At 39.3% G+C, this 144,179-nt stretch overlaps 1 protein-coding gene across 1 annotated transcript; it reads right to left on the reverse strand.

Annotated features, from left to right (window-relative positions):
* Positions 1–6,337: 6,337 nt before the first annotated feature.
* Positions 6,338–115,407, reverse strand: TPRG1 (tumor protein p63 regulated 1). Its single transcript, XM_041003003.1, has 5 exons — positions 115,183–115,407; positions 103,554–103,645; positions 83,359–83,535; positions 23,552–23,705; positions 6,338–6,532 (listed from the first exon to the last, which is right to left on the reverse strand). Exons 1-5 carry the CDS (start codon positions 115,402–115,404, stop codon positions 6,338–6,340), a joined length of 840 nt encoding a protein of 279 aa, XP_040858937.1. The 5' UTR covers positions 115,405–115,407.
* Between the last annotated feature and the right edge of the window lie 28,772 nt (positions 115,408–144,179).

The raw sequence follows: 144,179 nt of genomic DNA on the forward strand, positions 1-144,179 counted from the left end.
AATTTTGAATAAAAACATTTCTTTGCTTTCGTGGCCCTGGGGCTCTGTGAATTAACTTCTTTAGTCATGCTCTAGCAAAAGGACAGTGAAAGTGGATGCCAAAGCAAAAGCTGAAATTCACAAAGCACTAGCAAGCTTCCCCTGTGCCTTAGAGGATGGAAGAGGCCCAACTGACCACTGGCAGGTCAGGAGGAGAATTTTTGCCAACCCTGACTTGTAAACATTAAGGAATCCATTGGCCTTGCTCCTGTCCCTACATATCTCATGTTCTGGCAATATTAACCCAAGCTGAACTTAACTGCAGATTAAAACATATATTTTAATTGAGCTGGTAGGTAGTTGCCACTGATTTTAAATGGAATTAATTTTATGTACATATTTTTTTAAGGAAGAACTTTCTATCAAAGCTGCCCAAGATATATCAGACTATGAAGAGTGTGTCAGGGATGACGCTGAAATTTTCACAATGGAGCCTTATTGGAGAGGCTCTAGTGGAAATTCCTGAATAAGATAAAGAGCAAGTGTAGAAGATTACAATCATGACATTTTGTGATGATTTTCTTCCTATGTAATGCTTCCTATGTCTGATCCTATTCTTCATGAAATTTTTTATGCCTTGTTAGGAAATTCTAGTGGCACAGTTCAAATGACAGCCTGAAGGAAAAACTCATGGGCTTGTATAAGGTTCCTATCTGAGCTGAAAAACAAAGAGATCAAATAAGACCATCAAGTGCCAAGTAGAAAATCCACAGTCAGTTGGACCACAGTGATGAAATAACTCCTGGGGAGAACTAAATTTAGTTTCCTTGAATAATTCTTGCAAAATATGCATCAATCTACAAACATTTAACTTTGTATTTAACAAAATCATTTAACTTTGCTTCATTCCATCCTCAACAGGACCTTTATGAACTAGACAGAAGTGATAGCATTGCTGTTTTGAAGATTAACAAATTAAGATTTTCAGGGTGACATATAATTGATTCAGCTCTTTAAAAAAAATCAAATATCTAATCATTAGCTAAAGTCATTTGGAGAACTGGAATGCTCCTGGCCTTACAGGCATATGGTCATCATCTTTCTGAATATTGAAATGCAGCAACCTCTTGCTTGACATTTATTGTATCTGATTCCTTTTTTAAAAGTCAAGTGATGGTGGGCTCATTCCTTTAAGAGGTAACATATTCCATCACTGAATATGTATAACTAACTCTAAGAAGTTCTCAAATTCCCGAATTTGTTCACCCTGAGGTCATAATCTTTCTTGGTAGACCTCATCAAACAGTTCATGGAATACCCAATATGACAATCTTGGCAAAATGCAAAAACCATTCTCACACTATCTGCAAGCTCACTCTTCTCCATTTAAAGCAGACTGAATTCCACTAAACACCCTATTTTTATAGACTGGATCCCAGGACTAGGAAATCTCTACTCTTCCCATCCTTTCTAAGCTGTTCCTATTGAGAATGATCCACTGTGTCCTGCAGAAGATCATTTGGGAACAGTCTGGCTTGGGTTACAAGGAAGACAAAGTGCAGAGAGAAGTCAATTGTCATGCTGATGCAAAGAATGTGCCCGACATTTCAGAGATTTCTGCCAACAAATGCCCAATCTTAAGTCATACGGGGCTTTGAGGGCAGCAGTATTATAATATTTCACCAATAATGCCCTCTTCAGAACCAGTGCCAAAACAATCGAAGGCCTTTTTATTCCACTACTGTTGACAGGACAGTTAAGGATTTCAACATTTCCTTTTACAGTCTGAATTAAAGTTTCCTGCCTTGGGGACTATAACAATATTTGCTATCATGAGTGTGAAGAAGTGGAAGTTGTGAATGGGAGATTGAGGAGGAAAGTATTACTAAAAGTAAATAAACTCAAAAGGAGAGTTTTCAAGATTTGAGTTTTCAATGTCTGCATGAAATTCATGTTTCTGAATATTTCAGATAATAAATTCTGAAAATTAAGAAAAGCAATCTTCTTGAAGAAAATATTTTGAAAATAAACTTCACCTAAATCAAAAATTAACAGCACTTTTCAAACTATCAAGAAAAGTATCTCAATTTTAAGTCTCAAAAATTTGAAAAATATTGTAGTAATTTTTATTGTGCTCTTAAAGATTTATTTATTTATATTGGAAAGGCAGATATACAAAGTGGAGGAGAGACAGAGAAGAAGATCTTCTGTCTGATGATTCACTCCCAAAGTGACCACAACAGCTGGAGTTGATCCAATCTGAAGCCAGGAGCCAGGACCTCTTCCAGGTCTCCCACATGGGTGCAGGGTCCCAAGACTTTGTTTCCCAGGCCACAAGCAGGGAGCTGGATGGAAAGTGGGGCTGCCGGGATTAGAACCAGTGCCCATATGGGATCCCGGTGCATTCAAGGTTAGGATTTAACATCTAGGTTATCACAGTGCCCTAAAGCTTATTTTTTAATTTGTAAAACATTTATTGATTTTTAAATTTTTATTTGAAATGTAGAGTTACATAGAGAAGGAAAGACACAGAGAAAGAGAGAAAGAGAAAGAGAGAGAGCTATTTCACTCACTGGTTCACTCCCTAAATGCTTCAATGGTCAGACCTGACCCAATCTGAAGCCAGGAGCTGTAAGTTTCTTCTGAGTCTCTCATAATGTTACAGGGACCCAAGTATTTGGGCCATCTTCTGCTGTGTTTCCTGGTCATACACAGGGAGCTGGATCAAAAGTGGAGCAGCAGCCACTGGAAATGGGGGCTATATGGGATGTTGGTTCCACTTGAAGAGGATTAGCCTGAAACATCATGGTCTCAACCCTGTAATTAAATTTTAAATTTATTCTTTTTCACTTATTTGAAAAGTATAGAGAAAATGGGGCTTCTATGACCTGGTTCACTGCACAAATGTTTGCAATGGGCTGGGGTGAGTCAGGAGCCCAGGAATTACTGTAGGTCTCCCACAAAGGTAGCAGGAACCCAAGTACTTGAGTCATCACCTTCTGCCTCCCAGGGTGCATTTCAGCAGAATGCTGGATGGGGAGCAGAACCGGGTCTTAAAAATCAGGTACTCTAATAAATGATGCAGGTTTCTCAAGGGGTGTCTTAGCCACTGCACCAAAGAGCTGCCCCTGCCGCTTTACACTGTGGAGCACTTCCAGCTCAAGACCTGACAGTAGAGACCTGTCAGTGGCTATAGCAAAGGAAGCTTCAGCATTTTCAGGAGCAAGAGAAGGGGGAAGGCAATTCATGTTGCAAGTGCTGCTGGCAGCTTTTATTAACATCTGTGTTGCCAGCACACAAAATGAGGAAGGAATAATACTGTTTGGTATAGAGGTAATGCGAAAGAAAGCTTGGTAAGTTGCCGGGAAAGAGTTTGTGACTGGAGAAAGATGCTGCTGCTGATTTTCTTGTTTTTTTCTTTTATAATGCTACAGGTCCATAGGCTCAGGAATTTCTCTCCTACCCTCCCTAATCCTTCCCCCTCCCCCATAATGATTTTGCCTATATTATTCAAAACAGTAACCAATCCGTCATTCAGCTACTTAAATGTATTATGCCACTGTAAGTACAATCAATTGTAGAAGGCCCAGCATACTATTGTCAAGATCTATTTAACAATGTCATTGCGAGTACATCTTTTTTCAGGATCAGAGCTGAATACAGCAACATATCTTCACTGCTCAGTATGTTAGTCTTCATTATTCAGTTCCTAAGATCAATAAATATTAACATAAATATGCATTTATGTATATATGTCACACATAGATATATATAGAGAGAGATACGATATTTCTGTTCTTTTGAGATTGGCTTATTTCACTGAGCATAATGGTCTCTAGTTGGGACTATTTGGTTTCAAGTGGTAGAATTTCGTTCTTTTTAATGGCTGAGTAGTATTCCAAAGAATAGATATGCCACAATTTCTTTATCCGTTCTTCTTGCAAAGGACATTTAGGCTGTTTCAATGTCTTTGCTATAATAGATTGTGCTGTAGTAAATCCAGGATTACAGGTTACTTTTTCATATCCAGACTTCACTTCCTTTGGATATATTCCCACAAGGGGAACAGCTGAGCCATACAGATCAATTTTCAGTTATCTTAGTATTCTCTACACTTGCTTCCATAGTGGCTATGCTGGCCTACATTCCCACCAACAGTGAAGTAGGGTACCTTTCTCCCCACATCCATGTCAACAGGTGTCGTTAGTAGAGTTTCAAACATAGTCCACAGTAAATCAAATTTAAAAAGATGTTCAAACTCAAAAGAAAGAAACTCAAAGAGAAAAGAAAACATGAGATAATGTTTTGAGTTTCTGAAAATTTGGTATGTTAAGCAGAGAAAAAAATAAAAGAAAAAAGGGCAACAAGAATACAATGAGGTATGACAACATTTTTAAAACATGGTGCTACTTCTCTGTCTGTAACACTTTCAAATCAATAAAATAAATCTTTAACTAACTAAATGAGTAAAATATGGTCCAAAGAAGCCTCTGAAGTCCCTCAATATTCTTAACATTGCGTTTCTGAGATCCTTGGAACTTAGGAGGCTTTTATATGTTTTCCTGGTATAAATTGACTTCTTCAAAAGATTTAATTACAAGGAAGTGTTCTATTAAGAGATACATTTAAGAAAAAATACCCAAGGAAATGAAGCACTAAAAGATCCTGATCAGAGAGTGATAGAATCATATTTTGTTTCAGAAAAGGGCAGTTGGCCCGGTGTGGTCGCCTAATGGCTAACATCCTTGCCTTGCCCTCCCGGAATCCCTTCTGGGCACTGGTTTGTGTCCTGGTGGCCTCGTTCCCACCCAGCTCCTTGCTTGCAGTCTAGGAGCGCAATTAAGGATGGCCCATAGCCTCGGGACCCTGTATCCGTGTGGAAGATGTGGAGGAAGTTCCAGCCTCCTGGTTTCAGATCAGCTCAACTCTGATCATTGCAGCCACTTTGGGAATGAATCAATGGACAGCAGGTATTCCTGTCTGTCTCTCCTCCTCTTTGTATATCTGACTTTCAACTAAAAATACATAAATAAATCTTTGGACAAAAAAGAAAGAAAGACAATGGCAGTCAAATGCAGGATCAATTGAATGAGGGTCTGGCATGGATCAAGTATTCCAATTTAAAATCTGCAGCAATTGGGGCCAATGCTGTGGTACAACAGGCTACATCTTCCCCCTCTGTGACAGTATCCTATAAGGGTACTTGTTGGTGTCCTAACTGCTCCACTTCAAATTCATCACATTGCTTACAGCTGGGGAAAACTGCAGAGAATGGCGTAAGTCCTTGGGACTTTGCACCCATGTGGGAAGTGAACCAGCAGATGAAGGATCTCTCTCTGTTTCTCATTCTCTCTTTAAAATCTGCCTTTCAAATAAAAATAAATGAACCTTTGTAAAAAAAAAAAGGAAGCATAATCAAGTGAACAGAATTAAAAACTTAGTTAAATAACAGTTCTGACACTGGAAAGATATAATATATGAACAATTTTGAAAGAAGAATGAGCTCTGAGTATGATATGTGGTCTTTTAGATACTTAAATGTTAAGGCATGTGGAATATATTTGCTCTGGATGTATCCGAAAAAAAATTCAGAGAACTATGAACTAGTAGTTGTTAAGATGGATAACTGGTACCACAAAAACATTTCAGAGAAATCTGAAAGTCTGAAGATGTTGAGTATGAGGAGTATTCAGAACTGTAAAAGATGATTGGCCAATATGCCGGTGGGGCGTGTGCAATGGCAAGACATTCAGCCAGGTGAACATCAAGCCCAAGATGCTTAACCACTACCTGGGCAAGTTTTCTATCACGTACAAGTCCCTCAAGTACAGTCAGCCAGGCACTGGCATCTTCCACTCCTTGTGAATCACCTCAAGTAGCTTCTGGCAATAAAGGGATGTTGCTGTTTAAAGAAAACAAACAAAAGCAAAAGCAATCCACTAAGTTTTGCATAAATACTAGAGATGAACAGTTATATATGCAAGTCATTCCCATATAACATTGGTGTCTAAAATAATAAAAACAGTGAGATCTTAAATAAGAGGACAGAAGACCAAGGTCAGGAAAATGCCTACATGTAGGGACCAAACAATAACTCAGTTTACAGTCAGTTCCTCATGTGATACCATTTGAATGGGCTCAGAATCATTTACTTTTTGATTTTAAGAAAATTCCAATTTTTTAATTTGAGATCAGAAATGTGTGCCTGCCAATCCAATGTTTTAGATTCCTGAAACAAATATTCAAAATCATACAGCACTCTTTAAAAATAATCATTCAGTCCAAAAATTTGGTGGGTTGGAACAGAAAATTCGGTTATTATGCATTTATGAAAGAAGAACTCCTGTACCAGTAAGAATCAAAAACCAATACTTCCACGGGCAAGGGAATAACCCAGTAGGTTGCGGTTTCCAATGAATGACATTAGGCCTGCGTAGGTCTCAATCAAAATGGGTTCAGTTAACACCATCAGGCTCTTTCTTCGGCTGGATCCAGTGGAATTGTTGTGGGCATTCTGGACAGCTGGAACAAGCTTAGACACAAACCCGGACAACTGAGGAAAAAAGGAGAAGGCACTGAGTTAATAAAGGCAAAATAGATCCAAAGATTCCCATGCCTATGATTCAATTTTCTCCGGGGGCTGCAGTTCTTCTTGCCACCTTTCTGAAAAACCAGTTACTTATTTGTTTGTTTGTTTGAAAGTTAGAGATACACAGAGAGACAGTGAGAAAGACAGAGATCATGCATTGACTGGCTCACCCCACATGGTCACAGCAGTCAGTGACTGGCAAGGTTGAAAACAAGCGCCAAGAGCTACATGGATGGCGGGGCCCAAGCACTTGGGCCATCTTCTGCTGTATTTCCCAGGCCATTAGTAGGAAGCAGGATTAGCCAGGACTCAAACAGTTGCTCACATCAGATTTCACCATCGCAGGCAGTAGCTTAACCTGTTACACAATTCTTCTTACTTCTTTTATTTATTTTTAAGATGTACTTATTTTTATTGGAAAGTCAGACACACAGAGAGGAGAGACAGAGAGGAAGATCTGTCCACTGATTCACTTCCCAAGCGACTGTAACAGCCGGAGCTGAGCTGATCTGAGGCCAAGAGCCAGGAGCCTCTTTCAGGTCTCCCACGCAGGTGCAGGGTGCCAAGGTAATAGGTTGTTCTCAACTGCTTCCCCAGGCCACAAGCAGGGAGCTGGATGGGAAGCAGAACTGCCAGGATTAGAACCAAAGTCCATATGGGATCCTGGGCATGCAAGGCAGACTTTAGCCACTAGGCTCCCACACCAGCCCCAATTCTTGTTACTTCTTATTCCTAAATTGTTTTCCAGACTAGGTAACATAACTTCTGTTGGTATTTTAATAAATTAATCACTTAATAAGCCATGTACCTAATAAAAATTTTTCCACATCTTGTTTACTTTCTATTATTTATAAAATAATAAGAAGTCAATTTAATATATACTGATAGTCTATCATTAATCAGTTACTTGCTAGGTGCTGCTTTAAATGTCAAGTAAGGTATAGTTGGTCCTCAAAGAAGATTCACTATTTCAGGAAATCTAGAAAATAACTTACATCAATTGAGCAAAGATCACTAAAATAAGGAGTAAGAGAGTTATAAGACGCAAAAGGAACACAAAACAAGGAGATATCACAAATGATTAGAAGATGAGAACTGATTCTAAAGGAGACCTTTTGGGCCATTGCAGTTGTATAATAAGCTAAACCTTCACCTGTGGAACCAGCATCAAATATGAGTGCTGATTAAAGTCCTGACTTCTCCACTCCCAAACCAGCTTCCTGCTAATGACCTGGGAAAGTGATGGGGAAAGGTCCAAATACCTGGGTCCCTGAACCCACATGGGCAACCAGGAAGAAGCTGCTGGCTCTGGACTTCAGGTTGGATCAGCCCCATCTGATGTAGCTGGGAGAGTGAACCAGCAGATGAAAGACCTCTCTCTATGCATGTCTCTCCTTCTCTCTCTATAACTCTTCATAGGAGTCACTTGACAATTCTTACGAAAATAATAGGACTTCAACAAATAGAAATGAGATTCATAGGTTAGGAAGTAAATAACGAATAGCTGCTGCATTTTCCAGCTCAGCATCATTTTCACCAAAACTGCCTGTGTTTTCCTTTAGATATTCACTGTCTTCCATTTAGTTCATGAAGTCATTCATCAGTAATCTTCTCATATGAAAATTATGTCATGTGGGTGTTCTCACACCAACAAAGACAGCCCTAATATCGTTAAGATCACCTAATGCAGTGTCATTATGATAATAATGTAATGCTGTAATATTTTGAGTCCATCACTGCATATCTGGTACATTGTTGACTGAAATGTTGTTAGTAAGCGCATCAGCTGCTAAATGAAGCTGATATTAGCACAAGATGCAAACCTAACATCAGAGAAATCCAATCATCTCGTCATAGAACTTGACTCAGGTATGGGCGCATGGCAAATGTGGCTGTCAAATTGACAGTATCTAAGAGTGGAGGTATAGGTGGTTATTTTTGTCATATATAATAAACATGACTAAGGAGGAAGCCAACAAAGATAAAAGAATAAAGACATGCAGCAAGATTCATTCTTGACAAAATCATTTAAATTACTAGATCTGCTTACTCCTTTAACATTCAAGTTCAGTAAGCCCCCAAATCATTTTGGGATAGGCTATGTTGCATTGAATATCTTTTTTTTCACATTTTATTATTATTGCTATCATTTTATGATACAGTTCCATATTCCCTTATCCTCTCCCCAATTCCCTCCCCCCCCAGTTCCTTTATATCATTACTAACATATAATTCTTCATACTCAGTCATATGTTCATCATTGCAGGCATGGACAATGGCAGAGAGTCCAGAGTCCTATTGTCAAAATATAATATAAACAGTTTCACTGTAAGTCCATCTTTGTCTGGAAACAGAGATGCATACCACACTGCATCCTCACATCTGGTTGTTAGTCTCCATTACATAACTACTGTACATTCTTTTATATGAAAAGTCATGATACAAAATCAACAATAGAAAGAAAAATAGAAATTTACAATGCCATGAAGTTAAATGACATGTTACTATATATGACAGTCTCCATTACACAAATACTATACCTTCCCTTAAATGAAGAGCCACAAAACAAAATCAACTTCCGGGAGAAAAAAGAAATTAACAATGCCAAGAGGTTAAACAACATGCTATTAAATGTATAACGTGTAGCTGAAGAAGTGAAAATCAAGGACCTTCTTGAAGAAAATGATGCCACTGTATGATCTATGATTCATTGAATGATTTAATCAGAAGAAAGTATTTTGAAGAGATGAAACCAACAGAAAACAACAAAACCCATGTGATATAGTTTCTGCTGATCTTTGTTGGAGTGTGTCTCCTCCAGACAATTAACAGATGGGTTTCGTTCTTTAATCCAGTATACTAATGTATGATGTTTGATTGAGCTTAAGCAATTTACATTTAGAGTTAAATATACATAGGTGGTACTTTGGTCCTGTCATTTTAGGAATGGGTTGTTCATTGATTTAGTCTTCTGTTGTCATTTTACTGGGATGTTCTTCCCATTACCCTTTGGTTTTGGTAGGTGCTATTCCTCTTCTATGTCAAGAGAACATCGTAGAGCAGGTTTGGAAGAGGCAAATTCTTTTAGCTTTTCTTTACTCTGGAAGAATTTTATTTCATTTTCAAAGATGAAAGAAAGCTTTGCAGGGTATGTTATCCTAGGCCGACAATCTTTTTCTTTTAGAATCTGGAATATGTCAATCCATTCTCTTCTTGCCTGTAGAGTTTCCTGTGAGAGATCTCCTGTGAGCTTAATTGGCCTTCCTTTATATGTCAATTGATGTTTTTCACGTGCACATTTAAGGATCTTTTCCTTATGTTCAATTGAAGAGAGCTTGATAATCATATGTCTTGGCGAAGATCGCTTTTGATCAAGCCTGTTGGGAATTCTGTGTCCCTCCTGGATCTTGTTTCCCAATTCTTTCTCTAGATTAGGGAAATTTTCCTTTATTATCCCATTAAATACATTTGCGAACTCAGCTTCTCTTTCTGCACCTTCTGGGACTCCCATAACTGTTATATTTGGCCTCTTAATAGTGTCTTTCAATTCTTGAATGCTTTTTTTGGCCTGATCCAGCTCTGCTTCCAGCTTTTTGTTGGCTTCCCCCTGGTGACAGGAGATATCTGCCAATTCTGATATTTTTTCTTCTGCTTGCTTCATTCTATTTTGGAGACTCTCCACTGTACTTGTAATTTGCTCTACTGTGTTCTTAATTTCTGATATTCCAGTCTTGATTTGCTTTACTGCTTCCTTAAATTCTTTGAACTCTTGCATTAACTTCTCATTTTTGACCAGAATCTTTTTTTTTAAAGATTTATTTTTATTATTTTTTCATTGGAAAGGCAGATATACAGAGAGGAGAGACAGAGAGGAAGATCTTCCGTCCGATGATTCACTCCCCAAGTGAGCGCAACGGGCCGATACTATGCCGATCCGAAGCCAGGAGCCTCTTCTGGGTCTCCCACGCGGGTGCACGTTCCGTCCTCGACTGCTTTCCCGGGCCACAGGCAGGGAGCTGGAAGGGAAGCGGGGCTGCCGGGATTAGAACCGGCGCCCATATGGGATCCCGGGCGTGCAAGGCGAGGACCTTTAACCACTTGTGCCACCGTGCCGGGCCTGACCAGAATCTTTAAAATGAGTCTTATGGATTCTGTGTCCCCCATTTTCTCGATGTCTTCCTCAGTTAACTCTGAGGTTGGCATAGGGTTTTGCTCCTTTGCAGGGGAGTTTTCAGTAATATTAATTGTGCCTCAGTCTCTTCTTTTGCTCTTGATCATTGTACTTCTGGTTAGCAGAGTCTTCTTCTTGTGGCAGGTTTCTAAGCTGTGTCACCCACAGGTCTACAATGCGATTTTACTTATTGCAGTTGGTACACAACTTTTTGCTTGCAGCCACTTGTGCCACAACCTCCAGCGAGTTCCAGGTCTGGCTTCTTATGTCAGATATCCACTGTGGTCTCCACAGCCACAGCCACAGCCCTTGGCTCACCACTCTCCACCTCCTGTGATACTGTGCTGAGGCTGCACTGTTGTCTCTGCAACCTTTCTCCCTCTTCTGGTTGGAGTGGGTTCCAGGATTAAAGAGACACCAGGTGTACTATCTAGTTAGGTTGTTGGTGGCGCTGATCTTGTCGGAACTTGTTGGATGTTAGGTCTGGGCGCCACACGGACCTGTTTTGACTGGTATGATGCCACAGTCGGTATTATTTTCCTGCGGGACCTCAGCGAGTTCTTGCGAGCTCAGCACATGCTCAGTTCACTGTTGTCCCCTGCAGTCCCAAAGCTATGGCCACAGTGCGCAAAATGATGCCCCACATGCTACCACAACAATTCTTGATCTGCTGGCTGTCAGATCCGAGGGCTACCCAGACCTGCCCTGGATGGAACCCGTAGAATGCCTCGTCGTTGCAGTTTTCCGAGTCAGAAATGAGCTCACTCCCCACTCAGAGCATGCTCAGTCCTTTCCCTTGCCCTTTCCTCCTTAGGCAAAATGGCGCCCAGTTCAGCTCTAGGGGGCTGACTGGGCTATGAAATCCTCGCTGTTCTCGCACTGCCCGCGTGGGATCTGCTGCTCTGTCTCTGCTCCTGGTCAAATCAAATGGACCAGCAGGACAGACAGTTCCCCGTCTGGGTTCACCTCCCAAGCTCCCAGTGAAAGTCCCTTCCCACCTGGTTGCTGGTGGAGTTCCGGCTACTGGTGGAGTTTAGATCGCCGTGCTGGAGTATCAGTCACTGCAACACCACACTGCTGTACCTGCTGCTTTTCTGTGTCTGTCAGTCTCCAGGTACCCCTCTGCTGTTGTTCTGTCCTTTCTTATTTCCTGAAATATGTCCTCTCTGCTTCATTCTCATTAAATGCTTCTCCGTCCGTTTAAACGTGTCCTTACCCTATTCCGCCATCTTGATTGCCCGGTGCATTGAATATCTTTACTTGTCATAGAAAGAGGAATGTAATTTGGAGAGATTTCCAGAGATATAAACAAGAGTTTAAATGAGAAAAATCCATCTTTTTGGATTTCCAATGAGGCTTTTTACAATCATCATCTCATTCCAATAAAAAGTATTGAGCAAATTAAACAAGATATCATCAATCCTTTGGTAGAAATGCAGGTGGTAAGTGAGTTATACACACTCACTTTACTTTCCACATTATATTGAGTAAATTATTAAGAATAATGTCCCACAGTACTCACAATGAGATTCAACATATTTCTTAAGCAATGGCTCAGTAGTCTAAATTAAAACTCTAAGAGTTCACTTCAAGTTCATTCTAAATCACTAAGTATTCCCTGAAAAGAGATGATTGTTCTAATGTCTCCACAAAGAGGCTAATTTTTGCTTTAACTTATTAATATAAAAGTTCATACTTGTGATTCAGTGAACTCCTGTAAGAGAAGCATTGGCTTTATTCTGAATGCTTTGTTTTTTATTAAATCATTTTTGAGCAAACTACTTCTCCATTTTAAGATTCATAATCTTATTATTAAGGTAAAAAGGGGGAAAAAAAGCAAACTAGGGGCCAGCATTGTGGTGGAGTGTGTTAAGCCACCACTCAAAAAGTTGACATCCTATATGAGTGTAGCTATTCGACTTTCATGTTAACTCCTTAACAATATTCTTGGGAAATTGTTTGGCGTAGATCATCCCTGGGCATCGTGGCTATTTGGTGAGTGAGCCAGTACAAGGAACATACCTTTATCCTTGTAACTCCCATTCAAACACATAAATGAAATTTTAAGTGGAAGAAAGCCCCCAAATTTAGAATATAATCCTCATTACTAGCTGAACTAACCTATGAAAAAAGAAAATGACATTCAAGTAAAACTTCAGAAACATACTTGCTGTGTGACATTGTATATTCAATTCCTCGCTTTTCATTCTCAATTAGCTGTTTTGATAAGCATTGAAGCTCAAGGCTTTTAAAATAACATCAGAAGTAAAATAAATTGGTTCCCCTGATGATAAAACATGGTGGAATTCACTAGACTAGTCCTATTGCTGTGCATTCTCCAAGAGTAAAGCAATTATCCCCCTCTATTTTTACTTAAACTAACATTTATGTAATTGGATAGTATCAAGACATGGTTTGGAAAAGAGACCTTACTTCACTGAGCCTAACGTGTGTAACAGATTAGAAGCATTTTGCTTATTTTCTATGAGTTTTAGTCTACAATGGCTAAGACAGCATTGATAGCTCTTGTTGCTGGTTCCTAGAACAAGCATCCTCTGTTGGATAACTGTTATATAAATTGTTAACATTAGAAAACACCAGGTACATGGAAGCTATTATTTCTAAAATTTTATGTTTAAATTGCTTCAAAGTTGAAACTTAAGAAACCCTGAGTATTATCCTATCTTCCACGTACTAGCACCAGCAACACAAATGGGCCCTGGTTCATGTCCCAGAGGCTCTGTTTTTGATTCGGCTCTTCATTTAGGGCCTGGGAAAGCAGTGTAGCATGGCCCAAGCCCTTGGGCCTCTGCACTCAAGTGGGAGGCTGAACAGCAGCTCTTGGCTCCCAGCTTTGAATCAGCTCAGCTCTGGCCATTGTGGCCATTTGGGGAATGAACCAGAACATAGAAGATCTCTCTCTCTCTTTCTCTCTCTCTCTCTTTCTCTCTCTGTTAAATCTACTTTTCATATAAAATCAACCATTATAATTTTTTTTGAGACTATTAATTCTAATATTATTTTCTTGGGTGTGGCTTTACTTGTTAGTTTCTTTTTATTAAGCCAAAGTGTACGCTATTAATTTAATACAGTTAATAATAGTATTTAACTCAATACTAATTTTCCTCAGGCAATATTTCTTCTTAATGTCACAAATAATGAGTGTGCGTGTGTGTGCGCCTTTAGTTTCTATCTCGTTGATTAAACTTACCAAGTGCTATTTTAGTTTTAACTGCTTAACCTTTTGTGTCTATAAATTAAATTGTTTCCACCATATTTGCTAAAAACATGGCAGAGCAGCAAATGATTGGACAAATACTGACAGCGGCCCACACTACACCACTAGTGCATCCTAAATGTTCTTAATAGAATAGCGAGAATGATTTTATAGTGCCTATACTCCAGAGGTAGTGGGTGAAAAGTAAAAATAAACAGAAACATGTAATTCCAATAATGACAAATTCCAGGGGAAAAAAAGCAAATTTTAATAAAATGTCTGAAAGTAATAGGAGTGAGGAATGCTTCGCACATTTTATTCATGGTAAGTTTTTCTGCGGAGGTACAACTGAAGCTGATATCTAAGTGGTTGGAAGAGACAGCTATGGGGAGAACACCTTATAGACAAAATCAGCACTACAAAGGCGGCGAGAGGGGGATGAGAAAAGGACTCAAGGCTGCAGAATAGTGATCAAAACAAGAGGCTGCAGCAGGAGCCAAGCAGGATCCTGGCCATCACTCTAACTACTTTTGTTTGCATCACTTCAGCTCCAGCTATTGTGGCCATTTGGTAAGTGAACCAGTGCGAGGAAAATCTCTCCCCCTCTTTTTCCCTCTCTCTTCCTCTTTCCCTCTCACCTCTTTACCTCTCTTACTCTCTGTCTCTCTTCTTTCTGCAGAATCTGCTTTTCAAAATAAAAATAAATCCTTTTAAAAATTTTAAGGATGTAAGAAACTGAAGCAGAAAGACGAGCTGGGAGGCCACTTCCATTTCACAGAGAAGGGGCAATGTGGTTTTCGTTAAGAACAACAATGGGGAAACTGTGAGAACTGGTTGAATTATAGATGGATCCATATGATTTTCTGAAATATTGAATAGAGGAATGAAGAGAAAGAAGGAATGCACCTAAACACTCAGGCTTTTGACTTGAGCAAACTAGAAGGGTAGTGACATCATTACTGAGAGAATTAGAGAAGCAGAAATTGGAAATGGTGCAAAGGGGATCAAAAATTCTGTCTAGACATATCACTTTGTCTAACCAGTAACCCGCTAACAGGTTTTAATAGCCAGCTGAGTATAAGCCTGGAACTCAAAAATGATATGAAAATTAAAGTCCATGTCCACATTTAAAATTTCAAACGATATCTGCAGGTCCATAAACCAACAATTATATGCATAAACTAAAGTTATTAATCTTAGAAAGATAACATAACAGGGTAATTCATGTGCAATGCATATTATGAAAAACTATGCATGGACATAAAAATATTTTTGCTCTAGAATAAGCTTATTTTGAATTCCATTTTTCCACAATCTTTCTGAAGTACACTTGTACAGAACAAGGATAGAGGGCCTAGTGCAGTAGCCTAGTGCCTAAAGTTCCCACATTGCATGTGCCAGCATCCCATATGGGTGCCAGTTTTTATCCAGTTGCTCCCTTCCAGTTCCCTTCTTGTGGCTTGGGAAAGCAGTGGAGGATGGCCCAAGGACTTGGGACCCTGCACCTGTGTGGGAGACTTGGAAGAAGTTCCTGGCTCCTGGTTTAGGATTAGCTCAGCTCCAGCCTTGTAACCACTTGGGGAGTGAACCAGCAGATGGAAAATCTTTCTCTATGTAGCTCCTTCTCTCCATAAATCTGACTTTCCAATGAAAATAAATAAATCTTTCAAAAAAAAAAGATCAGGGATAGAATCAGCAAATTCATTTTTTTGTTGTTGAAAAAGACATTAATAATTCGGAGAAAAGCAGAGGGGATGTAACAGAATGATTGACCACAAGTAATTTGTCATCACAATCTGCTTTTCATTCCTGAAATGACCACAACACCCAGGGCTGACCCAGGCTGAAGCCAGGTTCCAAGACCTTCAAAATGTTTATAACACTAGGGCATGGGCCCGAGGAGTTAAGCCATTCTCTACTAGTTTCTCGGATACAGTAGCAGAGAGCTGGATTCGGAGGGGAACAACCAGGTGTTGAACCAGGGCTTCAACACAGGATACCCATGTGGCAAAATGAACAAAAAAATTATTAAAAGGATGATTGACCACAAGTAATTTTTCAAAACAATCTGTATTCTTTTGAAAACAGAGATAATATCTTTGGAACAATGGGTACCTATCCATTTTATTTGAATTTTGAGTAAGAATTTGTTTTAAAAAGGCTTTTCTATGTGAAAATTGTTGGTCTAAGATTCTCTAGAAACCTCCAGGTCTGACAGTCTATGACTCAATCTTCAAAGATCTATAATGACCACATTTCTCTTTTTTATAACCAAGTACATACTCTTTCTCTTCCACATGCCTTGTTACATATTGCAAGTTCATCTTTCCTTTTATTACATTTCACTTACACCTTCACTCAAATATGTATTCTAGTTTGCAAAGAGGTAGAGTCATAATTGTGGCTCTCTGCTTGTCTGTGTCTCCCCACCATGATACTGTTGCTATTTGGGGGCAAATAATTCTTCACCATAGAGAATGTCATCCGTAAGTAGAGTGTTGAGAGCAGTATCTAACCACTAGATATCCACAGCAAACCCACTGCAGGTGTGACAGTCAGATATCTCAGACATTGTCAAAATGCCCCTAGGGCAAATCACGCCCTCTTGAGCACATGGAACTTTAGGAATATATATATATATATATCATGCTATAACTTGACTGTTAGGATCATACAGATCTGGTTTGAGGTTGCAGCTGTGGCATTTATTAGCTGTGTAATTCTGCACAAGTTACTCAGTTTTTCTGAATTTTAGATTTCCTTTTCCATGAAATAATTAAACTGATCACATAAAACTCACAGGGTCATAGTAAAGAGTAAATGAATTTAGTATATGTTATACTCATGTGTGTGTACACCTATGTGCTCATGTAGTGCATGAAGGCAAGTGGAGTGAAGTGAGACTTGAATTTAGGATTACAGTGCAAAAGCCATAAAAGGAATCTTACTTTCAACAACAAAGAAATACTTTTTTCCCATAATTAACATCATTATTATTGAATCATGATCTTTTAAATTCAAACTGTAATTGATTTCAACATTTCCAGGATCATCATGATATAAATTATCAGGATATCTTTTCATATAGCTATGAATGTTTTTCACATTGGATTATTATATTTTTCAACATGGGCTCAGTTTCATGAAAATCCTCTGTGACCTTAAAAATCTAAGTGCTGAAAAGAAAAAGTTGACACCACTTCATACTCAATGAACTTGGCATTTCTTTAGCGTCAGATGCACTTCATTTCTAGTCATTTCTAGGGTGTGTGTGTGTGTGTGTGTGTGTGTGTGTCAGAGATCTTGGGAAAGGAGCGAGATGGGATTGCTTACAGAAATAAGTACTGCAATGAAGGAGAGGCGGACAAAAAGCCAAGTCCCTTAGCTGGTTCTTGGAACATTTCAAGCACCTGAACTCAATCTGTGTGACAGGAACGCTGTGTCATCTGATATGAATGCCACCAGCCACATACTTTCCTCTAAAAGCTTTTATACACCCACCTCTGACTCTGTCTTTTATTCCAGTTTCCAAAACGGGGAGGAGGGGGGTCAAGTTTTAACAACTGGTTAGCCTAAAGTACAGCAGTGGATGGGGTGGAGGGTGGAATATTCTTGACTTTAGTGCAATTGTTTACCAACTGAGTGCCTGGGTCCCTGGCTTCTTTAGGTGCTGCCTGCCAACAGTTCACTGCCGACAGTCTCAGTTTTCCTTATTATAACCATCACTCGCTTCCTGTTTACACTGGGCAAACGGACTAGGTTTCATGCCTGCCGGCTCACATTCCTCTGCTGAGCAGGTTTTCCAAACCTTCAGGCTACAAGTTCCAGCCACCTTGTGTAGGGAGAAAAGCATCCTGAAATGAAGAGCAAGCTCATTCAATATTCAATACTTGATTGTCCCTGGGAAGCTACACTGTGAGCCCAATGTATACACTATCCTTGAACATTCTCCTGGAATTATTTCTAAGATCCCAGGACTGTTTGGGAGTTGGAGTGCGGGAATGGATGGCAATAAAAGGATAAGAAGTTACATTCTTCCTACAAAGAAGAGGTTCCCACACATCATAATTTCCATTTTTATCCTGCCACACTTTGTAATCCTCAGTTCTGGGCTACCATAACAATCCATGAATCTCCTATTAACTACGTTAGTATTTTAAATTGTAATTTGTTAATCATTCTTCTGCCCTGCTCATCTTACACACTTCATTGTTAGGTAAGTACTCAGTGTATTCCTGCTGAATTGATGCAAAGAATACAATGAACTAAAGATAATTTCTTGGCTAACAGTTTGGCTCAATTTAATGATCTCCTTAAAGGAATAGGTAAAGATGCTGGAAAGAGAGATCATAATCTGGAGACCACTTTGACCTGACTGTAATACATTCACAATTATTAACCATCTGAGCTGGCTGGTTCTTCTTAGCAGTATTGTCCCAGTAATTCAGAAATCCAAAAAAAGCAATGATGCAAACATGGAAAGATAAGATTACAGGCTGCAAATATGAAGTGGATAAAATAACTGAAGAAAACTGAATACAGTTGTAGTGAATAAAATCACATCATTAAACACAAACCATCAGTTTTCTATTCTGTCTCACATTCAGAATCACATATGCACACTTACATAAAAAATGTATCAAGAATGATAACCATTTTCTTGCATATTAGCATACTGAGTGTACTTCTAGTGTTATCAATGTGTGAATTAACAAATGCACTTAATCCCAATGATGCATTATCTTCAATCTTAAAATGAAGATAGAAGGGATAGAGTGTTTGGTGCAGCATTTAAGTTGCACCCTGGAAGGCCTGCCTATTTTATTAGTGTTCCTGGTTCAAATCCAAGCTATTCCATTTCCAATCCATCCTCCTACTAATGGACATCTTATAGACAGCAAATGACAGTTTCCAAGTGGGAGATAGTTTGAGCTCTAGATTCCAGGGTTTCAGCCTGGCTCAGTCTTGGTTGATACACGCTTTGGGGAGATGAATCAATTAATAGAACCAGCAGAGTAAAGTTTGTCACTGTCAAACTCCCTACATAAAAAAGAGAAAGAAAGAAAGAAAGAAATCAATCAATCAATCAATCAAGGGCCTAGCATGATGCCTCAAATGGCTGTAGCAACTGCCAGGATCCCGTAAGAGCACTGGTTTGCTTCCCAGCTGTGTACTTCCCATCCACCTCCCTGTTTATGGCATGGGAAAACTAAGGAGAATGGCCCAAAGCTTGAACACTTTGCACACAACAGAGGCCTGGGGAAAGTTCCTAACTCCTGGTTTCAGATTGGTTCAGTTACAGCCATTGCTGCCATTTGGGGAGTGAACCAGAAGATGGAAAATCTGTCTCTCTCCTTCTCTCTCTGTCTCTCTTTCCCTCTATGTAAATTCTTTCTTAAAACATTTTGAAATTAAATTCAAGATGCAGGAAAAGGGTAATTATCTAGTGCTGTTGAACTGTATGAAGATATTATTCAATCTATAATCTATAAATAAAAACACAAAGGTTGCATTTATGCCAGTCTTCATTAAATCAGTGCCAGAAAAACTATTATTTTACAGTTTCATAACTGCTTTATGAAAATAACCCATAAAATGTATTTGGACAGCTTACAGACTGGTGAGGTGTGAAGATAAGTGAAACTGGGAACAGGCTGGCTAGCCACTCTAGTTGCCAGATGTGGGGAGAGTATAGAATTCATGAGATGGTTAAAAGCAGAAGTAACACATTTTAACACGGTTGGATGAATTTGAGATAAATTATGCACAGCAGTGTGGCGAGTTAGAAATATTACAAATAATTTGAATACAACTAATGTGTGTTAATGGTGTTTCTTTGGGTCCTCCCTAAGGAGGCATCCCTGTAATTCAGCTCTCACCCACTCTTACAGGATCTGAACCTCAAACCTGGTCCTCAGGTTTCTGTCTGAACTTCAGATTTTCTTGTCCAACTGCTTGACAACCAAGTCAATGTGGTATTCTCTGGCGGTTTCAAATTTCAAAACATCCTCAACTAAACTAATCCCTAACCCACTTTTCTTCTAGCTTTACTCATTTCAAATTAGCAGAATCACCTTCTAGCCAAGCTGAAGACTGTTTCCACTTTGACCTCTTCTCACCTACCTTCTATATCTTCTCAGTTACTTGCCTCAGTTAATTTTATATGCTGGAAGACTCAAAATTTATTCACCTGTGATTCTTTCTACTCTTCCTAATGTATATTGGTTTCCTATGTGATCCATTATTGTTGCATTGAGAAATGCTTAAGATAGAACTTTAGCGAAACTGAATTATGCATTATAAATACTCAACATATCTTGTTGTAGTTATACTTTCACTTGATCCAAGCCTCTGTTATAGACTATCAGCACACTTTTTTACAGTTTTTGCATTTATATGGGTCTGCTTTCTTAAATAATGCCATCCACAAGTACAAGATTCTTGTATTATTTGTTTGTAACCTCAACAATGATCTTAACAGCTATGCTTGGTGGTATCAGAAAATGTTGAATAAAAGGATTGCAGATGCTATAAGACAAAAACATTGAGTAAAAATAAGGTTGAATTATTTTATTAAAGTGTATTTATGTCTTCTTATTTATTTGAAAAGAAGAGTGACAGGAAGAGACAGATCTTCCATCTGCTGCTCTCTCACCAATAGCAACAGCAGTCAGAGCTGACCCAGCTTAAATTCTGGAGGCCATAGCTCCATCTAGGCCTCCCACATGAATGACAAGGGTACAAGAACTTCAGCCATCATGAGCTAGCTACCAAGGTGCCTATTACGTAGGTCTATCTGAGTGTCCCAGGCACTCTTCTATAAAATGTGGCATCCCCAGTGGCAGGCTAGCCTACACTGCAGTACCTTCACCAGAATTTTTAATTGTATTTTTAGTACCAACTTATTTCATTGCAGATACTTTGAAAATGTTGTCTGCGTGTAACTCAGTTTTACATTAATTCCTCATCTTTGCTGAAACAGGTTTGTTGAATTAGTCCAGGTGTTTCATTTAATTGCACATTTCTCCCATCTTCTCCCCATTTCACTTGCAAGACAGATGAAAAACCCAGCTTGTAACACCTCTTTAAAATCTTATGTTATTTCAAAATATTCACATAAAAGGGAGTCTAGATCCCCATATTATCTTTCTTCTTATTTAGTCTTTTACATTAATATAGTTGGGTCTTAATCAAAGCCAATCTTGGAAAACGTCCTAAACACAAATAATATTGTGACATAAAAATTAACAAGAGCAAAGAAACTAATACGCCAAGAATTGGATCAAAGTACTCATCATCTCCCAATCCAGATGGAGCTCATTTATGTTCCTAGAGAGCCGAGACTTGGGGTGGCCTTGGAATAATTAATGATTTGGGAAATGAAAGTGCCAGACTGTGGCAAGGAAGGAAAAAGAAACTGTGGAATAATAATTCAAAGGGAAAAACCTTAAAGAAAATATACTTAACAGATTCACAACATTCAACTGACTGCAAATTAATCAACCAACCACCCATCATCACTTGAGTTACACACTCCTGGTAGTCCTACTTTTATCTAATAACAGCTAATAATACTAGTTTCATTTTTACTGAGGTCAGGCCAAAATGTAATGCCCTGGCCTATTAACTTATATTTGGAGAATAATGATATCAAAATTCCTTTGAGATTTTGTTTTTCTTATTATTTAAATGATTTCATTGCATCTAAATGCTGCATTATAAAACAAAGCAACATCAGATGTTAGAAGGAGATTGTGGTATTTCTCTAAAGTTCATAAAGCTTGTTCTTAACTCTCTCACCCCAAACATCTTCCAGCAAAGGCTCACAGGAAGTAAGTACCTAATGCACCAGGTATGATGAGTAAGACAAAACTTGGCCTAGGAAGAAATGGATGTAATAACTAAGGCAGTTGGTATTTATTTTGACTTATAATAAAATACAATTAGCATTAATTCAAGTATATATATAAAATGGTTAGAACCAGATTTCCTTTCAAGAGTGGAAATGTCTTTGGGAAAAGATGTTATTAAGTTCTTTCATTTGGATTACCAGATGTCTGAAAGGAAAACAAACAGGTTAATATTGTTAATAATAATGACAAAAGAACAAGCTTTTGCAGGATGACAAGAGCAGGAGAGAAGATTGTAGAACAATGTGTCACAATACTATTGTTAATTAACAAATTTAAAAACACAGAGTTCTGAGTTTTGCATTGTGACTTAAGGGGGTTTGTAAGACACACATCTCTGATATTCTCAGAGGATGCATTCACACAGACATCTTTGCGTAAGCATTATGTTGTTTTTATTGGTTGTCATTTTATTTTGCTTTCTTGGCTTTCAATGGTGAATTAGGCAAGGCGCTGAAGTAGACATCTCCTCTGAGATCTTGTGCAATAGTATCACATGATGAGTAGCACCATGACCCACACACTGAACTAATTTAACGCCAACAATAACTTGGAGCCAAAAGTCAGCCATGAGCCCGTAAGCCTCTGAAAACATTTGTGTACATTTTGAGAGAACCCTTGATTTATTCTGGAAGGAGAATGGGATTTGAGGCATGCTTACCTACATACTAGGGGAGATAAAGATACTTTCCCATCCCCAGTCACATATAGGTTGCATTGAACTCTTCTCATAATAGGGGAATTTATCAATTTAAAATACCTGCTTTCATTAATCTATGTACACCCTTGTGAATAGGTGTCTCAAAATACTACATACCATCATATCATAGAAAGAATTTAGATGTAGATAACCAAATTTTGAATTTATAGTACTTAAGGAACTATAACATTGTGAAGCAAATGACAGAATATAAAGGCAGACATCAAAAGGATTGAGAGGGTAAGAGTATCTAGACCTGTGAATACAATAGTAGGTGTTTAGGTGCTTATTTGTATATTTTGTTTCATTGTAGATGTAAAGTTTGATCTTTCATGGACACTCACCTCCAGTTATTTTAGTTCCTAACTACTTAGAATATCCCGGCACAGCATAAGATTCCTGGGGCAGATGAAAGAATAAATGCTGGATGGTACTGCCCTGGACACTAAGGAGTTTAAAATCTGCTTGCATAGATGAGATTTCTAAGTTATAAGAACAACCTTAATTGCTTTGCCTTTTATGGAACACCGATATACACTGTATTCCATTTCACATTACTAGGTCCAACACAAGCGTGAGGAAGAGCAGTGTTTACCATCTTAATGTTCAAGCTGTGGATACCAAGAGCCAGGGGAGAGAAATGACTTCAACACGGCCACAGAACCACCTCTTACTAGACATACTTACGGTATTCCACACTACTGCAGGCGATAAGCACATTCAGACACATGTAATGTTTTAACTATTGCACTAAAAGAATTTTCAGGGGAGAAACATCATATTACAACGAATATGAAGATTATTTTTACTTTCATATGAGGAAAAAACTACTCCAATGTTTACGAAAAAGGTTCCCTACACTTCTTAACGATTTTATCACAGAAATCCCAAGTTGTAACTTGTGTTTTTGGTTTTATGCTAACTGCCCATGTTCAAAAACAATGAATAAAGCTGATTTACGTGTAGTTTCCCAGCTGCCTCCTACCTTGCAAATCCCGAGGAACTTGTCACTGGTGTATTTCACAGGGTGCTCAGTGAAGGTAGCGTAGGGAACCTGAGTGGACCATGGGTTCCAGCGGGACAGCAGTGACTGCTCCGCTGGACTTCCCCAATAGATCCTAAGGCCTTCTCCTTGTCTCCTACAAGAAAAGGGTCTTCCATTAGCTATTTTCATTAGCACCAAAGCAAAAAGAAAAGGACAGCTGGAAAGAAATGCAATATTTCAGTGAACCTAGTTAACCTTATATTGCCGCTGGAATAAGCAGTTTAACTCTCATCTGATTAAGTCATTGAAGAGACTTCAGGAGATGGAGAGAAAGGGATGAATCTGTTTAAAACAGGTGAGTTCAAGGCACGGCAAAGAAGTCTATGTGGAAATACTTGGTTAGGAATGTGAGTGCAATACAGTGGCCTGAGCTGAAAATACAAATTTCATGCTCACATCCTAATAGGAATAATTAAAAGAGAAAGAGGGAAGGATGTCAAGGTGGGAGAGTTTTAAGCAGAAATGAGATGACACAGCAGCAGTGCCAGCTTCCACAAAGCAGTAAACATAAGACCTGATGAGAAGATGGATGAGATGTTCCCAGCAGCAAGTCAAATATGATCTTTAAGAGGAATGATAGCCACTCCAAATGTCCTGTAACCACAGCTTCTATGCGCCTCATGCCCCTCTATTCTCTACACATAATCCATTCAGTGAAACTGTGGCAATGAACAGGTATATTTTGTAAAGGAGTATTTGTCTTCCCCTTGCCACTAAGTTCACAACCTTTATGAGTAATCAGAATACAGCCCCATTGAGTTTGACCCAGGCCCAGACACCTGGTAAACCCAAAAGCCTAGTAAAGTCAAGTCAGCTTAGAGGTGTTGAGGGAAAACTGTGGGAGAGGAGCATGGCTGAGTTGAAAAACAAAACTGTGTTTTGCATGTATTTTTACAGATGCGCTCATAAGAATTTATGGTTGGTGCTTTTAGACACCCCTGAATGCAAGAAACTCTTGGAGGTTAAACCAGGCTCAGGTGCCTTTCATTTAATCAGCTTTAAAACTAAGTTGCCTGTAATTCTACACAGTCCTATGGGACATCACAGGGGGCTGACTTTTTTTTTCTAGAAAATTAAATCCTGGATTTCTACAATAAAAAACTGGGGCTTAATTGTGGTGCCTCCACAAAGCTGTCACTTCCTGTATTAAGGAAGGATTCCTTTGGGAATGCTATTGTGGTTTCTGAATGTTTATCCAAGGAGAGATGTGTATAAACACAACCTCACACATGTGCATTTAATACCCACTCCCTAGTTGGCTGATCCCTGGGCTGCATCTATCAAAAGGAACTTAGGAAAAGAGCCTGGTGCACACTGCTGCCCAGGTCTCAGATTTTCAATGACTATATTTGAAAGCTGACACCCAACCATTTCGCACATAGTCATTCACCCAAGAATAAAAGAGAAAGAATATGAAAGAAAATAAGGGGAAAAAAAGAAGAGGAAATGAAAAATAGTGTGTATATCTCTGAAGTTCTTTTCTTGGTCTCTCACCTTCCCAACTGCCATTTTGAGATTTAACATCCTCTATCCTACAATCTTATTTTTGTCCTGATAATAAATCCTAAACTCAATGAATATTTAATGCATGATGGTTAATAGATCATTCTGGCTTGAGTCCATTGAAACAACTTGCACAATGAAATTATTTATTGCTTCATATGTCAATTTATGTGCTGGGTGTAATTTTTGCTTTTATCCAAAGGGGATGAAAATCTGCCAAGAAAGCTTCTCTATTAAGTATACTTTTCATTATTCTACCATGGGAAAGTCCCGAATGAAAGTTAAGTTTGAAATTTAAGTTTAAAATTTAAACAGAACCATGATTTCTAGAGAATCAATCAATTTGAGAATAGCAATGCCTTTTCTCAGAGGTATCACACACTTGTAAATACACAAAGTCAGTCAACCTTCTTTCCTGAGCTCTACAGGTAAAAAGTAGGAAGATAAACAAAAAAAAGGCAGAAAGAAAGACAGAAAGAAAGACAGAAAGAAGAAAGAAAGAAAGAAAGAAAGAAAGAAAGAAAGAAAGAAAGAAAGAAAGAAAGGAAGGAAGGAAGGAAGGAAGGAAGGAAGGAAGGAAGGAAGGAAGGAAGGAAGGAAGGAAGGAAGAAAGAAAGAAAGAAAGAAAGAAAGAAAGAAAGAAAGAAAGAAAGAAAGAAAGAAAGAAAGAAAGAAAGAAAGAAAGAAAGAAAGAAAAAGAGAAAACAACTAAGAGGGAAATGCAGAGAGAGTAAGAGTGAGACAGGCCTTTCATCCACTGATTCACTCCCCAAATGACCAGAGCTGGGCTCGACAGAAGCCAAGGGCCAGGAGCTTCGTCTAGGTCTCCCATTTGATGCAGGGCTCTGACTACTTGGGCATCTTCCACTGCTTCCCCAGGCACAGTAGCTGGGAGCTGGCGGCACCCAGGACTTCAACTGAAGCCTGTAAGGGATGTTGGTGCTGCAGGTAGAAGGTTTAGGTGAATGCACTAAGCCACAGGGCCAGCTGTGCCTTCCTTCCATTAATGAAAAATAGAAATGTGGAAGCTACCATGACTTTCTTAAAGCATCACTGCAGGATATAAACAAATTGACGAGAACACTGGGGCTCTTCAAACGTTACACAGGCATTTTTCCCAATTCTGGCTACTGCTAGTAAAATATTCAACACTCAAGTTGTTCTAGCGTACAGTGCAGGCTTATTTCCCATAGACACTGAGTTAAAATTGTTTTTTCTTAAGGAGCCTATCACTGACTGTGAGCAGAATATTTACCTAGGTACCCTAGGCACACCTAAAAACAAAATCTCACAAAATGAATAGATTTGCGTATAGATTCAATATTGGCATTTATATGACGGCAGAATAAGTAGAACTGATAGTGAAAGGGAAAATTATAGGCAAATTATGTGGCCATAGTAAAAAAAAATGGATAAACAAGTCATATGGGTTTTTCTCAAAGAGATATTGTGATAGGGTGAACCACATAGGGGTATAATCCTGTATCAGAAATGCTCACACCAAATTATTAATCAAAGAAAGAATTGGCACCTGTCATTCTGAAATGCTGTTCTGGGTGTCACTTGTGAGTGGTACTAGCTCGTGTCTTTGGGCATTTCACACCAATCTTCCTCATGTTTAGGCAACACTAATCCCATGAGGATCAAAAGAAGAATGGATGAAAAATGTATCGTGTATTTTAAAGCACTTCCTATCTAGAAAGACAGTAATGAATTTCTATTCTGTACTATAATCCCTACCATGTACTGTCAAAAGGTAATATTATAAATTTTATCTAAGCTACACATTTTTTATCTATGTCAGTAGACATAGACATAATTTTAGAGAAAATGAACAAATGTTACAAGATTACCAAGAATCACTAGTGAAACAGAATTAAAAGCCAAGCAGCACTAGAGAAATGAAGAAAACGGATAAGGGAAAACAACCTGAGCCTTGGGCAAGATCAAACCAGAAAAGCAAATTCCAAGCACAATAGCAAGTCTGGGAGTTCCCTTCCATCTTCAGCTGTTGCTCCCTCTTCCCACCTGATTCTGAGTTCCAGGATAAACCGGTGCCCAGGCTCTGCTGTCCATCAATAATTTCAGATACATAATTTCCTACTTTAAGTTCATCAAGATTTCTCCATTCAGAGAGTTCAAACCATTCCTTTACTTCTTTCTTCAGATTGAATAAGCTTTTGGAATAAATTAAAAATAATGTTTTGATTCACCACAGAGATGAGATCCTAAAACATCCCTAGATTCCCTTTCTTCGATTCCATTTTTACATCATATGTCCTCTGGGCACAGCATCCTGGGAAGTAGAGAGACAGAGGAATCAGTTCCTAAACTCCACACGTCCGTGGCCCTACAGTTTATGATCCAAGCAGACTTTCCTTAGCCATACCCCATACTGAAAACTACTGCTGAGAGAAACCTGTAAATCTCAACACACAAGCAGAGAAGGCCCTATTGCAGTGAGATTTTGTTCTACGTTCTGTCTTTAAAAAAAAATAACTGGCTGGATCTGGCTTCCATTTCCCCTAGTGGAAGCAAGAAGCCTACCATCTTTACTTCTGGTAAAGTTCAAGGCCTCTGGCAAACAGGCAGACACAGAGGAAAACTTTCATAGGGATTTGGCAGAAGTTTTACAATACAGGTGTTTAGCAATATAGACTATGTAAGTTTGGAAACCTCTTCAAGGCAAGGACCAATTCTTTTATTTGTAGCTTTGTAACCAGGGACCAACATTTTCAAAGATCCCAGTTGTTAGTTGAGTTTGTTAATTACATGTTGTAGTCAGGGTCTCAGATCTAGAATTCTTCTCAAACACAGCAGTTGGCACGGTGAAAGGCTTAAGTAATTACTACATTAAACCATAGACAGTCCATAGAAAAGTCTCCTTCCCCACCACAAAAGTAAAGACATGCTAAAGAAACGAGGTCTCCAGAGAAGAAGCTACAAAGGATTCGATTGTGGAAGATAAATATGTTTAAAGAAGGCATAGCTTTGCCCCAAGCTGAGTGGAGGAAAACCCTGTTGGATAATAAGCTTCGTAAGATAAGAAGTTATTTTTGGAAGGACTCCCTTTCTTCTTGAAATCAGTGTTAACTGAACCAGAAAACATGGCAACTGGTTGCTAGCCTGAATGAATTTGCTCATTCCACACATTCTTCTTTTTGCAGAAAGAAGCCAAGCAGCCTTTGGCCTAGGACAACACGGCCAGCTTCCTTCTGCTCATGCTACTTTCCTGCTAACCAGGCCTGGCCTGGGAGAGATCTCTGCAGGCACAGTCATGTCCCTGTTGCCGAAGCCAAAGCAGGACATGAGCTCCACAGAAGCAGAAAGGCAAGCCTCCATGATTAGCTCTCAGCTGCCCCACCTTTCTACTCTCACATCTCAAAGCTCCACCACGGAATTAAAAATATAGCTCCAGGCTCCAAACTGAGATTTATGAGAGAGCACAGACATTAACTCTTGCTCTAAACGCAGGGCGTGTGCTTGTAAGTATGGGTGAGCAAACAGAGGGAGGCCTCTCAGGGTAGGAAGGCAGCCAGAGGAGGAGAGAGCAGAGCAGAACAACACCGTGTATTTTCTTAATGTCTCCTCTCTCCCTTCCTTACAGCCTGTATTATTGAAAGGCTGGCCTTCTACCCCCCATGAAATGCTAGTCCCTTGCTTATTTATTCTGGACAAAAGCAGGGACAGAGTTGGCACTGCAGAGGGTATTCAATGCTCCTTTGCTCATTGAATGACCTCAGACGAAATATTTTCCATGACAGGAACCCAAAGGAGGCTGGCACAGAGTCAGACAATAAGATTTGCAGAATGTGTTTACATTCTCTCATGTCCCCAGGCTGTTCCAAACCCATGGCAGGTGCTGCCTTTATCTTCTCTCTTTGCTCACCTGGCTCCCTCCCAGAAGTTTCCAGGGCCTTGGGCTCAGTGAGATTAACTATTTCCTGGCATGGCTAATAAGAGACCCTGTGGATTATGACTTGAGGGCTCAGTTAGTGGTGATGATTGGAATTGAAGTATCCACAGGACAGAATCAGGGGTACTGTTTTCCAGGGTAGGAACCCTTGGTGGGAGCCAGGAGGCAAGGGCTCCAAAGCCACTTGCTTGCTGTTATCCAACAATACTTTGCATGTTCTTTGTGGGCTCCAAAGGTCAATGTGAAAAGCCAGGTGATTAAAACTAGATCATCTCTAAGGTACTTTTCTGTCCTCAACAATGCCCAAGTCATTTGCAAGAGTATACAACAAGCCAATGGATAACTTAACGATGTGAGAAATTCTCCAAAGAGAATTTCTTAAACTAGATAAGACTCAAGGTTAGATTAAAAAAAAAAAACACAGAAGTGAGTGTTAATAATTGGAAAAGGCTTCTCAGAAATGATTATGAACGCTCCTAGCCTAAGAGTGCAGAAAGGAGATGTTCACCTGCTTTGAAAGCTGTAGTTGTGCTTGTCCTGTCGGTGGTCACGTTTGTGCCTGAGGAGAGGGAGGCTGGAGTCCAGTCCAAAGGCACACCATAAGATTTCACGAATCACTGTATCAGATGTGCAGGTATGCACCCAGAAAATGCTTACAGTGACACGATCGCCAACGGTGGGAGAACCAGGCTCATTGTCACCACTGAACACATCCTTCTTTAGAAGGGATGGATGGAATAATGAATCCATAGACCAATTCGACCCCTGAGTTTAAATGCCATGTTATTCCATTTTCAGAAGGAGACATAGTTTGGTGAGAAAGCGCTGGCCTGGCAATCAGTAAAAGCAATATCTAATTAATCCTAGCCCTTGCGCTAACTTTTGTAACCTAGCTGTGAATATATTTTTTCCTTGGATTTAACTAAAAGCAATTTATTACTTAATATAGGCTATCACAAACCTCATATTTTAACAACTGGAAGAAATTACATATACATATATATGTATATATCTTATGTCATTAACCTGTTAATTTCATCAGAGATTAGAATTTAGAATATTACCCAGTTTAATATACAAGCACCTTATAGTACTTCCTATACTCAAAAACGTCCCTTTATGAAAGCTAACTGATGTGTATGAAGAGTAAGACTAGTACCTAAAAGCTCAAAAAGACACTTGGTTGCTAAGTTTATTAACTGTTATGTCTAGCCTTTTTATCACCATCAGGATGCTATCAACATTGCCAGCTCTAGCTGCTATTTTAATTTGCTTCTCCTAAACAGAGAAACTAGGCATGCATCACCATGAGGTTTGAAGACAAATAAACAAGAATGTTCTCTTTCTCAGGCTATTTTTTATGATGGAAACGTATTCCTTTTGTGGAAAAAGCTTTGGGTTTTCAGACATTGTTTAGATGAACAGTTAATCCAGTGAAGACAATGATAAATAACTTTTGGAGAAAGTTCATGCTCCTTTTCATTATGAGCATCTAAATGGCTCCTTGGATTCTGCCTGTCAGAATAAAATAAATGTGATCCCAGGATTAAATACTGATGGCCTCCTCTGCATTGATGCTCACAGCATGAAGTATGTCATTCCTACTCCCATACCTGGCAGACACGGGCTTTGTCACATTCTGGAAAGAGTCTCATGTTCTGCTCCCTCCACTAAATGTGTGAGGGTAAAACTCCCAAAGTGCTTTAGCAATTGCTCCAGTAATGACATTCTGTGTTAATCTTTGATAGCTTCCCCTGAGAAAACCCAGAGAAACTGAACTGCATGAAACTGAATTCACAGCAGTGATTTGGCCTAGAAGTTAAGTTGCCTGCATCCCATAGGGAAGTGCTTGAGTTTAAGTAGCAGCTGTAGCACCCAATTCTAGCTTCCTGGCAATGCAGACCCTGAAATGCAGCGTGGTTCAACTGCCACAGTCCCTGCAACCCATGTGAATGACCTGGCTTTGGCCTGACCCGGCCATGGTTGTGGCAGACATTGGTGAGTGAAGCAGCAGGTGGGAGCTTCTCTTTCTCTCTCCTCTCTCTCTCTCTTGATAAATTGCAAAATGAGAAAAGGATCATTGTGGGGAAAATTCAGAGGCAGGAACAACCTCCTGTATCTGAATGTATCAAGGAAAGTGTTATACATAGATTTCCAAATTTGTACAAGATACAATGGTAGGATCTAGATGGATATACTTCAAGCTTCAGTGGTACTCATTGGACTCTAATGGCTTTCTGAGGAGCAGGTAACCTGTTAGCTGGAATTTGAAGGATATTAAGACTGGCAAGCTGAGAAGGTGATTGGGAAAGAATTGCATTGACAGCACAGAAAACAGGAATCCATGCAACAAGGTCCCCATAAGGGAATTTTGATTTGTGACTTGCTTTATGAAATATATTTTCACAACTATTTCCCTCTGGGCTACTTTTGAAGAGACAGAATGGAGGTAGACAGCTCAGAAGATGTCTACAGAAACTGAGGGGCGTCTAGGGCTAGTGTTGAACAGGATGATGGATGATCTAAGGCAGCCTAATCCTAACACGGAAACTGGAGGGAAACTGGTGGGGAACTCCCTGAAGAAGCAGTAGGGAGTGGCTTTGAAGTGAGGGCCTTGTATCTCTGCTTGCTCTGACTGCCAGACTCAAAACTACAGAGTGAAGAGGCAGTGCGTGTGCATTGAGTGAGATGCCTGGCGAGCCCAGATGCCCTCCTTGGGCCTCAAGCCATGAGTAGGGCTGAACCTTGTGCTCTGTCAATGTCCTGCTTGGTGTCAAGAGGAAGGCCAAAGGCAAACAAGAAGGAAACAAAAACCAAAGGTTCGAGAGTAGTGATGGCGGCGATAATAAGAGCGGAAAAGAAAAGAGAGAAACTTGAAGTGAAATAAATCTTTAGCTTTAACATACTTTATACGATTTTCAATTCATTTTCACTTCCATTTTTTCTTGTTTAATAGGGATAGTGATCCTTTTCTAAAACTTGCTATGCACATTAATTACAATTAAAATGTAAAGGATCTAACTGTGGCTGGCACATAAATAGTAGGTCTTCAACATTTGCTGGATGAAAAGTGCCATACAGCACATAAAATGTTTTCCTATTCATTACATTGCTATTCTCATCCATTACATTTCTCCCCCATCACATTATTCCTCGGGAAACTGTTGTTACCTGAAAATTAGAAAAAGGAAGCATAAAATACTTGGCAACACAGAGCTATTGAGGGTTGGCATTCACAAAAGGATATTTGTGATCCAAAAGTAGGGCTCTGATCTAGCTTCCTGTTCAGAGCCTCGGCTATATTAGCAAGCTGTAAGTCAAGAAGACCCATGTGCTGGTTAACAAAGGGGATAATTATGGCACTGCTGGCACAGACGGCTCATTTCTTACAGTACTTCGAGTACAGGTGTGGAGCAGGGCTATCTTTGCAATGGAGAAAGAAAAAAAAAAATTCAGATGCTAGGATCCAGAGCATCGGTCTAGCTCCAGTTCTTCTCTTCAAACAGAAAAGCAATTTGGCAACATTAACCTTCCTTCCTTTCCAGCCCTTTACCTTGGCATTATACCTGAGTGGGAATCTCATAAAAGGATTGAAAAAAATTCTAGAATACTCACACTGGTGATTGTACTGTGGGATTATGTCTCTCTTCGGAAAATCCTTACTTTCTCCGAAGGGTATGTATGTTCTACATGAACAGCATATCTGTCCTGTTTAAGGAGAACAGCCCCTTCTCAGAGCCAGGACTAAGAAGCTTCCAGGAGTGTATTTGTTGCTCTGCACTCACTGTCTTGAATCCTACCACAAGCTCGCAAGGGAGGTTTGTAACATTTCTTTTCACAAATAAGAAAAATATGAGATCAAAAGCCATTAATAGTTAGGTGATAGAGCTGACTCCAGAATGTGGGTGTGTTTGATTTCATATCTCCCCATAATTCCATGATATCCTCCGGCTACAAGAGATCATGCAGTAAAGAAGTGTTTATAACTGCCATTCTTCTGCCATTCTACCCAGTTTTTTAAAAAGATGTATTTTTTTTGTTGTTGTTGTTGGAAAGACAACTTTACAGAGGGAAGCAGAGATAAATATATTCTGCCTGCTGGTTCACTCTCCAAGTGGCCACAACCATAGATCTGAGCTGATCTGAAGCCAGGAGCCAGGAGCCAGGATCTTCTTCTGGGTCTCCCATGTGGGTACAGGGTTCCAAGGCTTTGAGCCATCTTCTACTACTTTCCCAGGCCAAAGCAGGGAGGTGGATGAGAAGTGAGTCAGCCAAGACACAAACTGGTACCCATATGTGATCCTGGTGCTTGCAAGACAAGGATTTAACCACCAAGCAATTGCACTGGGTCCCAGATACCTATTTTATAGATGGTTTCTCCCCTTTTCAACCAATCTCTCTTCTGCTTCTCTCCATACAGCTTACCCAACCAGCTCAGAAACCTAGACATCTTCCACTTGCCAATCTAATTCAGAAGCATTTTCTCTGTCTTAGGTTCATCAAATGCAGATCTAATGTTCACTCCCAAGACTCAGTACCACAACTCTTAAGGCTCCCACCAGAGTGTTCCACACACTGAACCGGCCTCCCATTTGTGGTAATCTCAACAGTGTGGAATTATTCTAATACTTATTTTACATCACCAAATAAAGGGTAATTGGTCAACAGAAAGTCTGTCTACTGTCTTCATAATGCTATCTTGTAGACAATGTCAAAAGTTTTGAAATGTACAGACTGCAAAAACACACAATCCAAAACAAAACAGAAGCACTCATTCTTCAGACAGCAGTAGTCTGGCTGATCTTATTCTTTTATGAATCTATGTTCTGAATGCAAAATTTTAAAATGAGCTTTGGAAATGGATCCTGATGTTTAAAGGGGAATGGAAGAGATCCCTTATTACTACTGAAGTCTGCTTTGGAATCATTTTAAAGAAATATCCAGGGTGGAAGTGGCTGTATCTTTGCAGGTAGTTTGACTTTGTTGTAAAAGCATTTTGCTACAAATGCTGCCAGGCCCTGTCTACAGGGAGCTGTACTGTGCCAAGAGGTTGCCAGGTGGAGGAGAAGATAACTGTGACAAAACTACCAAAAATGCCATACAATGAAAGACACATTGGAAGGCAACTCCCTCTATTATGAATGGAAACATTTGGAAACTTACATGAGCCTCTGATGTGTGTGCTCTTGTGTGTCCCCTCCTAAAAGGAAGTTCCTATTGAGCTCCCCAACTAACCAAGTTTCAACATGTACAGAGTTCCTAGGTTGGAAAAAAAAAGCCTCTTCTGAGAAAAGCATTTTTCTTATGCTCATTTGTTTCCATTTCTTCTCAATAGAGAGAGAGAGAGTTGAGTCTGGAATACATACATACATGGGCAGTTAGAAAGAATGAGCTCTATAAACCCTGGCCCAACTGCCCATGGCACTGGACAAGACAGACAGGACTGTGGAGAATTGAATTAGGTACGCACAGTTCTTAAGGACAAATCAAGAGTCCAAGTTTTCTCTCCTGATACTTCACAATGGAGCATGTTTCTGAGACTCAAATCATTTGTTCTCCTTACATTGGAGGAGTTTGAAATAGAAATTTCAAGGGATGATATGTGATGCACTGTTTTATTTTTGCCTTTAAATTTATTGATGATATTTCATGCCACAGTTTTTATAAACAAAGCAAAAATGCATTCTCTAAGTTTGGCAAACAGACCATAAGGAACCTTTCCCCACCTGCTCATGGTCAATGTGAGCCCTTGAAACAAGCCTACCAGAATCAGAGTTCCCATGGATTATCTTCTAAATAGCAGAAGTATGATTCACCCAACACAAAAGCCATGCTTCATGTAGATATTTGACTGTAATAAAAGCGATTTTGGAGGTTGGAAGATGCAGATGCAGGCTCAGATCTCAGTGCTTACATTGCTCTGTGACCTCACAGAAATCCCTTTAACCCTGGTTTAGCAGAAAATTGTATGACAATGTGGAGTGCTTGGCACCACTCAGAATATATCGAAGACACTTCACTGAGCACAACTTGCAATAAAAAATAGCAGAAAAAAAATTAATGAATTCTTTTGGACTCTTGCTGACTTCTTTTGCTCCCACCAAAACATGCCAAACCAAAGGTTTTGTGGCTATAAGCAGAGGTTGAAAAGTAATATGATGTGAAACATTAGACTATGCACAAAGTTAAGAAATTTCAGACATTTCCTGAAATAGAACTGATTCACCTACATTCCACAGTGTATATTTGCTTTGGGGTAAGTAAGCCAAGATTTATTCAGGTTTTTTTTTTTCAATTTGTCATCAAGTTACAAAAGTATCGCTTTGCATACACATGCATTTGGAATTTATGATTCTGCTTTTACTGATGCGTTCTCCTTGCCACAGAGCATAGCATTTCTACTCAGGCCCAGAGCAATAGTGCCAATATGAGCCATGATCCTCCCTGCTTTTCCCAATCCTAGTAATATTTATCTCAGTGCAGCAGAGTTTGGATACATGAGTGAGGACAACCAGCCATATTCTCACATTCGATCCAAAGGCCCAAATCTCTAAGAGTGATCTCTTGGCCATCCTTTAGGCCAAACTAAATGTCCCCCTGGCAGCTCAGTTTACTCCTGGAATGACAGACCTATTGAAGATCTCATACACAATTGAAAAGAGAGGAAGGCCATTTGTCCAGGGAATTTTAGTATCTCGGGCAGTCAGCTTGCTTGATAAACTTCAAGGTGCATTTAAATCACTGGCACTTACATAGATTCTGATTCAGTGAGTCGAGAATAGGCCCACTGACTCTGGATGTCATACTTCTAACAAGTGACTTCTTCCACTGTATCTAAAAACAGTAGAATGGAGAGCAGTGTGGTTCCTGCGTGCACAAAATCATTGGGCCTCAAGAGCTAGCTCCTCATGCTATAGAGATGAACACAACTAGAAAAGTCTATCCGTAGTTAACAAGCAGAAGACACAATGGCTATGCCTTGAATGTAAGCAGAGATTTCTATTACTGAATAACAATTGTAGGGAGAATTCAAAGGTTGGCACTCTGGGCCCAGCCTAGTAGCTAAAGTCCTCATCTTGCAAGCACCAGGAGCGATATGAGTGCTGGTTTGTATCCTAACTGCCCTACTTCCAATCTGGGTCCCTGCCTTTGGCTTGGCAAGACAGTAGAGGATTACCCAAAGCATTGGGACCTTGCATCTGCATGGGATATCCCAGAGAAGGTTCTGGCTCCTGGCTTTAGATTGGCTCAGCTCTAGCCATTGCTGCTACTAGGGAGTGAACCAGTAGATGGAAGATCTTTCTCTCCTTCTCTCTACAAATCTGACATTCAAATAAAAATAAATAAATCTAAAAAAAGAAGCTGTCATTTATGTAATTTCCCTACCATAAAGCCAAACTACTAAGTAAAATTCCTCATAATGTTTATTTTTCATTAGCAAAGTACACCAAGATTTGCTTGAAGATTATTTAAAAGTGTAAAAAGATATAAATATTTGTCATTTAGTTAGCTCTCTAATTATGTGCATGGTATGGATTTGTATATCTGTGTTTTTGCCCTGCTTTATTTTTGAAAAGCAACGGCTACAACACACAACTACTTCCATCAACCACTCCTCAACTAATAAGATCAACATCTCTTCACTAGCTGAGTTCCCTTCCTCTGACATCTTCTGGTTTTCTGAAGTCCTTATTAAAGCATGTGGCCAGGAAAGGAAAACAATACTTTAACAGTGATCCAGTCATTGTGGAGTATGCCGTGACAAACACCTCCTTCCTTCTAGAGGCTGGCTATGTTCTAAGTCAGCCAACAACAACACTAGCTGTTTGTTGACTTAAGATACTACCAACTAACTTGGTGTTCACCATCAAACACATTTTCAAATGCTTTCTTAAGAAATGAAAATAAAATGTATGATAGCAAAGGATACCAAGTAGGAACTGCAGGAAAAAGTTTTAAGTCATTGTGACACCTGTTGCTGCTAAGCTACATCATAAAGAGCCGACTTTCAAATTGACATTTGAAGAAATTAGGTAACAAAAACATAGTTCATAGTTAAATTCTGCCTTTGGCATCTGATCTTTTCATGAACAAGCTTTAGATCAGAAACTAGAGGTAGAACAAACAATCTCATCCCATCTCATCACTTATTTGGGCTATATGCTCAAGGCAAAGGCAAGAGGAACTGAATATGTAAGGTCTTAGTAAGACAGGCATTGATTGAGTTGCCAGCTCATCAAAAAGTGTAGCTCTATTTACGTAACGAAAGTAAAACCCCAAACAGGTGTATTTTTGGTTTAAAAAAAACAAAACAAAACAAAACATGTTGTAGACAAAGTTGAAGAAATGGTTCATTCTTTAAAAGTACATCTTTTAAAAATGAGATAAAATAAATCTTTTCATAATATAACTAGGAGGTGGGAAAACATTTGGAAAATCGATTCTATTCACATTGTAAATATTATCCAGAAGACTGTGAGAGCCAAAGAGACAAAGTTTGAGTATAGCTTTCAGGTAATCCTGCATCCCAACCAGAAGTGCAGCATGCATACTTGGAACTTCTGAGCATCTAAATTAAAAATCTGAGTGCACTTACAATCCCCTGAAGATGCTTTATAGATAGAGACCATCCACATCGCCATAGAGACACCCCCCACAGACAATAAGGAAGAAATGAGACTCTCAGAATATCATGGTTTCTTAGCAAAGGTGTAAAAGTGAAATAAACCAAGTTACTTTTTGCAATCTGAGCGTTGGATCCCTAACAGGGATTATGTCAATTAAATAGTAAATACTAAGCAAAAATAAATTCTTATTTAAAAGCATACTACAAGTATTGCTTAGCAACATTATTATTAATTAAAACAAATGCATGCTGAGTACAATCTTACTTTTTGGAAAAAAAAAAAAACTGCCCTAAGCAATGTTCATTGGAGATGAGCAAGGTAATTCCCTTGCATTCAGGGTGCTCACTGTCTACTTTGGAAGACTGTGTTGTGAGATAAGAAGAGAAAAGCAAGACAAGAGAAGACTTATAGATGGGGAAACTCCTTGTCTGACTTGGGAATCAGTTAATCCTAAAGAAGTGGTAATTTAATCAGAACATTCAATTATAATGAAAAGTGGCCATTCAAATACTAGGTGAAGGTTATTGCAAAATAGAAAGACCTGGTATAAAAGCATACACAAAAGTGTTGGAGTTTTTTCTATTTCTCACCTAGGCAGGGTGAATAATGAGTATCCCTTTGTAACTGTTAAGTCTTTATTAACCGTTCCTCTGAGTTTGTGAGTGGTTCTAAGCGTTGGATAAATGAACGTGCCAGAGAAACAGAGTTTTCATGCTCTGCATGTAAGAAGTACATTGTTCACAAACAGCACACTCTCTGGTGTATGACAAAACACACAGATAGTGTTTCTTGATCAGCCACATTACAGTCATTGTCTTTGTAGCTTCCAGTGACTTAAAAAGCAGACAGCATTTTCTCTGTTTTGAGCAAACTGGAATTCAAGGTGCCTGTTCAAAATGATTCAAGTGTTATTTTTAGTTTATTTGAAGTAAATTTTATCCATTTTCTCCACATAAAACACACTTAACATCTCTCTAAAGGAGGCAGAGGAGGCTGATAATATAATGATATTTTTTAAAATTTATAGAAAATTTAAATAAAACTATATATAGATAATAATGCAAAATATGAAATTGATGTATAGCACTTTTAAAATACACATTATATATTTTTGAAGATTCTTTGTTTCTCTCCCCCAGAAAACCTGCACAAAAATCTTGTAGAATTCAGAGTATGCAGGTAATGCAATTTGGTCATTCTTCACCATATCCCATTCTCTTCTAACCAAGAAGCAAAGTGGAACCCAAGTACACATTTCAGATGCCTTTTATGTAATATTAAGTCAAACAAATTATTCCATAATTTAAAATAGGATCTAAGATAGAATTTGCTTTTTTCTCATACCCTTGAAAGGAGCTTATATCTCACTTACCGACACAATTATATTTTCTAAATACATAGCTCCAAATCTTCTCCACATTTAAATTTAAACTTCAGTCTTTAAAATCACCATTCCCACAAATATAATCATCTAATGGGGAATGGAAATTGGTTAGAAGACATTCCCAGGTTTCTGCCTTTTTTCAGCACACCATGTAATATACCAAGAGGAAGTTACAAAGCATACAAAAACTGTTAACTGTTCCAATTTAACTTAAACTAAATATTCACAAGGAAAGAATCAATTCAGAAGCTGAACAAAAAATTGCAGTCAAGTAATAGAAAATTCTGAAACCTGGTCTAAGTGGTTTAACCTTCTTCTATAAAGTATTATTCTAGAATAAACAATAGGGAACCAAGGATAGCTTTTAAGGAAGAAAGAGATGTGACTTGACCCTTGATTTCATGTATGTATGTATGGATGGATGAGACACAGAGAGAGAGAACTCCCATTTGGTTCACTCTTTCTGATTCTGAATGGCCACCATAGCTGGGTATGGACTGATTTAAAGCCAGATCTTGGAACTTGAATAAATCGAGTCTCTGATATGTGTGCCAAGGAGCCGGTCACCAGAGCCGTCACAGTGCCTCCTTATGTGCATTAGATTGAAGCTGGAGCCTTCAGAAACTGAATCTCAAACTCAACGACTGTGACATGAGACAGAAGTATCTTGAGCAGTAGTATCTCCGTGGCTTGATGAAGTGCACCCATCCCAAACATGGATTTGATGCATGAAAACTAAGTGATCTCAACTTGAGATGCAGGATAGATTTTGGAGAGCACAGGTTGTAAAGAACAGTTGGGAACAGAGAAACTGTGATGACCTACTTTAGAGGAACAACAATGAAAAGCAAAAAGAAAAAGAAAAAGAAAGAAATACAAAATTCAGAGTAGAAGATAATGGGTCTTATTCACTAATTGGATGTCTCCTGAGAAAATCACAATGTGTTCTGCCATCCTGTGATTCTGAGGTTTTCTCCATCAGTGAAGGGTAAGACAGTGATGCCCCCTACCAAAGCAGTCAGTATAGGTCTGCAAATGGAGAAGAGCTTTTAAATGAACCTGCTGAGCTTGAAGAATCAGACAAATCCATCTCTTATGCTTTCTGCTCTCTTTCCTAACACACCTTTCTCCACTTTCCCCCTGCCAAACCCTTTGCAACAATGAAAGAGCTATTCAGCTATTCAAGACCCAAATTAGGAAGGCCCCAAGTTAAACCCAAGAGAAAAGATAAAAGTGTTTAGCTATCCAGGTTACCAGTACTATCATTCCTGGTGTGCAAAGCTGGAGGTAGGTGGTGGGGGCCTCCATTCCAAACAGACCAGAACTTTAACTCTGTTAAAATTGAGAGCCAAACTATGGATGCAGCCAGAGTAGCCTCCTCAGAACCTTGTTTATTGCTGGAGGAACAACAAAACAGATATGGGAGGTATGGAATTGCTCCCCGCAATCTGGCATCCAGTCACCAACTTTAAAGAAAATAAATTCCTTATGAATGACATAAACCAATTAGAGAGTTGCCTAAATGGAGCCGATGCTCCAAAAGAGAGACAGCAGGATCCTATTAAGCAGAATGATCTGAGGAAGGGCCAAAACAAGCAGGACTATGAATGTCTGCATTCTCGCCTGTTTCAGAGACGGCTGAGCTCTCTTCTCTGAACCCTCACCTGGGCCTTGGCCATCTCTGTAAATAGTGTTTCCTGGCCTTCCTTCTGGGAGAATCTGAGCAAGCATTTCTGCTTCTTGTCATGTAGCATTTAATTATACAGTTGTTTTAGAGCCAGTCATCGTAGAGCATATAAGGAAGAACAGAGATTTGGAATAACTTCTCACTGTAAATCTTTTGCTTAGGGGATTTACAAATTTGCCTTATTTATTCCATTTAGAATTCAAGATCACTGTTGATTATTTTTCTAACCTAAAGTCACTATAGGTTTGAAGTGTAAGAACAAAGAGGTGTGAATTCTGGTAGACACATGGGTCTGTTAATTGAGCACGTATAATAATGCCAGGATCTGTACTTTCCAAATTTTCTTGTTATCTCTCTATAATCCTATAAGTTGTATACTATTGTTGTTATTCCCATTTCGGAGATAAATACGGAAATTCAGAGTCAAGAAGTCAAATAATTTTTCCAATGCCACCATGATAGTATATTGAGAAAGCATATGATAGGTCCAAACTGGGATGCTGTCACAAAACTAATACAATATACAACTGTAATGGAGGGAAAATATGGATATAGCATACAGATAGGAAAAGTAGAAAAAATAAGGAAACTTACGTTTAATTTCACCACCAAGACAATCACTCTTATTGTTCCAAGTGCACGCTGTAATTGCACACATTTTAATAGCATTTTGAGTTCCAACACAGATGCTACAAAGGTTTAAGGAATTTTATAACTTCTTGTTATATAGAGAATTATTGGGAAAGAACACATAAGATATTTTCATGTATTTTCAAAGAGTTCAAGAGGAAGTTGCCATGTGCCGCTCCAGGTCCAGACACTGCCTAATATCTAAAGAAAGCACTGGCGTTCTTTTAGTGTTTGTGTTTCAGAAAAGCCTTTGAAATGGTAGCCATGAGTATGTAGAAGGCTGTATCTCTGGGGCGCTCTTGGAGGGCATCCAGAGGAGCCCTTCAGGACCCTCACAGGTGTTTCTGCATGAGCACAGTCAGAAAGCAAGGCTTCCAGCTTCAATGAACCCATTCATTCCTCAGATGGTTATTACCTCTCTTGCCCTGTTTAATAATCAGGGTGTTGGTAGGAGCTAATGGGATAAACATTTGCCAAATTCCACTGAAATGAACAAAGAACTATGCAAACCAAAGGTGACAGTTAAAAGCTCTAATAATGAAAGCAATAGGTTCTTAGGTGTGGAATTTTCCAACTGCTGATTCACCACCCCAATGGCCCCAATGACTGGGAGCAAGGAGCTTCTTCCAGGTTTCCCATGTGATGCAAGACCCAAGTTTTGGGGCCATTGGCTCTTGATTTCCCAAATGTATTAGCAGGGAGATGTACTTGAAAATGGACAGCTGGGTATCAAATTGGTGCCCATATGGGTTTCTGGGGTCACAGGTGATAGCCATACACATGCAACAATGTAACAGTGTTGGTCCTATACACTCAGCATTTTGAGAGTGACCTGACTTAATCTCATCCTGTATAAAGTAAAATATATCTGCAAATATTTTCTAAGATGTCCTCATGCACAAACTCCTTCATTCCTACTAAAATCTTTGATCAAAGTTGGCCAAGCTTCACCAACCTGAAACCATGCAGATTTATGATTTCTCTTCAGAAAAGCTTATGCTGGGGTGCTGGCACTGTACTGACAGAATCCCATAGGGACACTTGCCATAAAAACAAAATTTCCTTGCAATCTCAGTGTTATAAATATGATAACTATATAATCTGTGTAAATAAATATATAAAATATTTGTTGTTTATATGTAAGTGTATATGTTTATATGTAAATACATAATATATGTAAACAAATGCATGCATGCATTCTCATAGAAGAAGTGCACAACAGACACTAGCATACCATATACCTGGAAGGAAAGATACTTTGCATTATGTGTCTCTATTCTCAATTAAAAGTAGGATTCCAAAGGAAACATTTAAATATACCTTTGCAGTATGATATTGGATGTTGTACCCTTGCCTATACTTGTCACGTCATGATACAGTTAAATAGTAGCAAATTGAGCTTGCAATTGTTACTAAGAAACTATACTTTTATAATAACATAAGAGGAAATGATGGGAGGAAGTAAAGGCGAGGAAGGAGATTGGGAGAGGGGTGAGTCCCTATGCTTAGAAAACTATCAGGAAAATAATAAAAAAGAGAAAAATTAAAATCATATAAAAATCATATAATCATGTTTCCTGCTGCATTGAATTTACATTGGCTGATCATACTATAAAAATAATATTCACAAATATACATTTTAACACTGACTAAAATTCATACTTCAAATATTTATGGCATATTCCCAACTAAACATAGATGCCTTTGCAATTTTGTTACCTGAGATTTCCTGAATATGGTTTAGAAAGCATAACTGGGTATTGGGGCCTCAGTGGTAAAATTCTGAGTATAGATGAGTTGACCAGACTAGTGTTTTATGAAGACAATTTGATAGTGTTAATTTGAATGAATTTAACGACTCTTGAGATCTTGGTAGTATAATCCAATAATTTCATATTAGGTAATATTTATTTAGTGCTGCATTAGACAATTTGAATGGATCATCTTGACCAATCCTTACCATGATCTATAATGGCGAACTATCCCCATTATCATTTTATAGGTAAAGAAATAAAGGGAACAAAAAGGAAGAGAATGTAAGCACTATTACAAACGATGGTAAATGGTTGAACCTGAACTCGAATCGTGTATTAGCACTCAAAAGACAAAGTTGTTAGCCACTAGCAGTAGTGCATTCAGGAAACCATCATAATTATTGAACTGAGAGGTATAAAGTAAAATAATGACAGTAGGAATGGAAGGCAGACATGTGGCAAAGATAAACTTGACAGGATTGGACAACCTGATTAGATTGGGAGGAAAGAAGAGGGAAAACTAAAAGATGACTGATTTTTCAGGTCTGGATAATTGGTAAGATGATGGGAACATTTTCATAAATAAAGGACTGTACAAGAGAAGCAAGTTGGTTGGGGAAGCATGAGATGGAAAAGACGATGATTTGGGTTTGATGTGCCTGGGGGGCGTGCAGGTGGAGACAGCCACAGGGGAAGAAATGCAGGTGTGATGTGCTCCTCACTACGCAGGCCCGACTTGTTAAAGGCCCAATCAGTTCTTATCAGCCTAGGTGTTCCGTCTTTCAGACTTATGTAATACATAACACATCAGCAAGTGACAAGGGGTCAAATTGTTCATACATGCTTCCATAAAAGGGGAGAAGAAGGGTTCCCAAACAGCAAGTATGCTTCAAGTCCAACTCTGCCTAACAAGCTGTGGTCTGTTGCAAAACTATTTTCAGCCTCTTAGTTAGAAATTCATAGTATTAGCACAAATTGATGATTTCAGCATAGATGCAGTATCAGATGAGTAATCCCATTTTACCTGCGCTAAACGAAGGTTAATTTGCTTTTCCATGATAGTGAAATGTGTTTAGGGTTGTTAAAACAACAAATTGGAATTAAATGTTTCACCCATTATTTGGCCTAGCAAGACCCCTGACCCATCGAAAATGGGAGGGAAATTATTTTTTTAAAAAGCAGAAGGAAATATTGGAGAAGAAAAGAAACATGGGATGTAACCCCCAAGTTCTTTTATAGAATTGAACCTCTGTTGTTACGTATTTACGATCATGAGATTTGATTTTTACCCATTTTAAAAATAGGCAAATAGTTGCAAATAATATGGTTAGTAGCATGTAATTTCTCCTAATATTGCTGTGTACTACTTTACTCATTCCTTTGCCCCTGAAAATGTATGTTAACCATTGGAGCTTTGATTTACTTCCTGTTGCAGTCTTACTACAGCTTCCAGAAATAACTAAACAGGACATACAAGCTTTGATATCTCTCAGTTTGCACAATAGCAGCACCTGCTCCACAGATACAATATATCACTCAGCTTTGAACACAGAAGCAACTATATGGTTGAGCTAAACATAAACATCATGAAAGCTAATTTTATTATTTAGCTCAAAATCTAGAAGTGTATACACAAATATTACACACAAGCATACATAAGTCATTTTTCATTTTCCCTTTGCTTTCTTTTCAGTTCTGATTTAAACTTTCTATTGAGTATCAAAATGTTAATATCTATGAGTACCTAGTGAATGGCAGTCATATTCCATTAATGTTGACTCAGTTCTGCTAATCTTTCCCAGATTACGACCTAAAATTATTTTTCGTTTTTTACGACTTACAGGCTAACATTGTAGCACAGTCAGTATCCCATATGAGTGTCAGTTCTAGTGCTGATGCTCCACTTGAACTATAGTACCCTGATAGTGTGCCTTGGAAAGCAGTGGAAGATGATCCAAGAGCTTGAGCCCTGGACCCACGTGGAAGACCGAGAAGCTTCTGCTCCCTGGTTTCACCCTGGCGCAGTTCTAGCTGTTGCGTCCACTTGTGGGGTGTACCAGCAGGTATAAGATCACTCTTTTGGTCTTTCTTTTGTAACTCTGTTTTTTACATAAATAAATACATCTTATATAAAAATTCACACTTTCAACTTCAGGGCAAATATGAAAAGATAAATGCAGGGAAGTTTTGCTTCAAGAATACGCCTCTAATTGAAAATGTGGCTATTTTAGGCATTTGTTACAAAGAAGAGTTATTTTTCTGAGAATTAAAAGTGTTCACTCAGCATCATCAATGGAAAGAACAGATACTGCCTTCAGCAACTCTTCTCTGCTAACCTCAAACAGAAATCCACAAAAGCCAAAGCACCTGATTGTTTTACCGAGAGATGGTCGTTTTTGAGATACTGAATAGGCAACAAGCTATAGGTGGAATTCCATGAGGGTGACTTTATCCCTCAAAGGAAAAAGATAAATCCTAACCAGAAGAAGTTTCTGCCTCTTCCTACTTCCCATTCTTCCTGTCCGAACTGTGCATATGAGACCGTGCAGGACAGCATCATTTTGCAACCAAGCAGTGACAAGCATGAACATCACAGTTTTCAGGACAAAGTCAGCAGAATGGAAAGATGAAAGGGCACAGAATCTCCGCTGATCTGTTATCCATCATTAAATGTCAGTGCTGAGATTTAAGGCACTGTTTGTCCTAACAACTACATCCTATATGTACAACCAGTCCACTGAAACTGACCTAGGTGAAATTGGGGCATTCATTAGAAGAGCAGCACTCCCAATAGCACGTAGAAAAGTGTAACTTGACCTCCTACATCACAGACAGCAGAAAGGAGAAAGCTGCCCTGGAACCCACACAGCCTCTGCAGCTCTCAATCCCAGGCCTCAGGTCCCTTATGACTGAAATTTCTATGCAGTGGCATAATTACTTTCTCTTTGACAAGAATTTGGAAGCATTCCTCTTTCTCCACCTGGGTATGGCTCACCTGCAACTCTGAGGTTACATATTCTCCCTGTTTCTTCACAGCCACAATTCTTCGCTCTCAGCTGGTCTAGCTCAGTCCTGGTTACAAATATGTGGCCAGGAAAATCTGCTTCTTCTTGACAAAGGCATCTGCTCCACAGCCGGGAGTTGCCAGGAACATGGAATATGCAAGGCTTCGCGTATTTGCACTTAGTAAATAGCTACTGAGCTCACACTCTGGGCTGATACTGTTTTGGCTTCCAGGTAACAGCCCTGCAAACCACATCAAGTGTCACCAGGCTCACCTTCTGATTCATGGAGACAGAGAGAAAACAAATGCATAATATGTGGTAAAAAGATGTAGCACTGTGAAAAAATAAGCCAGAGTAAAGCCAAAAGGCTGACTATGGCAAAAAAGTACAATTCTTCTTTAAAAAGGGTAGTCATGTTTCTTATTAGTTGATATTTGAATGGAAATAAAAAGAAAACAAGAGCTTGATCCTTGTTCTACTAAGTAACAGTCTGCTAGGGAGAGAGAACATCAAATCCAAGGACACTGGAACAGAAACAGTCCCTTTTAAAAGAAACATGAAAGGGGCCTGTACATCTGTAGCAGAGCTAGTGAAGAGGCAAGCTGCAGAAGTTAGTCCAGAGAAGGGTCAAACCATGACTTCTGAGACTTCATCCGTCACAGCAGTAATCCCAACTAAGCATGACTAACACGGAATGGACAACATCTCCATGACAAATAACTATGAAAACTGATGTAGGTATGTGATGGTGCTTATATCAGAGAAAATGATCATATGTGGAAACTCAACAGTGTGACTGGGGAGAGCACAAGGCAGGGATGTACAAAGGAAGGTTCATGGAATTTGGGGACTGATCTACATTTGAATTTTTGCAGGACCCTTGGACTTGTAGGGCCTTGAGGAACATTAGCCTGTGGCTCTCAAGTAATAGAATTAATGTGCACCACAAAGAATTGTGAGAAAGTAATGAGTAACAACAAGCATGACGAGGTTCTGGAGATGTGGTACAGGGAGTTCATCTGTTCCCTGCAATGCCAGCATCCCATATGAGTGTCAGTTTCAGAAGTGTCTATTATACTTCCAATCTAGTTTGCTAAGAATCCACCTGGGAAATCAGCAGAAGATGGACCGATTACTTCCCAGCTATGTGGTACCCACCCAGGTTGTACCCAACCCTGTGTGAGACGTGCTTGGGAGACTAGGCTCCTACTTTCAGCTTGGCCCAGCGTTGGCCATCACAGTTTTGTGGGGAGTGAACCAGAAGATGGAAGAACTCTCTGTCTCTCACTCTGTCTCTGTAACTCTAACTTCACGATAAATAAATATTTTAAAAACTACATACAATGGTGGCAATATGTATGTAAGAGAGTCTGTGAAGACAGAGTTTTATGATTACAAAACTTTAGGAAACATTCTGTTTTAGATGTTTATAATGCAGACAAGTTTGATAATTTTAAAGTACATCAGTGAAAAGCCTAATTGAATTTATTCAGCCTGGTATTTCTTCATTTATTGGAACACTGAATGTGTTTTTCATGTGGTGTGATTCCATTGAACTAGTGCAGCAGAATGTAGACACTTTAACTTGTGCCAGGTGGGACAGGTCCTGGGGAGAAATTTTCACAAGTCAAAGTCTAACTACACGTAAACCCTACTTAGCCACAAAAGTTGGGAACTAAAACTATAGAAAAATAATTAAGATCATCATTTTAAAATTTTCAAATTTCATTTTTTTAAAAGGGGGAGAAACAGAGTAACTACTTCATTGTGCAAATGCCCACCAGGGCATTTTATCAGGCAAAGTTGAGAGTCTGGAATTTTAGGTCTCTGACATTGGTAGTAAGGAGAGTAGGCAAGCAATAATCTTCTGCCCCCAGGGTGGACCCCAGCAGGAGGCTAGGACTGGAAGTAGAACCAGGACTTGAATCCAGGGCCTCCATATGGGATGCAGATGTCCCAAGTGTTGTCTTCATTAATGGGACGTATAAAGCAAGAGCTACGGTGTTTGGATGAGACTTCACTGGGTACCAGTCCTTTTAAGATCTATGTATCAATTTTTGCTATATGTCAGTGACTGCTCCCTGCCTTAAAAACAATTTTGTCAGGGCCTGGCACAATGGCGCAGTGGTTAAGGTCCTCTCCTTGAACGCCCGGAATCCCATATGGACGCTGGTTCTAATCCTGGCAGCCCCGCTTCCCATCCAGCTCCCTGCCTGTGGCCCGGGAAAGCAGTCGAGGACGGCCCAAAGCTTTGGGACCCTGCACCTGCGTGGGAGACCCGGAAGAGGCTCCTGGCTTCAGATCGGCATAGCATTGGCCATTGCACTCACTTGGGGAGTGAATCATCGGACAGAAGATCTTCTCTGTACCTCCTCTCTGTATATCCACCTTTCCAATAAAAATAATAAAAATAAATCTTTAAAAAAAAAAAACCAATTTGGTCACGGAAGAAGGGGGAAGTCTGTAAGCCTCTTGCTTGTTGTATAACATGAAAATAGCTACACATACTGTTAAACCATATACTGAGACATTTGATTGGTTTAACACAAGTTGTATATGATCTTGAAAATTAACTGAATTTCCCTGTCACCCCGTGTCTTCCTTTTCCTTATTTTTAAAAATAGGACAGAAAATTTTAGCATTTTTTTTTGCCTTTTCCAAGGCTGATATGAAAAGAAGGGTAACAACCCCTTGTCATCCTTAGTTTTAACAAAGGTTCAATGACTGAATTATAGTCCAATAATTGCTAACTATTTTTTATAACAATATTTTCTGTCTTGGCTTCTGTGAATCCATCGATATTGTTTTTGTTGAAACTGAATTTCACAGTAATTTTTTTTCATTAAAAATAAAATATGCTACTTTCACAGCATCAAAAGTCTTGAACAGGGGGCAGTACCTTGGAATAGTATGCTAAGTTCCTATCTGCAGTGACAGCATCCCAAATGAGTGCTGGTTCATGTCCTGGCTTTCAATTCTGCTAATGGCTTGGAAAGAAGCATAGGATAGCTCAAGTTTTTGGGACCCTGAACCCATCTGGGAGTCCCAGAAGAAGCTCCTAGCTCCTGGCTTGAGATTAGCTTATCCCTGCAGACTGCAGCCACTCAGGGAGTGAATCAACAGATGAAAGTTCTCTGTCTCTTCTCTCTGTAACTTTGCCTTTCATATAAAAATAAAAAGAATCTTAAAAACATCTTCAGCACGTCATATCATGTGGAAATCTTGTTAACTAATTTCTGCTAACATGAAAGAAACAGGGGCGGTCACTGTGGTGCTGTGGGTAAGGCTGCTGGTTATTATGCTAGCGTCTCACATTGTAGTGCTAGTTTGAGTCCTAACTACTCTGCTTCCAATCCAGCTTCCTGCTAAAGCATTTGGGAAGTACAAGACAATGGTTCAAATGATTGTGCCATGGGAAACTAGGATAGTATTCTGAGCTGCTTGCTTCAGCTTGGTCCAACACTGGATATTTTTGATGGAATGTCTCCCTCTCTATTCCTGCCTTCCAAATCCCCCCATAATATGAAATATTAAAGAAATAGTTTGTTGGCTTTTGGAATAAAGATTTAATAAAACTTGAGTCACGTAGCAGCTATTTCCTGAACTCTGTCAGAAGCTGACTGGTATTTTTATGGATCTGAAAATTATCACCAGTCAGACGTGGGATGTCCTGTTGCTTTTAATAATGATAAAATATGAGGAACAAATAATTGAGGTTTTATACAGAAATGAAAATGAATGGTCAAGGAAATCCTAAGCCTTTAATAATTAATACATAAACTTTCTGGTGCTTTAAAATATGGGCTAGGTAACTCAGACCCAATGCATTAATTCACACTGAGCGTAGGTTGATTTAAAGTTTCCTTTTTAGTTATGCATGGTTTACTCCATAATAATAATAAAAGAAAACCACAGAATTCCACCCATACAGCATCACTCCATCTAACCAGCCTCAGCATGCCACTTGCAGAGCACTTAAACCCACACACCAAGAGTTTTACTTCTTGGGCTTGGCTGAGCGACTTGGATGAGACTTTCACTATTCAGACACAAAAAATATTAATTATCATCACATCTGTCATTATCTTCCCATCCCCCCTTCCACATCCTCATCTCGCCTCTCTGATCCTTTCTCTCTGCAGCCAGCAAAACGAAAGGCAGTGATTTGCTGAGTGGATTGTGGTTTTACTCGAAAAGAAAAAGGGCCAGCTGTGAGTGCCTGTTTGGAGTAATCAAAACAAGGAGCTGAAACAATATTTCTTGAAATGCCCTAAGGGAGTTCTGTGGAAAAATCCAGAAAGTATCATTTCATGAAAGCAGCTACAAAAGAAAGGGTGAAGCAGAAAAATGAATGAGGAGGAGAAAGAAAGAGAAACAGAGACAGAAAAAGCAAAGGCAGAAAGGTGAAAACGTAAGTACAGAAGGAGAGGAATAGTAGGAGGTGGAATGAGAAGAAAATGGAGCATGGAACCGTGTGTTTAATGCCCTCTCTCCCACTCTCTGATCTGCATGCCCAGGCAGATACAGGTGTTTGTAGAGTGTGTGGAAGCAGCAACCGGAGCTGGCTTGGCTTGCTAAAAGAACAAACGCCTACAAGATATGACTTCATGAGTGCCTGGATGACCCACTGCCCAAAATAACACCACTCTATGCACTGGCTGATGCCTAAAATTCCAGTGTTTGTGATTCATTTTCATTGGAAACTTCTTTGGTGTCTATTGACATTACTCTCGCTTAGGAAGCTCTTTCACGCTGCTTATAGTCATTTACAACTATCCTGTAGGTGTCTTTCAAGATCTTGCCTGTGTGTCGAAAGGACCCAGAGGTAAAAGAAGAAAATATGAACCTAGTAGGTATCTGAATAAGACAAAGTGTCAAACAATACAAGTGGAGTCATTAAACACAAAACTTATTTATCAAAGTAGCACATAATTCTTTTGAGATCAGGTTTACAATGGATATTTAGTTTGCATTTCAACATTCAGAAAGCTGAGAATGTACTGTTATACTTTGGTTTTAAGTTTATAAAAATAAATATGTCACATATATACTACTCCCATTCTTTCTTTTTTTCTCTCTCTCGCTCTCTCTCCCCCTTTCTCCCTTCCTCCCTCTCTGTCTCACACACATGTATATACACACACACACACACAGAGGTGCACACACATGTACATAAAACCAATAATTATATAGCTTGGGGGTTTGCAAATACCAAAACGGTGAATAATATCCAGTTCATAGTAAATTAACCTAGTTGCTGCATATGGAGGTCTTTAAACAACATCAAGTTCACAGCAGGTTCAGTTACTTGCTTGCTATTGAATAGGGTCAGGCACTCTTGCTAAACCATTAAATGCCAAGGGAATGTTTGAGATCATTTACTTCTGGGGACGGGGACCATCTTCCCTGAATCACAAAGAGAGTAAATGCATAAGTAAAGCTGGCTTTGGTTAGAATGGAGAAGAGGATCAGTGGTTGGTTGTTGAGTAGATAATCCACAATGTCTGCCATGGGTGTTATACCCATTAGTGTTTATTACCTCCCTATGATGCAGATAGCATCTTCCCTCTATTACACGGAGAGTCTAAGACTCAGAGACATTAATTAATTTGCCTAAGGTAATAGAAATAGAAATTGTAGGGTTGGGTTGCACTTTAAACCAGATAATCTGACTTCAAGTCCTGTGTTCTTTCCATTATGACAAACAGCTCCATCATGATGAAGGGCTGTCTCTCACATGTCCCATTGTATGATTTTCTTCTGGTCTGACATGCATGAAAGCTTTATATTCTGGTTTCCATTGGGCAGTTTAGAGGAGTATAAGGATGGAAAAGAAAATGGGTGACAAAAGTATTAAATGAGATGCAAGTGTTCCTATTTAGAATATATGTGTTGCTGTTCTTAAACCGTTCACTGAGGTTTCTCCATTTAGCAGATACCATACTAGAATAGATAGATATAAATATATGTACATGTATATGGACACAGGATTTCAGGCAGATGATATAATTTAAAGTACAAATTAATCTGACAATTTCTATTTCTATTACCTTAGACAAATTACTTAATGGCTCTGAGACTTAGATTGTCCATGTAATATAGGGATGATACTCTCTGTATCATAGGGTTGCAATAAATATTGACAGGCATAAACACACTGCAAATCTATTCTATGCCATATTATTGGAAATAAGACCTTGCTGGAACATGGATTCTTGCATTTATTTAGAAACTGTTTATGGTTTCTTTCTTTCTACAATGGTGCAATTGTTTGTGGTACATGCATATGGCCTATAAAGCATACAATGTTCACTACCTCATCATTTTAATTTAAAAAAAGGTGACTTCCAGCCTAGACATCACTGATCACAGATACATCCTGAAAGTTTGTCTTGTGTATTTTTGTTATTTTAGGTCATTTATATACTTCCCAAGAACCTTAAGCACAAAACTTAGAACTGGAACCCACATACCGGATATGCCTTCCTGTTCATCCCTCTTATTTTAATATGGAGATAGGAGAAGAAAAACAAGAATACAAGTTTGAAAGATAGACCTGTGTTCAAATTCCAGAATGAGGCTATTGAGTAGAAATAATTCTACCTGTATTTCAGCCCAGGATTTCACATTTTTTTTTTTAGAACACTAGGACAATTCCTGAGCACAGAATATGGGATTATTTTCCAAATGGAACAAATTAAGGTTGCATTAAACTCTGATACATTCAAGAATGTATGCTGAATCTTAGGCATTTGTCTCCCTCCATATTGTCACACCTAAGCTTATTTAACGAGTATATGCTACAAATGAGACATGTATGGACAGGCTTTTCTCAGAGCATCACTCACTCCATGACTGATATGGAATAATACACATTGAGGTGAGCCTCTATTTGTGAAAAAATATGGTCTTCTGCACCAATTCCAGCACTATGTATTAGGCAAAAAGACCTAAGGCTGTGAGACCCCCAACCCATCCCAACCCCTAGAAACCTGCAACCATTGCCCAAATATTTATTTTGGGAAGATTCAATCTTATGACCTGGGCATTAAGTTTCCCAGTCCTTGCTCCTTAGTCTGACAATTACAGCTGAATTTTAAGTCTACAATAATACAAATAATGCTATGGGAAGACAACCACCAAGCCCTAATTAAATAGCCAAGGATACTATGAGGGTGCATGGTGACAGGACTCTTTGTTCTGAAGGGACATACTTTGTGAAGAGGATCAGTAAGCCTGGAGACAAAAAATAAAATTAAAAAAAGAAATTAAAAATCGGTTGGCCCAGATTTGGTAACAGAGTATTGTCTAAGTTTCACATCATTAAAAAATGGAAGGGCCATGTGAAGAAACAGTGAGTTTCTCACTCCTGGGCAGGTTGAAGCACATACTAGTTTTCAATTTGTTATATACAATGTGATGATGGTTTGAGCATACATACATAGTGGAACTGAACTAATAAAGGAATAACTGCAGCTTAACTCTTGGGCTGATGTTGCCATGTTCCTCAATATGTTCTTCTACTATTGCTGCTGTTATTTTAAAGTCCCTAAGCCAATTTTTCAATCAATCAACCTCTCTGATTAATTGGCTTTTAAAATTTCATGACCGTCAACTTTCACTCAGTCTCCGGTACAATGTGCACTCACCAATCTTTATCCACTTCAAAATCACAGTGAATGTTTCATTTTAAATTTAGGAAGTTTCAATCATAAATCAAAGCTGAAAAAAAACTTGTTTCAAAGGACTAAAGTTGCATGTATTCATGTATTCCCATGCTTAACTTTATCCTATTCATTTTTGTTCACTGACACAATCAGAGCACCGAAGTTAATTTGGCTTACTTTGAATTTACTGTTTTCAGAAATATGTAATTCTGAAATGCCCCTTGGATCTTGGAATAGGAGTTGCTACATGAGCTTTCCTCATAGTCTGATGATTGTATTTGGATCAAGTGCATCATATGAATTTTTCTTCATCACATATTCAATGCTATAAAGGCCCTAGGATGGCTGGAAACCATAGGGGAAGCTGCATTGTGGAGCAGAAAGCCACAAGGCTGCACATTTCACACATCCCTCCTGCTACTTCATTAAATTTCCGCTCTGGCCTTCAGGTGCCAAACCACTACAGTTCAGCTAATTCCTTCTGGAGTAGTGTCTCACCCAGTGCTGCAATTATAGTGGAGACAGAAATGGAGTTAGAAATGCAGTAATAAGGAGGCAAAGAGAAGAGGCTACAATGATTCATCCCTAAAGCATGTGGTCCAGTAAATACGCACGTGGCCCAGTAATCACTAATTTTATGTACCAACTAAAAGAAAGGAGGAAGAAATGAAAATTAGGTGTTTACAGAAAACCTTTTTCTCTTGGTATTTTCCCAAGGATGCAGCTTGCTTAAGGGGATATGCCCATGTTCAACCAGAGTGCCAAAATTGCCATCACAAATAATCTCAAATTATTATTTGAGACAGTCACAAACCAAGCCTAGGAAGATGCTAGGCACTGTTAATAATATCTGCCTTTTACACTTTATGCTTGATACACAAGATCTACTATCCTTTTGCTAAGTTGAAATCTTTCAGACCCCAATATTTAAAGTGTGTATGAGGCAATATTTGGACATTTTTTATTTTTTAATAATTTATTAGAAAGTCAGATATACAGAGAGGAAAGATAGGAAGATCTTCTTTCCACTGATTGACTTCCCAAGCAGTCTCAGTGGCCGGTGCTGAGCTGACCTGAGCCAGGAGCCAGAGCTTGCTCTGGGTCTCCCATGCAGGTGCAGGGTCCCAGGGCTTTGGGCTGTCCTTGAATGTTTTCCCAGGCCACAAGCAGGGAGTTGAATGGGAAGCGGGGCCGCCAGGATTAGAACTGGTGCTCATATGGGATCCTGGCAGTTCAAGGCAAGGATTTTAGCCACTAGGCCATCATGCCGACAAGTAAATTGTGGTCTAAAATTATTTGGTAGATACACAAACAAACAAACAAAATGACATTATACTCTAAGAAATTTTGTTTATGGCCCAACTTTGTATGAATTCACTTATTCTGCTTTCTGATATTTACTCAATACTGATTCCTGCCTATTTCCCTTGAAACAGGTTTTCCCACCTACTTCTTTCCTACCCAAAACAACCACCTTGCATCCTAGAATTCTGGTGAGAGCCATTTTAAAATGTTTTCCTTCTGCTCTTTCAACTTGGAAGTTTCCACCCCAGCACCCTATTTGTAGCATCAAATCAAGATGTACTGCTGTGCCTCTTCCACAGGGACCACCATTATCTCTTTATTCTTGTAGTCTTCCCAATAATTCAGGTACACATCTTCTGTTACCTGTTCTACTGTGGCAATAGAATATTTCCCTTTCTCTTGCATTCCTGCTCAGACCAATTCTCCCATTGTTCTTCATGCTGTCAGTCATGTAGACTGTTTCATGGGTCTCATTGAAGCAGCACTTAATAATATTCCAGACGGTCAAGATGGCAAAATAGGGTAAGGACAAATTTAAACAGATGGGGAACCATTAGCCAGGATGAAGCAGAGAGGGCACATTCCAGGAAATAGGAAAGGACAGACAGCCCAACAGCAGAGGGGCGCCTGGAGACATGAGAAAGCAGTGGAAACAATGGTGCGGTGTTGACGAGACATTCCAGCAGCAGTCAACAAGTGGCGAACTGAGCTCCACTAGCTAACAGGTTCCCACCTGGGGAACATCCACAGGGGAGTTCACTGGGATCTCAGGAGGTAAACCCAGGCAAAGAACTGCCCATCTTGCTGAATTGTTTGATTAACCATGAGCAGAGACAGAGTAGTATACACCAAACAAGCAGTACAGTAACAGTGTGGATTTCAAAGGCCAGACCCTGATCAGAGCCACATTGGGCATCAATGTGGACCAAAAGCTTTGGTCCAAGATTGTGCATGGACTAAGCTGGGAACAAAATCATTAATGGCTCAGTGTATTGCACCGACATGGCATCCTACAGGTTCCACCCAAAACAGGTCCAGGTAGCCTCCAGATCTAATATTCAGCAATTTAAGAATTCCACCAGTAGCACATCAGGTGCCATTTTGCACAGTGTGGAAAAAACTTTGAGACTACAGGGACAACAGTGAACTGTGCAAGCACTGAGCTGAGAGCAAACTCACTTCCAGTTCAGTACATTGTACTGTTCTCACCAGGAAAATAATTCTGACTTTGTCATCCAACTGGTCTAAATAGGTCCAGGTAGTCCTAATACTTAATAGCCAGCAGGTAACGGCAAGATCAGCACTGCCAACAACCTAGCTGTTTAGGGCATCTAGAGTCTCCCTAATTGTGGAAACTGCTTGAACCAGAAGTGGGAAAAGAGGTTGTACAGAAAATGGTGCAACCATAGCATGAGATCACAGGAGGTAGAGAGTGGCAAGCCAGAAGCTGGGGCTATAGAGATCATGGTGGAAACCCAACACAAGAACCCATACCTGAAACTCTTTGGAGGAAGTAGCACAAGTGACTTCAAACAACCAGGTACCAAATGCAATCAGTGAAATCAAACTGTAGTCCTGTGGGTGACACAGCCTAGAAACCTGCTCTAAGGAGATTAATGAGATGTATAATGATCAAGAGCAAAGAAGTGAAACAGGCACAGTGAATATTACTGAAGACTCCCTTGCAAAGGAGAAAAACCTTTGCTAACCTCAGAGTTAACTGAGGAATACACTGAAGATGGGGGATAAAGGATTGAACATACTTATAAAGATTCTTATCAAAACTGAGAAGCACATACAGGTATTCATGGAATATGTCACACAGGAAATAGTAGCAGTGAAACCAAATCAAGCTGAATTATTATAAATGAAGGACACAAAGTAGCAAATTAAAATTCAGCATAAAGTCTGTATAACAGAGTAAGTAAGGCAGAAGAAAAAAATCTCAGAATTGAAAGATATTTCTTGCCACAATGGCAAAACAATCAAAATGCTGGAAGAGTAATTGAATCAAACTAAGAAAAGAAACCAAGAATTAAGGGACACTAGTTAAAGGACAAATATAAGAGTTATAGGAGTTCCAGAAGGTACAGACAGCAAAGCTGGGTTTAAAAACATATTTAATGAAATAATAAAAGAATATTTTCCTAATCTGGAGAAAGAGTTATGAAACAGAATACAGAGAAGACACAGAACTCCCAATAAGGTCGACCAAAAGCAGTCCTCACCACAACATATGATAATCGAGCTCTCTTTAGTTGAAGATAAGGAAAATATACTTACATGTTTTTTGTGTAAAAGTCAATTGACCTATAGAGTAATGGCAGTCAGATTCACAGATGACCTCTCACAGGAAACTCTACAGGCCAAAAGAGAATGGGGCAGCATATTCCAGATTCTAAGAAGAAAAAATTGTTGGCCCAGAATAACATAACCAACAAAGCTTTCCTTTGACTTTGAAAATAAAATAAAACTTTCCACAGTAAGGAAAAGCTTAAAGAATTTGCCTCATTTCAAATGATACTTAAAGATGTTCTCTTGACAGAAAAGTAATAGTACCCACCAAAACCAAAGGCAAATGTGAAAAACATTACAGTAAAATAACAACAGAAGACTAAATTAAACAACGAACAGGCCATTGCTAAAATGACAGGACAAAATTATCACCATTTCATAGTAACCTTGAATGTAAAGGACTTAAACCCATCAATTAAACATCATAGTTTAGTATATTGGATTAAAAAAATCTAAAGGTTGCCTACAGGAGACACATCTCACCAACAAAGATCAGCAGAAATTATATCTCATGGATTTTATTTTTTAATCATATCTTCAAAAGTTTTTTTTTCATATTAAATTCTTCACTGACTCATAGGTCATACAGTAGCATCATTTTCTTCAACAATGTTCTTGATTTTCATTTCTTCAGTGATGCACTAGTCATTCAGTAGCATGTTACTTAACTTCGTGGCATTGTAAATTTCTATTTTTCTTCCTGTTGTTGCTTTGTTTTATGGCTTTTCATTTAAAGGATGTATAGTAACTATAATCCAGATGTGAGGATACAATGCAATATGCATCTGTACTTTCAGATCAAATAGACTCTCAAAGAAATTGTTAAAATGTATCTTTACAGTAGGACACTGGACTCTATGACATTGTCCATGCCTGCAATGATGGACTTACAATGATTTATGAAGAACTACATTTGTACAAGCATAGAGGAAATCTGTGTGGGGGAAAGGGGTTTTGGGGAGTGGGATAAGGGAAATCCCAGTCTATGGAACTGTATCATAAAATAATATTTGATCCAGCTCCCTTATGGTGGTATGGAAAAAGCAGGTGACACAAGCCCAAGTGTTTGGGCCCCTACCACCCACAAGGGAGACCTGAATGAAGCTACTGGCACTTGGCTCTGGCCTGACCAACCCTAGCTGTTGCAACTATCTGGGGAATAAGCCAACAGACAGAGGCTCTGGCTCTGGCTCTGGCTCTCTCTCTCTCTCTTTCTCTCTCTCTCTCTCCTCTCTATTCCTCGCTTCCCCTTAACCGGTTTCCAAACAAATTATTCTGAAAACATTTACACTGCTATATGGATACACTTCATTTAAAATTCAACAGTATACTTAATACTTTCAAATACAGATATTTTTATACTGATATCTAGTCTTTCTCCTTCCTCTGCCTTCATTTCTATCTTCACTGTCCTCTATGCACTAACTATACTCAAGCAAAACTGTATCTATTCAGTTCTTTATGAGTTTCTCTATTCTTTCTGTAACATGTGTCTTTGTTATTGTTGCAATTTCCACCCAGCAGAGCTTTTTCTTTAACTATCTTCATATTTCTACTGCCTAGGTGCTATTCAACCTCCAGAGGTTATATTATATTCTATTTACAGCATTATGAATTTTCTGTTCCATGTCAGCTGCTCTGCACTGTTAGAGAACATATTGCAACTTACAGCATATTGATTAAGTAATTGTTACAGCATGGAGTGTGTTATATAACTGTATGATACTACAACTAGTAAATTAGCAGTGTGCAAACCTCTATATTTTTATATTGATATCTAGTCTTTTATACTGATATCTAGTCTACATTTACCTTACTTGAACATATTATTTGAACCTGGCTTGAAAATTTACTTTTATGGGCAAGCTGCTTGGTTTCTAATTCATGTTATCAAAAAGAAAATTTACATGGAGCAGTCAAATCAAAGTGAAAAGGACTGCACACTTCTCTACAGGTGGCACATATCCCATTTACTCCTTCTGACAGCATTCAAATGGCATGAATGCATATCTTGCCTTAACCTCAACAAATATTTGACAAATATGTGGCTTTGTGGATTATGATTATTATAGTCAATAGTTTCTATACTCCTTTCATATATAAAGATTCAATAAATACTCAATACAGGTTTTTAGGGAACTTAATGCACCCTTATACTTTTTTTCTAAAGCATAAAAATTAACTATCCATAGACTTCAAAATGTGATCAAAATCAATCAACTCTTTCCACATGACTTTAAGTAAATATTTTTGATGTCCATTTGCCAGAAATGTACTGGTTTATCTTAGAAAGTGAGGGAAGAAGGGGGAGATAGATAGGGATAAATGCACCAAGGCTGGGATCAGTGCCAAAATCCAGAGCTAGGTTGCATAGATGGAAGGGACTTAATTACTTTACTATGGCCCTGCTTCTGCATTTGCAAGAAGCCAGAGTTATGGGCCCAGTGCAGTAACCTAGTAGCTAAAGTCCTTGCCTTGAACATGCCGGGGTCCCATATGGGCACTGGCTCTAATCTTGGCAGCTCTGCTTCCCATCCAGCTCCTTGTTTGTGCCCTGGGAAAGCAGTCAAGAACAGACCAAAGCCTTGGGAACCTGTGCCCATGTGGGAGATCCTGAGGAGGTTCCTGGCTCCTGGCTTTAGATCAGCTCAGCTTCAGCCATTGCAGTCACTTGGGGATTGAATCAGCAAACAGAAGATCTTCCCCTCTCTATCTCTCCTCCTCTCTGTATATCTGATCTTTCAAGAAAAATAAATAAATCTTTAAAAAAATAAAAAAGGAAAAGAAGCTAGAGTTAAAAGTAGAGTTGGGTATCAAACCTACATACTTCTTATTATCTAAATGTGATCTCCCTTGAAAGGTTTTTAAACTGGCTAGAAGTACCTACAACCAAGTAGAGGGATATGCCTAATTCTTCAGTCTTTGGGTGGGTGGGTGGGGGGGGAGTTGGTAACCAACAGTCGGGACTGTTTCATAAAATCTGCATCAGTGAACAAAATTCCATTGTACCTACATTATAAAGTGTTTGAAAATATTTAGTTCAGATGTCTCAATTTCTACTCTCTTTGATCATCTACATGAGCAACATTCAAATTCAAAAAAATCAGGGACACCACTCCCCTTTAAGGTCTATGATATTGTTTAGATCCTGAGTAATACGAGAACTCCAAAGTAAAAGTGAACTTGTCATTGAAATTTGCACAGACAGGCTCCACAAGGGAACAGAAGCTCATGCCACAGAAGAGGCAGAGTGGGACTCGATAAAGTTCAAACACAAAGAGAAAGATGAAATGCTTTTCTTGCTACTTTACATTGACCAAGAAGAGACAAATACTGGGTGAGATCCACCAAATGAGTTGATCCTCTCATTCAGAAATATCGCAGACAAATAATACAAAGGCATTTGTATTATAAATACAATTTACCTTCTGTAAGCATGAAAAAGGAATTGACTTATCCAATGGCACATACAGACAATGGTAACAAAACTGGGATTAGAACTCAAATCCCCTCAGTTTTTCTGTGACTTCAAAGTACAATGTGTCTCACATTCTGGGTACAATTGATCTAGGAAGATTGGAAATGAAGGAAGATATGGACATTCGATTTCCAGGTTTCTTATCATTTTTCCTGAATCCTTCCTTTCATCTAAACAAGGTATGTTTACATCTAGTAGCATGTGATACATCCCAACATTCTAGAACAAAAGCAAAATATAATATGCTACCTCTCAGTGCTTGTTGTATACATCAAGGAACTATGTTAACATTGTTCAGCCTGTTGACTAGTTAACTAAATAGATCCTGAGTTACTAAATTGATTCTTGATTCTGAGTAACTTCAGGACAAAATGTTAGGACTAACAGGTGACAGTTTCAAGAGGAACTAATTTCAACTGAGCACAGGACAAACCATCGTAGCCCAAGTCATCAATGGTAAGACAGGCTAGGCAGGAATTTGAATTCATTTTTAACGAAAGTCTTTGAACACAGGCTAGACAATCACACCTAAGGATTACTGAAGAGAATATAACTTCTTTGGGTGGTCTCCAATTTAGTGACTCTATGATTCCTTTAGTCTAACAAAAGACTTCATAATTAATCTAAGAGAAGGATCTCTAGCACCACCTTCCTGTAACCTAGGGAACTTGTTTCAGCTGGCCAGTGGACTTAAAGAGCTGGTATCATGAATGATACTGGTATCTAATATTCAGCATTGAACAGCCACAAGGGGGATAATGGCATTTTGCTTATTCTCTATTGAGCTGATTTTAATTAGAATAATGACATTTGTTTCTACTCCAAAGAAGCATGATGGACACATAAACTGGTATTTCAACTTACATAAGGAGAGAAGTTGTTATAGTTGTAGGATGAAAATCTAAGCTAATTTTACTGCAAAAAGTCTTCAAATCCATGCATAGACTTTATAATATGTATTTCCATTATTTTTTAAAAAATACTTATGTGTCTATTTATTTACTTACTTGAAAGAGATACAGAGAAAGACAAAGAGAAGAAGAAGAAGAGAGAGAGAACTAACTGCTAGTTCACTCTCTAAAGGGTCACAACAGGCAGGACTTGGCTGAACCAAACGTCAGGAACCAGGAGTTTCATCTGCATCTCCCACACAGGTGGCAGAGGACCAAGTGCAAGTGCTTGAGCCATCCTCAAGAAGCTGAGTTAGAAATGGAGTAGCTGGGACTCTAAGTGCCACCCACATGAGATCCTGACATTGCAGATGGTGGCTTTACCAGCTGTGCCATAGTACTGGGCCTTGTTTTCACGAATTTTTGAAGACCCCTTATATCAATAGAAGAAAAAATACAGACAAATCGATCTGAAAATGAATCAAAATTTTATTGCTCACCTGAGCTATATTGAGGCCATCTAAAATCACACAACTAGTGGCTAGTAAACTTGGCACAAAATTCTACTGATTACAAGGTCAGAATTCTTTTCATTACCCAATGCTGTGAAGCCCGCTATAACATAACATTTAATTATACGTGTTCAGGAATGCAAGTCAAAGCAGATCCCACATATAATAATAGATGCTTAAACTACATATGGGAAAAGCATACTATAATGTGGTTAATCTATGACGTGAATAAATTATGAAGGGATTGACTGCACTGAATTTTTCCCATCAAGTATTGAGTTGTACTCTTATATATGTAGTGTGTTTGTGTTATAAAGAATAAAACACGTGGGCTCACTGGAATCTAAAGCACATGAGACACACTGGGGCATCAAGCTGCAGGAAAAAGGCAAAAGATGCAAATGCTGCATTCAGTTTTTCTAAATATTAGTCATTTAGACTGGTCAATTACCTTGCAGAGTTATTACTGTTATTTTTATGTTTATGACTGAGACCAAGGGTCAGAAAAGTGGAGTGTTAACCTATACTCATAGTACGAGCAACAAGAATCAGGATTCAAACCCACAGTGGTTTGCTTCCTGGGTCCACACATTTTCCGAAGAGATAAGGACTGCTTATTTTTTCCTGTCCCTATAAATATATATAATTTAATATAAGTAATCTCTCTTTGTGTCTTAGATGCTCTGTTAAGTCTTAGTGTCTTCTAAATTCTGGAAGTTCCTCAGATATGAACAGGATGCTAAAATAAGTTATTTACATTATTTCCCAAAATAAATCATGTTAAACCTAAATAAGTTCTCTAGATTTTTTTTTCTTTCCTATTTTCTGCCAGGGCACATTCATCTGAGTTTACTGGAATCTTGGCATGAACTAAGGGCCCTTAGTAAAGCAGCAATATATTCACAGTTTCTTTATGTGCATGTGGGCCAGCTTAAGTTAGGTATTGACTATGTGCAGGATTCTGTAAACAGCTGCAGCTTAAGCAGGCAGCATCATAAATGTGCATACGGATCATTTAGTAATGAAAGACATGTGCCATCAAGTGAATGGGGACCTTCTCAACCCAGTACACCATTCTCTTGGTGCCAACTTATCATAGCAGACTTCTCACACAGAAAAAAAAAATACATCTTTACAAGGCATTATTGTGTATGCCGAGGGGTTCAGGAGCAGGACAGGAAGGAACTAACTAGTCAAGGTCCCAGAACCTCAGCTCCGCCTTTATTTAACTAAGATTTTGGTAAGGTGATGTCACATTCAAGTGAGCCTCAGTTTTTTCAAGTATAAAATTCCAAATGGACTACCTACCTGTCTACATAATTGAAGTGTGTGCATATCCAATCAAATAATGAGTACACAAGGATTTTTCAGATTCCAGGATGTTAAGATACTGAGCTCTCATGGTTGATTTTTTGTTTTGTTTTGTTTTGTGTTTTGTTTTTTGTCTGTAGCCAAAACCCTTCCGTTCCCATGATTCACTCACCATGAAAACAGAGATGAGATTTTTGCAGTTGCCTTTATCTGTTTTGGGGTAGCTGCTTTGCGGTAGGAAAAGCGTGCATTTTGGTATCACTGCGATCTGTGTTTCCTCCTGTGTATACTACTTGATGGCTTTGTGGCCTTGAGTATATTTGTTTATCTTCCTCTACTTTAGCTTCCTCATCTGTAAAAATGGAGATAATAATATCTTGATAGTGCTGATCCTGAAACTGAAGAGCTAATGCAGCATTTATCACCCGTAGTGACTGCTTAATACATTGTAGTAAGCTTTGTTATTATTTTCACCCCTTTTTAAATGGCCAATGACAAACAATGGAAAGTAAACTTCTGCCCTACTAAGCTCTGTCCCAGCAGCCTCTTGCTTCCTGCAGGGAACCAGTAGGTATTCAGGGTTAAGCAGACCTAAGAACACTGTGGCTCCAACGTTCTATGTGTCCCACAGGCCAGACTCTGCTTGAACACTTCTGCTGCCACCCAGCAATTGCCCAGGGGAACTGCATGATGTTAATGCAAGTAAAAGGTACAGGCAGAGCTGTCTGACACTTTCAAGAAACAATGAGGGAAAAGCTTTCAGGGAAGCCTCTCCCCCAACAATGACAACTGACAAAGATGTCAGTTTTACATGCTCGGATAGGTGACACTCAAAGTTCCATCCTCTGGTAGCCTTCTAAAAAGTTGAATTCCCTTCTAAAAAAATCTAACTTGTACAAAAGTACCTGAAACCCTCCTTTTGGGGGAGGGGGAGGCCTGTTCAGCATATCATTATTAATTTCCTAAAAGCAGCCAGATAATCATTTCAAATTGTTGAATTTTATTCTTCAAGTGATTGCTACTATAATGACTGGACTGTGTTCTCACTATTTTTTAGGTGGAAAATGTATTTTAAGGTTCAGAGAAGAAAGAAGACAGTCAGTGCCAAGGATCCCATTTAGGAAGCTGAAACTTTTCACACCTACTAATTCCACATCTGCTATCTCTGTGCTCCTCTCCCCAGATGCTTCTAACGAGCAAATTCTTTATTTTCTGATGTGCTAAATAGAAGAAAGTAAAAAAAAGGCCAGAGTTGGTATGTTTAGGCTAATAGCCTGCTTGCTTATTCACTATGCTGTTTTGATGCTGGGGTGTTGACTATAGCACCTAAATATCTAAAGTGAGAAACGAATCAAACACTGAGAAATTTTTTCCAGCTCCAAAAGTCTCTACTTCTTATTGCCAATCTTCATTTGCTGAATTAAAACAATAGCAACTTAGACTAATTTAAATACATCATAACCAACAAGTTTTGCTGTTATAAATCAACTGGAAGAAATCTTAAATTCTGATGTTTTGCCAAGCCTGTTCTAACCGCCAAGCCATCCCTCAGCTGGGTTTTCTCTGCAACATACCCCACCATGGCCCAGATCTCATTCCAATCTGCTACACAAGCCTTTTTCCTCTTGTATTTAAGCTGATGAATATGGGTTAGGTCTTCCCTGCCTGAGGTGGTACTTCAATGAATAGTCTGGAAACACCTCATGCAACAGGGTCGAAAGTATTAGAAGCAAAAAGAATCCATGGCTGATACTTGAGAAGCAGTGGAGATAATTAAGAAAAAATAGGGAAAATCACAGCCTGGGACCTTGATCATATCTTTATTATAGAGCTAGGATAGACTTCAATAAGAGGACAAAAATCATTGAAAAACCAGCCAAAACTGTTAAAGTGACAGTTTTATGTTTTTGCTTTGTTTACTATTAATCTTGTTCCGTGGTATTTTCCTTCTACATTTTTATGCATATAAGAAGAACACATTTCATATATTTCACTTTTAAGATCAAAACGATATTTCCAACTCTGTATTCGTTCTCCCAATCCCACTCTACTTCATCCTTTATTTCTTGTTTTTCTTTTAATTTTCACAGTCACATACTTTCAGTTTACTTTATAATCACAATTTGTCCCTCCATGAAATAAAAAATTTGCAAAGTAATTAGTAGGAAAACAACTGCTCCTCAGAAATTTAGACAAGGGTTTTAAGCCATAATCAAATCCCCAAAAGTCAAGTTAACATACATACATTACTTTTTTTTTTTTTGTTCTCTGTATATTAGTTACCACAAATCAGGGAAAATATATAATACTTGTCATTTGGGGACTGGCTATTTCACTAAACTTAACGGTCTCCAATTGCATCTATTTTGATGAGAAGGACATGTTTTTATTCTCCTAACTTGGATGTTTCTAAAGACAGATGATTCAAAAATTGTTTTAAGATCTCATTGCTAAATCCTAATAATCCCATTTGTTGAAGAAAAATACAAAGATAAAAGCTTTTTCCCAATGCAAAAATTTGAAAATCCAATATTTAAACAATGATTGCAAGCAGCAAGACTAAAATCAAAGCTGCCTTATTGGGAACAGATAGTCTCCTAGTGTTCTAAAATCTGTGGACACATGAGATTGCTTGGATTTGACACAATCCAGCTCCTGACTTCAGCCAATGCAGACTCTGGGAGATAACAATTATGCTGCAAGTAACTGAGTCTCTACCATTCACCTGGGAGATCTGTATTGTACTCCAGGCCTCTAGCTTTGGTTTCAACTCTGTCCTTGCTATTATGGTTATTAGGTAAATGAATCAATGGATGAGAACTCTCTCTTCCCCACTCTCTCTAGCAGATAGATGTTAGTGGATGATGATGATGATGATGATGATGGATAGATAGATACATAGACGCTTAAAGAGTGTCCTCTTTCTGAAAAATTCAAATTCTCTTACTTTTAAGACTCAGTTCTTTGGATGCCAGGAAAGAATCATGTTTTTTTCTTATTCAGAGAATGGATTTTTCCCTTTGAAGACAAATCCTTAAATTGGATTCCATTTGGATTTCAGAATCCTGCCATTGGACAATAAAGGCCAATGGTATTGGTGTAAAAACAAAGTATGCAGTTTCTTACAATAATGGGGTATCTTGTTATTCAGAGAAACAGACACAGATTCTCAAAATAGGCACCTTCATCCCACATACAAAGTGACAGTATAAATTGAAAGGCAGTTCTTTCAAGCTCCCCAACAGGGATGGGATCCTGCCCTCTGCAGGAATTCTTAAGTAACAACGAGGAAGAATCTCATTTAAATATAACCTCTTGGCAACCAAATATTTATTTGGAAGAAATTGGGAGTGGCCTTGTCCAATTCGACACTTGGGTTCAGTCCATTACTCAAAAATAACAGGATTGTGGTATTTGGGGAACGCCTCCCCTCAGAGGTTTGCCAAGAAATAGTTCAGCAATGTCCCATCATCCACCCATCCTTGTCAACATGCCTCCCCGGGCATTATGAGTGAGTGGACAGGACCACACCCAAAATCATGTCCAGAGCATTCTTGGCACAAATCTCCAAAGGCAAAGTCAAGAGTATACATGACAAAGTCTTTGCCTGCTGCCCTCTTCATCATAGCATGTGATCTAATTTGATCCTTGCTGGGGATGGTAGGACCATAAGCGCCATGGAAATTTTGTTGCAGACTTTTACTTTATCCAAGCAAATCTCTGATGATTTTGTTCCATAGGATTCTGAGACCATTAGTCACTATTGTTCACAAGAGGACAATATGCAGAATTTTATGAATAACCTTTCCTTTTCACACCAAGACGAGGTATCCAACACCATTCACCAGGGATGACTCATAAACCAGATCACACCTTTGTCAGCAATACAGTCTATCCACACTCCCTGTTCTAATCATATGTCCACCATTAATCAAAAGTACCCAGGAATCCACCACTGGCTGTAAGAACACGAAGATGCAAAGGATCTCCATGTTCTAAAGTATTTTTGACTCCTTCTATTCTGCCATTTACAGTGTACCTGAACACCTTCTCTTCTCTCCGTGTTTTCTAGAATGGTTTCCAAAACAAAATTTTCACCCTTTCTATGGGCAGCTGTGAAAATACTTCCCCCTAAACTTTGAGTCAGAATATTTTTCTCTACCAAACTTTAACAACATATTTTTTTTTCTGCAACAACTCCTACACCTAAAGAAAAAGAATGAGGAATGGGGAAGAAGAGGGGCAATACAAATGAAGGAAGAAAAAGGAGGAGGAAGAAGATTTAGAAGAGGAGAAGGAGGCCATGTCTATGCTTCCATATTATATCACACACATATATACATATATACATATATATTTATATATACAAACATAATGTATAAATAAATAAATATATATATATATATATACACACACACACATACACCCTTACCCTTTCCAGACAAAGACTATCAGATAGATTATTGTCCACTATTTGCTGAATTACCATATGAAAATTCATCACTGGTGGCCAGCACCATGGAATGGAAGCCTCTGTCTGTGGTGCTGGCACCTGATATAGGTGCTAGTTCATGTCCTGGCTGTTCTCATTCTAATCCAACTCCCTGATTATGCCCTGGGAAAGCAGCAGAGGATGGGCAAGGCCTTGGGCACCCATACCCATGTTGGAGATCCAGAATAAGCTTACAATGGGCTCAGCTCTGGCCATTGTGGACATTTAGGGAGAGAACCAATGGATAAATGATCTCTCCTTCTATCTCTCCTTCTCTCTTTAACCTTGTCTTTCAGACAAAAATAAATAAATATTTAAAAAATGAACACAACTAGCCTTATCTCTAGGATCTGGGTACAGCAGCATGCACACTACAATATAGGATGAGAGCACAGTGAAGATGTATAGTTATAACTTTGTGAAATCATTGAAGAAACTATTTAAATTAAAAGTCCAAAAAATATCAATTACCTAATGTTTTTAAGTGCAAGTTATATTTTGTGCTAGAATCAGCTTTCTTAACTTCGAAACAGAAAGGAAACGGGCAGTAGGGATGCACTTATAACTCACTGGGTGGGACACAAAGATTAGTTACTCCTCACTAGGGTTTTGAAGATTTCTCTGCACACCCCTCCTAAAACTGTTCACCTAAACTGTTGACATATGCCTTGTTACAGTTATAGAGTTAGACTACCCGAAAAACAGCCAGGTTCAGCAAAATCATGCTTCAACGGTATAAACTGCTAACTACTAAAATTAAAATAGACACGAGACAGCTGAATAGTAATCTATAGCCATTTTAAGGTGTATAGAACCCAGATAGGATGTGGTTCAGAACTTGCATTTTTTTTTCTCTTTTAACATATTGGTTACTCAATTCCATGTCAACTAATTCCATAACGTTACAAATTGTTGCTGATGTAATGTCGGGGCTTTTCATTGATTGGGATGATATTCTGTCAGCTCTACCTTCAGATCAGAGATGGTCTCCCCAAGAAACCGTTGAACTTATCTGGACAATAAGATGCTGAACTTTATGCTTGGTAGATGCTTGCAATGAAAGAATCTCAACTGAATTTGAAGTGTAGTAATGCAACAAGGTGGAGGAATCCACCATGGGGGCAGGGAGGGGGGTGTTCCCAGGGCCTATAAAACCATGTCACATAATGCAAAGTAATCAATAAAAAAAAATAGAATCAGCTTTCTTATTCTCGAGGTCTAGAAGACAGCCATTTGTGTTGTAGATGTCCAGGCATTTGGTTTCTAGGACATTGCTCTGTGTAGACTAATAGTATAATCACTTCTTACACACATTGTCTGCTTGGTCTGAGTCAGAGAATATCATCTTGTTCATATAAGTATTATTCTGCGTATTTTCCCAGTCACAGAAACAGATTATTTAAATCCTAGGAACAAGGATCCATTTTTCTCAAATCAAACCATCAAGTTTTTTCTACCTCAAACTGGCTCCAGATCTCTGTTATTTTGCTGTTGAATAATAGGACTTGAGTTGAGTGAGTGATTAATAGTCTTTCCCTGTTAAACTCACCACAAATCTGCACTCCTCTGCCCAACGCTGGGCTCAGTAGCTCCTCAGGAGGCAGCTACCCATCAGCATTTTTGCAGAATATTAAAGAATACACATAGGATACAATTCTCAATCTTCATGAGAAATGCAAAGTAATTAGGAAACTAACAAATTTGGAGCACCTAGACCAATCAACAGTTTGTCCCTTATTTAGGCCTCATAATTCTGTATGGTAGATGCCATTGACTTAATTATACAGATAGGTACAGAAACCTCAGAAAATTAGACAGCAAAACAAATAAGCAACAGATCTAGAATTGGAACCAAGGTATGAAGTCCTAAATATAAATAGTCTACCAAATGAATTACAATCTTCACTATCCCAATCATTAGAAGTTGGAAGAAGCATTTCTCTCCATCTATACATCTATTTGGCAGGACTAGGTTGGACTGCATAAAAAAGGTAATCCTTCGAATGATAAGCCAATCATCTCTACTCTCAGTCAATGAAGGAAAAAGGGGATATATGGTGTAGGAGTGAAAACATAGCTCCACAGGAATGAGAAGGATGCTTCCTGCCCATCACTATCTCAAACCCAAGTTAGATCTTTGGATCCAGAGTGGTTAATTACTGCTAGGAATAAGGAGATGTGGAAGGAGACAGAGAGGGATGCTTTCTTATCTTTTTCATTTTGATTAGTTTCTATGTACTTGATAGATTAAAAAATAAAACAGGGAGTATTAAGGGAAAACTCCCATTTGCTTGTTCACCTACCAAACGTTCATGATGCTTGGGAAAGATTCACCTAGCAGCCAGAATCCTGAAACTCCAAGCAGGCATTTAAGGAGTAGAGCAGTATTTTGGGTATCTCTGTCTGCCTGTTTTTTTTCTTTTTCTGTGCCTCTTTATTTATATCTAGTTGCCCCAGCCTTTGTTCAAAAGGTAAACCCAGTTTCCTAACAGACTGAGATACATTATATTTCATTTGGGTGTATGAATTTCCTCAATAATGAACTCTGTTAGAAGACAAGATATGAGATTTTTACTGAGAACCAGCAGTATGCTATTAAAATTCAGGAAAAAAAAAAACGTTCTTATCATGAAGTTGAATGTAAATTTGTAATGACAGTTTTCCGTGATGTAGAATGGGAAATGTTGTAGATACATACAGAAAATTAGACTTTTTACTCATGTCTGAAAACAATCTGCAAAGATGTTGCAGCTGTTGCTTTCTGTCTTTTGGGAGGAGAAGATGATCGAGTCATGTCATGGCTGTTAATATTAATGTCATTCCTCAAAACAGCAGACACAATTTATTACTCACTCTATTATTCACTCATCTTGACAGCCTACTAAGATGTGGTGGCCCTAAGCACTGTAAAGAGTGCCATCCTAAGTCACACACACACACACACACACACACACACACACACACACACAACAAAGAACATTTTTACAGTTGGTAAAATTAAGTTCTTTCGAGATTCAGACATTTCAAAATCTGAAATAAGGTCATTAATGCTGAACGTTTCTCATGCTTTTTGGTAGCTGTGTTTTTTGTGCCTGTGGCTTTCTATCTCTTGAATAATTCATCAGTGTTCACGATTTTTCTTAGATTTCACTTGCTCCCAAGGCTTCCTAATTGGAATCCTATAAGCTGCAGAAAGTGTTCTGTAAATAATGATTAAGGAAAGGAGACAAGTACTGTCTCACTTTATGTTATTTTCTGTGAGAGCACCTGGGGAAAGGAAGGCATTAAAAATTAGGAGACGCTTTGGAGGAAAAACAACATACACCTTTGCCCAGTAGCCTCTCATCCCAATGTCCAGTTAACAGAAATTGTTTGTTTTGTACCAAAAAGAAAGTATCCTTTTGCAAGGTAAACACTTCATTGAATGAGTAACTATACTGATTAGAAACACTTAGATGAAAAATAATGTAATCTCCTTCATACTGGATGGGTGTCTTTAAGAAGGAGGGAAAGAAGGATTATTTGAAAAAAAAAAAAAGACCTATATTCTTGCACTTAAGAAAGGAAAGCATAAAAGAAGATACATCTCTTGAACCTGGAAAAATAGTTCAACCACCAAGCCAATCAATCTTTTATTCCCCATTCCATTCTTGCCTTAAATCTGCAAAATAAAGGTGCAAATGTTCAAATTCTGCTGAAAATGGTGAAGTTTCCCATTACACTCTTTGTCCGCTGACAAGGAGTCTTCACTTTTCTCATTTTATGGAAAATCAGAAGTGTTATATAATTTCATTTAACCATTTATTCGAGAGATGACAAAACATTTCATACTAATTCAATCCATTTCATGCTACAGGGGGGTGAAATTGAGGCTGTAAGGGAGGAAGCGTTTTCCTCAAGGACACACAGCACACTGGAGGGAGAAGTGGGACTAGAATTCAGATTTTCTTATTTCTAAAAGCTCCCTTGTTGGAGACTCCATGCTGCACTTCTAAGTCGTTGCCTTCACTGATCAGTATTAACAAGTTCAAAATGCTCTTTATCAGTGAATAAGCTAGAACAAGAGCACCCTACAAACCCCACTCTGCTACACACGCCTACACCACTTTCAACTTCCTCTCAGTACCCTTCACCCCCAGAACTCATATGAACATCACAGATTTCTTGACTTGGAGCAAAAATGCCATAGCATCAAGATGCACTCCTGACTGTAATCCTTAAAATCTCCCCATCATCGCTGATAAAGCCCTGTGTTTATATAATACTTTCCCCCTAAGGAACCAGGGTGATTCTGGGACATCATTTCATTACATAGTAAGTAATTATCCTAAGAGATAACTGGACAATTTTATTCACTTATACACTGAATCACACACATTCCCCAACAGTTCAAGCAATGGCCCCACAGTTTACACAAAGGGTTTTTAGACTAGTTATAACTGAATCCTTTCATTCCAAGTGACAGTTGCTGTTTCAAGTGACAGGTGACAGCAGCATTATCTAGCTCCTCCAAAATGGCCACATATTATCAACCTCTAAACACAAAATTCATCTTTACTATAGACTGTTCTAGGTCATTTTTTTTTTCAAGCAGGTCCAAGTCACATCGGCCAGCTTGCAGTACTTCGGAGCCATCAAGTTCCTGCTTGCTTGCATATGCTTTTCCTTATTCCTGAAAGATCCTCTTCTTAAACTTCCTTACTTTGTTAACTCTGATTCACTTTCCTGATTCTGGCACCACGATTCCTTCTGAGAAGTCATTCCTGATTTCTCCCTGAAATCTTCATTTCATGTTAAAATCCAAAAATAAAAGCTCTGAAATTTAGTATGTTGCACACTACCTCTAAGATATGATCCAATTGGGCCCGGCGCGGCGGTGCAAGTGGTTAAGGTCCTCGCCTTGCACGCCCAGGATCCCATATGGGCGTCAGTTCTAATCCCGGCAGCCCTGCTTCCCTTCCAGCTCCCTGCCTGTGGCCCGGGAAAGCAGTCGAGGACAGCCCAAAGCTTTGGGACCCTGCACCCACGAGGGAGACCCGGAGGAGTCTCCTGGCTTCGGATTGGCATAGCATCGGCCGTTGCGCTCACTTAGGGAGTGAATCATCGGACGAAAGATCTTCTCTGTCTCTCCTCTCTGTATATCCGCCTTTCCAATAAAAAAATAATAAAAATAAGTCTTTAAAAAAAGAGATATGATCCAATTAAACTACTCACCTATTTCCATGTCTCTGTATATTAGCCCTCCCTTGAATGTGGGTTGGATTTAGTGACTTACCGCTAGTGAAAAAGAGTATAACAGCAGTGATGTCACCTACTGGATTAGATTACAACAAAACTGGCTTTTCTCTTGCCCAACTTACTTTTCTCTCTTGCTCTCTCCCTTGCTGCCACTGACAGCCACTGGCAGCCATGTTGTCTGTGGGACTGACACAACAAGGAACTGATATCCAGAAAAAACAATCACACATGCTAGTTGGAAAGTGACTTTTCTTAGTTGAGGCTTGAGATGCAACAACTCCTGTGAAACCTAGCTTGACGCTTTGTGAGAGGATCCAATTGATCCATGTCCATATTCCTGACTCCCAAACTAAGGACTAATCAACTTTTATTGTTTGACACTTTTAGGTTTTGAGGTAAGTTGTAACACAGTAATTGGTAATTTTCACACACCATGTATCTTTCTGCCAAAGCATTTTTAAAATTATGATTGTTGATTACTGCCTGCTTGCACCTTGACTATGAGCTCCATGAGGGTAGAAGCTGCCTGGTTGAACACCATGCATCACAGTATATAACTAGCACTCAGCACAAAGCAGTGCTCAGAAGGAATCATCTGAATGAATAGTTTGTTCCAATTATAATTTTTCTTCATATCCTGTAAGATACAGGCTTGCAGTCTGTGTCTCCCACTCCTTTTACATTAGAAAAACATAATCCAATCATGTGTTCTAAGATACTGAAAGTTGAATTCATACTCAGTGAAAACCACTCATTGCTGGATGTTTATGCCTAGGCATTCTGCTCCTCCTTGTCTGCCCAAATTCTACTCTTCCTATAAACACTTGCTCAGTCCTACTCTTCCAATGCTTCCCAATAGAATTTCTTTTCTTGTGCCTACCCTGGCTTTCAGCTAGAGCCCTGAGCAATCCCACTTTTGACCAACACATGTAGAATATGAGTCAGCCTTACTGTTGCAACTGAACAATACCTGTAGAATCCTTAGGTTGTTACTCTCATCATACACAAATCTTAATACCTGTTCAGAGCTCAGGAAGGACTCACTTGGTGAACTGCTCCTTGGAAAGAACATACATTTAAGGAGCCTCTTTTTATTTTCAGAAAGCTTCTGGGAGGGCAGATTATTATATCAGTGCATTTTTTTTTTCTTAAGCAAAGACCACAAACCACATATGAAGCCAAGAAAAAGATGTGATTAGAGGGAAATACATCAGTATCTTTAATCCTCCACTGAATTTAGAAAATTAACAAAATGTCATCTTCCACTAGATCATTTCTTCTTAATTAAAAGTTAGCCATATTCTTTCAGCGCACTCAGTTTTCTGAACAGGTCAACAAAAACCAACGGACACCATTCCCACCACCTCTCCTGCCTTCCCAACCCCCCTTCTGAAGTTATGCAACCCTTGGGGGAGGCAAACACTTTAGCTATTTGCTCTGCGCTCATAATTAGATTGTCTAGACAGGAGATGTTGCTGGAGCAATAGGAAAATATTTTACAAGGTGTTCTGCAGAACCACACTTATAACAGTGATTAGAACGCACTGACAGACGCGAAGCCAGCAGAATTGGCCTGGGCCATGAGCCCGTTTTACCCAGAGCAGAAGCCCTTTGAAGCTCTCATCTGAGAATGAGAAGGCAAATTAGAACTCTGAGAGTACAAAGTAGCTCTCTGGCCTTGGAATCCAAAAGACTGAGATGCTAGAGTCATGTCTGGGATGCCCTCCTCCCGCCCTCCACATGCTGACATGAAGTCAAAAGGGGCAGCAACTCTGCAAAGCAAATGCATGAAGGCCATGGCAAGCAATTTCCCAGGCCTTGCTCCTGTAGTGTGCATGGCCTATCCCTTTCATTTTTCAGAATGCAAATTCAAACTTCAGGGAGATCAATGTGCACCTGACAGCAATTGGCCTGACCTCTTCACTCAGCGTTTGTTGGCATATCTACATGGCAGCAACACCCTTATCCAGCAGAGAATCATTTTGTCAAGATTTTTTCCACAGAGAAAAAAATGATTAGATAGAATCAGCCCCTAAGTTTAAGAACAGCTTCAAAATAGAATTCAAAGGTTTTAGAGATTTTATATATTCCACAAGAGGAGATTCAGCATAGAGAAGAGACATTCATCAGGAAAGTGGATCAGGAATCAGGACCCTGGGCCCCCAAAGTCTTTCTACTAAACTTACTATATATGATTATATCACTCAAGTGCTTAGTACCCATCAGATAATCTTCTAAACACTTCTTTCATATTACCTCATTGAATCTTTGACAGAAAGCAACAAGAGTGATGCTATTATCCTTCTGCTCTCTGCTCCAGATTCCAGACAAGGAGATTGGAGTTTAGACTGTAAATAACTTAATTCAGGTCAACCTGGGAAATATGTGCAAGCAGCTTCCCCACAGCTTGACTTGAGAATCTGCTCCCCAAGCCCTAGACTGCCTACATTTTGCATCTGTCAGAGAGCTCATATGGAGGCAGTGGTAAAGAAATGAGGTGCATTTACCTTGAAAAATCACAACATAGGGCAGGTGTGTTTAGACAGTTAAGATGTCTGCATCGCTTATTGGAGTACTCTAGCCCAAGTCTCAAATCTGATCGCAGTTTCAGCATAATGCTGATGTGGACTTGTGGAGGCAGCAGATGACAGAGTGATTGACTCCCTATCACACCTGCAGGGGACTGAACTGCATTCTCCCATCGCGGCTTCATCTGGCCTAGCTCCAGTCATGCAGGCATTTGATAATCTGACAGAAGTTCTCTCTCCTTCCTCCCACATCCTCCTTATCTCTCAAATAATAAATTCAAATGAAAACAACGAAGATCTTGAGGACAAATAAGCATTAGGTATATGACAAAATAGATTTGAAATTAAAGGATCTTATATTTCTGAACTTAATCCCATCTGCTTCCATGATGGCAAGTGGCCATTTGAACTGCCACAATCTCAATGTCCTTACCATCATTACTTTTAAACCTCAAAAAATCTGGGAGGGTTGACAAGTAAACAGGGATTTTTTTTAAATTTTTCTACTGGACTTTTACTTTATCTCAATCCATTATAATTTGCAATGCTCTTTTACCACCACCATTTAAATCTGTGACAATCATGTGAAGTTGGTCTGAAAAAAACAGTTATTACTTACATGTAATAGATTGGAAATTGAGACTCCCCAGGAACAGAAGCAAATTTTCCAAAATTAAAGGATAAGAAATTATATAGTTACAATTAGTTATCATCTTAACCCTCCAGTTAATTTTCATGGAAACCTTCTTCCCCTCCCATTTCCTTTTTTCTGGGAGGTTGCAGACACAATATGATAATCGAAATTATTTTTTAATTAAACTCTGGGAATGAATCCAATTATGACAGCAATGAGAATTAGGGTTCCCATGTCAGATAAGGACTGCTAACAAGAGATGCATACTAACAACAAGGCACCCTGTGTGATAACAGGACCTTTTACTGCTTCCCTGTTATTCCTCCCTGGTAAATGCTTTCATCCAAAGAGAATTGGCTTTGCTCTCACAAACAAATGAGCCGTGGCCTCTGCTTTTCTGTGGCCATCATCTCTCCCTTTCACAATAAGCAAAACAATGCAACAAAGCTAACTATCCAGTCAGTATCAGGAGGCATATGTTCCTTTCTGGCAAGCCTTTTCTGGCTGCCTAAGAGCAGCACAAGTGAGCACTAAGAGAAGCTACCCTCTCCTAAGTGGACAGAGCAAGGAGAGAGAAAATAACAGAGAAAAAAAAAGATTGAGAGGGGCAGAGGTGGTGGTGTGAAGAAGAGACAAGGAGAGAGGGGAAACTATAAAAAAATTACCCTTCATCCAAACATAGAGTTCTCACACCCTGATGATAATGCCCGAACCCCTTACAGTCTCGCCCTTCACAAGTACAAGGTGTACTCAGCACATCATGCATATCCCTAGGCATCACAGATCCAACTGCACAGGGCAAGTGACACCCTTGATGTTGCACTATGGCCACCTGCTGCTGCGGCTGCCAGTGGCTGCCAGGGAGAAATCTGTGCCTTCTGTTGATGGTCTCAAACCCTGGCTGAATCCTGCTCTGCAGTTGACTTGTTTGTTTACTTTTGGCTGACTTGTTCTTTAGCAGCTGATTTCCCCTCACCTCCCACTCTTCACTCTGGCTAGGCTGCTTCCCCTCTGACCTTATAATGATGACCTAATGTCTGAGAAGAGCCAACTGATTTGGAAGTAAAGATAAGGATCCAATTAACCTGCTCAGTTCCATGTTAACAAAAGTGTTACTCTGGGAGAAAAATCAGAACTCGTTCATGCCTAGCTCTCAAGTTCTAGCATTAGGACCTAACAATAATCCTGATAATGTAGCAAAATAGTCATTGTTGTAACCTTTTAATAGCTACAGAAGTCAAAGTGACAGCTGCATAACTGGGGCTGGGACCTAGGATTCTACTCCTGTTCTAAACAAATAACCCTTCATCACTTTATGTTTTTCCTTCTGGGTGCCCAGAGAAAGCCCTTTAACATTTAACAGCATGCCAACTGCTGGCACAGGGTTTCTCACTCTAACCACAGGATGCAGATCTGGATAAAGCTGCACAGGTTAATTAGGAGGGCTGGAATTACATCAACTCGCAGTAGTAATAATTGAGTGCCTCATGGGAAAGAAAACAAAATATTCCATAAAAAATAATTTTAAAAATGTCTAGTAAAACTAACCAAAGGAAAGTGGCAAAGGATGAGAACATATGACAACAGCAAAAAAAAAAAAAAGAGTAGATTTTTCCTTTTTTTAGGATGAAGATTTAAGGTACACTAAGGTACCAAGTGGAAACATATTATTTAAATACAGAAGCATTAAAGTAATTATTTACAAATAGGAAAAGAGGAGGAATGAAATGAGTTTCTCATGGAAATGGGTTATAATGAGAAGTCATAGATAGTATTCAAAAATACAGGACCAGAAATATTACGTTAAGTTACATTGACAGAACAATAGATTCCAAACCTTCTTATGTATGTTAGAAGACACACACATTCAGTGGAAAGCAAATATAGACAATATAGTACTATGCTTAGAAGTACAATCATATAAAAATCAACATGGCAGAAATACTTTATCTGTTATATCAGACAGCAAAATTCTATAATAAAAGACAATTAAATAGTAATGAAAAATGAAATTCAAAGAAATCTTCATATTGATGCAAAAATGAAACATAGGCATTGGTTTTTCATAGCCTATACATTTTCTGAACTATTTGCATCATGCTCACATGCAACATACAAGAGCACATCAACAAACTGAAGAGACTCAAAATGTTTAAAGAAATTGACAACACATCAAGAAAATTCAAAGCAAATTAACATAAGGTTTACAGTATCTAACAGGCAGAATACCTGCCTGAAGCAGGTGTTTCTACATCACACAAGTCAATGTCAACATTCACAATATAAGTCAAAAGTTAAAAACTTCAGCATAATCACAGAAAAATTCATATCGGCTCAAGTAGAAAAACACTTACTATCAGATAAACAGGTAAAAATGTGAAGATAATTTAAAAATAATATCGTAATAGTTACCTAAACGTCATTTATCAAACTTCACATAGAGTGATAGCATATTGAAATATCTATGAAATTGTTAAAAAAAACCAAACAAACAAAAAAACAGGATAGTTAGATATAAAAATATTCACTGAAAATCCAAAGAGTAAAAATAATAAGACATTTTCTGAACACTATGTAGCATAAAAAAGTAAGGGCATTAAAACAAGCTCGCTTTAGAAAAAAAAAAGTTCTGATGTCTACAAGGTTATCAATTAGGATTGCTTGTCGCTTTCCCCATTCCCTTTCACTAAAATGGATGACACAACAAAAGAACAGTGTCCCAACTGGAGTGACTGATGAATACCCTCAGGGGTAAGAACAAAATGGCTAGATGCAGTGGGTAACTCCACAGGCAGAGAGCAACGCATTGTTCCTTCTACTAGTCTGTCTCTTTGGGATGCTGCCAATAGTGGCAACCTGGTTGAGCCTAGAGCGTAACAGGTTAAGTCAAATAAATTGGACACAGAGAGACAAATATTGCTATGTGGAAATTAAAAATGTTTGATCTCACAGAAGTAGAGTCTAGGAGAGTAATTACCAGAAGTTGGCAACACGTGGGTGGGGCCTAGAGAGAGGGTGATGAACACAATTAAGGATGCAGTTAGATAAGTGAAACAACTTCTGCTGTTCTATAGCACATGGTGACAATTAACTCTATATTTAATATATATATATTTAAAATAGTAGCATTTCCAATGACTGTGACACAGAAAAAAATTGCTGATAGATACACAAATTCCTCTGATCGGATCTGATCATTTCATGTCATGGACATGTTTTGAAAGAACATGCTGTATTTTCTAAATATGTACATTTCTTAAGTGCCATGTAAATTTAAATTATACAGTTATTTCAATCCATTCTCCTGTCAAAGAAGAAACAAAATAGTATCATATATAAAATGTAATAGTAAAACTCTACCATGTTGCTGAAAAAGCAATGTTGAGCAAAATTAACCATTTATAAAGTTTACATATCTAACAAATATGACTATAAGCAGTGGCCCCTATTATTTTCCATGATACAATTTTGCGGGTGATTTTTTTAGGGAATTCCCCCTCCTCCTTCCCTCTTTTCCCACTTTCCCCTTCCACCATTTCCCCTCGTATCATTACAGTATCATAGCCCTTTAGTAACAATCACAAGTTTAACATTCTGCTATTTCAATATATCCTGACACTGGTATAGGTAAGTCCAGCCTGACATACGAATAGGTAAGAATATAAAATTGAGTGTCATACCATCAAGGTGTATTTAACTGATTAACTCGGAGTCCTCTTTTTATTCAGGAGTACAGATGCATACTGCTATGTATCTTCACTTCCCTGTAAGCCTAAATAAATATTTCTTTAACAAAATAATATTCTTAACCTAAGAAATACACATTCACTTTTCTTCAAATTCTAGAGATAAATATTCGAGTGGAAGGAAGATAGCTGTCTTTAGCTTCTCTCTCTGGAAAAGTCAAAATGTCGGTACTGTATGTGACGATGTTGGTGGCAGTGTGTAAGAAGGCTACTTGTGTACTTGCTGGGAACACCAACTGACCTTGTCATTTAGGAAAACCATTGCAGCTATCTATCTGCTAAAATCAGGTCTTTCCCTCCAAAAGCCACTGCCAGCAACTGACAGTACAAACAGTATAACACATCTATGCAAAATTGTGTGGGAAAGGATATTTAGAGAAATATTTTTATAAAGGCAAAGGTAACTATCCACAAATGAGAGCCCGCATAAACAGATTAGTCTATACACTACTATAAAACTGATAGTGATCTATATATGACTATATAAAAAGTTTTTAATTTATATCATTAGGTAATGTAGCATGAGGCATTAGGTAATGCAGCATGAAGCAATTTATGCCATTTACTGCCCTTTGTTTAAACAATATGTAATAAGTATATGTGCACATATATGTAATTTTAATTAAGGTATATATTTAAACATATACACTAAAACATCTTCACTCTTTGCTATTTTTGTACTATTTCTTTAAAGAATACACAAGAAAATGTTGCAGCCTGTACAGAAAATGTCTGTTTGAAATCTTTAAAAATATTTTTCTGGGGCCAGCACTATGATACAGCAAGCAAAGCCTGCAACACCAGCGTCCTATACGGGCATCAGTTCAGTTGCTGCACATCTGACTCAGCTCCCTAAAAAGCACATTTTTAAGTCCTCTTAAAAGTAAATTTAATTTTTTTCCTGGCCTCGTGTGATAGCCTTGCATGTGCCATGATTCAATATGTGCATCAGTTTTTATCCAAGATGTTTCACTTCCATCCAGCTCCCTGCTAGTGGCCTGGGGGAGCAGTAACAGATGGCTCAGAGCCTTGGGTTCCTGTGCCTATGTGGGAGGCCTTGAAGAATCTCCTTGCTCCTTGTTTCAGATCAGCTTAGCTCCAGCTGCTGTGGCCACTTGGGTAGTAAACCAGCAGATGGAAGATCTTTCTCTCTGTCTCTTCTTCTCTCTTTAACATCTGCCTTTCAATTAAAAAAAAAAAAACCTTTATATACATAATTTCCTATGTACAAGGGAACATCAAACAGTCTGGAAAAGTAGACTCTCAAGCTTTAGCATCCACGGGCATACACTACAGCCAAGATAGGCTGTGAGCCATGCTGAGCTGAGTTACTTTACCTGCCAGTTTACACAAGAGCCAAGGATGGGAGCAGGCTGGACAGGGCTTTGTCACAGCATCTGCTGGCAAGTACCAGGACTGGGTGCAAGTCAGTTTAGGTTAGGTTAAACTGCAATATCCCTGGCACGCATAAGATCCAGGGCTGGGATTGGACCTAGTAGGGCAACTGTTGGCACTCCTGTGCTGGGTTGCACCTGCCAGTGGTGAGCAGGAGACAGGGCTCAGAGCAAGTCAGGCTGGACAAGGCAATAGCACCCACTGGCATACGTGTGTGCTGAGTCTGGAAGTAAGTCAGGCCAAGCCACAGCATCCATGGTGTGTATGAGATCTAGATGGGATGCCAGACAGGCTGGACTAGATCGCTGCACATGCAGTCACCTACACAAAATGGGACTAGGGCAGCCCAGGTGGAGGTTATTGGAGGTCGCCCAAACTGGGCTGCAGCGCCTGCTAGTGTACATAAGGGCTGGGTTTGTGGCAGTCTAGGTTGGGATAGGCCACAGCTGACAAGACAGCTAAACTCACAGGTATGTGTGTAGGTTGATGTATGTGGTGGAGTCAAGTGGACCCTGTACTGGCTGGTGTGACACAAGAGTCAGTTTTGTGAATACCTCAGGTAAGGGTTTTTTGGGGGACCCCCTAACTAATCTGCTAAACTCAAACTTTGACCACAGGATGTGGTCTGACATTGAAGTGGAGTGCACATACTGGGGATAGTATATCCTTGATTGCTGATGCCTGAGCAGTGGACAGCTTGCCCAGATGTACAAGTGACCCTGGACCACCAGCTCATCTAGGCTAGTACAGGATGTTGAGTACCACATCAAAGGATGGAAACAGAACAGACTAGACAATTCTTCTGGCCAAGCTTTCCTGCAAGAATTGGGTGTATGGATGCACTAAAGTAGACTTTGTCATCAAATAAATCTTGGAAAGACTTTTTTCAACCCTATGCAAAGAAACGATGTCTCAGAACTGCCAAAAGAATTCAAGTGACACCCTCCTAGCATTCTTCCCCACATCAGGGTGTCTAAGATGACTTCAAATGACCAAGCACATCCTCCAGGGCTAATGTAGTTTGGCAACAAGGAGCCCTTTGCTCTACACCCTGTAGGTAACAGGAGAAAAAGAAAAAAAAAAATGGAAACATTTGCCATATTCTCCTTCCTTTATGCCTGGACTCTCCCTACCCTAGTCAGTGGCCTGCATGGGCACCCATCTTTATCATCTATGCAAATAACATTAAAAATAAAATAAAATACATTCTTAAAAGATGTTTATTTTAATGCAAATACATTGAAATCCACGCATGGCTTTCCATAATGCATATTTTCCATGAAACTTTGAAGCTCTCTTATCTATATCTAATTGAACAATCTGCCGATGAAAATGTAATGAACCTAGTCAGTTGATCACTGCTTGCATCCTTGAAACCAGCTATTTAATATGATAAGCTATGACTAAAGAAAAACAGTCATCCGTTCAGAGTGTTTTCTTCCTGCCACTGATATCTTAAAAAGATGCATCACTATGCACCAGTTCTGAAGCCAGGTGCCTAAAGGATAAGAAAAATGATCCCTGCCCTCAGGAAACTCATAGTTCAGTGGGAACTGCTCACATTCAGTCTTAGAAGAGAACACGTGTGCCTTGGTGCCTGACCTGGAGTAAAAACTCGGGTGTTTGATGAATTCAACTGTCAAAGTCACTGTTCTCCCAGCTTCCATCACTGAATGGAGTTGTGTTTTTGTCTTTCCTGCATGCTCCACCCCACTATATGATTTCCCCAGGTCTAAGGCATCATACTCACTTGTCCAGTGACATCCTAGGGAAGACAAACTTGCCCAGGCAGATGGGATCAATGGCACTCAGGGGAATCCGCTGCAGCTGCACGCAACTGAGCATGATGAAGTCATATTTACAAATCAAGAGAGTTCTGTCTGTGAGTAGCAGTATCCTTTCCTTCTCATTGTTCCAGTGGTCTATCCTACAGGAGAATCATCAGAGAAAAGGAAAATTAGAGACACAGGTTTTCCCTGTTAAAGATAATGGTCTTTATTGAAACATCTCTTCTAATGAAAAGGATGGTAAGATTTGATCACCGCCAAAGAAAAAAGAGCTGCGACACAGCTCATTCTACTCCCTAGGCCTGAGCTTGGCCCCATGGCTAAGGAAGAAGAGCAGTGGAACATGACAGAGATGTTTTATCAGCATGAGATCCCATGATGGAGTCGACAGGCATAACACCAAGCCTGGATCTGTTGAGCATCAGCTGATTCGCGTGTCACCATACCTTCCCAGTTCTCTTCACAGCACATCTTCCTATGAGGACACCAAAGATGTCTCCTTTTCCTAACTCAGTGTTCATCACCACAAACTAACTTATGCTTATCTCCAAAATTCACATTATTTACTCAAGGAAAATGGGAGTAGGAACTTGTGGTTCTGTCACATAGTGACTGTCAGACTGGACTTCCAATATTCCTATGGCTCAGTTTGTTTATCTGTAAAATGGAAACAGTTGCTAGTACTCACCTGTTTAAACACAGGGGGAGGTTTAAAGGAAATGGATCTTGGCCATGGCTATTTTAGTTAACTGTTACTATGGATGAAAGGTACTTAGGACACAGAGGGTGAGTGACTCCTAAGCACAGTTTAAAAACATTTGACTCAGTTGGGAGTTCAAGACTGAATGAATTCTAGCAAGAACAGGAGATATGAGAAGGAAAAGGGAGATGCAAAAAAAGAGGGAAAGGAAGAAAGAGTAAAATAATAAGTAGATCATTGATTGGGGCCCTAGTAACTGCCAATCTTATGTTCTTACAGGTATTGGCTCCAGATCTTTCCACAACCCTTTGAAGAGTGTTACATTCAGAGTCACTTGCAGAATGTGATAGCAGAGATAATCAGAGAGTGGATGGAAACAGCAGAGAGGTCAAGAGATTACGCTGAGATCAAGAGCTGTGATTTCCATCCATTCTAGAACAACTGAGATCAAACTCCTGGCACACTGAGAGGAAGAACTTTTTGCTGTCTGCCTAACACTCAGTCTCAGTCAGAAAGACATAGGGTCTCTGCCATGTCTTATCAGACATCTACATAAGTTCTCGAAATAGATTGCATCAACTCAGCAGTGAGTTATAAGCTGGTGCCTAATAAACTAGACTTGTTTTTAGTCTGAAAACACTGCAGCTTTTGGTTGAATGGTTTTACTGAAAATGTCAGCACTCCATAATGAGATTTATTTTAAAAGGTAAAGGATTCCGGGAAGGTGGGTGGGAGAAGAATTTTTTCAGGAGCCCAGAGTGCTCTGCTGTGACACAGACTCTGCATGATTTTTACAAGTCTGGAATGTCTGAAATCAAGTAAACAGACATAGAAGTAGTTTGGGGCCACCATCTCTAACTTGTAGGTGATATATTTATTTATTTAAATTCAATCACTCCATTTTCTCCCAAAGAAAGTATGGAGAAAGCATTAAATTACATATTCTTGATGTAAATACCATTAAAGTTTGGGTGGCAATAGTAACATCAACAGATGCAGGACTAGTAATAATAATACTAATAATGATAATAATAATAATCTAGTGGGTCTGTACAGTGCCTGGTGGTTTACAAAGTCCTTGAATAACAACATTCACCGAATCCTCACAGTAATAGTTTGGATTAAATATTTTCCTTAACTTAAAGACAGGGAAAATAAGGCCCACAGAGTCCCACAATGAAATGGCCAGGATTTCACACACAACAAGCAAGACTTCAGGGAACAGAAACAGACATACAGCCACCCAATCCAGTGCTTGTTTCTTCCCTGGTACCACTTACTATCCCAGGACGACCCATCAGTGTAATCTGTAAATACAGCAAAACCCACCTCTGGAAAAGGCCACTGTGATGGCACAGACCACTCCTGCAACTGCAAACTTCTTCCCCGAAGCAGCCCTGCTGCCTCTTCTCATCCTAGTCCTCCTGGAGTTCTCCCCACCTCCAGGAAGCACACTCCCTCCAAACAGTTAGGGCAGCTGGAAACTGGGTCATCCTCGTCTCATCACATACCCACCCTTTCATGTCAAGACCTAAACATTTTATTCCCCAGAAGTTTTTTGAGAACATAGTGTCTCTCTGTCATCACCATCACCACCCTAGATCTGTCTTCCCTGCTCTCCAGTAACTGCCACCTGGTTCACCCATATCAATTATTATTCTGTCTTGACTTTTTCAGCCTACAGCAGTGAGGGGTTTCCCGTAACTTGTAGGAAAAACAGCAGAGATCCTAAACAAGATCTAATGGGCTCTGCTGGTTCAGATCCTATCTACATTTTCAGTTTCATCTCAGGCCATCTGTCCAGCCCAGTCCCCTAACCTTCCTTCAGTTTCTGAGCTTCTCCACCACAAGGACCTTGGCACCTGCTGTCCCTCCTGCTGCCAGTGTTCTTCCTCACCTACATAACTCTTACAGAACAAAGCTTCATTATCCCTTCCTCCAGTGCACTCTCCCAGGCCTCTGCGACTACTTACCTTCTTTCTAATGTACTTTTCATAGCCTGTTTCCCCTTCATTTTATATCTGCTTTTATGAATACATATGTGCACACATTTACCCATACACAAATGTATTTGAAAGACAGAGAGGAGATGCCTATCTCATTTCATATACTGTCAACTTGGCAAAGACAGAATTCTTTCTTGGCATGGATTCCCAAATTTGTGACTGTCCAAAAAATATTTCTCAATTGAAAATTTCTCAATTCCTCTCTGTGTAACTCTACATGTCTTGGCTGATGCTGTTTGGGGAATATAACCTTCAGGTTAATCCCCTATGAAATGCTCACCATAAAAGAGCGTACTTTTACAAAAATAATGATCAGAAATATTGGAAAATGTCTTTGTCATGTAATTGTAAGAAAAAGCATGTTGCATATAGTACACTTCCAGTTTAGGAACAACAAAAAATGTACCCATCAAAATGTCAACACTGATAACTTCTGAATGGTAAGATTTCAGGGTCTTCTATTCTTTCCCATGCCTTTATTTTTCCAAGTGTATTTTACACGGAGCACATTCCACTTTTATGTTAACAAATGAAAAACATCATGTATCCTCCATTCTCCCAGTACCCTCAGCCTTAATTCCAAGGGATGTCATGTGTCCTTTTAAATACACACCAATCTTGACAGGGGCCTTACAAGTAGCCCTAAATATTCCATATTATTACGGTGGTTTCTGAAGTTGTCCACCTCTATCCCTCCCTCCTGCACACACACTGAGTTGGAGTCCCTCCTGTGGGAAGTCAGTGCCTCATTCACATCTGGTCTCCTCATTACACCTGATACAGGGTAGAAGAGCCTTTTTTCCATGTGCAGGGCATGAGGAAAAAGGAAGAACCCACAATGACATCAACACACTCTGTTGAGAGGGTCAGACGCCTCCTTAGAGCATCTGTGACCTGTCTCCTCCACAGCTGCAGCTCCTCAAACCCGGCTAGGCTTCCCTGCAGAAGGAGCCCAGATCACCGCAGGAGAGCAGCCACCTGGGAGCTCCCAGGAAGCAGGTAATGTGGATGAAGCAGTTTCACCAGCAGAGGGCAACCGCGAACTAACAATGACAGGCTGGAGCCACAGCAGATTTCCAGGAGTCCCAGCTGCAGCAGGAATCATCCTAGAAGCTGTCCCAGCTGCTCAAACTCCATGCCCAACAATTTCATCAGCTGCTCTTCTAAGACTGCGTCATAATCTGTTTGCGGATTGCACACAAATCTCTTTCAAGAAAGATTTTCTTCTAATATTAGTCATATTGTAATCTCAACTTAATACAGGCATCCTCCCTTATATGAAATAGAGTAAGCATCTCTGATTTACACAGCAATTTTCTTGTACCCCCAAACCTCTAAGCACAACGAAGCCCTTAAAGATAAAAATAGTATCTCAGCTAGCCAGGAATCCACAACCCAAGAGGAAAACGTTGAAACATTAATTATTTATATTCTCAGATCACCAATATTATGTTCCAAGCAATGAAGAGAATACATTTCGGGTTTTTTCCCTTCAAACACAAAGAAATGAAAAATGCATAGCACTAAAACAAAGCAATTTACTTCTCCTGAATTTAGTGGAATTTTACAAAAACTTCCAGCTAAATAATCCCTGGACATTTCTTTCAGTCATTTGGTTACTCTTGCCCTTGTCTTATCACATTCATTAAAAACAGAAGACTATCAAAATAAATACAATGTTTCAATAAAACCCTGAAGTTCTCAAAACCTTCCTCTCTTCTCAGGTCTCCTGATATTATTTTCTCCAGGTTTATATTTCTCCCTCTCCCCTATTAGTCCCAACTATCTTACGCAGGCAGTCTTGTACCAGAGTTTGTGCAAACAGCAGGGACACTGGGTGAACCTTTCAATTTGTAAGCTTTACACAGTCCAATGAGATGTGAGGAATCCATAAGGAAGAGGAATGCAGCACCCAAAGGTGGGGTAAGGCTTGGCAATCGTAAGCAGAATCCACAGGGCCATGGCTCAGGAATCCCAGAGCAAGACTCAGTGCACCAAAGCACACAAGCTCAGGGAAGCTGGTTGGTCCCTCGGAGGGTTCTCAGCACTTTCACTCCCGCTGACCCAAAGGCACATAACCAAAAGTCATGGAACTGAAATTCAAACCGAAGGAGTCTGCCTCCAGAGGCCATGCTTGTCATCAGCTATTTTATTCAACGGGAAGTCATCTTACTGCACCAAGGAAGTCAGGCAAGGCTCTGGCTGAAATGTGCCAGAAGAGAGTTTTAAAGAATGAGCAGAAAACGAAATTTTTAATATTACAAAGTGTAGCATATGTAAACGTATAAAACCAAGTACATATACTTACTAAATGAAATGTGTTTGCATAATATACAAATAAAAATAGGAAAATGAAATGACTTAAAAGACGCCTCTCACAGAAATTCTAATTGCAGGGAGCTGAGATGGAATTCATACATCCTTAGCCTTTTCAAAGGCACTCAATTATAGGACAAAGGGTTAAAAACCAATGCATTTTCTGGAACCAGAACCCACAGCTTAGTAAATTAAGCCCAACATCCCACATAGGTGCCGATTCAAGTCCCAGTTGCTCCAATTCTGATCCAGCTCCCTGCTTACGACCTGGGAAGACAGAGAATGGCCCGAGTCCTTCAGTGCCTGCACCAACATGGAGACCTGAAGAAGCTCCCGGTTCCTGGCTTCAGATCAGCTCAGCTCTGGCCATTGTAGCCTTTTGGGGAGTGAACTAACAGATGGAAGCTAGCTCTCTCGTTCTCTCTTCCTCTCCCTCTCTCTCTCTCTCTCTGGATAAAAAGCAGAGCACTGAAACTTGACCAGCCAATCTACTATGGAATACTGGCTTCACAGGAAGTGGTTTAATCCACTGTGCCACAAGGCCTGCTCTGCTAATTATCCTGAGGACAAGCTGTATTTGACGATAAGTAAAAGTTTAAGATCATATTCTGGGGCCTGGTGCAATAGCATAGTGGTTAAAGTCCTTGCCTTAAAAGCACCAGGATCCCATATGGGCACTGATTCTAGTCCCAGCGGCCCTGATTCCCATCCAGCTCCCTGCTTGTGCCCTGGGAAAGCAGTCAAGGACGGCCCAAAGCCTCGGGACCCTGCACCCACGTGGGAGATTCGGAAGAGCTCCTGGCTTTGGATTGGCTCAGCTCCAGCCGTTGCAGCTGGGAGTGAATCATCGGACAGAAGCACTTTCTCTCTCTGTCTCCCCTCCTCTCTGTATATCCGCCTTTCCAATAAAAATAAGTAAATATTTTTTTAAAAAGATCATATTCTGTAATCACATATCTGTCTTGATTTTCACCTCCAAATTCAGTTCTGTATCCTGAGCAGTAGCTGACTTTCTATACCACATACCTGGGCTGGGAAATGATGCTCCCCAATTTCTGAGCGCTAAGACAGCAGAGGTTGCTGAACTTTTCTAAGATTCAATTGCCATAAATGCCAAAGCAGGCCGACAATACAGAGAGCTTCATGAAGTAAAAAGTACATAAAAAATATTCAGTTATTGTTGGCTGTTAGCATGGTGGTATTGGGACTAGCCTTGAGGCACAGCCGATTAAGCACCCCATATCTGAGGGCTGTCCTAGTTGTTCAGCTTCTGATCTAGTTTCCTGCTGATGCACCTGAGAAAGTGACACAAGATGGAGCAAGGATCAGGACCCTGGCACTTATGTGGGAAACCTGGATGGACTTGCTCCTGGCATTAGGCTCGTCCAGGACGACCATGTCACTGTGGTCCTCTGGGAAGCAAACCAGTGGATGGAAAACCTGTTTGTCTATCTCTCACTCCCTCACTATCATTCCATATTTTTAATAAATAAAATAAATCATTAAGCAAAATAATATGATGATGAAGATAACTCCTGTAAGCCCATTTGGAAAATTTATTGAATTAATGAATCAATTAATGAATAACTGAACCAAACTCATATAAATATGATTAATGCATATATTAAATACATATTTTTATATAGAGTGAGAAAGGAGAGTTTATATATCAAATTGCCTGCTTTTTATTCGAACCAGCTTTTAAATTACATTGCAAGCTTTATTTAAGTTACCCTGACAATGCATATGCATTATGGAACATTGCCTTTGCAGGTGGCTACTGTGAGATACTGCACAAGAAAAGAACCCAGAGGAACACAGGCCCAGTAGAAAACAAGCAAGCATCCCAATCAAGGACACATGCTACACTCATGTTGATACAATAGCCAGAGAAGTGAACAGCTGATTCAAGTATGATCCCAAGTCAGCAGTCACAAGGACAGCAATTCAGGATTAAAGCTTGAGAGAAAATTGATTTTTATTGATTCTCAATTGAACTTCTCACTAGGAAGCATTGCTTTAGATACGCAACACTGGGTAAGTAGGCCAGAAGAAATCAATCACCCTTACACCAAAAAAACCATTTTTGAACAACTACATTATAAGCTCAAATGGTCCAGTGCTGGAGCAAATGGGCTCCCATCCCACAGGCACTTCCTCATAAAACCTACATGCAGAGACCATGATAAAGGGGACGCAGAGGAGTGTCTGAGGAAAAGAGCATTCTCAGTAGAGATGTTGCCCCCAGATGAATTTCAGCAAGTGCCAACATCATATGCAGAAATGACTGCGGCTCTTCTGCAAGTCCAGAATATTTTCTCATTCCTTGGTAATAATCTCCCTTTTGACAGGTAAATAATCTAAGCCTCAATAAAATGACATGGACACAGCAAGTAGTCACAATGTCAAGGACAACAATCCGCATCCAAGCTGTTGACTTTCCATTAGACATTTTTTTCACTTATTTTTGTGATATAACCAGGTAATTTTGCTCTTCTGACTGTATTACTGTCAGTAGGAGAATCTTTTAGAAATCTTCTAGAAAAATAAAGTCTGGATATCCTTCATCTTTCTTTCCCAGAAAACTGCTAAATAGCTCAAGCTGAACAGCCCAAGTACTCCACAGTGCTCTATGAGCTAAAAAGAGGCTCAGTATCAGAGAGGCTCTCTTCTTCCCGGAAATCACTTTAAGGGATGCACTCAATGGCAAGCCACGGGAGCTGATAGGAGAGCAAGGCTCAGCAGAGAAGAGGCAGCAGGGCAACAGAGAGGGGCAATGTGGCACGTAGGCACACACCTTGCCATAGCCATTGCTTTTTTTAACAGGCTTAATTATTATTATTATTTTATGATACAGTTCCATAGGCTCCTGGTATTTCCCTTATCCCAGCCCCAATCTCCCCCCCAACTAGTTCCTCTATATCATTACTAAAGTATAGCTCTTCATACACAGCCATAAGTCCATCATTGCGGGCATGGACAATGGCAGAGAGTCCAGAATCCTATTGTCAAGATACAGTTAACAGTTTCATTATAAGTCCATCTTTGTCTGGAAGTAGAAATGCATCCTCACATCTGGATATGTTATTCTCCATTTCACAGCTACTGTACATCCCTCTCAAATGAAAAGTCAGAATATAAAATCAACAATAGAAAGAAAAATAGAAATTTACAATGCCACAAAGTTAAATAACATGTTATTAGATATGACAGTCTCCATTACACAGCTACTATACATCCCCCTTAAATGAAAAGCGGCAAAACAAAATCAACATCAGGAAGAAAAAAGAAATTAATACCACCAAGAAGTTAAATAACATGCAACTAAATGATTAACATTGTAGCTGAAGAAATGAAAATCAAGGACCTTCTTGCAGAAAATGATGCTACTGTATGATCTATGAGTCACTGAAGAATTTAATCAGAAGAAAGTGTTTTGAAGAGATGAAACTAACAGAAAACATCAAAACCCATACGATATAGTTTCCACTGATTTTTGTTGATGAAATGTGTCTCTTTTAGACAACAAATAGATCTGTTTTATTTTTTAATCCAGTCTACTTATCTATGACGCTTGATTGAGCTTAAGCCATTTACATTCAGGGTTAATATGTATGGGTGGTACTTTGGTCCAGTCATTTTAGGAATGGGCTGTTCATAGGTTTAGTCTTCTGTTGTCATTTTACTGGGATGTTCTTCCTGTTTGCCTTTGGTTTTGTTTGGTGCTATTTCTCTTCTCTGTCAAGAGAACATCTTGAAGTATCATTTGTAGGGCAGGTTTGGAAGGCATTGCTTTCTAAGTTTTAAATGAGAGTGATACCTGCTTCTAGTATCAGCAATGACAGTATTCTGAAAACAGGAAACACAGTCCAGATTAGGAAAATCCAAAAGAAGGAGATATATTATAAAAACACTCTAAGGAGTCCCATAGAAACCCAAGCACAACAGTCACATCCAGGTGGATTTTATAGCACCTGGAGAGTCACAGGTAATGAAAGCTGCTCTCCCAGGGGTGGTTATGCCAGGCTGCTCCTTCCACATTTCATCTGTTTCCTTTAGGCCAGCAGGCTTCTTCCACTTCCAGTCAATTCTATTCCTCTTTAATTCCAGCTTGCCCATGAGCTCTCGTTGCTTCTTTAGTCCTGCCTCTCCATGAGTTTTCAGATGCACTCTCACCACTCACTACCTGCAGTATCTCTGTACTCCCAGTTTAGAACATCCTAAGAGAGTCTATGAATCCAAGTCATTCACTCGGAGCTGTCCCTTTCAATCACAGCTTGGCTAAAGAATTAGTCTTGTTTTGTCCATTTGGTTATAGCCAATAACAGTTATACAGTAGAAAATAGGAATTGCCAGAGAGGAGAACTTTATACTGTGTCAGGATACTTTATAATTCCTTTATCTTTTATGAAAATTTTAGGATAAACTCATCTATACCTGGAAAAAGAAACCCCTGCTGCAATTTCCATAGAAGTTGCACTAAATATGCTTATTAAATTTGAAGAGAATCTATGACTTCACTTTGTGGAGTCTTCCAATCCATGAACTCAGGTATATCAGCCTATTTATTTAGATTCCCTATGATTCTTTTATCTGCATTTTGTAGCTTTCAGTTCATAATGTCTGAATGTGTTTTTCCTAAATTTATACTTAAATATGTTTTCACTTCGGTTATGTATGTGTGTGTGGGAGGGGACATAGAGAGATAAATTAATGAACTTTTATTCCAATTTTCTTCATTGCTATCTATTTACAAATACCATATATTAATTTACATTTGTTAGTCTTGTGGCCTGAAGTAATGCTAAAATCATTTATTCATTATTGGACTTTTAGGTTATTTTGTCTTATTTAACTGTAATGATGTCTTGATTTTATTTTCTTAGTGTATTCTAATTGACTTCAAGATACCAAGGAGAGAAACTAGTGTTGTGGTTCAGTGTGTTAGGCCAACCCTTGCAACTCTGGCATCCTCTTTGGGTACCTATTAGAGTCTCAGCTGCTCCACTTCTCATTCAGCTCCTTGCTAATCCAACTGCAAAACTTGTGTAACATGACATAATTGTTTCACCCTTGCCACCCACATGGGAGACCTGGATGTAGTTACATGTTTTTGACTTAAGTTCGACCTGACAAGTGCAGCCCTTTAAAGAGTAAAGCAGAAAATGGAAGATCTGTCAGTCTCTCCTTCTCTTTCTATAAATTCACATTTCAAATAAATAAATATTTTTTAAGAAGACAACAAGAAGGTAACTGGGCATTGTAGCGTGATAGGTTAAGTTCCCTCTTGGAAAACCTACTTTGCTTTTTGAAATGTTGGTTCCACTACTACCTCCCCCTTCCAATCTAGCTTCCTATGCATATGCCTGAGAAGACAGTGGATAATGGCCTAAGTGTTTGCATTCCAATCTTCCTTATGGGAAACCTGGATAAAATTCCTAGCTGCTGCCTTTAGCCTGGCACAACCTTAACTCTTGCAGGCAACTGAGAAGTAAACCAGTGATTGGAAGATTTCTGGCTCTCCCTCTCTCTGTTATATTCTTTCAAACAAATTCATTTCAAAAGGATCTACATCATTGGACTTGTTGTTGGAAGACATATCCACAGCTGAGTCACTTGAATGAGTATGATGAGCTGCTTCACACACACCACAACATCCAGGGATGGATGAAGTGATTGTTAAAGATGATAGAGAGTGGCAACTAAAATCATCAAACACTGAGGGGTAAGGAAATGGCCTATGGAGCTCCAGTTTGTGACTGTCATGGAGGAAGTGATTGAAACTCATTAGCATAGCATTCAAGATTCTTTCTGGACTCTTCCTACACTCTTACTCTGCTTCATTCCCTACCTCTTGTTCATTAGAATCCAGCCATACTTAACTAGGTCTGTTTCAGATCTCTGCATATATTCTCACCACTTCCAGGGTTTTTTGTTTTGTTTTACCATTACATCATTCAGAAAATCTCTCCTCCTGCTTCAGGCTTGGATATGCCATTTGCTTAATCCAACAATGAACATCAAGTCCTGTGTTTCCACAGAATTACTTGTGGGATTTACATTAGCATGAATCACACTCTGTTGTGACTTCTTTTACATGCTCTGCATCCTCAAAAAGCCAAGAACTCCTTGAGGACTTGAGAATGCGCTTGGCCTAAGAAAAGAGCGCAGCAAAAACATAAGTAAATAGTAACAACAGTAATTTAAAAAATATCTTTGTATGGTACATAGCATGTAGCAAAAATCATTGTAAGTATTGGATATATGTTTAGTTGACTTCATCATTAAAATAGCCCCACTGACACCCCCAGTTGATAGATTAAAATCCAAGGCCCAGAGAACAAAATATATTCACACAACCAAGGTCAAACCGCTAGTAAGTGACAGAGCAGGGCATTTAGCTGCATCAGGCTTCTTTCCCCTCCCAGCTCTCTCAAGTCCTTTCTAATTGGTAGCAGTCAAGGGAAAACAAACACTTCCAAGCACATTTGTGATTGCAGTAACTAAATGCCCTCACTGTCCTGTGATGCAGGTCACTCAGGGACCATTAGCTATCTGGATGAGGTTGCTGCCATGGAGAATTTATAGAGAAAAGCAATGTGTTTAATTAAGTGGTTGTCGAAAACACCCACCAAGTATAAATGGATTCTGGCAACAGAGGTGCTTCTGCTGCTGCCAGATTCTTGCCACAGATCATTAACATCCTGATAGATTTGAGGTACTTTTCAGCCTGAATGCTTTTCCCCAAGGACAGAGAGCAAGTCTTACTGGACTTTGAGAGCCTTGAAGACATGGGGACACGGAGGCTGGCCTCAATGCCTGGCCCCTGTGAGGGTCAGTGCAAGGCTTCAAACGATAGATGACTCCATCAGAATTAAATCTGAATCATGTCCACAATAGTTCTGAGCCTTCACATGGACCACACACTATGCACTGGGAAGTGAGAAGAGAGGGATTTGGATAGAAAAGAAGCAGAAATAGGCCCTTCCTTAAAAAACGCTTTCCTTACAACTTACACAATGATCTACACCATATGGTATCATAGCAGACAGGAAGATAAATAAGATAAGTTTCATTGAATCAGTGTGCAAAGGTTTGGGTCAGCAGGAAGGAAATAAACAAAATAAAGCAAATAAGATGAGTATAATCATGAAAGCAAGGTATAGCATCAGAAATTGGGTGTGAGGGCACAACAGCAGAAAGTTCAATTGGACCAATGGAATTTGAAAGGTGAAGAACTTAACTAGTCCTAGAGAAAGAAATTTAGATTTCGGGGTCTTAAGAATGCAACAGAACAATACAGAAGCAAAGGCAACTCACTAAAATTACTTGACCATGAGCAGGAGAATGAATTGGACCAATGCTTTGCAATTGCAATGCCACAGGAATGAACTGGGAATCCCATAAAAACACTGATGGTTTAGTTGATCTGATTAGTGTCTATGTTCTCCATGGCTAATAAGTTACAAGGTGCCTCTGGTGCTATTGACTTTGCAATCATGGTTTGAGCAGCAGGGATCTAGAATACTTGAAAGTATGAAAAAATTAGCATGGTTGGGAAGACACATTTCAGAATGTTAACATAATTTGCACAAAACTTTTACCTCTCATTTATTCAGGACTACAAAGAATTAGTAATCCCTGACTTCAGGTTATCTGTCTCCTTATTTCTAAATTATTTGCAAGAGTAGCTTCTACCACAGAATCAGTTCAGCAATACTTACAATAAAAAAAAAAATGGTGATAAGATAAAAGCTAGATTGGCTTTAGTTCACCAATGACACCCGTTATTCCCTCCAGATTTCTGACATTTTTGATTATTTGGGGGCAAAGGATAAATAAAGTCAGATGAACTGCACTCACCAGAGACCTGTCTGAAGTAGCAAAGGTCTCAGAACTTATCCAATGATCCTATGACCCTCCTGTCTACAACTACCAGACAATCAACAAAGAAGTCTGTCACAGGTACAAAGATCATTTAACCAATTTCAACCGTAGTGATCGCTGTGTTGGAAATGAAAAAAATCACAAAAGGCAGCAGAAGCAGAGTAATGAGAAGACAACTACACGAGAGAGCGGAGTCATGAAGTCGGGCTCTCCTGTGACCCGGATAAAGGGCTGCCCTTGGGCAGGTCATTTAATCTCGGGGCTTCTTCATCCAGAAAATAGAGCTGATCATTCCTCCAGCCTCTGTTACTGGTCTGTTTCAGGACAGCAGGTGTGAAATCAAGCTCAGGAAAGGAGGTTTTGGAATCTGAGGACTCTAAACAGACAATCCTGGGTCTGAGAAACAGAGCCTAGCTGCCCATTCCTCAACATGCCTTTGCTACCTCTCTTCTTATTTAAACATCTCAGTGAGCATGCAAGCTGGGAAACCTTTATTCCACCTGCCTCACCAAGTCCAGAAACAGAATTCTAAGTTTTTAAAGCATATGTCCAGCAGAGGATCACTGGGGATTCTCCTGAGGATGTCAAATGTCAAAAAAAGCAGCCCCCGCCTCATGGGGAGGCTGCAACATATTAACAGGACACAGGCAGCATCTTAGCACAGTACAAAGGCTTTAGTAAAAGTCAGAGCCAATAGCGTTGGAGCCTTAAGCCTAGCACTTTATAGCTGTTACTCTTCTGAGCATTGATTGATTTCCTCAGTTATAAACTAGAGCTAATGTATCGCAGATTGTTCTTGTGAAGATTGAAGAAGGGCACTTTCAAACTATAAAGTGCTATAAAACATGTCTTATTTTTATTAAAAAATAAAATGGGGATACCTCATGCATTTTCATTTTTCTTCCCACTCATAAAATATTACTTTGCCTCACTGATTGTTATCTTTTATTTTGCCTCTTCAATTGTAAATTAATAAAAAAAAATAAGCTTTTAAGCTTGCACAGCCATTCCCAGGTTGGGAAGTTATTGTGCAATAATGGGTGAATGATTGAACAACTTTACAACAACCTACATGATAACCAGGTAAAACACAAGAAAATGACCGAGAGAAGTACCATTTAAGGAAGATCATCCAAATTACAAGTATCCTACCCATCTAACATCAAATACATAGACAGTACCCTTGAACTGTTGGGTAAATGTTGCTGTTATTATTAATACAAAACAATCATAGGCAAAAGAATGTATGGGATAAAACAGCTGGAACACCTTACAGATTTACAGTAGGGGTGCATTTCTCAAGAGCACTGGATGTCTAATGGACCAAAGAATACATTAAAGCAAATTCACTGACTTGTAAAACAAAGGAAGTACCTACCAAAGTCCATCAGCTACACTAATCATACAGAGTAGATCCAGGATTCAAACCTACATCTCCTGAGTTCACAGGCAGGCCTTGAAGGCTGTTTCTTCACCCTCACTTTTACTTTGGTCCTGTTAAGGTGCCAGTTAGTTGGATTTCACACATCCATTACAACAAAATCCTGCCAGATACAGAGCAGAGGGAGGAAAAAACAATGTGACTTCTCCAAGTATTGTTCACAAGTATGAAGAACAAGAATTACTTGACCCCAACCACCAAAGACAGGTTTTCTCCCTTAGGAATAAGAAGGAAAAGGACACCTTCCCCCAGGACCACTTAACCCTGTTGTATGAGGATGGAAGAGCCCATCTCCTACCACTACCCTACTCACGTAAGCCAGAAGAGCCATGCCACTGCCATGAGAACTTGTTCCTGAGACTCCACAGAAGGTCGAGATGTTCTTTGTGATGACTTAATGGCTCACTTCTCAGAGCATACACTTTCTGTAAAAACTTCTTGTTCAAAAGGAACAAGAGCGTGAAAAGGGGCAGGCAAGGTTGACATAAGTACTATTCTCTTTATAGTTGCAGAGCCACACACAGCTCCTTCCGGGGTTGCACAGGAGGCTGGGATCCCAATTGGCATTATTGTTGGTTTCAGCTAAACTGAAGTTAGAGTTTGTAGCTACATGCACCCAGTTGAACTCTAGGCCTCTCTGTTCATCGTTCTTGTGTTCTCGTCCCAAACTCGAGTTTCTGACTTTATGAGTAATATAATCACACCAATGTAAAACATAAATTGCTTGGAAAATAGCTTTACTAATTTAGGAAGTTATTTTTAATGTAGCCAGCTTCTTTTGAGGGTAGCAATGTTACAAATAAGTATATTGGAATCATTGTACCTTTTGAAAAACTACTTTGAAAGAGAATATCTTGATCCATAGTAGAGTTACTCACTCGTGATCTCCATGTGGATGTTCTTGGATAGCTCATATCCCTTTGTTCCAAAACTCAACAATCAGTAAAAGACGAATAGCATGATTTCGGGGAGGATCACGTATGATTATGTGTATAAAGCTCTTTTAGAATTTTATTTTAATAAAAATATTTAAAAGTCAGGGTTACAGAAGAGAGAGATAAAGAGATGAGATATGGCTCTTTCTCCATTTTGCTTTCAAATAAAATAATCTCAAACAGTGAGACTCAAGTTCTATTATTTTGAGTCTTCCCTTATTATTTCTTTGTCTAGCTAAAGGTTTTTTTAACTTTCGTCTTTCTTAAGATTTACTTATTTTTAATAGAAAGAGAGGAGAGGAGGAGAAACAGAAAGATCTTCCATCCACTGGTTCACTCCCCAAGTGACCGCAACAGCCAATCCAAAGCCAGGAGTCAGGAGCTTCTTCCAGGTCTCCCACATGGGTGCAGGGTCCCAAAGCTTTGGGCTGTCCTTGACTGATTTTCCCAGGCCAGAAGCAGGAAGGTAGATGGGAAGCGGGGCTGCCAGAATATGAATTGGCACTCTTTTGGGATCCTGGCATGTTCAAGGAAAAGAATTTAGCAGCAAGGATATTGTGCAGGGCCCTAACTTTTGTCTTTTAAAAAATCAATTATTTTCATTAATCTTTTTGCATTGATTTCTTAGTTTCAACTTCATTTAGTTCTCTATTTTTTTCTTTGCTTGTACAAATTTTGGGTTTAGTTTTTTTCTTTCCAAGACTCTAACATGCATTGGTAGGTTATTTGATATCACTGTCTTTTTTGTTTGATGTCAATGCTTATTGCTATAAATGTCCCTCTTAGACCTGCTCTTGCTGTATTTCATAGTTCTTGGCATGTTATGTATTCACTTTCACTTGCTTCAAGGAATATTTAAATTTATGTTACAATTGTTTGAACAAGTGTTTTTGCTTTATTCATTCAGGAATGCATTATTCACTCTCTATAGACTTGTTTATATTTCCAAAATTTATGTTTTTCATTCTGATCTCATTTCATCATGGTGAGAAATATATATGATAAATTTCAGATTCTTTTAATATTTGCTACCATTTGTTTTGTGGTCTGATGTGCAGTTTATCTTTGAGAAATCTTTGTGTGCCTATGTGAAGAATGTAAACTATCCAGCTGTTGGATGAATTGTTCCAAAAAATATCTGCCAGGCCCAATTGATCTTGTACAAAAATCTTTTTCTGATATTTGTTCTTTCTTTTTGCTTGTATGATTTGTCCATTGATAAAAGTAGAGTGCTGAAGTATCATTTTAGATAATTGGGTGCTCAAACATCTGATATACACACAGTTACAATCATCAAACTTTTTTGAAATGATCCCTTCCTCATTATGCAATGATCATCTCTGTACCTTTTGGAGTTTGTGTTTTTACATCTATTTTGTGTGGTATCAAAATAGCTGTTCTACTCATTTTTTTTGTTTTCATTTGCATAGAATATATATTGCCATCCTCTAACTTTCCTTGTGTGTCTCTAGTGGAAAAGTAAATTTTGGACAAGAAATATCTATTGTTGGACAAGAAATATAATAATAATAAATTTGGAGAAGAAATATCTATTGTTGATGGGAGTGTAGATTAGTGCACCCACTACGGAAGTCAGTATGCAAAGAGCTAATGCAAATGAAACCTGATCTACCATATGACCCAGCTATCCCACTGCTAGAAATATATTCAAAGGAAGTATAATCTGCATATGAAAAAGCAAACTTCAACTGTACATTTATAGCACTAAATCCACAGTAACAAAGGTATAGAAACAACACAGATGCCCATCAAAAGAGCAATGGATAAAGAAACTTCACTCCATCTACTCTGAGGAATACTACTCAGTGAATAAAAAGAATGAATTCTATCATTTGCAACAAAATGGTCCCAAAAAGAGACCATTATGTTCAGTGAAACAAGTCAACCTCAAAGTACAAATATCATGTTTTTTTCCTGATGTAAAAAGAATGAATTCTATCATTTGCAACAAAATGGTCCCAAAAAGAGACCATTATGTTCAGTGAAACAAGTCAACCTCAAAGTACAAATATCATGTTTTTTTCCTGATGTAAGGCAATCTTCATGCAAAATACAAGAAAAAATCCAAAAAGAATATATATATGTGTATATATATATATACATATATGTATATATATACACACATATATGTATATATGTATATATACATATATATGTATATATGTATATACATATACATATATATATGTATATATATATGTGTGTATATATATATATATGTGTGTGTATATATATATGTCATCTAGAGAACCTGTGTAATGGAAACTAGAATACCAAGATACATTGTGGTATGCATCTCTACTCCAAAATACAAGGAGGACTTCCAATAAAACTGTTAAATATATCTTGACAATAGGACGCTGGGTTTTCTACCATTATCTATACCTACAATGCAATGCTACATATAAATATCAGAATGTTGGACTTGTGACTTGCTGAAGGACTATATTATTATAATATGAGGGAAAATGGCAGGGGGGAGAAAATGTGGAGGGAGGAAACAGTAGGGTAGTGGGAATACCCATACCTATTAAACCATATCATAGAAAGAAAAAAATTAATTAAAAATATATATATATGTATTCAGCCACCCTTAATCACTTGGCTCTTACTTGTGTATTATTCACTGCTGTGAACTATTTTATAATTGAAACATCTGGACTTTAAAGTTAAAAAAATCCTTAGAGCTTGACTTTTTTTATCCAGCCAGTCTGTATCTTTAAGTTGAGGAGTTTAGTCCATTTTTCGTTCATAGTATTCATATAAACATGGAACTAGCAACATTGTCATAAAGATAAAGCAAGTTCATGAATGTGAAAATATCTTGTGATATATACATTTAAAAAACTAGTATTCTCATCCTGGGCCTAGAATATCTGACTGAATGCAAACATGTTTCAGATTATCAGGTATACCTATGAGTGTGTCTCACCTCCTTGGAAGGAGCTAAGCTCACCATACAGGAAGCTGGGTCATTTTGGACCCACACATAAATAAACCACATGAAGTATGGCTGGTAGCATTAGAGGAGCTTGTCTATAAGTCCTAGACAACCTAGGTAGATTCTATGAAACAGAAGAGACAGGAATATCCATGCTTCCTATCCATTTCAGACCTAGCTTCAAAGCTTGAGTGTTTGTGAGTGCAACTATTCATATTCACCTGAGAAATACTTGTTTTACCTATTTTTTTAGTTGTTAAATTAACCACAAAGAATTATGTCACTAAATATCAATACAGATTACACCTTCTGATTTATGTCTGGAAAATTTACAAGTTTTTATAATCACTGACCAATTAAATAACTAGAAAGGAACATTTCAATAAAAATGCCATGAAACAATTAACATATGCAATATTAAGGGACTGCTGTCACTATTGATTGAGAACTCAAAAACAGCCACAACTAAACTTCCTTATAAGTGAAATGCATTGGGCCCTGTGTGGTAGCCTACTAGCTAAAGTCCTCACCTTGAATGTGCCAGGAACCCATTTGGGCACCAGTTTGTATCCTGGTGGCCCTGTTTCCTATCCAGCTCCCTGCTTGTAGGTATCCCAAGCAACAACTTAACCTTGGGGCCAAACATCTACCCACGCTCAGACTTTCAGTACATGAAAAGTAACGGAGGATGGAAATGAATGCAGAAGCAATCATCTCTGAACACAACATAAAGCCTTTTACCAATATTTAATTCTTGTGAATGGACATGAAACACAGGAAAATCCACTATGTGCTGTATACTTCAATAAAAATTTTACCTGTATTGCTTTTTAGTCATTTCAAGAACTCTTTGTATGTATACTTAAAAAGAAAGGCTCAAAAATGACAGATTGGTTTTAAAAATTAATTTTCACTCAATTCTTGAAACCTATTTGAAACAATAATCAAAGTGAATTGCGTTTAGATCCAATTGACTGAGGAATTCGTGATGCTGGTCTGGATGATTAAACACAATCAATGTTTGAAATACAGTCCAAGCTATCCTGCCCAGGAGTGAAAGATGAAATGAGCCTTCACTAGAGGTTAGTGATCATCAAACTCCATTCCATCCTTTAGTGACTAGATACAAAGCCAGCAGTCAGAACATAACACCATTAAATATCTGAAGCAGGTATTCTAATTAAATTGCATTTCCTAATTACTAGTATGATTCTGCAGGAAAAAAGAGGGATCCCCTTTTCTTATTATGTGAGCATTTTACTCATCATAAAAATTGGGTAACAACTAATATTAGCCTGTTGGATGAAGAAAGGATGGAAAGTCACCTGGACAATAGACTTCTGGGAGTAACAGAAACGAAATCTTAGGGACAGACACTAACAATGATTAAAGCAATAATACCTTACAAGTTAGGGTTGGTTTGTATCCTAATCCTTGACAAGTGTGTTATTTTTCCTACACTGCTTAGCATCCCAGTTTTATTGCTTATATACTTGTATATAAACTGTTATGCAAAATTTTGATTCTGACTTCATATATCCTCTTTCCTATAATCCATTTGCATTGAGCTCATAACAGCACAACTAGTAGCTCAGTGTGCTAAAAGGTAGAGTGTTTTTAATGGAAAGAGACTGAAACCAGAGAGTTAGGAAGCTAATAAAAGTCTTTGAGGTCAATAATACAGACCTGACACAAGGTGGGGGAAGCAATGGGTAGTGAGTAGCTCAGGCCACAGAAGAGTTGTAGGAGTCAAATTTGATCACACCAGGAAACTTGACTCCCTAACTGCATAATTCAGCCACATATTTTTGTAAATCAACCAGAAAATGTTCTACCACAGACCTGTCTCCCATCATACTACACTAACATCAAGGAACATGCTCTGACCTTCATTGGGCCATCACTACTCACTCTGTCAAAAGCCAGAATCCTTGAATGGTTTCTTCAGATGTCTCAGCTATACGGCCTTTCAAATCTTCCATGGCAGTCTCGATTGCCCCTGGCTAAGTGGAAAGAAGAAAATACCTAGTTAATGATGGCTCAGCTCTTTTTGTGTCACGATTGGTTGGTATATTCCAGAAGCTCCTCTAGAAAGCTAATTAGAAAAGATATAGTTCTTGTGGCTTTCTGTTTGGGTTAGACACTCTCTGGCAGAGAACTCAGCCTTTAACTCTTGTAGTTATTAATTTGCTCTCTTAGGTGGAGCAAAAGTGATCCAAATCCTAACTCCTAAAATCTCATTCATGTGTTTTCATAGAAATGAAGACAGCCATTTTTAGTTCAAAACATTTAATACTGTGAAGTTTTAAATCAATGGTTTTTTTTTCTTTTCAGAAAGCACATGGCATTAAAGTAGAAACTAGTGGCTTTCTTCCAATTTTCTAAACATAAATTTCAACTGGGGGATGGATACTTTTTATCTCCATGCTTCCCCTAGTTCTAGCCTTACACTGTAATTGTTACATATCCTAGTAATTTCAATGATTCTTAAAGTACTGTGCACATCAGAATCACCTCAAGTATGTGTTGAAACAGATTTTATATCTGTCATCTGAGTTCCCCGTTCACTTGGTCTGGGATGAAATGTGAGTATTTACATTTCTAACAAGTTCTTGGCTAAAGCTGTTGGTGTGAGGATGGTACTGTACAAATCATTGCTAAGAAATCTATTCTCAATCATCTGGCCTGCTTGTCAGAGTCACTAGAGAGCTTCAAACACGGTGAACACCCAGGCTGTGTGCAGGTCTGGTCCACTGAAAACTATTGGATGACACTCACACTCAATTCATCAAGAATTTTTAAAGACCCCTAGATTGCCCTAATGGAAGCCAAAGTTGAGAATTGCTACAACCTAGGGCTTACCTAAGTCACTTCATTTTGTCACTGAGGGACCTGGGGTAAAGGTAGGAAGTAACTTGACAAGCTCACCAAACTAAACAATGTCAGAGATGGGAACAGAAACACTTTCATTTTCTGACTGCATTAGTGACAAGTAGGTGGCAACATATATTCTCTGCATAGTGAGACCTTAATGCCAAAACCAAACTTGCCATAAATACTATTTGTTATCCTCCTGGCTGAATCTAGTCTTACACAAAAAGAAACAAGGATATAATCCTGGTGAGTACCCATTCAAAGACCACTTGGCAGGATTTTGTTTGTTTTCTTCTTAATCCATGATAAAAAGCTATGAAACATTTGAGTACTAGTGCCTATTTGTTAAGAAAAATGCTACATACATATCTACATAGGAGAAAAATAAAAGGAGTGCAGTTACTTCAAATGAGCTGAGGGCAAATGGATGCGTGCTTTACCTACTCAGCTCTCATGTCGCCAGTCCATTCTACTCAGCCAATTCATCCAGGAAATGGATAGGGCAAATTTCCAACAGAATGCAGTGTCCTGGGTGTGTATTACACATCAATCATGAATTCATTTTGAAACTGTAAACCTTTTGGGGCCTCTCTCTCCTTATTTATAGAACAATTGATTGGTCTAAGCCAAAATTTCCTAAGTTGATAACCAAAATGTAGTGAGGATCGAGGGAATGTGATCATAGCATCAACAGATTCTGCACCTATCCTTCCAATGAGTTTCCTCTTGGAATGGTGGGCAGTGGACTGATTCCTGATTCTATCATTCTCTGCTACCGATGAAACAGTTGTCAGGCAGCTGATAAAACACTGTAAGCCTATTAGACCTTCCTGGACAACAGTCAATGTACTTGAATTTCTGGTTCAGAGAAGCTCCCTGTGATCCCGTGACAATTCTTGTTTCATCTAACTTCATCTCCTTGTTAGTCTGACTGTACCAGGTCTACTAATCAAGGTTCTCTAAAAAGAATTATGCCCTTTTTCCCAATACAACACAAATACGTTTTCTATTCTTGTTCCTGTAATCTCATACTTTTGGCACTAACAAATACAATTCAGTAACGAGACAAATAATTTTCATAAGAAAATAATGTAAATGGAGTTAGAGAATAGTACAATAGTTCTAAAATAAGCATTTTGTTGAATGCTTTTATACTGGAAAAAATACACAATGAGAAGCATAATAATACAATTTTCAAATCCTACTTATCTTTCCTATGGAAAGCAATGGGTAAAAAGATCTATGGGAATGAAAAATGACCTAGCGTTTAATCCATACAGTCCACCACAGTATAGCTACCCTTCAGAAATTCTTGCTTGTGTAACCTGACACATGAATGAAGTATTCTTTGCAGCCTTGTTTATGGAATAGCACGCATTTGTAAGATAAGAAAGCAGGTTGTTGGATGTGTCATCAAGTACATTCACATAACGCAATATGATGGTTTAAAAAAAAAGAAACTTGTGCTAACATTAAATAATTTAAAAATATGTTATCAAATGAAAGAAAAAAGATAATTAGCATAGAGAAAAATATTTCACCTTCTGTGTTGGGGTGAGAGGGATAAGAACAGATATCAACGCTTACTTAGGTCTGCAGAATCGATTCTATGATTCTGGAAGGATATATAGAAACTACTCCCAGTGCTATCCTACAGGTTGGGAAAGAAAGTGACAGAAACAGATGGTGGAAGTGATCTTTTGTTGCATATTTTTTTTAAATGTAAACACTGAAAATAAAGCGTGTTCCTCACAGAATGGAATGGTAACCTCTGGAGATCCATCAGTAAGCTTTCAAGTAGTGTACTTCAGTATAGAAATACACTCTCATACATTTTATTATTACTTCTTGCATTAACAGATTAACTTTAGCCACTTACCAATGGAAACAAAAGAAAGTGCGCAAACACTTTGCACTCAGGACATCAAGTTTTAAATCTCAGCTTTTAACAGTGTTCACGGTATTTAAGTCATTATACATCAAGTTGCTGCTTGTTGGGTGGGTGAAATAATAATAGCTATCACAGAGTTATTGTCAGTTGCCATGAAATATTTATGTGAAATAATTTAAAAGATTTACCATCATTCACATTGGTAATATTAAGTAGAAGGGTGACAATCATATCAGAATAGGTGGATCAACTGGTTACTGCCATTGAGTAGTTATCTTTGAGACTCCCTGCACCCTAAGAAAAACAGGAAAACATGATGGAAAAACATGACCATATCACCTGACATTGATTAAGGCATATGTACTTTAGTGTCTATCACTAAGTTGTTTCTGGCAAGACCAACTGTTGAATTTGTGTCAGTTTCTTTTTAAAAATAATCATTTTACCGATTTTATATATTTGAAAGAGAAACAGAGAGTCAGAGAGAGAGACATCTTGCATCCACTGGTTTACTCCCTATGTATCCACATCGGCCAAGGTTAGGCCAGGCCAAAATCAGGAGCCCAAAACTCAATCCAGGCTTCCCACATGGAGTGGCAGAGAAACCTAGTGTTTACATGGACCATCATTTGCTGCCTCCCATGATGCACTTTAGCAGGAAACTAGAATCAGGAGTAGAGCTGAGACATGAACCTAAGCAATCCGATGTGCACATCTCAAGTAGCACCTAGACCACCATGCCAAATTCTCTTCCTTGCTGGAATTTCTAAGACATGTGTACCTATCCACTTCTTTGAACTTGTTTGAGCAAGACAGAAGGGTTCAGTTTCACACAAGCAATACCTTGTCCCTGCTAGTTTTCTTTCTCCTAAGTTATGAGTCCCAAGGAGGGGGTAATAAAGAACAATGTGTGTAAACAATCAGGTTTCTCTTGTGTGTGCTGTCACAGCCAGAGAGTTCAGCTTGGCAATGAGCACATAGATGCGCATAACACAAAACTACATCAACTACAATTTGCAATGTCCATGAAAATTTGCCTTTTTCTGAAAATGAAGATATTGTATCTTTGTACTGTATTATTGTTAAGTGTCTGCTGTTAAAGCTCCTTTATCACAATCCTCAAGGAATTTTAGCAGAAGGAGGGAAGTTGACAAGCCTTTCGCCCTGTGAGAGATCTATTTTCTCAACTAAAAAGAAGCTCACATAGGCTATACTAATATAACTAATAAATGCAGTTGTCCCAAATGTGAGAGCAAGACACAGGGAACCCTAGAGCAAGATAAGAGGGGGAAGGCAGAGAGTATGAAAGCCAAATTAGTGTCATGGAAGCAATGACATCTTGCTACACAATGGAAGTCCTGAACCTGCTTATTAAAGTCTCGGTGCTTACAATAGAACACAGTCTATAAAAAGGCCATGGGGAACCATTAATTAAATATTAAAAGATCAAATAGTTTTAGTCCCATTAGTTTATATGCAATTTAGATTCTCAAGTATAAATTTAGAGATAATTCCCTATCCTGAAACCCTTTCAACTTTCTGATAAGGTATCTGCAAATACAGAATCCTACAGGGAATTTAAAAATATCTTTCCCCATGTGGATTAAGTATTGTTCCTTTCATGAGAAGTTGCTTTTGAATATCAGTCTCTACAACTAAGATGATTATCATAATATGCTTCAAGTTATAAGCCTTGATGGGTACTTTTGTTCAGAGAGGGCAAGAGGCCTTTTTTAGATATATCTAAGCAGTAATAGCAGATGAACAAAAACAAGACTAAAAGGTTATCTCGGCAGACTAATGACGAGGGATTCGGACCTTCATTCCTGTGACCTCTCATTGATTTTCCAAGGTCACAGGCAGCAGAGTGTGGAGGAAAGCAGCAGGAGTTGGGAATTCCTAGAATTTCAATCCCAACATGACCCAGAGGTTGTTGGTTGAACTTGGATAAGTCATACCCGTTTTGTGTTCTTCAAGGGTAGAATTAGGTATGCTTTAAGAACCTTTTACTTCTTGGAAGAATGAATCTAAGTCATAGAAGCACCATTTTAGTACATAAATTTTAGGCTGGAATCCCAAGGATGTTGACATCCCAGACTGACCACATGAATGTAAGAAAATAGATTAGAGCTTGACTTATTTTATGATCTGGCATTCAGAGGTGGCATCTAAAATATGAGACAATCATGCCAACATTGCCTTTTCCTAGTCATGAATTAATTTACATTCCCATATGATTCACCTCTTTGCAAATAATGCTTGACATTCACATCATCTATTATTCTTGTGATAAGAGCATTGGCCTCTGAGAAACTGAGTGTCACCATGCCACAGAAAGGCCGAAAATAGCTTTTCTTCTTGGTCTAAAGATATCAAAGAAAAAAACCTACATATTCACCAAAAATTAAGTAAACTGTGGAACACATTCATAGTGAGGTATCATGCAGCTGTCACTAATAATGTTGCATTTAGTGAACTAAGCAAGTCCGAAAGGACAAATATATGTTCTGACACAAGAGAGCCTTCTTGCAAAGTACAAAATAGATACATAGGTAGTAAAGTAAATACATACATTCTCACAGATGAATTATACTATAGAGACCAGCATACCAAGAAGGGAAGATACATTGACGTATAAATCTCTATACTCAAATTAAAGGAATACTCCAAATGAAACAGTTAAATATACCTTGGCAGAAGGATGCTAGATGTTTTACATTTCCTACACCTACAATGCCAGGAAACACTTAAATAGCAGAGTGTTAAGCTTATAACTACTACTACTAGTGAAGGACTACACCATGTACTACAATACAGGGGAAATGGTAGCAGGAAAAACAGGCAAGGAAGAAAGGGAAGGGGAGGGGAGGGAGAAATCCCTATACCTACCAAAGTGTATCATAGATAATAAAAATAATAATGGCCCACCAACAACAAAACTAGAAGATCAAGCCCGAACTCTGATTTTCACATTTACGTTGAAATGATCAGGGGTGGTAGAGGTTTCCCTTGCCTTTGGGAATGATGGTTTATTACATGTTGAAGATAATGAAGATTTAGGTTTATATTTTTATGAATCTAAATATTTGCATGATTAAACATGATATTACAACATAAGAAATATCATTTGGTATATAATCCCATTTTATGTGTAAGAAAAAAAATTTAAAATAACCTCCAAAATGTTTAAAGGCACGTTGAATACAATATTTCAACCATTTAAAAAATGGGATTATCATAACATTTTATTTACCTTACTCACATTCCCATATTTATCTTCAATAAACCACTTCCTTGGCAATGACTTAAGAACTTTTTATGTATTATATTTCTTATTAGAAAGATAGAAACACATAAAAACATACAGAGATCTTCTATCCACTGCTTCACTCCTCAAAAGCAGGTTAATAGACAAAATTGGACCAGGCGAAAGTCAGCATGCTAGATTTTCACTTTGGTGTCCCAAATGGGATTCATAGAGCCTCCATCTACTCCCATAAACGGAGTGAACGAGGTGGAAACTACAATTGGAAGGAAATCTGTAATTTGCATTCAGATTCTTTGACATGAGTCAGTCTTAACTGTGGCACAGAATGTTCATTTCTAAAACATTTTTAATAACGTAAAATGCTCAGCTGAGAAATTCTTCCATTTATTTACATAATGTCCTTCTGACTTTGCAAAAAGCATCCTTTACAGGCAATCAATGTGGCATGCATGGGCGTGGAGAGGGAGAAAAGTGCAATTTAGAAAATAAAGAATGAGACAGACACAAGATAAGGATTAGAAAAGCAGGCAGCAAGGGAAGTCACCTTCTCTGAGGAAGGAGGTTGACCTAGAATTTTTAAAATGTTTTTTTAAAGATTAATTTATTTTATTGGAAAGGCTGCTACATAGAGGAGATACAAAGAGAAAAATCTTCCATCTGCTGGTTTATTCCACAAGTGGGCGCCAACAGCTAGAGCTGAGCCAATGTGTGAAGCCAGGAGCCAAGAGTCTCTCCCTGGTCTCCCACATAGATGCAGGGACTCAAGGCCTTGGGCCATCCTCAACTGTCTTCCCAAGCCACAGGCAGGGATCTGGATGGGAAGTGGAGCAGCCATAATATGAACTGGCACCCAAATGGGATGTTGGCAGTTGCAAGTTGATGACTATAGGTACTAGGCCACCGTACTGGGTCCCGCTGACTCGGTTTTTATTGAAATGCTTGAGAGGTCAAATTACAGGAGTTGATATGGCACAAATATTGATGGATATACCATATTGATGCTAACCAGCCAATGATTGATAATCAGGAAGCAACAATGTTACCCAAGACAGAAATCGGTATGTGACTCTCCGAAACTATCTTAAACACCCCATCCTGTGGCCTTGGATGGTTGCCCCACCACAGACCCTCACCCACAGATGTGGACCCTGGTCCTGGACTATGCCAGCTTCAGATCATTGCCTGCAGAGTTTGAACTTGTTCTCCAGCACCAGCTGTCTGTGAACTAAGATTCCAGACAAAGTCTGTCTTGCTCTTCTTCATCAAGTCATGCTGTTATTTATTTATTTATTTATTTATTTATTTATTTATTTATTTATTTATTTTACAAACTGCCTGTGGCAGTTCCCATCATGAGGATTAAGAGGGTTGAAATTACTTCAAATATTGATTTATTTGAAACGTGCGTTGGTTATAGGGTGAAGTTTTTTACTTACCAGTTCACTACTCAAATGGCACCAACATCTATAACTGGGGTTGGGCCAGTCCAAAGTGAGAAGCCAGGAACTCCATCCAGGTCTCCCATCTGGGTTGGCAGAATACAAGCAGCATCATCTACTGCCTTCCAAGATGCATGAGGTGGAAGATCGATTGGAGGTAGAGTTGGTGGGACTCAAAATCCCTCCCAGAAAAATATGGAAGGTAGGTGTCTCAAATGCAGCTTAACTCATCGTGGTACAAGTTCCACTTCAGGGGGTGGGGGTTTAATCTATGTTGTTTAGAGGTTTACCACCTTTGAACAGTGAATAGCAGGAGTCACCATGGCTGAATATTAATGGTTTTATATATGAAGTCAAAGGAAACGCACACATATGCGCGCGCACACACACACACACACTCACACTGTCTCTTGCACGTGATGCTCTGTACCTCAAAACTATCCTATCCAGAATGCCATCACCAAGTGTAAAGCTCTTGAAACCCTGAAACATGAGCTAGATAAACCCTTTTTCTTTATAAAGCTATCCAGCTTGAAATGTTTCATTACATTAATGCAAAAGAGACTAACACCTTATGTAATAAATTGATTTCCTTTCTTTGTTATATGGAGTAATAGAATGAGGAGTTTAGATGTGGGACATCTTGTATTAATCCTTGCTTTGCCACATACTAGCCCATCAGTCAAGTCAACCTTCTTTATTTGCTGTGATGTAAGGAAAGCAAATTGCTTCTTTCCAGTCCCTCTTGTCCACTGGAAAGCAACTGTGCTGGTTGTTGCTCTGTTGCCAAAGAGTAACATCATTTTCAAAAACGTGTGTTAACTGCACAATCTGGGGCCAGCATTGTAGCATTACATTGCCACATCCCTCATCGTTGGCATCTCATATAGACACCAGTTCAAGACCTGGCTGCCTTGCTTCTGATCCAGTTCCCTGCTAATCAGCTTGGGAAAGCAGCAGAAGGTGGACCAAATGCTGGGGTCCCTGCACCTGTGGGAGACACAGAAAAGTCTCTTGGCCCCAAGCTTTGGACTGTCATAGCCCTGGTTGCTATAGCCATTTAGAGAACTAGCAAATGGAAGCTTACTCTCTGTTGTTCCCTTTCTCTCTGTTTAAATAAACTGCTCTTTAAATAAATAAGAAATAAAATATTAAAGAAAGAAGTACACAGTCTGTTTGCTGGCTAGATTGAGATGCACTGCACTGAGACATCTGTTTCATTTAATTTCAGCTCTAATAAGTGGTCTTTTATGATGACTCTCATAATCTTAAGAGAATTTTAAGAGCCATAGCCTGAGTTAATTAGCTCCCAAGAAATGAAATGGCTTCCTTTCCTCTGCCTCTGACCATCTCCATGTACACTGGTAACTCAACTGCTCAACTGTGAGATCAGGGTAATGTCATGGCCATCTTAATGTCAGGACCTGTGACCAATTACAGGAGTTTTAATTAAAAGAAAAAGAAAAAGAAAAAGAGAAACTGTTCATAGTAACAATGAGATGGCCTTTAGGAGATATTTATAGATATGCTATGCACTCTATTTAAAGAATTTTAAAAGAGCTAGCTTATTTGAACCATCATAAAAATGGCATTTTATCCTTTGTATATGAGGGAATTCACACATACACACACTCTTTCTTCCATTTTTTTCAATTACCATACCATAGCAGATCTGTGCTTTAACTTGGGTTCTTTTTTACTTGTTAGATTCGTCTATTCTCATACTTAATAAAAATAATTGTTATTATAAATACAAATTAACTGTTATTTTTTGCATGTACTAATGCACATTCATTAAATCACATGTCAATAAGAACTTTTTTCACAATTATATGTCTTGGTCTGAAGGAAACCAAATATAGAATGCATGGGAATTTCACCACTCCAGTGTTCTGGTCTACCTTAGATTCACTAGCAAAATCGGAAGATTTCCCCTTAAAATTTTTTGAAAATTTATGGCTGTTCATAAATCTGAAGAACTTATTTTTCATGCGGAGTGAAGTTAGTCATAGAGAACCCTCATAAAGGAGTGTAAGTTCAATTGTGCATGGTGGGAAGAGCATTGGATTCCCAGCTGCAGCTCTTCTACTTACAGGACTTGGAGGAAACTCTTCATCTCTCTAGGACTTTAACATGGTCACTCCGAAAACAACAATGATGCCCTCTCCCTGGTCTGCCTCACTGTGGTTACTCCAGGGAAGAAGACATAGTAAGGATCTGAATTTACTCTAGCAAATCATATAAAAATAACAAAATAATATAAAGAAAGAGAAATGTATCAGTGCTTTGGACTGTGTTAATGTACATAAACAGTAGCTATATTTCCTAGAATTGGCTTTTCCATAGGGTCGGTCTAATAGAAGGCTCCAGAGGCAGAAGTGAGATTGTAGTCATTTTCCTTGGTAAAGATCTGAGCAAGTCATGATGCACTGGAGTAACTTCATGGCAACTCATCTCCCATTTTACTCACTGTTCAAAGGGCAGTGCCTGGAACTAAGTCTCTTTTTGTTAAAATCAGACATCCTCCTCAATTCTGTAATCCCCACACTAACTAAGGTTGAAACTCAGTGGAAAAGGCACTGGCATGTGTGATTCACACCAACAAAGTCACAGCTTGAGGGAGACAGTTATAGGTTCAATGTTTTCCGCATGAGGCCCATTGAGTTACCAGAAAATCCAGTGTTTCCATACAGGATTTTTTTCCCCAATTGCCAATATCCTGTTCTTTCTAGACAGAATTCATCTAGTTGACCTATCCCAACTTAAGGCCCATCATCATATGCACAGACATTAGTTTTTGCATAAATTTCCTAGCCAACACTCATAATTACATGGGTGACAAATTCATTATCCTGTAATACCCAATGATATTCACTCATCAAACCTTGGCATTATCAATTGAAAAGATAATAAGCTCTAGGTGATGCTTTCATTTCCTTTACAGTTACAGCTTCTGACTTAGTTTGCATATTCAATAAAGTTCACATCTTTGAAAACAAACCATATGTTCTGCATATGCAAAAACACACACATAGTATAGCACCTACCAAAGCACACTGCATGTAAAGGTATTTATAATGTTTAAACATATATACATAAAATTCAATTGCTTTAGTTAAAATTGTATCTCAACCAAAGATGTGTTTTAAAAGCTACATAGTCAAGATTCATTAAAGTTTCTCAAGTAGTCACAAATTCTTGGCTCCATCTATGTGTGAAATTGAAACATATACTTTTTAACAACAGAATGTACCACGTACAAATGAAAATCAGACAAATTGTACTGCCATAGTGCGCCCCCTCCCTAGTGTTTCCTCTAGTAGATTATAGCACTGGGCACCAAACACCATTTGTTAACCACGATGTTTAAGAACTGGGGAAGTAAATCTTACATTGGAAGGAGGGTTCAAGAGAGAAAGTTACGTGAAAACCAGAAAGCATTCTTCACTTGTCCCAAATGCTAGAGGTTTGAAATATTGTTCTGCTTTATCTGGATCCACAAGCTCCCTCTTCACTATACTATCAATATCTTCCCATTGAGCCAGTAGGGAGCTAAGTTCCAGGTGGCAGTTACAAGTTTAAGATTTGAAAGGACCTGATCGGACCTGATGTGTGCAACCACACATTGCAATATATGCTGGCAAGATCCAGCCCATTCTCAGCAACTCTCATCACTCCATAATGCCCCTTCCAAATACTGAACACCCACACAGAGCTCACAGATCCTTGTGCTCTAGTTGCTATGCTTCTCTGTCCATATAGAGCTATTCCTTGAGGTTGGGTTTAGCAGGAACAAGAAAGCAAGAAATCAAAGACCAGGGAGCCTAAAGGAAGTGACATCTGCTTCTTTTTGATATTGTTTTCTTGTGATCAAGACCCTAACTGCTCTGAAGTTCAGACGATTCACATGTCAAATGAGGATAAGCAGGCAATCTCCTGATTTTTGTGACCATTACACAGGTAACAAATGCGAACTGACTTGTAAAACATGGGACATGTAGGAGAACATGAGACTTTCTTTCTAGAGAGAGGCTTTATGTGGTATTTAAAAAGCACCAATCCATTTACCCGTGTAACGAAGAACTTCCGTGAGACAAAAGGCCAATGGTATGGATTGGGGTAAAGTCTTGACTCAGTCACACTTGACACTCTCGACATGGACCTCGGTACTGAGTCCTTGGCTGGATCTCCTTCCTCCACAGACAAATGGTCAGTCTCACAGGGCTGTTCATCTCCCTCTTGCTGAAGTGACACAGGCTGGAATCCTTCAAGGCTCCCAAGAGTGGCCATTTCTTCAGCCTACACCAAGAGAAGAAATAAGCCTCTAATCAGACCTGATAAGATAATCCTCACCACCCCCATGGCTTAAGTGAGTCAGGACAAAGAGTCCTGTGAAAAATTAAGTCTTCCAGTGGGAAAAGGGAGACATTAGGGTCAGACGGCAAGTTTGGATCTGGGTTTGGAAGGCATTTGTCTGTGTATTTTCAAAGAAGCTTATGAATGAGAGTAAGTGTGGTAAATAGTTCATTAAATGAAGAGATAGAGAGAGGAACTAGTGGGTGAATAAGAAGGGTCAGCCATTCATAAGTTCGAAAGCGTTAGGATCTTCATGAGGTAGCCAGTCAGGTCCTGGCTGCCCAGGTCCATACACAGGATGGCGTAGCGGAGGGCATAGCCCTTATAGATGGGCATCATGTGGATCATGCCATTGTCTGAGTCCACCATGATGTCCGTGGTGTGGCCCCAGGCATACAGCAACATTACAGCCTGGATGACCACGCATATGGTTGGCATGTTGAAGGTCTCAAATATGACCTGGTTCATCTTTTTTTGATTGGGCTTGGGGCTTTGGGGGTTCTCGTCAGATGTATTGGGTACTCCTTGGGGGCCACACACAGATTGTTGTAGAAGGTCGATGTCAGATCTTTTTTTTTTTTTTTTTTACATCATCTCAGTTAGTCACAATGTTGTGTTCAATGGGGTACTTGTGGGTCAGGATGCTGTGCTTGTTCTGTACCTCGTCTATGTTGTGGTGATACAGGAAACTGAGGTTTGAAAGGATAAGGGATACCCAGCTTGATGGATATCTGAATAGGCTCATGGTGGTAGTCACAACTGGTATGGAAGTGTACAAAATTTGAGGATCAATCTTGGAAGAAGATAGAAGTCCCTCCCTACTCATCTGACTCATTATACTCCAGTAGAGGGAAATGTGACATTGATACAGGCTGTGTCCTGAACAGGTTGAGGCTGTGTTCTGAATAGGTTGAGAGAGGCACCCAACATGGACAAGATGTCACATTCCAACAAGGGGATTGGACAGGATAGGATAACCAGAAAATAATGAGTGAAGAGTATTCCCTCAAGGGAGCACAGCAAATGGCCTGATTGTAAAGGTTTGGCAGGAATTCCATCAATACCCATAACAATGATCTGGGAAGGATAGGTATTGCCTGAATGGGCAAGCAACACAAAGTAGGTAACTCCTGTTTCCACCAGAAAATTGATGGATGTAACCAATACCTCAATGGAAACCTGTGGCTTGGCCAGGTTGATGATGTCTGCTCCTCGGCCCTGCTAATCCTCAGCCAGTCCCAAAAGTTTAGGTGTTAGTTAGGTCAGCAATATTGCCCCTTGAGGGGGTGGGAGTGCCCCATAGAGGCAGAGCACCAGTCCTCCACATTGGGCAATCTGATTTCCAGTGTCCCACTGGCGTGCAACGTGGACATGGCTTGGTAGGGCTGAGAGGTCACAGGTTTGGACATTGTGGTGACCCTCCTGCCCACATTTAAAGCAGACCCCCAGCCATGTCCAAGTCCCATGAGGTACAGTAGGTCATCATGCCACCACCAGTGCCTGGGATTGGCGAGGAGAGTCATCTTTTTCTGTAACTGCCTGTCTTACCTGTTTGGGTGTCTCCTCATGAGTGTTGTAGAGTTTAAATGCGATTTTTACCAGTCCATGTTTAAGAGTCTGAGGACCCTCTTGCTTGTGTGAGTTTTTTATGAATATCTGGAGCAGACTGGGAAATGAAATGTGTTGCCAAAACCATGGCCCCTGAGGGAGACTCAGGGTTTAATTTAGTGTATTTAATGAGAGCCTCAGACAACCTATCCAGAGTTTTCACCTGAGTTTTGTGTGACATCCTGCAATCTATTAAAGTTGTCCACCTTATTAGAGACTGTCTGCATGTCTGCCAGAAAGGGTTGGACCATGTGAGTCACACTGTGGCAGCCCCATTGATTGTCTTGGTATTTCCAGTTGGAGGGTATGTCAGGGACCACCTGAGTCCCCGAAGGAGGGTTTGGCCAGTTAGGCATTGTTGATCCACATGGTCCCTTGCTGCCATTCCTCAGAGATTAGTGAGAAAGTGAGGATGACATGGATGTCTCCTATGAATTTGACGTAAGAGTACAGGTTTACAATTAACTTACATTGTACATTACAAAAAACAATGAGCATAACATGAATGACTTGGTAGATAAAAGTAAAGAGATTTTAAACAGTTTTCAAACAGGTACGGCTAGAACCTTAACAGTCCTAACTGACAAGAGGCATGTGTTTGCTCATCTTAGGAAGCACATGCAGGGTTGTATAAAAAGGTGCAACTTTTAGATCTTTTAGAATTGAGATAATGATTGGGCCCGGCGCGGTGGCGCAAGTGGTTAAGGTCCTCGCCTTGCACGCCCGGGATCCCATATGGGCGCCGGTTCTGCTCCCGGCAGCCCCGCTTCCCTTCCAGCTCCCTGCCTGTGGCCTGGGAAAGCAGTCGAGGACAGTCCAAAGCTTTGGGACCCTGCACCCGTGTGGGAGACCCGGAAGAGGCTCCTGGCTTCGGATTGGCATAGTATCAGCCCGTTGCGCTCACTTGGGGAGTGAATCATTGGACGGAAGATCTTCCTCTCTGTCTCTCCTCTCTGTATATCTGCCTTTCCAATGAAAAAATAATAAAAATAAATATTTAAAAACAAACAAACAAAAAAGAATTGAGATAATGATTATGACTGATAACATAAAAGATCATCAAGCTTGTGTAGCTGAGGTATTTTAACATAACACAAATCTGCACCACTTTGCACCTTGACAGTATTTTTAATGTGGTCCAAGTAACCTAGTCAGTTGTTGTCTCTACAAAATGAGAGATAAATCCTTTAACATTTACAGGAAGCCTTACTGCATATATCAAAATGTCAAATTTTTAAACTTTGGGGATTTTTGACTGTCTGTCAAGGATGACAAGAAGGCTTTAAATATCCGGTTGAAGTGGAATCTCTTTACATGACACAATAGACATCACATTAATTATGGACATAAAGTAAGTACTCATATACCTTTAAAACAAGTACATAACTTTTGATGATCTTAAACAATGTGAATCTAACAAAAGAGAATACAAGGATTACCTCAGATAAGTGGTAGTGCACTGGCTTATCTTATAGACTGGGACAATTTAGCAGAGTCTGGTCTAGATTTTACTGGAGGTAACTAGAAAACTTAGTCATTAATTAGTTAAAATCCATTTAAAAGGAGATGTTACAATAACATGTGTATTTCAAAATAATGTTTTAACAGAAGATCAGGCTTTAATTCCAGGTATAGTGATAAATATTTAGAAAATGCTTAAACAATACTTTAAAGACCATCATTAATTATTATATTACATATAAATAATACAAGATGTATTCCTCTCACATCTTTCGTAGCTTCCCCACTCCTTCTTTAATATATTATTATCTCTAAATACTCTATCCTCTTTTACCTTTGCAGTCTAATGAAACTATTTTTCTGTAGGACAGAATATGTTAAAGAGACTACGTATTTTTTCTGTGGGCCCTATTTAGTTGTATTTCCCAACCCTCCCCTCCTGGCTGGTAAGTGGATAGGGGAAGATGGCTTGATAAAAGAGAAGGAACAAACTTAAACTGTCCTTGGAAAAAACTGCAGCTGTGTGGCAGAGTGGAGGACAAGAGAAGTCATAATAACTGCTGCTGAGGAAGGGGAAGAGAGCCAAATAGTTTAACCCTAAATTTGGGTAGAAAGAGAGCCTTGTGGAGGTGTAGGTTTTAAGATTTTTTTGGAGGCAGCCAAGTGCTAGTCTGTAGGGTGCTTGAACTCTCTAGCCTGGCTGGAATGTCCAGAGTCCAAGGTGGTTGGATTATTTTAATGTTAGATTTATGTGGAATGTGAAGTTTGAAAAATGACAAAGAGGTTATATTCACCCACCACACGCAGCAAGTAGTAGGCCATTATTAGTCTATGTCAGAGTCTGAGAGAGTGGCAGGAGGAGGGGGAAGGTCCAGTTAGTGCTGGAAGGCAAGTGTAACTGAAGGAGGAGTCCTTATTGGCTAAGGCAGTACAGGCCTGAGATCCAAGGCCATGATGGCCAGATAGTAGAAGGAGGGGGTGTAGGAGAGTGGTGGAGCAGTCAGAGTTGTTAGAGAAGTTTCTGTATGGTAAGGAGCTGGTGGCAGTACAGGAAGGGTTAGTTGACGTAGGCACAGAATCTGGGTGCAAGGAATTTGGGGGAACAAGGAGGACTGTATAAACGCTGGATAGAAAGTCAGTTGAGGGGGAAGAGTCAAATCTTCTGGAGGGTAAGTGAAGTGAGGAGGAAATAATATGGGACTTGCAGGTTTAGGGTTTGGAAGACCTGGGTAATGGACCAAGAGGAGCATATGGTGAGGCCAGAGCATATCTCAAAAATTCTGTATATACGGCACTTTAAATCACTTGCCATTGCAATGACAGAAATTGCCAAATCCATAAAGACACTGACATTAATGTGTTCACCAGCTGATTTGAATCATTGTCTAAGGGGTAATGTAGTCAAGCCACCATGGAATAAAAGATAAGACATTCCCAGCATAAGTCCTGGCCTAGCCCCAAATTTGTAAAGTTAGTCATTTGTTAGGTCTGGGTACTGTACGCTTAGGACTCAGTATTGCCCATCCTGTCCTGATCGAGTGTCTCATGACTAGTTCAGATGTGAGGAAGGCATCCCTACCTTGGAGTCTGAGCTGTTCCTTAACGATGTGGGTGGGTCAGTGAAAGGTGCACCTCCCAAATCACAGAGGGCCATCCCCCAACCCCACTGTACCCCCCTAAATGGGTGGGCAGGTCAATGAAAAAGGACATCTCCTGTATCACTGAGGGCTCTGGAGATGGATGAAAAGTATGTGAGGGACATCCCCCACCTAACAGGAGGTCTGAGACTCAGAGGACCAGTGCATGCATGACTTGGCAGTCTGGAACAGAACAGAGAGGGCTTTCAGGACAGGAGGGGCTCAGTGGAGGGCCTTATCTGCTCATGTCTGTTATTCCGCAGCAGACAGGGGTCCCAGAAGGTCAGCTGCTTGGAGGTTGAGGGAGAAGCCTTGGCCACACAGGTAGGGCAGCCAGACAATCCCTCCTGGGTTTTGGCACCAAAATGTTAGATGTGTCAACCACCCGTAAAAAGAAAACATCAGCCAGTTGTAAAAAGATACACGGAGGCTTTTATTTGAGATCTGTTTTCAGGCCTTTACCCCACACAGTGGAAAGAGGAGATAGAAAGATCTGGGGAACTGCAAAGGAAGAAAGGCAGGCAGAGTGACGTGTGGGAGGGTTTTATACTCCTTCCAACACAGAAGTTGCCACGGGCTCTGTTTAAGTCCTAATTAGGTAAGGAATGTCAGTCTAGGTTTATCATTGCTAGGCTGGAACCTTGCTAATCCAATGATGTCTCTGGCTCCTATGGCCTTTTCCAGTTCCAGGCTGAGGCTGGGGTGACATGTTCAATGTGAAATAAGCCCAGCACCTGCAGCAGCCAACAACTAACATCGGGAAAAACAGTCTGGGGGAAGGAGAATGGAAACAGCAGAAGGGGAAATCACAAAGCCTAAGAAGCTGTAACAAGAAAAATAAAAATTAAAAGAAAAAAAATTTCAAGTAAGACATAAATAAAAATAAATTAACATATTAGCAGTAGTTACTTCTAGATAACCCCTACAGACATTTTTAATTTTCTTTATATCTGGATGCTAGCAGTGGCCATAAACAACTTAAGATTAAATAATAATTGATTCATAATTTGTAACTTAAAGCAAAACAAAATAAAATGGAAGTCACATGCTAGCCTAGAAAATTGTGAGCTTAAATTGGTTGTCCATTTTCATAGTGAGGCAGGAAGTCAGCTGTTCTATACCACTCAAGAACGTGAAAAAGGGACACAAACCCAATTTTTCCAAGTAACTATGAATGCCATGTAATTCTCAGGGAGGTCGCTGTATTATTAATCAAAGATGGATTTACTTTCATTTCTTCAGTTCTTATGAAACATCAGAAGGCAAGAAAAAGCATCTATCCTCAGTCAGTTTCCACAGTTGAAGCTAGGATTAACTAGAGTATTCAAGAGAAGTAAAAATAGTATGCTCATACAGTTTATTATCTAAAGTTGGATATTTTGGCATGAAAAAGGTGTTATTAGCAATTATGCCAGGATGAAAGAAGCACATGGAATAATTTCAGTCAAATGTAATACACACACACACAGAGGAAGCATAGTCCCACTAGGGGATTAGATGTAGGATAGAATAAACTGGGTAGGAGAATTCACAAGGGGAAAAGTCTCACAGACCACATTGTATTTTACTCCATCACCATCTTTAGCAGAAGGGACCTGCCTAGGTGCATGCTTGGAAGGATAGCCATCCATGCCCTCCACTGTGCTGTATTATAGCACAAACTTTCCTGTAAGTTTGCAAGTAATATTTATCTAAAGATAGGTAGACAACGGCAGAAATTGGCTTGTATCTAGATGAGGAGTGCAAAGACAGGATAAATTGGGGCTGTGTGAGAAAGAAGAGATTCATGAGGCCTTTGACCTTGCTGGCTTCTGCCTGCTTTTCTTAAGTAGGCTTGCCACTTGTATCACAGCAGGTGTTGGAAACATGTTTCTAAAAGTTGCCGGTAACCTATGAAGGCAGGTTTGTGTCACTGGGGAAGGAAAGCCTGCTTCTGTATTTGCTCACTCTGTGAACACGCTCCTAACAACAGACATCTGCGAAGGCTCCTGTGCCTGGAAAACAGAGGGAGGATTTAATTAGCACCACTTCCTCTCCCTCAGGCTGTCTTCTCTGGAAACACTTGGGGAAGCACAGCACACAGCAACCAAGCTGTTTGAGATCCAGGAAAGAAGGAAATTCAGCCTCATTTAAATTGTTACAGCCATAGGTGCTGGGAAAGTTGAGCCCAGTTATCCCAAAGAGAATGCAGCCCTGTTCCCACGGCTGGATGTCTTGGAAGGGCAATGAATGTAACATCTTTAACAATGTCTGCATAGAAAACGTTGTGTGTCTCAACTTCTTATGCCATTTCAGATCACCTCTGCACATATAGCACATTGATCCAAAAATCAGTAAAAATGGTCCTTCTTTGGGGCATATATTGTGACACAGTGCATTATGCCACCACTGATGTGCCTGAAATGATGGCTCAAGTGCTTGGGCCCCTGCTACCACATAGGCTACCAGAATGGGGAGTCCCTGGTCCTTGGCTTAAGCTTATCCCAGCCATAATTTGATGGACTTCAGGATTGTGAAACAGCAGTTGAAAGAGACTCTTGTAATCTAGGTTTGACTCAAATACTTATTCCCTAGGTTCTTAATGTCTTACTTAAAGAGGATTTTAAGCACCAATACTGACATGTCTTAAGAAAAAGGGAAAGTTCATTCAAAGGGTGAGGATTGCAGATATAAATGGGCCATATTCAGGGAGAGTAAGCCAGAAAAGGTAAGGAAAACAGAGATTGCTACATTGAGTCTTCAGAGTCTGTCCACAGGAAGTAAGCTTGCGCCTGAGAGGCCAGAGTGGTGAAGTATGCCGTGAGGCATCCCACTTAGAGAGCAAGAGCCAGGAAGTGAGAACTCTAGGGAGAGTGTGCCCCTTCCAAGCACAGGGCTTTAAGGGGGCAGGGCAGGGAGAGGGAAGTCATTACACAGCAACATAGTAACAGATTCTAGGTAACAAAAGGTGATAAGTGATGCCACTTGTCTCACAGATGGGCAAACAATAGCATAGGCAGGGGAGGTGTGGCTTCCAAACTCTGAGCTAGATACCCAAGGACCTTGTCAATATCACTCTCTCTAACTTTCCCTTCTCTATCACTCTCTGTCAATTAAATAAATAATTTTTAAAAGTGTCTTTCTATCTCTGTAGAAATATACTAATAGCACTGAAATACTAAAAGTGTCATAATGCCAGTAACATAACCTACCAAAAGCAAGGGCTTTCACAAAGAGAAATGATACCTTGCAACAGATCCATGGAGAATCATTTAGAACTGGAAAGAACCATTGTTTGCTAAGATTTCCTCAAGCAAATTTGATGATGGTGGTGTGTGTCTGTGGGTGGGGGTGGGTGGGTATTAATATATAAAAGGTAGAAATTGGGAACTAATGGCAAATGTCTGAGGTTGATCTGCCATTGGATCAGAAATACAGCCTGCAGGAAGCAGGGATAGTCTTAGCTTCTCCCACATCGCCAGCCCTGCCCCCATCAATACCAATGGATGATGCTATTGCATATGAAAACACAGATTTTACAGAACGTGTAGGAATTCATAAATGTTTAACTAAATTTTAAAATCAGGAGAAAAAAATCAAGAGTTATAGTCCACGAAAATGCTTCTGTTCTATAGACAAATGATATTCTTTAAGATGATCCCTTCTCATTTTTCAGCATCAGAGACAGATCCAGCACAGCCAGTGCCCAGTAGATATGTGTTTCTCTGGGAAGAGAATGTGCTTGAAAAAAAAATGTCAACCTCTTGCCCTGAGTGATGGGGACATGAGTTGAGGGCAAAGAAAGAGGAGTTGGGAGATCTTCTCCTCTCAAAAGAGCTTAATGAAGAACAGCTCAGGAATAGCAAAATGCATCCTAATTCAGAAGATGAACGCAGGAGTGATACATTACTGAGGAGCTGCTCCATGGGGAAACTCTATTCACCGTTTTTCAGTATTGCAAGCCCCTTCTTCCCCTGCTTTCCAACATGCCCTTCCAGGCTCCTGTCCTTGCCGATCTTCCTGTTCAGCCTGTATAGCCACTCCCTCGCTTGTTTCCTTCATTTCCTCCGACATGAGCTGGAGGCAAAAAAGTCATGTGGGATATCTTTTCCCCCTATTTTAGACCTTTGTGATACTCAACAAGTATTAGAAACCAGCAGCTTCTTAAGCATCGCCATGACTTTAACTCAGGATTCTTGGAAAAACAAGCTACCTCGTTGGGAAATATTCATCTGTTGTAACTCCTACTGTCTCAATCCCTTCATCCTGTTATGCTGAACTATCAGAGAACAGGTCATTGACATACAACAGAAAATCTTTCTCCCCATTCTGACAGCTGGGGAGTGCTATATCAAACATCATCAGATTTGCTGTCCTGAGGGCCTCATCTCTCCTTCTCTAAATGAGGTGCTTTAAATGTTGTGTTCTCTAGAAGACTGAACACAGTCCCCTCATATGGCAGAATGGGAGGAATGGGTATAAAGGGCCTATCTAATTCCTTATGATCCTTTCTCAAGGTCCTTTTACATTACAAACATGGGGGCACAGCATCCTGGTGGCTCTACCTCTTTTTTTCTGGTTTATTTATTTATTATTAATTACATTGCATTATGTGACACAGTTTCATAGGTTCTGGGATTCCCTCAACCCCTCCCCATACTCTCCCCCTATGGTGGATTCCTCCACCTTGTTGCAGTATTACAAATCAAATTCAGTTGAGAGTCTTTCATTGCAAGCAGAGTCGAGCATCTAATTGTCCAGATATAATCAACAGTTTCTTGGGGAGATCTCTGATCTGGAGGTAGAGCTGGCAGAATATCATCCTGGTCAAGAAAAGCCCCAACTTAACATCAAAGACAATTTACAACATTATGGAATTAGTTGTCATGGTATTGAGTAATCAATATGTTACAAGATGCAAGCTCTCAACCTCATCCTGTGACTACTTCATTGACATTTTGGTTTTGGTTTATATATAACCAGCTTCTATACACCTTAAAATAGCTATAGGGTACTATTCAGCTGTCTTGTGTCTATCCTCATTTTAGTATTTAGTAGTCCATAGCATTGAGGCATAGTTCTGCTGAACCTGGCTGATTTCAGCATAGTCTAAACTAGCTTATAACTCTAGCCAGGCATATGACAACCGTTGAGGTGTAGGACTATATCAGGAGGGGTGTGCAGAGAATTCTTCCATTCCCCAGTGAGGAGCATTTGGCTCTACCTCTTAAAACTGGTGCCATGGGATTTAGTTCATACATGAGTATTAGAAGTGGACACAAATATTCAAACCATCACATCCACCTGTGATAAATAAAAAAATGGAGCCTCAAGGAGGCTAGCTGTACCCTTGAGCTCTTAGTTAATTAAAACATGAATAAAGACAATAAAGATTGTGTGATTCATTAATTTGTGAATATTCTCCAATTTATGAATATGAGATATTTATGATAGGAAAGCGGGATAACTGGTGTAGAAGAACTCTTTGTATTGCAACCTCACAATTTTTGCTTTGTAAATTTAAATCTGCTCTAAAATGCTTTTAAAAATGCCATCGTGAGTACCAGTTTTGTAGCAGATATACTGTATGCTCAATATGTGAGCAAATTGGGAACAAAGAAATCTTGGATTTATGAACAGGAACTACTCCCCTTTGGCAGGGGCAATGAGGATCAGGAGTGACAAGGGAACACAGAAGTTAGTTCTTGAGGCCAGGGCTGTAGTCATAATTTCTGATGTGTTTTCTGATGGCGACATCTCCACCGGTATGAAAGGGTTAACATCCTCAAAGCACATACCTAAAATAAAAACCTACTTTTAATTTTGACATTTTGTAAAGGTAATTTATGTGAATTTATGTGTGCAGCCTTTCCTGAGTCTCTCTGAGAACAGGCGAGGGATATGCGGTAGATAAACAACAATACTCTAACACCTCTTAACTCTCCAACAAGCCTGCTTCTGTGCCAGTTGAGATAAGAAAATTGGCAAACAAGTCTCCACACTTTCACATTTTGTACATTGGTGATAACACGCCAGCAGGGCCTTTCTGTGTCCTGAGGGAAAATGGAGTTGCTGAAGAGTCTCCCCTCTCAGTTCTGCCCAGGCTCTTCTCCCAGGGATGTGACTTACAGGAGCATTTGGGAGGATATGGTACCAGGCTGAAAAACAGGGCTCTGAGAAAGTCACGTCCCCTTGTCCTCTTCCTTCACAGGAGGTTGTTCTACAAAAGGAGCACTGCTGGACTGGCGAGTTTGCAAATGGTATTCATAGAAATTACTGCCAATGACCATGGGACTAAACAGGTGGGGCATCTGTTCAACCATTGCATTTCCATCAGTACAGTCCCATTGGTCTGGGATTGTGAGGGCTTTATTCAGTAGGAAAGAAACTGTTCAAGTTTAGAAGTTGTTAAATTATCCCTAAATTTCCTTCCTACTCAGTGACAACAGGATTTGACTGATTTGTCACCAGTGCCCAGAAGCTTGAGCATCTAATCCTATGAGGGTTTCCCCATAGACTCGGAGGGCCTTTTCCATCTTACCTTCAGCAAGGTATCCCAAATGGACAAGACTGTCCCCAGATTGGAAGCCCAAGGGAGAGGTCCTGGGTGTTAAACTCAGGTTTTCTTCCAATACCAATGCAAGTTCAAGCTGACCAGGATTGCTGGGACATCAAAGGCTGAATGGGGATTCTCAGCAGGACCAGGGCCAAAGCCATTCTAGAGCCTCTTTAACTATTGTTACCCTTATGAAGGGAAGAAGTCTGCTTACCTGCCCATATAACATGACAACTTTTAAAGGAGATTCTGTAACAAATACATAAGTAAAATAATTGATAAAGATGGGAATACTGACTGCAGAAATCTTGAAAGCTTATAGGTCACTTGAAATTAATTTCTTGCACATTTCCATGGACACGTCTGTCTCTCATATGGTCTGAGTTAGGACTGTGTGTGAGTTTCTGTGGCACTGAGAATACTGGTCTGTCATCAGCTTTCCCCCAATCTTTTGTATAAGCTACTTCAGGACAGGAATTATATACACTCCCAGTCTATCACTCAGGGTGGGCATGATACATTAGTTGCTAAGGAGAAGTTTCTTCAATGGGAGAGTAGATATCCTTTTTGCTTCTCTAAAGTGTCTGAGATGTGAAGGGCAAGGCTCAGATCTGATTCATCCTTTGTACATATTGCCTCATAAACAGTGAGAGTTTGAAAAGTAAAGTTGTTCAACAAGTCATGGGCAAAATATTTATATACATACGCTCACAGAGACACTCATAGACACTTGTAGTCTATATAGAAGCTCCTACCTCAATGGAGGTAGCAGAAATGTAAGCAGATAATCTCAACCTTTTATGATCCACAATAGGAGAATGTGTACAAAGCATAAGTTGAAACAAAACTGGAAATAGCAAGGGTGAATTGGTAGAAAGACAGGGAGGGAGACTGTGGGAAGCTTTAGGTGTGGTGAAAAGTACCTCAGAGATGATTGCATAGTTAAGGGGTGGGAGGAGGACATTCCAGGCAAAGGTGTGAAGGGTGAGAGGAGGGTGTGTTACAAATGGCAAGTAAAACAGTATGTGTGATCCAGATATCAGCTACTCCCTCCCACCTCCAAGTTCTTGAAGAGATGGCTATACTTCGTAATGACTGTCCCATCGATGGTTCAAGTGTGAAATTATTCTGTATTCCTTGCTGTCTACTGTCAGCCCTCCTTACCTGCTGGCATAGTTCCCTTCTAGTCAACCCACATGCAGAGACAGGGCTTGCCGCTGCAAGTCTTCCACTCAAGTCAAGAATTTCATGAGATCAACAACATGATTGAGGATTTAGAGATTCTGAAAAGGTGAGTTTGCACTGAGTACGGTCCATGATGGTATCATCCATCGATTTCTCTTTTTTTCTTTCCTGATTAGTAAATTCCTCCCTTGTGCATATGACAGCTGATTATTATAATTTGAAATATATATACATATATTATATTATATTATATTATATTATATTATATTATATGTCTCTCAGGTTCTCCCCTTCACATTTTCAACCAAATCAAGTTGATGCCCCCTATAAACACAAATTGCAGAAGTAACATGTTAATATAAACTCAAGAGGACAGAGACATGGCTCAACTGCCTAATGCTCTGCCGTTAAGTGACAGCATCTCACGTGGGCCCCGGTTAGTTCTCAGGCTGCTCCACTTCCTATGCAGCTCCCTGTTTTTGACCTGTGAAAGTAACAGAGAATGGCCCAAAGCCGTGGGGTCTTGTACTTGCTTGGACACCCGGAAGAGGTTCCTGACTCTTTGCTTCTGATTGGCTCAGCTTCAGCCATTGCAGCCACTTGGAGAGTGAATCAGCAGATTGAAGAGCTCTGTCTCTCCTTTTCTCTGTGAATCTGCCTTTCCAATAAAGATAAAATAAATCTTTAAAAACATGTAAACCCAAACAAGAAGTGTTGAGTTAAAGGGCAGTTGTCACGGGGTGATTCTGAGAAGGGAGAAGAGATTCTGAGATGTCAGTAAGGCATCAGGCTGTAAGGAAGAAAGAAAAATAACTGGCAAAGAATTGACCAAGATCAAGATGCTGGACCTGATAAGCTTCAAAGAGTCTGTAAGGACTTAAAGATTCTTTTCACAGGCAAGTGAAAAAGGATTAAAAATATTGGAAGATTCAATTGAGTTCAATGAATCAACAGGATTCTGATGCAGGAACTAGATGGTAGTTGTGCTTAGAAATTACAATAACTTTGTGTCCCAGCTCTGGGGTTAACCACGGGATGTCTGACTTGGTGTCTTTATCAGCAGTGAGCATTTTAAAAGCTTAATGTATATCTCCCTTCTAAAACAGATTTTCTTTAGTTATGGTTATCAGTGGCGAAGCTTGCGTTTCTAACTTTCTCTTTCTGATCATTACTTAATTTATGTATTTTATGATACAGTTCCAAAAACTCTGGGCTCCCCCTTTTTTTCTTCCCCCACTGATTTCCTCTATTTTATTACAATAATATAGTCCTTCAGAAACAGTCATAAGTCCATAATTCTTCACCATAACTAAAGGAAATCTGTGCTTTAAAAGGGAAATATACATTAAGCATTTAAAATGTTCAACGCTGATAATGAGACCAAACCAGACAAAATAATTGAAAATAAAAATAACAATTCTAAAGCTACTTTGAGCATCTTTCACTGTAACTAGGGGAGCATATTAAAACCTGGAGTTCAGGATGTTCTTTAAGATGTTAGAAAAAATTAAATGGAACCATAAAACTATACTAAGGGCACAGGGAACAAGCAAAAGAGTAATAATGATAGCTCTCACGAAAAAAAGTGAAGTTCAGAACAGAAGTATGAACAGAAGTTCTATTTTAAGAATGATATTCAGATTTATGCTGTTTTTTTTTTTTTTTGGAGTGGACGTTTCAGAATTCTAAAGAAATAAAACTAAAAAGCTTCACATCTGCTTGCCAAAGCAGTTAGGTAAGAGACACAAACGACCCTTTATTTTTCTATATTTCAACAAGAAAATGATACTGATATGCATGAAAACACAACTTTGTATGCACACATGTGCACTTATGTGGATAAAATAGCACATAATGAGGTTAGATGTCTATGTATGTGGCATCCTATAAGTACTGTTAGTGCCGTGGGCAGCACTAGTACATAGAAAAGAGGCTGAGAAAATAAAAACACCTCTGCAAGGCATTCCCATATCCTCGCTTTTGTGAATGCATGTCTCAAGGCTGACTTACGGGAGAGGGGTGATGTTGGCTTCATCAGCCTTTCTGTAAACTTACGGCTTCAATGTATTGAAATCTAGTTATGGACTTTGGCCCTATTAGATAGCTTTGGTGGAGACAAAATGAAAATGGTAGTAAAAGTTCCTTACAAACCATGAAATGCCCTGATTATGTGTCTTTGAAGAGCTATTTGCATCACCATCTAAGAAGTAGGAGGCAATAAAATCTCTAAGATGGTTGGCAGTGCTTCCGCGATGCCAAGGGGACTGAGGTTTCCTAGTGTATTTAGGGAAGGGTCATTTCTGTCATGATAAGATTATTGGCAAGATGTGGAGTTGGTTGGGAGGAAATACAGAGTGGTCAGCCCAGGGATGCTTCAAGGGTTCTTTTTCTTAACTGGGCTAGAGGAAGAGATTCAAACGGTACCTCATAAGTCCAAAACTTGATGCTGTCTGTGTGGTGGTATACATGCTCTCTGTATTGATACCTGCTTCCATAGAGTTATCTATCTCTTCAGAACATAAATGCAAAGACCTTTACTTATTAATATATCCTATTTGGGAATGTAAATACGTGCCTGTCGACTCCTCCAGTAGTGTATACCTGAGTCCAGCAATTGCTGTCTGGCAGCATCTGTTCATCTAAGAACTTCAGCAACGACAATAAACGGCATTGGAAAAGATGATGCAATTGTTTCATGTGTCACTATAACATCCTTGTTATCAGTGAGGGAAGTTTTATTTTCCTGTTTTAATAAAATAGGGTCAATCAGTAATACACAGTATTATACTGACCTAATATTATTCTTGACTTATGCTCTTATATCCCAATTAAGGTAGGTCTTACTATAAAGAAGATAGGATCAACCAGCACTATTACACACTCTTGGTGTATTTGAGTATTAGAAAAGGAGGACTTATTTGAAATAAATGTTGTCTATTTTTTTAACTCACCAACTTATAGTAGCAAATCCAAGTGCATTTGTTATGACAATGTCATTTAAAAAGAGCAATAGTCCCTTGTTGACAATTAATTTACAACAGCAGGAAATTCAAAACTAACCATAGTTTAGATAGCATATTTCTTATCCTTGCACAGACACAATAGAAAGACATCATGGTACATTTGCTACAGAAACTATAAGATGGGACTTAGCACATGACATGATCTTACATTTTTTTTCAAAACTAAAATACAGTTACATATAAAAGAAAGTTTATAAGGAATTTTACCTTGGTTTTCTGTGAGCAGAAGCAGAATGAATTTTTCCCTTAAATATGTTTTACAATTTTTTACAGTAAAAATAAGAAAATAAATGATAAAAAGAGCCTCACACATGTATTTGAAAGTTCAGAAGCACCTACATGTTGATTGAATCTCTGTACTTTTTCTGCCAAAGCCTAACTAATAAAATAAGCTAATTTGAAAATGCCACTGTATTATTACATACTTTTCTTTCTTGAGCACTCACCATTAAGCGGAAAAATTGCCTCATACAAGAAAAAACATTAAGGTTTGAGCTTCAGAAAATTTCCAAAAATTAAAGTCAGAGGAGCACTAAAATTAATACAATTTCCTGTGTGAAGTTAGTTGTGTTCTTAGGCAATGTTTTAATTTGTTCTCTGATATGCAAAGGCTGCATTCAGGAAATAAAATCAAAAGACACTTTGAATGAAGGAGACAGCGTCGGTCTGGTCAGGCAAGGCTTATCTCAAAAGAGGTCATGAAACTGCGATGCAGGCCAAGAAGTTACAGTGCTGTGATGTAATTCATATGAGGAGAGAGGCAGGGAGGGCACTTTGTCTTAGGTAAGTCCAATGCAGTTCCAGTGAACAGACCCTCTGAGAACAAAACCCTTAGTCACAGATGGTCTGCAAAGAGTTAGCCGGAGTTACAGTCTTCACAGCAAAGGTCAAACTTCGTAAGTGATGTGTAGGAGGAAAAGGAATGACTATTTCAAAGGCCTGGGGACGGAAAAGGAAAGGGGACTGCTGAGAGCAATGATTCCACACTGAACTGACCCAGACCTTGGGTCTTAACATAAGTCAGACCCCCAATCACTGGTCTGAAATACTTCTCCTGTGTTACTATAAAGGTTTTTTTAAAAAGTCACATAATAACCCACCTTTTACTGAGAAAGGATCAAAACAAAAATGCCTAGTTGAAACGAATCCATTCCCCCACATTTACCTGGCTATCCCTTGTGACTCCTAACCCTCCAGTGACTTTTCTGCTATTTAGACTTTCCCCAGAGATGTGTCTGTACCTTTAAACACATTTCTTTCCTTGTTAGACAGGCTTTCCTTTCTTCATCTTTTGCTTTACTTGTTTTACTTATGCAAAATTTCAGTTTCGCATTTGTTTTCCATTGTTGAGAGGAAATCCTATCTAGGAATTAACCAATCAATAGGAGTGGCAAAGACAGAAAACCATGTTTCCTTCTATGGAACCTGAAAGATGTCTTTGCTTTAAACACAGTTTGGGGGGTGATGGATCAACATCATTCACCGAACTCTCAAGCAAATGTTTGGAGGATTAATTACATCAACCCTTCTATACGATAAAGGGCAACATAAAGACATGAATTGATTTGCTTCATGCAATCAATACCTTTATCAGCAAGTGGGTTACATGATTGAGAAAACCCTGGAGTTAACAAATCTGGCCCTTCAATTTTACAGCTGCCTGAAGTCAGGTGGCAATTAAAACCTCTTAGCATCAGTTTTCTGAAACATGAATTAGATCTAATATCTATCTTATGGGCAGTGAAAGAATTAGAGGAGCTAATTGCATATCAAAATCCCTAAAATCAGGCTTCCAAAGCACAATTTTTAAAAGTTTCATGAAAGGCTGAAAGGAGTATAAATAATTGACTAAGCATATGTGAGAGAAACATGGGGCAGGGGTTGGGGGACAGAGTAAATCAACTCAAGTGATGGAGAAAGACATAAGAAGAAGACAAGGGAAAGCCTGATGTGGGAATCAGAAATTCCAGGTTCATATGTAAATCATTTCTCCTTCATTAAAATTGTTTTTTTTTTTTCTGTATGTACTAAGAAGACACTGAACTATGTGGCTCCTAATTTCCTCTATCAGTTTGCTGGCCTCAGATTCCATACAAGCCGTGTGTGGAGGCTTTACTTTAAATCAAGGTGGAGAGTTGAAAGATCTTTCACAAAGCAAAGTCAAACACAAAAAATAAAACAACCAGGATACATAAAGGAAATATGGAAAGCAGAAGTTTTTTTACCAAGTCAAATTTCAGTATAAAATATGAAAATCTAGTTATTTGGCAGATCAGCAGTTGAGATAATAATTTCTAAACATTTTTAACATTTCATATACGTATTTGAGAGAGAGAAAGAGATAAAGACAGCAAATTCCTATTTGCTGGTTCATTCCCAACATGTGCAAAAGGGTCTATGACCGGGCTATGAGCTCATGCCAGAAACCAGCAGTTAATTTATTTATTTTTGAGATTTATTTACTTACATCAGAAATTCAGATTTAGAGAGGAGGAGAGACAAAGAGAAAGATCCTGTGTCCCCTGGCCACAGCCCTGGAGCTGATCTGAAGCCATCAGCCAGCAGCTTCCTCTGGGTCTCTCACGTGAGTGCAGGATCTCAAGGCTTTGGGCCATCCTCCACTGCTTTACCAGGCTACAAGCAGGGAGCTAGATGGGAATTGGAGTAGCCAGGATGCAAGCCAGTATCTGTATTGGATCCCAGCATGTGTAAGGTGAAGACGTTAACCACTAGACTACTGCACTGGGCCCAGAAACCTGCAGTTTAGCTCTAGCCTAATGCCCCAGCATTTGATTTAGCAGGAATCTGAAGTCTGTAGCCAGTATTGAGAACCAAGCTCATGAACTCCACTATGGGGGATGGGCATCACACCTGGTGTCCTAGCCACTAACTCACATACGTGCTCCTGCTTTTTCAATGATTTAAAAAATAAAAGTGAGTCTGATATTTATTTTAATTCATACTAATTCAATTCAACCTAACTTTTAACTTGTGAGATTGAACAGTTGGAACACGCATAGATTTTTTTTTTCAGTCTCAGCTTCTTTGTCTTGATATGAGTTCTTCATTAAATGTATAAAACAGTGCAAATTTTATGATATAAGTAGATGTTATGTTATATAATGATACTATGGAAGGTTTAGTCCTGATGTAATGATGAAGTAATGATGAAGAAAAGTTATTAAACACACATACCAATTATACAAGTTCATGCTTACTAACTATGCAGCAAAATTGATCCCACAAGCCAGCTTCCAAAGCTATACTTGCTTTATTAACTAATTCTTTATAAAAGAATGACTTGAACTTGAGTACTCCACCTTCTTTCCTGTAAGACATAAATTTAACTTCTCTGCAAAATTCTGACATAAAAGAATGTCTTCCTCAATTCATTAATTCAGATTCATTCTTGGGGAAATCTCTTTGGGCTAAGCACTATGATCGAGCGAATGGTAAGCAGAGTAGAAGGGAACATGCAAATACCATTTTGACCCTGGAGAACATTGGCTGGGAAAGAATGAGATCTGCAAATAGCTAATAATTATTATAAGTTGCTACATAAAGCACTAGATGACACACTGCACAAAGTACAATGGGATTCTTGAGGCCCCACAGAGAGTCATACTGAGAAGGCTGAAAACCTGTGAGCCCAGCAGCTTTTCAGTGAGACAAACACCTGGAGGACACCGAGGACATGGTACAGCAGCTGTTGAAAAAGCAGTATTCTACTGCACCCCAGGAAACTGTCTCTTGGTGCCATCCATGATGGGCAAAGAGACGCCACTGAGGGAATGATAAATGATATGCAGAACTTTCTATCCTGGTGGTGCAATGCTGAATCAAAATAATGTACTTCAGCTTTCCCTGAGAATAAATCATAGTTCCTTCTCAACTACAAATCAGATAATGTTGGAAACCATGCAAAGAATCTTGGGAGTAGAGTTGTGGTGAAGTATGTTAAGCCACTGTCTACAGCACTGGCATCCTGGCTGCTCCACTTTCAATTCAGTGCCCAGACAATGTACCTGGGAAAGCAGCAACGGAGATCTTGACTGCATTGGCTCCTGCACTCATGTGGGAGGTCCAGAAAAAAATCCTGGCTCCTGTGAAATTTTGAGGATGAGCCAGTGGATACATGATAGAGAGATAGATAGAGAGATAGAGAGATAGATAGATAGATAGATAGATAGATAGATAGATAGATCTCTCCCCACCATCACCCCAGCCTCTCCCTCTGCAGTTATGAATTTCAAATAAATCAGTTCTTTTTAAGAAAAGGGAAGAACCATAACTGTGTATTATCCTCATGAGGACATAAAGGACCAGACAAGATAAGTGTGTTACACAGATATGGATGGGTAGGTAGACACAAATTCAATGCAAGAAGAAACTGGTGTGAGAACAAGTCTAGGAGGAAGGGCATGAGACAGTGAATGCTCAATTTCTAGCATGTATGTAATTCAACCCAAAATTTCATGTTTACCTTACTTCGAAGAATCTGGAAAGTTTTCTTTGAAGTTTAGTTCCTCTCCAAATATCTAAGCATCCTGCATCTAATATGGTATCATTTTCATGTCAGAAGACATTTCTGAGAAGTTTGAGTTGCCTTGAATTTCTAAAAGGTATTTAATTGCTTAGTAAATGAAATTTAGAGGATTCTAAAATCATAAGTGATATCCAAAATTATAATGGTAGGCTAACACAACAAAGAGAACAAACTTCAGGGTTTTGTAAAGTATACTCACTTAGTGACCAATAGAGCCCTTTGTAGGATGAGAATCTTCCTTCTAACAGACTAGAAATGCAATGAGCCATAGTGGGACACCTACATATTTACAGTATTTCCAATAGTGCTTATCATGAAAGAACCCAAGATCAGCCCAAGGGACTTCTACTATTATTTCTTAGGAAGTGTTTGATTCCCAGACAAAATTACAAGATTGATCAAATAAACAACTGTCCATATCCCAGAACTTCGTAAGAATTTATGCAACATCACTTTTCTAACATTCAAAAACTCAGAGAAATGGATGAGAGATGGAAAGAGAGGAAATTGTTATCATATGCTTAGAAATATTTCTTACAAGTGGACAAGATGCTTAATGTATTTAAAAATATTTTATCCATCTTTTTGCCTTCATCACTTATCTGTAAATGTTTAATACTGTTTTTTGTTTGTTTAATTTATTTGCCTGCTATTTCTGAAAGACTTGAATCAGATGTGATTTACACTTTGTAGGTGTTCTCTCTCTGCCAAATTCTAGACTTAGATAACAATGAGTCTGGTTCTGACACTGGTGAGAAGTTGTGCTTCTCACCAAATTCACTGAGATTCAGCTTGACACACAGCATTATCAGTCAGACAGACCCAGACATTCCGCCCCATTTTACTTCATTCCATTTTACTTACATAGAACACAGTAGATGTTGTTTAGTCTAAAAAAGGTGCTCTTCAGACAGTCCTGACTTACAATTTTGCTTGAACTCATGTCTTGCTGAAAATACTTCTCATCTTTACCTGTCCAAAGTCCAGATGACATGCCAATTTCTCCTCATATCTATCTATGTGGGCAACTGACCTAGTTGTTATAAATCTATCCTTGCTCAGGGAACCCACAGTATCCCTCACATTTGGCTTTTGTTATAGTCATTAGTACATACACTTTTTCAAAACTTGCCACTAGGGGTCGGTGTGATGGCTCAATGAGCTAATTTGCCAGCAAGTGTCAGCATCCCATATGGACACCGGTTCATGTCCCAGGTGGTCCACTACACATCCAGATCCCTGTTTGTTACCTAGGAAAATAGAAGAGCATGGTCCAAAGCCTTGGGATTCTACACCCATGTGGGAGACCTAAAAGAAGCTCCTGGCTTCAGATCAGTGCAGCTCTGGCTGTTGCAGCCATTTGGGGAGTGAACCAATGGATGGAATATGTTTTTCTCTGTCTCTCCTTCTCTCTGTAACATCTACCTTTCCAAGAAAAATACATAAATCTTAAAAAAGAAAAAACCACTATCCGTTGAATAAGTTTTACTTCCCTGAGTTAACAATTCTCCCTCAAAATCCTAAGCTTTGGTCCATAAACACCATAAATGATCAAGAGGTGATTATTAATGAATGTTTAACAAAAAGTTAAAACTAAACTAGTTTCTGGGATTTGATCAGTTTGTTCTTTACTCTTTCGAAACAACATTCTGTTGCCATCCATGTGCTCTCATATATTTTAATTCCTTTTCTTATTCTTTGATCTCTTGAGTTACACCTCTTCAGAAGAATCGTAAAACTTACAGAAATTCAGAGTGGATGTAGAAGGTGAGGATGCAAGTACCTTTTACCCATTCTCTCATCCTATACCAGAGGAACTCTCCAAAATTTTGGCTACAACAAATATTCCACAATAATCAAACCAATAAGGAAAGAAATTCCTTTAGCAAATTTCCATGCTCTATGGCATGCTGATAATTCCATTGAATGCTAAGAAAAGGTCAAAATGCCCTGAAATATTTAATTGTAGGAAATGTTAAAGTACAATATTAGGCCGAACTCATAAAATGCTACTGTATTGGAATACCTGGAACCATTCATTACATGACATGTCAGGGCCAATCAATGGCTAAGAAACCTGCATTTGATTCACAGATTCAATGATCCTGGGTTTTGGGACCTTATACATATCAATTCATCCTACTGAGACTGTTTTTCTATTTGGGAAAATGTAATGAATTTAATGATTTTTTTTCAGGATTAATACAGCTAGAAAGAGCCTCAGAATATAAAGAAATTTGCCAAACATTGTGCAGCATGGCAACCCACTGCACTGCTGTGAGCCTACAGGAAAGTGTTGTTATAACACATCCTCTTCCTCTCCACACCACACACACATACATGCGCACACACACACACACACACACACACACTGAGGAAACATAACTACAACTAAGGGCATGAAAGGGAAAATGGTAGCTAAAATTAGCATCTTACAAATATAAGCAACATAATCACTCAGGATGAAGTTTTGTTGAAACTGTAGAACAGTGAAATAAGCTGATAGCTGTCACAAGACAGGAAATTGCAGGAATCAATTTGAAAGGATTTGGGATGCCCCTCTGTTCAACTGAAAAACCAGACTATAACCCCAGGACCTTCTTGCATTACACCTCATAATGCTGCCAATTGCACTAGGAGAGCAGAATTTAAAATTTCTCATTCAAAGATCCAGAGTATGTTCAGACTCCGTGCAGCCTTCCCGCCCACATTTACATATCACTTTTCAGTTTACAATGTCTCTTCATATACAGATTTTCATTTGTTCTTTAAAAGCAGTCCCTTATGGCTGTATGTCATATGTATCATCACAGAGTGTCTCTCATATGAGTTAAGAAATACCCTTTCCAACATGCCTTCAAAGAAGTAATCACCTTGTTTTTTTGACCTGACAGTTTATGAAGGCTTTTCTTGTTTCTGGGCTTTTCAGATTACAGCATGACCTGCTGGGCAGGACAGTAGAGACAGAAAAAAGCAGGAATTCAATCTAATCTTGGCTTTAGCCTGCTGACCAACTCGAACAAATCACTTCCACAGAGCAAGCCCCAATAGATCAAGCTGCTGAGTGGAGAAAATTATACTTATCCTACCATGCTCACAGGGCAGTTAAGATCAAAATCAATATATAGATAACTATGTCAAGTGACTTTATAGGTTTAAAAATGCTGGTCTGAAAACCTCATCAACCTTGGGCAATCAAGAAGAATAAAGGGATTTCATTTGGTGATGAAAGCCTACTACAAATCAGAAGGGGACACAATCAGAAACACAGCCTCGAAAACAGGAGCCAGCAATCCCTGCAGAGACACCCAGCTCTCTACAGAACTAGTACAAGCCTACTTGCCTTACCTCACCAGATCTGTGACAGCCTAGGCTGTTTCTCTTCCTGGTAACAGAGGAGGTGTGGCCAGCTCAGACAAAACCAGGGGAGTTATATTCCTGTTGCTACTCGTACTCCGTCTGAATCTGCTCCCCAGGTGGGCTGAGGCTCTGGTGTTCTTCTCAAAAAACAACAACAACAACAACAAAAACTTGTCAAAGGAGAGAGAGGAGTAAGGATGTGTACAGGGTGGATTTCAACCTGTCAGAGAGAGGGAATTGATGTGGTGGGCGGGGCCTCTCGCCTCCACAGTGACTCAGCTGTCCTTCTAGTCATCTCCTGCAAGAAGCTCTGGATTCTTCTACCAGCTTCCTTTTTGATGAAATCTGACTGCAAAGAACAGGAATGACTTTCCACCCCTTTTCTCATGGCATCTGCGTGTGTACAAATGGGTATTATAAAGCTCAAGCCTGAAACCTACACCCCTACTATTAATACTTTTTGTGATGCCATGACATTTTGGATGTTTTGAGTTTTAAGCATTACCACCACTTTTGCATCAGAAACATAGGAGACATGTAAAGATTATTCCAATCAGAACAATAACACATATACTTGGGCTATTTGGTCAGTGTTCTTAATAAAGCACATGATACTGTTTTCTATGTGGTCTTCCTCTGATTAGAATGTAAGCCCCTTGAAAGTAAAAGCCATGTCTTCTCCCACATATTCTCGAATTTTTCCCTGGCTTTAGTGATAAATAAATTCATGCTGAGTGACTGATGATCCTTTAATATTGCTTTAATGAATCTTGATCCATCACTTAATGGTTTTCCAACCCATGGAAACTTAAAATTCTATCTTCTTGATCTTTCGTCTGTTTCTGTGTTCTTTTGAGAGTTACTTGCTTTGTTTTTAGACATCTGTCAATTGGAAATACAACTTCCCCTTCAAAGATGTAGTTAGAACTGAAAAGCTCATTTATGAAAATCAATCTAGGGCAAAATCTGACACGGAAATGGTGCTTAAAAAACAGAATCTTAATGAATACATTCTGCACTCCAAAGCAGTGTACTCTACATCGAGAGTCAGAATAAAATGAAATATAAACTGCACAAAGTAGATGATTTGCTGGTAGAAAAGAAAAAAAAGCAAAGTGCTGTATACTGATGATTAAAATTCAGTTTTCCATCCTAAATCCTATGACTCCATTCATCAGACTCTAAGTCTGTTTGCATTTATGTGATAGCTGGAGAAACTGGTGTTCACTGAAGAACTAGGCTGCCTGGATTCCCCCTAGAAGGAAAAACAACTAACATACATCCTCACACTCCACCTACCAAAAACACATTAGAAAGAGTTCCAGGCAAACTGAGGTTCCAAAGAAGCTACGTGGGAAACAAGGTAGAGAAGGGTAAGTTTCCTAGGGCCAACCAGGAAAAGTCACAGGGAAAATCCAGCCTTTTCCCATGTTTCCAAGTCCTGAAGATAGAATCAGTCCTTCTTCTCATTCCATGGGCATGTGACTAAGTTATTTTCTTGGCCATCTTTAGTTCTCCATGAAGACAGAGACAGAAAGCTATGTACACAGCTTCTTGACATAAGGAGGTTTTTTGATGTTTTATAATTTTTATTGTTTTTTGATACAGTTTAGTTGGTGGTGGGCTCTCCTCTTCCACTCCCCAAATTCCTTCTCCTACCCTCTGTTCTCCTCTTTAGAATCATGTGTGCCCAACATGAATTTTCCCAAGCCCATCATGCTTCCATTGGAGTATCTCCCAGCCATATAGTATAGAAGAACAACTTTTCACTGTAGGTTATTTCTTGTATCCTGGGGCCCTAATATAGGTACAGAGAGGATTAGGCTTGTGTTGTTCATGGGCTGTACCAATAACAGCTTGGCATAAAGAGTTTAAGAAGATGAAATAAGTGAATGAATTTGTATCATGCCATAGATAGAATGCAAGCTAGCACTGTGGGAATAGAGAGGAGTTAGTCAGTAACTCCATAAAATAACTCTAGAGAGGTAGGCAGTATTAGATCCAGGCTGATAAGAAGAGCTATGACATGTGCAGCTGGTAGAGTGAGAGATAAAGGATATGTCTGAGTTTGACTAAGTCACCATTGCCTGCTCTGATTTTTGTCTGTCCTAATACAGATCCTGGGCTAGAAAAAAATTTCACAAAACTGGTATCTAGGTCACACCACTTAGACACCACAAAACTACAGGGCAATTAGAAGTAATTGTGGGACAAATACTGTTTCCACTCAACTCTAAGTATCTTTTTGATGGCTCAGGGTTGGGGCAAAAAAGAGGGTGGGAACAGAGAGCTGCTGGATTCTACCTTGCTCTCTTCAGCTGAACGAACCGAAGCACTGTTGTTTAAAGTACACTAACTGTTCCACATAATACAATGTTACTAACAATAAAAAATAAATAAAAAATAAATAAATAAAGTACACTATATCAAAGGGCAGAAGATTTTGAAAAGATATCAGTTGTTCACATGAGAGCTATCTAATTATCATGTTTCTAGGGACCTATAAACACTTCTCTAGGCTGATCCTGAGCCCCAGTCACAATCCTGCCCTTAGTAGTTGAGGTGGGGAACCTAGTTCATCCAGGAAGAGCACACAGCATAGAGAGAAGGCTCAGGCTCCTGTGTTTCTAAACACCTTAGTCACCTCCAGTCTCAGCTGCCTCCCCTGTGCAAGGAGAGTTACAAGCCAAACCTCAACCACCTGCCTGGGGCCAGTGATGGAGCATGTGAACTGTTAGAGGTGGAGAGCTTTGGAACTCTCACCATTTGCATGACTATGAAGCACTGTCATCACAGAACATGTGACTGACATACATGACAATTCACCTCATGGCTACTCTTCCTAGTCAAAGGTCATATGTAGACAAAACCTGTGTAGACAAATGCTTTGTATAGCATGCTCAGCTGTGAAATAATCATTCTTAGTTGGCCATTTGGAGACAAATTTTCTTGGTGTCTTGTTGATTTCCCTCTTGTGTAACAGCCTGTACAAGTTTTATTCTTTCTGACTTACCTTCCTTCGATGCCTGTGCCAGTGAGAAGCAATTGCAGGCTCTCACTTATTTGTGTTAGGAAACTGATTTATTAGCCTTTCTGCTCATTTCCAGATGAGGTAATGACTGTGGACTATCACCAAGATAACCCTCTCCCTGTCCTCAATAGGGCTACTTTTCGACAATCCAACTGGAGAAGCACCATGGCATGGGTAGTAAGAACCAGACTGCCTCCATCCCAGGTGTTCCCCAGTAGGTCATGCAGAGAAGGGTTGGTACATAAACATGCATCACAAAGGCCAACAAGATGCTGTCTACTAGACGGTTATCTAGACATTTACTAGACTCCCTCTCCCTGGAAGTCTTTTGGGAAACATAAGCTCAGGGGTGGTGCATAGATACAATGACGGCTGAATGGATGAATGAATAACACATGCATGAACTACTCCATTTTGCTCCACAGCCCCATGAGGTCCTGCATGTGGCACCTCAGGAAACCACAAGGCCCCTTCTGCTGTAACAAAGGACTAAATTCAGCCCAAATCATCTTTTCTCTTTATTTATTGTGGACAATCTGTCCCTTATCAGATGAGCTCAAGACTTCCTGGAAATGAGTATATTTTATTCAAAACTACCCAATCCTTTCCCACTTTGTTTTCCTGCAGATATTTGTCTGTGTTGCAGTATGCTCTGCATCCGACAGAACTTACACAAACTGCTTTTGCTTTCTAAGTTGTTTCATTTTCTTTGTTCAATTATTTCTCTCATTTCCCTTTCTACAGCTGACTTGCATACCCACATTCCAACTTAACTCCCAGCCAAAGGAAATAATTTCATTCTATCAGCTTTTTTGAGCATTGGAAAGGGAACTGAAGTGGAAGTCAGAAGCTCAAGGACTAAGTCCCCATCTCGCCACAAACAGGAAAGGTGAGCCTTACCCAAAAATCTCTCCCTTTTGGAGTCCTCCTCCTTTGCACTTGCCTGTTATGTCTGTAGGTGCACACGACTGAGGCTTTGAGCACCAAGCTGCAAAACTGTTGCATCACCTCTTGCTTTCATTGTACTCAGGGATTTATGCTTTGTCATTTTTGGCTTTGCTTTGAGACAATCTGGCATCAGTAGCTCAGTGTGCTCCCCCCTTGCTCTCTTCCTTGATCCCCATCCCACTCCTTGATCCACTCCTTCCCTGCTGAGCTCGTGGCATGAACTCAGTGCAGGTGTAGCAGCCTCTACATATTGCAGCCCTCAAGCTTTGTTCTTCTTGTTCTACTGTCATCATTTTGTAATTTTAAAAAATAATCTTCAAAAAAATTAATATTTAAAAATGAACCACATATTCATTTGGTACTGTGCACACAAATTCTGTGGAGCTGGTGTTATCCCTGCTCTTACATTTCCACTTTCACAAAACACTCTACAACTAAGAAGCCCTGGGAAGAGGAAAATGCTGAAGAGGCTTTCCCTACTACAAAGGGCAGAGAGATGGGCTCCATGCAAAGCAGAGCTTTGTCTTAGAACTTGCTTCCTTACAAATACAAATCCACAGCAACTCCAAAGCCAGAAGGTGAAACCTACCAATAGCCCCACCCCTATCAATCATGCCCATCTTAGGTGGATCAGGCATCTGACTCATGCCTGGGGTGTGGCTCACCCTTCCTGAGAAGCACCTGTGCTCCACCTTAATCACAGGGCTCAAGGAAAAACACAGATTACCCTGTAGTGACTGTGGAAACCAGCCAGTTGTCATCCCACACCCAGAGCTGGATGCTCTCTAGAGCTGACCCCAGCAAGGCATCTTAGCCCATCTTTATGAAAGAAAATTGTGGTTGCTTATGAGAGTTCACACACCAAACATGTCAGTTTCCATGGCACTCTCAACACCAATGTTCTACGGATTACATCCCCTTTTCTGTATATTTTGGACTCACAGAAGAAAAATTCATTTCTCTATCACATGAATAAAACATGCCTGTTCTCAGTGTAAATTCTGATGTTTAACTTGCGTGGACAGAGTTCAAGATAATCTTGATTTTTTTTTAGAAAGATTTATCTTATTTTTTATTGCAAAGTCAGAAAGATTTATCTTATTTTTTATTGCAAAGTCAGAGATGAGGAGAGACAGAGAGGAAGATCTTCCTTCTGATGATTTACTCCCCAAGTGAGCGCAACGGCCAGTGCTGTGCCAATCCGAAGCCAGGATCCAGGAACTTCTTCCTGGTCTCCCACATGGGTGCATCATCCCAAGGCTTTGGGGCATATTCAGCTTCTTTCCCAGGCCACAAGCAGGGAACTGAATGAGAAGCAGGGCCGCTTGGATTAGAACCAGTGCCTATACGGAATCCCAGTGCGTTCATGGCTAGG

This window comes from Ochotona curzoniae, unplaced genomic scaffold (genome assembly GCF_017591425.1).
Source record: "Ochotona curzoniae isolate NIBS_2020 unplaced genomic scaffold, NIBS_Ocur_1.0 scaffold_2587, whole genome shotgun sequence".
NCBI lineage: Eukaryota > Metazoa > Chordata > Mammalia > Lagomorpha > Ochotonidae > Ochotona > Ochotona curzoniae.

Coding starts and splice junctions, on each gene's coding strand:
- TPRG1 (XM_041003003.1), bottom strand. CDS start 115,404: ATGGCCACTCTTGGGAGCCTTGAAGGATTCCAGCCTGTGTCACTTCAG. Junction 103,646..115,182: donor GGAAGTTCTTCGTTACACGG/GTAAATGGATTG, acceptor CTTTCCACTTAG/CCAGGGGCAATCGAGACTGC. Junction 23,706..83,358: donor CCTAGGATGTCACTGGACAA/GTGAGTATGATG, acceptor CTTTTCTTGTAG/GAGACAAGGAGAAGGCCTTA.